The 144,179-nt window shown below is 43.1% G+C and overlaps 1 protein-coding gene across 1 annotated transcript; it reads right to left on the bottom strand.

Moving 5' to 3' along the window:
- Positions 1 to 11,818: 11,818 nt before the first annotated feature.
- LOC141103513 (uncharacterized) lies at positions 11,819 to 72,466 on the bottom strand. Its single transcript, XM_073593187.1, has 3 exons — positions 72,318 to 72,466; positions 16,592 to 16,720; positions 11,819 to 15,519 (listed from the first exon to the last, which is right to left on the bottom strand). Exon 3 carries the CDS (start codon positions 13,602 to 13,604, stop codon positions 12,627 to 12,629), a length of 978 nt encoding a protein of 325 aa, XP_073449288.1. The 5' UTR covers positions 13,605 to 15,519; positions 16,592 to 16,720; positions 72,318 to 72,466; the 3' UTR covers positions 11,819 to 12,626.
- Positions 72,467 to 144,179: the final 71,713 nt, after the last annotated feature.

The raw sequence follows: 144,179 nt of genomic DNA on the forward strand, positions 1-144,179 counted from the left end.
CTGGGGTGTAGGTACAATGCGCCTTGCACTTACTCGTATTTATTGTTCAATTCTAGAACAATTATCTGAACATTGTTCAACCGACTGGCTCACGCAGATATACTGCGGTAGAATGGCTCCCCTGGATGAAATCCTGTATTGGTACGTCCATTCCTTTAGCGGCCACCAGAGGGGGATCCGATGCGCATGGCAGACGGGCATGCATGAGCGCCAGCACGGGGATTTGTGTGTGTGTAAACACACAAATCCCTGTGCTGTCGAGGAAGAGAAGCCATATCGTTTGTTCCTACTAAGTAGGAAAAACGATATGTCTCCTCTCCTAGTCATTCCTATCCCCCCACAATTAGAACACACTGATTGAACACACAATTAACCCCTTGATTGCCACCCCCTAGTGTTAACCCCTTCCCTGCCAGTGACATTTACAGAGTAATCAGTGCATTTTTATAACACTGATTGCTGTATAAATGTCAATGGTCCCAAAAAAGTGTCAAAAGTCTCTGACCTGTCGCAGTCCTGCTAAAAATCGCAGATCACCGCCATTACTAGTAAAAAAAATAATAATAAAAATGCCATAAATCTTTCCCATAGTTTGTAGACACTGTAACTTTTATGCAAACCAATCAATATACGCTTATTGCAATTTTTTACTAAAAATATGTAGAAGAAAATATATTGGCCTGAACTGATGAAGAAATTTGTTTTTTTTTTTTTAAATTTGGGGGATATTTATTATAACGAAAAGTAAAAAATATTGTTTTTTTTTTCCAAAATTGACGCTCTTTTTTTGTTTATAGCGCAAAAAATAAAAACCGCAGAGGTGATCAAATACCATCAAAAGAAAGCTCTATTTGTGGGGAAAAAAGGACGCATTTGGGTACAGCGTCAATGACCGCGCAAGTGTCAGTTAAAGCGACGCAGTGCCAAATTGTAAAAAGTGCTCTGGTCAGGAAGGGGGTAAAATCTTCCAGGGCTGAAGTGGCTAACTAGTCATGATGTCAGCTAGTTGAATTCCACATCATTCTATGTGTCCCCTGCAAAAAATAAATAGCTCATTGTGTACTATTTTCTTTAAAAATGCTCACCCTAAATTAGATATCAGTGAAAAGATGTCTTAAGATTTATACTGTGAGTTTGATGTAATTCCACTCATAGTTTCACACTGCTGCCCAAGATTGACATCATATTGCAAAGTTAATGGAGTAACAGATGGATAATTGCTCTAAAAAAAACTGCAGCACACTGTAAAGGCCAGTACTGATTGCAGCAAACAGGGCTATGTAAAGAAGTCATCCTGGGAAGCCCTGCATGGAGAATTCTGAAACGACAGCAAAGTATCATCTCAAATACTTTCCCATAAAAACCCATAAGAAACCCATATTGAGCAACTCATTTTGTTGTATTAGCTATTACAATATACAAACCTTATTATGTAGACCCCCATTGCTTTGTACATTGTTTATTATTTACTTTATTTTCCTTACTCTCTTCTTTATTTTAGTGATGTCACTAGTGTTTCTCTCACTGTTCTCCTTGCTGGAGGCTCTAACATGAGGAAGCAGACCCCCGCCTCTAACAAGATGGCCACCTCCACATGGAAACAGTGCAGAACAAGGCATTGCAAGTCAGTAATTGGAGAAACAATCAGAGAAACAATCAGCTGCAGGGATACCACAGGAAAGCTGTTTGCCTGCCTATATTTTTATTTTTTTGGGCATAGGTTCCAAAATGTAGGTGGTTTGCAGAGATCTTTGCTGCTTATGCACTTGTATGGACTATATACTGTATATCACTTGAGTGCTTTACTTGATGTTCTTTATTTGGTGTGTGTATTCAGGATTTTTTTTTACCTTTTTACATACCTCCCTACTTTTTGAGAGGGGAATGAGGGATACCTATTAGCAAAAGTATGTAGGCATATGACACACCCCCTGCCATGCTCTATTAAAGGAGAATTCTACAAAGAAAATGACCGGCTGGGTTGCAAGCCATCTGCCTTTATTGCTTGCTGTCTGGTAAGCTCAATCTACAGCTACGGCGGTCGGGCACTTCACCTTGTCTATGTGTGCACATCATGGTGTTTGCAAGATTTTATATTGGATGTTCATAAAGAGAGTTTTTTGGACATTTTTCTTTTAGCGTGGCATACTTTTTATTATATTGGACTTTTTGTGTTATCGCACTGCATGCTGCTGCTCTCTTATTGTTGGATTCAATGACATATTTTACTAGCGCGGTATTTTTTTCTATATACTGTTTATGATATATTTACTGCAGCTGGATTCTGGAATCACTTGTCATCCATTTTTGCTATGGACATTTTTGAATTTCGTGCCAGTAAGGTGGTTAATGTAGAAGGGGTTTTTGAAGCCTATAAAGAGGATGAGAATGAGTTGGGGGGAATCTTCATGATATATGAGAACCATACCAAATGGGACATTGCCTATTTAGAAACCTACATTAAACATTCAATGGTTCCCAGAAGTCTTAGGTGGGATATTGCTCCCCAAAGAGGAGACACAGAACTAAAAGGCTGGTTCAAATATTTAATCTAAGCAGGGGTCTCCTTCCTCCAATTTTTAGGGGAAAGGAAAACTATTAAACTAGCCAATTTAGATGAGGAAATTAAGAACATTAAGGATAAGCTCCACCCTTATATGGGAAGTGAGGAATATTTAGAAAAATCCCCAAATCTTCCCAAAATCCTGGAGAAGGAGGGTAAGGATCAAAGGATTAAAAAAAAAGAAAAAGTATAATAGAGACCTATCAGACTATCATGGCAAAATTTTTTTGATTGGCAGAAAAAACTCCTGGAAGAGCTTGCCAAGCAGAATAACAATGAGATGGAAATCTCCACAACAATGGGACTCGCCAACCACAGTGGAGGTCTACCTAGTGTTGTACCTACCGTTCCTAATTCTATTAGGTGCGGTATGCCTTACGCCAAACCACAAAGGAGGGGGGGAATGAGTATCACTATCAATCGCCTCGTAGGGGTAATGGTGGCAATCGGGGAGGATCCTTTCGAGGACAACTACGATCAACTGGTCCCCCCAGATCCACTCAACCCTCTGACTCCTCTGACTATGACCTTGGTTTTACCAACAAGGCCCTGCACCTAACATTAGGGCAGCCCCCCAGGGGAAGCGGTTGGGGGCCCTACCACAATCAACGATGTAGAGGGTATTTTGTAGATCATCAGGATGCTTGGAAAGCTCGATCTAATGGATATCCTGATTATCAATCACCAGGATTGGGATATCTGGCAGTTGAGCCTGAATGGGAGGCAAATATTCCCACTTCTAATCATTTCTTTCCCCTTGCAGATAGGGATGGCCCTGAGGGGAACTTTGTTTTGGATCACCCTCAACCCCATCATTTTAATGAAGGCAACACTCCCACTTTAGCTTATCAGGCCCCCAATGGGCTTATCCCCCCCCCAGAGGAGCTTCTGCTCCCACTGACCAAACCAGTTGGGGTTTTCACAAACCAAGCCAGGGTATCAAAAGACAGGGAGAAAGAGGAGAGGGGTTAGAGGGGGGAGGCGGGTACGAGCCGCTCAAAAGACCAAAAATATAGCAGGCACAGGAATCTTCAACCTTAGCTCTAAAGTGTTAACAGATCCTGAAAAAGCCATCCTAGACAAAGGCCTTAAATTTGTTCCACCCACTAGATTAGATAAGTTTCAAACTTATATGGACATCCATAAGTTTGTTAGGAAATTACGTATTAAAAGACACATGATCAACCATCCCATTAGCAATAATGTAGTAAGGGAATCTGAATTTGTTCACTCAGGGCTATGTAATGCTTCTCTATTTAACCCCCCTGGCACATTGGCACCTGCATTACGTGTCTTTAGAGATGTTATGCTTAGGGACCTGGATCTTTTAGAAGTTAAGAAAGCTAGACTTAATAAGGTTCTACAGAAAGGCCTTGATTCCCTATGTAAAAATAGGGAATTGGTGATTAGGCCAGCTGATAAGGGGGGGAATCGTCGTCTTAGATCGACAAGATTACATGAAAGAAATGCATAGGATCCTGAACGACGATACTACGTACACATTGCTCCTTTCTGATCCCAAGGTCAAATACTTGAAGGAACTAGAGGTGATTGTGGCAAGGGGTTGTCGGACGGGGATTCTTACGAAAAAAGAGGGTCTCTATTTGGTACCCACGGCCCCGCGCACACCCACCATCTACTACTTACCAAAAATACATAAGTCTTGTCTGCCCCCCCGGGACGTCCCATTGTTAGTGGCATTGATTCACTGACATCCCAGGTGGGCAGATATATAGATTTATTCCTACAACCCCTTGTACAGAGGTTACCTTCTTATAGTAAAGATTCCAGACATCACTCTCCAGAGTCCAGTTTAAAACTGGGATGTGGCTAGTCACTGCTGACATGACATCCTTATATACCATTATCCCACATGAGCTAGGTTTTGAGGCGGTTAAGCATTTTTTGGATAGGGATTCTGGCCTTGCTCATGATCAGGTGTTGTTCCTAATGGATTTGCTAAGGTATGCCGCTTCCCATAATTACTTCTGGTTCAACAGTAATTTTTATAGACAAGATATGGGAGTGGCTATGGGGGCTAAATATGCCCCTAGCTTGGCAAATCTTTTTATGGGGAAATGGGAGGAGGATGTCATCTATGCCCGGGACACACCCCAGGTGGTCCTGTGGGCCAGGTACATAGATGACATCCTCCTCCTATGGGATGGTGAACACCTTGCCTTGCAGGAGTTTCTATCCTCCCTTAATACTAACCAGAGGGGTATAAATTTGAACTATGAGACTAGTCAAACTACTATTAATTTTTTAGACCTAAAAATTTCTGCTAGTGGAGAAAAGTTGATTACATCCACTTTTTTTAGTGCAGGCGGAGGTCCTCACTGAAAGGTTTTTCCAAAAGGGATACTCAAAGGAATCCCTACAAAAAACGCTAGACACTGTTAAGCACGTTAATAGGTATGATCTGCTTGCAGATAAGGGCCTCCGGGGCCAATGATGAATTTTCCTCTGGTGTCCCTTTTGTGACGGCCTATTCTCTGCAACATAACACTATTAAGAGTTTAGTTTATAAACATTGGCATGTTGCCAAGAGCGATATGGTTCTCATTAAGGTTTTACCAGACAAACCTCGTGTCATCTTTAGAGGGGCACCGTCATTGAGAAATCGGTTAGCCCCAAATATTCTCAATCCACCAGTTTCAAGGCCCAGTTTTTTTAATCAATTAACCAGTTTCTACCAGTGCAAAAGGTGTAGAGTTTGCTCTTTGAGTGCTTGCTCCCACAGAAGGACCACAACGTTTATCTCTACCAGTACACAAGAGTCACATGTAATAAAACCATTTATCACTTGCGCCACTGAGGGAGTTGTGTGCATGTTACAGGGCCCGTGTGGCCTGCAATATGTGGGCAGGACTAAGCGACCCCTTCAGGTGCGCCTCAACAAACACATCACCAATATTTTAACTGGATTAAAAAACCACTCAGTGTCAAAGCATTACTTATTAGTACACGACAAGGACCCCTCCAAGAATATCTTTTTAGGTATCGATACGTTTAGGCCCCATTGAAGGGGGAGTTCACTGATTAGGGGGATATCCCAATTAGAGATGACTTGGATCCACAGGTTGAGAACTTATGCACCTCATGGGTTGAATATCGACACTGATGTTAATGCTTTTATTGATAACTTTTGATTATTTTAATGTTCAATTTTTAATTTTATATTTACATGTGAACTCGCTCTGAGACACCAGGGGAGGTTAGCACATTAGGGCCCATTTTGAAATTTTGAAATCTGGACTATATATAAGTCACATATCCACATTTTGTGGATTTTTTCTCTCACAACATTTTTTAGTATATACTTTTTCACTTTATACTTTCTCATTTTATTCAGAATTTAATTATATGGACATATATTAATTTATACTTAGTTTATATAAATTATAATAAATAATTTTTTTCACTATAATATGTTTTTTCACCTTTGTTAATTTATTATTAACATTTTTTTTGTATTTTGTGATCAGGCTTATCCAATAATATATTCAATATATTATATTATATATTTTTTATTAGGGCTTAATAAGTATTTTTGCTTAATAATTGTTAGTATCACATTTACATATTATCCCATTTTGTTTAAATACACTTAAAGGTGGGGCAATTTAATTTATCAACATCCCTCATATTTTTTATATATATATTTTTTATTTTTTGTTTTAATACTTCATAGTCTTATATGTTCTCTAATTAATGGTCTCTTTTACACTTATTTATTCAAATGAAACATAAAAATTAAAATCTTTTTGGGTATTGAATCTGTTTTAAAAGATCTTTATAAGAACCCTGTGGACGTTAATTCCTCCGTCCATAAGTAAGGGCTATTTGCCCATATCCAATATGGCGTCCTTGTACTTGTGACTCAGAGCGAGGCTTGGTCCCCTATATAAGGTGGTGGATCACTACGCTGCCCATCCCCATTGAGAACGTCCGATTGATGACGAAACGCGTCTGGAGAGGCACGTAGTGACGCTACCACGTGATTTGATGAGGAGGACGGGTTCCGTTCTATGTTTGTTTATGCCGGCTGGCTTTTTTACATGTGATATTATTACTTCTTAACTGTAAGTGCAATACTTTGTTTTATTAAAGTTACTTTGGGTATATTACACTATGGCCAGTTCTTTTCTCTTTTGGGTTGTATACTGAGAGAACGGATATCTTAGCTGGAGCGAGTGAGAATATCAACCATTTAATCACCATCTGCAACATTTAAAGGCCCCGGCTGGGTTGCAAGCCATCTGCCTTTACTGCTTGCTGTCTGGTAAGCTCAATCTACAGCTATGGTGGTCGGGCACCTCACCTTGTTTTTTGTGTGCACATCATGGTGTTTGCAAAATTTTAAGTGCTTCTATTGGATGTTCATATATTACCTTGAATATATTACACTATGGCCAGTTCTTTTCTCTTTTGGTTTGCATACTGAGGGAACGGATATCTTAGCCTGGAGTGAGTGAGAATATCAACCATTTAAATCACCATCTGCAACACTTAAAGGCCCCGGCTCGGTTGCAAGCCATCTGCCTTTATTGCTTGCTGTCTGGTAAGCTCAATCTACAGCTACGGTGGTCAGGCACTTCACCTTGTCTATGTGTGCACATCATGGTGTATGCAAGATTTTAAGTGCTTCTATTGGATGTTCATAAAGAAAGTTTTTGGACATTTTTCTTTTAGCGTGACATTCTTTTTATTGTATTGGACTTTTTGTGTTATCGCACTGCATGCTGCTGCTCTCTTATTGTTGGATTCAATGACATATTTTTCTAGCGCGGTCTTTTTTTCTATATAAAGAAAATGATTAGTTAAACCTACAAATTACTTTTTTTACCACTACTATTCCTTTATACTGGCTTTTGAAATTTACAGATACAGCCATTTAGAAATTGGATGAAAGGTTTAGCACTGGGAAACACTTTTTGAAAATGAAATCATGCATTTTATATACAACTATATAGATTGGACTAAAATGAGGGGCAAATGAGGAGGAAAGAGAAACAGAGGGACTCCAAATCAAGGAATTTGGAACAAATCAGTTGGTCCAAGTCTGGAGAACAGTCAATGGGGAGTGCAGGCTATCAAGGGGCTTGTCTCAGCTCAGTGAATGCAAACAAGAAGAACGATCATTTCAGGTGCCGCACATCCAACAAAATCTATAGGTAGTGATGGTCAGAGCAGCCTCAGCCCAGACTCCATCCAGGCCATGCCTTCAACTCGTTTCGCCTGCCTACGGGGCTTTGTCATAGAGGTCCTCCAAGGCTGAGTCCAGTGGGCAGGGCAAAACATGTTAGAGTGGGCAAGGCCTGGATGGAGTCTGAGCTGAGGCTGCTGTTACCATCACTACCTACGGGTTTTGTTGGATGTGCAGCACCTGGAATGATCCTTCTCCTTGTCTGCATATTTCAGAGGAAATTGAGATATCCATGTATTTATTTCCTTGGTTAGTCAGTCAATTTCTTTGCCTACTCCTCCCATCTTTTTTTCTTGCGCAGTTAGCTCTTCACAAGCACTTCACTGAGGGTCACAGATCATCCCCATCTATTCTGATTTTCATGGCAGTTTCCGTTGACTTTCGTTCTTTATTTTTTGACCTTAGTATCCTCTTTTACCTTCATACTCCTCTTGGTACTACCAACTCCTTCTGAGCTCTCAGCTCCTGTTCAGAATGGAATGGCCCACAGAGTAAAGAGTGATGACCTCCTTTTTCCCTTGTGTCCATCCTCTGAAGAAAGGGCTTCTACAACAGAGGCCTGCTATGCAGTGCATTGGAAAATCCCCTTTTAGCAGGCCTACATTTACAACCATGTCTCCTCCTTCTTTCTACAGCTCCCCTCTGAGGATTCAGTCACACAAATCTTCCCAAATTCAGGCTTTGTCTGCTGTGCTGCCTGCCTCTTTAGATAACCCATAGTGCTCTCTGATTTTTTTTTTCTTGTCATCTATTTGATGTTTATTGACAACAGAAAATTTGTATATGTATAATATCGATACAATGCATTAAAACGGTCTTTACAAAAGTGACAACTACACCAGTTTTTTTTTTATATAATTGTAGTTTGGATTAAAATTTCATCCAAAAACAGTACAGTATACAATACAAGACAACTATCCCCCTTTTTTATTATAATTGTAGTTTTTATTAAAGTCTTGTATAAAAACTGTATACAAAACAGGACAACTACCCCAGTTTTTTTTATAATTTGTAGTTTTTATTAAAGCTTTATTTAAAAACAGTATACAAAACCAGACAACTACCCCGTTTTTTGTTTTATATATGTAGTTTTTATAAGTTGTATCTAAAAACAGTGAACAAAGCAGGACAGCTAAAGCAGTTTATAACTAGCTTTTGAAGTAAGGTGCACATGGAAGGTCTTTGCACAGCACAAAAAACCAAAGTTTCCCAGCACACTTAACAGCTAGCCTGCAAATAATACAAAATGGAACAATCTAACAATTTGCATTAAAAACAGAGGTCTTAGTTGCATACATTTGCAAATGGGGAAGCCGCACTTCTTTGGCAAGGCTCCTCTGTAAAGTGTGGTCCTAAGGTCTCATTCACAGAAGACGTATGAATCCATACCCCATGTAAGGGCGGTGGGTACAGGTCCTCCGTGCATCCCCGTACAGTAGGTGACCATAATATTGTGTCAATCTCACCGCTGATATCGGCGAGATTTGACACTTGCGAGCCCCGTCGCGGGAGCCAGCGCCGAGCTGGCTCGCTCATTGGGAAAGGAAAGCTGTTTTTTCCTTTCGCGATGAGTGACAGGCATTGCTGACAGCTGTCTGGTATGAATTATGAGGGGGAACGCCGCGCCAAATTTTAAATAAAAAACCGGCATGGGTTCGGCGTGGGGGTCCCTCCAAAATCCATACCAGACCCTTATGGCATGGCATGCAGCCTGGCCGGTCAGGAAAGGGGGTGGGGAAGAGCGAGCGCCCCCCTTCTGAACCATACCAGGCCGCATGCCCTCAACATGGGAGGTGGGCACTTTGGGGCAGGGGGGCACCCTGCGGCCCCCCACCCCAAAGCATCTTGTCTCCATGTTGATGAGGACAGGGGCCTCTTCTTGACAACCCTGGCCATTGGGTTGTCGGGGTCTGCAGGCGGAGGGCTTATCGGAATCCAGGAGCCCCCTTTAATAAGGGGGCCCCAGGTACCGGCCCCCCACCCTATGTGAATGAGTATGGGGTACATCGTACCCCTACCCATTCACTTGGGGGAAAAAGTGTCAATAAAAAAAACACACTACACAGGTTTTTAAAGTAATTTATTAGGCAGCTCCGGGGGTCTTCTTCCGACTTCGGGGGTCTTCTTCCGACTTCTCCGCTCTCTCCGGCCTCTTCTCCCAGTGTCTGGTTCTTCTCCCGCTCTCCAGCCTCTTCTCCCGGTGTCCGGTTCTTCTGCCAGGCTCCTCCGATATCTTCTGCTCTTTTGCCGCTCTTTTGCTAACAGTGGCCCGGTCTTCTTCATCGTCTTGTTCCCTCTTCTTTTCTTCCGATGTTGACACGACGCTCTCTCCCGCTGTAATGCTGTTTGAACGGTGCGCGATGACTTTTATAGGCATGGGGCGTGGTCACCGGGTGATGTCACTTGGTAACCCCGCCCCGTATGACGTCACAATCCCGGGGCATTATGGGACTGTGACGTCATAAAGGGGCGGGGTCACCGGGTGACATCACCCGGTGACCACGCCCCATGCCTATATAAGTCATTGCGCACCGCTCACACAGTATTACAGCAGGAGAGAGCATTGTGTCAACATCGGAAGAAGAGAAGAAGGAACAAGACGATGAAGTAAATCCTTGAAAAAGTCACGTGTCAGTGATGTAACGTGTGGGAGGAGCTTAGGACGTTTCAGTGCTGCAATACACCTGAAGGTTAACAGCAGCTGTTTCTCTATGGGAAACCTCGTCCACAGCGGCTGACTGCAATCTGCTTATTTTGCTTCTAATAGACCGGGAGTGTGTGAGTGTATCTCTTGTCCCTGTTTTGCTTATGTACTATCTAGTAAGTTCACTGCACAATGATCTATTTTTTTTTGTTTGCTTTGCATAAAACCTTTATCCTGAGAGCCGAATCACCAGCAGTGTAATTGCTGAAGTGGGATGCAAGAAAAACTAAATATCCTGGTACAAACGATCTAACCCAGTGAGTCAATCAATCTGGATTAAGGGAAGGAACTGTTTAAAATTTTTTTTTTTTTTTACTTTCTCCCACTATTTATCTCTGCCTGGACATTGTACTCAGAGTGTCATTATTATTTTATTTATACTCACCGTCACATCACCAATTTGAAGATTTATTTTGGCAATTTTAACACATGTATTAGCACCATAATTATTAATTTATTTTATTCACATGTATGCATTTTTTATTCCTGGATTTAAGCTTAGTCGCAGCAGCATATTGTGCACTATTTATTTAAAGCGCATCAATTTTATACTTAGTACTATTTGTTTGGTTATCTGATCACCCTATATTGATAGCAGCTTTAATTTACTGATTTTTTCATAGCACTAACTATATTGGTATATATATATTTTTAAGCACAATTTATTTATATCACACATATCTGTCCACATCAGCGCTTGGTTTTTATTCATATGTTGATGAAGAAGACCGAGCCACCGCTAGCAAAAGAGCGTCAAAAGAGCAGAAGATAGCAGAGAAGCCTGGCAGAAGAACCGGACACCGGGAGAAGAGGCCGAAAACCGCTAGAAGAGGCCGGAGAGCGGGAGAAGAACCGGACATCAGGAAAAGAGGCCGGAGAGCTGAGAAGTCGGAAGAAGACCCCCGGAGCTACCTAATAAATTACTTTAAAAACCTGTGTTGTGTGTTTTTTATTAACACTTATTCCCCCAGGTGAATGGGTAGGGGTACAATGTACCCCATACTCATTCACATAGGGTGGGGGTCGGGATCTGTGGGCCCCCTTATTAAAGGGGGCTCCTGGATTCCGATAAGCCCTCCGCCCGCAGACCCCGACAACCAACGGCCAGGGTTGTCGGGAAGAGGCCCCTGTCCTCATCAACATGGGGACAAGGTGCTTTGGGGTGGGGAGGCCGCAGGGTGCCCCCCTGCCCCCCTGCCCCAAAGCGCCCACCCCCCCATGTTGAGGGCATGCGGCCTGGTATGGTTCAGGAGGGGGGGGGGGGCGCTTGCTCGTCCCCACCCCCTTTCCTGACCGGCCGGGCTGGGTGCTCAGATAAGGGTCTGGTATGGATTTTGGCCGTTTTTTCAGTGTAGGGGGTTCCCCTTAAAATCCATACCAGACCTAAGGGCCTGGTATGCCCCTGGGGGGAACCCATGAGGGTTTTTTATTAAAAATTTGGCGCGGCGTTCCCCCTCGTGATTCCTACCAGACAGCTGTCAGCAAAGCCTGTCGCTCATCGCGAAAGGAAAAAACAGCTTTCCTTTCCCGATGAGCGAGCCAGCGCGAGATGCACAGTACCCTGTCGCTGAGAACACATTCTTGCGGTCAGGTACTGTACAAGCAGTCACATTGCACACATTTTTAAATGTATGTGGAAGCCGCTCTGCCTCGTCAAGGTTCTTCTGTACAGTGCAGTTTTTTTTTGAATCTTTGTTTATCTGGATCTTTTGAAGATTATATCAATGTCTTTACAGATGAATTGTCCTCTCCAAATTACTCATAAATATATCGGTATATAGGTCCAATCCAGGTATTTTGTCATATCAAGAAGTATTGTCCAAATATGAGGAATCTTCATCATCATGTCCATCCACCCCTTTAAGGGGATGCAACGGCTGGACAAACACAGACACGGGTTCTAATTTGACAGGTGTGTGGGAGTGGGTGAGTGGCCCTGAATGCACACAAATTAGGACCTGTATCTGTGTTCCCCGGCTGCCCGGCTGCTCCGTCCCCATAGAGTAACATAGGCTGACAGCACCCTGCTGTGGGTGGACTTGCTGGCTGGCACCCTTTTCCTGGAGATAGTTGAGACAAGAAATAGTCCCAGACCACACTTTTACTTTTTCTCTCTGCATCCATCTGCATTGGAATTTAAAAGAGAAAGGTTAAAAATGGCTGGCACCCTTCTGTGGGTGGGCTTGCTGGCTGGAAACCTGCTGTGGATGGGCTTGCTGACTGGCACCCTGATGTGGGTGGGCTTGCTGCCTGGCATCCTGCTGTGGGTGGGCTTGCTGGCTGGCACCCTGATGTGGATGGGCTTGCTGGTTGGAACCCTGCTGTTGATGGCTTGTTGGCTGGCACCCTGCTGTGGGTGGCTTACTGGCTGGCACCCTGCTGTGGCTATCCGGCCTTGCTGGCTGGTACCCTGCTGTGGGTGGCTTGCTGGCTGGCATCCTGCTGTGGGTGGGCTTGCTGGCTGGCATCCTGCTGTTGGTGGGCTTGCTGGCTGGCACCCTGCTTTGGGTGGCTTGTTGGCTGGCACCCTGCTGTGGGTGTGCTTTCTGGCTGGCACCCTGGTGTGGTTGGGCTTGCTGGCTGGCACCCTGCTGTGGGTGGGCTTGCTGGCTGGCACCCTGCTGTGGATGGCCAGCTGGCACCCTGCTGTGGCTGGCTTGCTGGCTGGCACCCTGCTGTGGTTGGACTTGCTGGCTGGTACTCTGCTGTGGGTGGCTTGATGGATGGCACCCTGCTGTGGGTGGGCTTGCTGGCTGACACCCTGATGTAGGTGGGCTTACTGGCTGGCACCCTGCTGTGGCTGGTTTGCTGGCTGGCACCCTGCTGTGGGTGGGCTTGCTGGCTGGCACCCTGCTGTGGGTGGGCTTGCTGGCTGGCGCCCTGCTGTGGGTGGACTTTCTGGCTGGCACCCTGCTGTGGTTGGGCTTGCTGGCTGGCACCCTGCTGTGTCTGGCTTTCTGGCTGGCAGCCTGCTGTGAGTGGGCTTGCTGGCTGGTACTCTGCTGTGGGTGGCTTGCTGGCTGGCACCCTGCTGTGGGTGGGCTTGCTGGCTGGCACCCTGATGTGGGTGAGCTTGCTGACTGGCACCCTGCTGTGGGTGGCTTGCTGACTGGCACCCTGCTGTGCATGGGCTTGCTGGCTGGCACCCTGCTGTGCTTGGGCTTGCTGACTGGGACCCTGATGTGGGTGGGCTTGCTGGCTGGCACCCTGCTGTGGATGGGCTTGCTAGCTGGCACCCTGATGTGAGTGGGCTTGCTGGCTACCCCCCCTGCTGTGGGTGGGCTTGCTGGCTGGCACCCTGCTGTGGGTAGGCTTTCTGGCTGGCACCCTGCTGTGGGTAGGCTTGCTGGCTGGCACCCTGCTGTGGGTAGGCTTTCTGGCTGGCACCCTGCTGTGGGTAGGCTTTCTGGCTGGCACCCTGCTGTGGGTGGATTTGCTGGCTGCCACCCTGCTGTGGGTGGGCTTGCTGGCTAGCACCCTGCTGTGGGTGAGCTTGCTGGATGGCACCCTGCTGTGGGTGGGCTTGCTGGCTGACACCCTGCTGTGGGTGGGCTTTCTGGCTGGTACCCTGCTGTGGGTGGGCTTGCTGGATGACACCCTGCTGTGGGTGGCTGGCTGGTACCCTGTTGTGGCTGGCTTGCTGGCTGGCACCCTGCTGTGGGTGGGCTTGTTGGCTGACACCCTGATGTGGGTGGGCTTTCTGGCTGGCACCCTGCTGTGGGTGGGCTTGCTGGCTGGCACCCTGATGTGGGTGGGCTTGCTGGCTGGCATCCTGCTGTGGCTGGCTTGCTGGCTGGCACCCTGCTGTGACTGGCTTGCTGGCTGGCACACTGCTGTGGGTGGGCTTGCTGGCTGGCACCTTGACGTGGGTGGGCTTGCTGGCTGACACCCTGCCATGGCTGGCTTGCTGGCTGGCACCCTGCTGTGGGTGGGCTTGCTGGCTGGCACCCTGCTGTTTGTGGCTTGCTGGCTGGCATCCTGCGGTGGGTGGGCATCCTGGCTGGCACCCTGCTGTGGGTGGGCTTGCTGGCTGGCACCCTGCTGTGGGTGGGCTTGCTGGCTGACACACTATACTGTCCACTAAACACTACACACTACACTAAACACTACACTGATCACTACACACTACACAGTACACTGACCACTTCACACTACACTACACACTACACTGACCACTACACACTACACACTACACTGACCACTACACATTACACACTACACTGACCACTATACACTACACACTACACTGACCACTACACTGACCACTACACACTACACTGACCACTACACACTACACTACACACTACATTGTCCACTACACACTACACTGACCACTACACATTACACTACATACTACACTGACCACTACATATTACATACTACACTACACACTACACTACACACTACACTGTCCACTACACTACACTAACCACAACACACTACACTACACACTACACTACATATGTATACTGGCTGCTCCCTCTTCCCAGACCGTGTCCACTTCCCCTGGGACAGCAACACGACAACACGACTCACAAGGGAGTCTGTCAATTGCTTTTCTTCCACCTGCTCTGCCTCTGTGGCCTGTCATATTGCCTTGTTTTATGAATACCAAGAAGTAATGTCCAAATATGAGGAATCTTTGTTCACCTGGATCTTCTGAAGATGATATCAATGTCTTTACAGATGAATTGTCCTCTCCAAATTTCTCATGAATATATTGGTATATAGGTCCAATCCTGGTATTCTGTTACATCAAGAAGTATTGTCCAAATATGAGGAATCTTGATCATCATCATCATATATAGGTCAAATCCGGTTAATTATGTAAAGTCAGGAAATATTGTCAATATCCGAGGACTCTTCATCATCTGGGTCCTTTGAATATGACATCAATGTCTTTGGAAGGTTGACAGGCGTGCTCACAACCTGTCAATGTTTAGGAATCCAGGCAAGTATATTTTCTCTCCTGGAATGTCAAATGCCTTTACATCTATTGCTGATGGAGAAAGTCGAGAATGCATTTCCATGCATGTCCAAGGGCTGTAAAAAGAAAAAACAAATATGAGATTCTGTATTCATAGATCTCTGACCTGAGCTTAAAGCCCAATTCCAGAAAAAAATAAAATCTACCCTTACAGTATTTTTGTGTGTGTGGGGGTAATTTTTTGCCTAGAGATAGAGGAATAAGGTGTAATAATTTATTCCTTGCTTTGGATAGCCTTCATCTATGCAACCGGTCCCTCACAGACCCTCTCTAAAGCTTTCCCAGCCACGGACACATGCTTACCCCTTCACATACAATGTAGGACTGATAGGCCTGTATTGTGCATGATGATGCAGAGAGGTTAGGCCTAGGTCCTTCTTTTTCTGCCTCTAGATTTTACAAGCAATAAGCAATTAGAATGCAAGGTGGGCTGGGGTGGGGTGGTGGTTGACTACTGCAAAATGTATTTATTTTTTTCAGTTGGGCTTTAACATTGACCAACTTCTTTAATACAACCTAGAACCTTCTTCCTCTTTCCATGCAGTGGAAGCAGATAGGATACAAATCTAGACACAAACTAGATGTCTGGTCCCATGCCTTCCACCACATCATAATGGCCAAAGTCACATGTCCTAGACATCTCAGACATTGTATTATTTACCATTGCACCTTCTCGCTTCAACTGTCACTCCCAGCTGTGCACCATTGGGATTTATTTACTAAAACTTGAGAGTGCAAAACCTGGTGCAGCTCTGCATGGTAACCAATCAGCTGCCATTTTATTTGTCAAAGCTTTATTAAACAAGCTGAAAATTAGAAGCTGATTGGCTAACATGCACAGCTGCTTCAGATTTTTCACTCTACAGTTTTAGTAAATCATCCCCATTATGTCTGATGCATAGAAAGTTTTAGTAAATCATCCCCATTATGTCTGATGCATAGAAAGTTTCATTCTTATTTCCTTTTCCAATGGAAAATGAAATATTGACTGATTAGTCTGTGAGGTTTTCCTGCAGACTGGGATATGCATGTGCCCCCTAAATTAGTTGTAAGGACACAGCAATGCTCCTTACAGTGTGTAACAATCTTCTTTTTGAATCCTCATCCTATAAATATTTGTGTACTTACCGGGCCTACCGAAAAAGGGGACCGTCCTTTCCCTTTTTCCAGCAACTTCCAATCAATGGGCCTCATGAACAGGTGGCGTCTTATGTCTCTGCCGACTCCAAGCCTTTTGTTCGGACATTTGCACAGCAGCTATAAAAGAGAAATTAAGAGTTATTCGAAATTAGTTTTTCACTTTTTAGGAAAAAAAAACTCTGACTACAGTGGGTCTCCTCCTGCGAGGTCCTTTTACCAATTGGAGGATCTTAGCATGTGAAGACACACATATAGCCAAGTACAAGTGTTGGATGTCTCTCTGCTGAAGTGTAGATCAGCTGAGTGATTGCACATGGATGGAATTCGTATTATGTTCTAGCACAAAAAATGAGTACACTTTATGCTGTGCCACCATTAGATCAGCTCTCAGTACCACATTTTGAACTTACAGTATAGTTGATCCGTAAGTAAAAATGGGGGAGTTTTCCTTTATTCCCTTCCCCCTCTTCCCCCCTATCCTTGGCCAACTATTCGATTATATTGACACTTATTTTCAGACATGGTAGCAGGCAAGTACTCATTGCGCATCGACGTCACGATCCATGCTTCGTACTTGCAACGTCACATGTGACGCCGCAAGTCAGCGCATGACCTCTCCATCTGCGGTCAGGTGAGGGTATACATTGGCGCTAATCGCCGAGTTACAAATAGCCAGTCAGGTGCTGGCGCCGCCCCCTCATGGACTATGTTAGCATGATGTTGGGAGGGTCCTGTGGCTGCACTTCAATATAAGTATTACCTTCGGTGGCACACTCATTTTCTTTGGTCTTTGCTATGGTGGGATAATGTGCACCATCTTGGATTAGGGCCTCTGCACTTAGCATTGCTCTTATTATATCACTTCTGATCACTATTGGGGACTACATTCCTATAGATGTTCACTCGTTGCTGCTTGTATTGACTTGTGTGCCATGGACCATACTGCCACAGCTCCCGGAGATGATGCCCCAAAGAGCCATCAGCTCTCAGTACCAAATTTTGAACTTATATAAAAATGGGGGCGTTTTTCTTTATTCCCTTCCCCCCTCTTCTCTCCACCTCTCCTTGGCCAACTATTAGATTATATTATTGACAATTATGTATCTCGTTGCAGATATTAGTTATATGCACTTTGCATCTGCTCCTGATGAGTGGATAAATCCACGAAATGTGTAGAGCTCTTTTGGATGCTATGTCACTACAATGATGTGCTAATCAGAAGATTACTTATAGGACTTCTTTGCAGTTATGATCCATCTTTATGGGGACAGTTTGATGTTAGACTAGAGAGGTATTTTGTCAGAGACCATGAAATCAGGCCACGACAGAAGTACAGTTAAATCACATTTGTTTAATAATAAAAGTAAAAAGAACAAACATAGTCAAAACATAGCCAAAGTTCAGTAACCGGAATGGATAGTCAGCCAAGCCAGAAGTCAGGGATCAAGATATCCTCCCATTTTGGGAGATAGTTACATAGTTACATAGTAGGTGAGGTTGAAAAAAGACACAAGTCCATCAAGTCCAACCTATGTGTGTGATTATGTGTCAGTATTACATTACATATCCCTGTATATTGCGGTCATTCAGGTGATTATCTAATAGTTTCTTGAAGCTATCAATGCTCCCCACTGAGACCACCGCCTGTGGAAGGGAATTCCACATCCTTGCCGCTCTTACAGTAAAGAACCCTCTACGTAGTTTAAGGTTAAACCTCTTTTCTTCTAATTGTAATGAGTGGCCACGAGTCTTATTAAACTCTCTTCTGCGAAAAAGTTTTATCCCTATTGTGGGGTCACCAGTACAGTATTTGTAAATTGAAATCATATCCCCTCTCAAGCGTCTCTTCTCCAGAGAGAATAAGTTCAGTGCTCGCAACCTTTCCTCATAACTAAGATCCTCCAGACCCTTTATTAGCTTTGTTGCCCTTCTTTGTACTCGCTCCATTTCCAGTACGTCCCTCCTGAGGACTGGTGCCCAGAACTGGACAGCATACTCCAGGTGCGGGCGGACCAGAGTCTTGTAGAGCGGGAGAATTATCGTTTTATCTCTGCAGTTGATCCTCCTTTTAATGCATGCCAATATTCTGTTTGCTTTATTAGCAGCAGCTTGGCATTGCATGCCATTGCTGAGCCTATCATCCACTAGGACCCCCAGGTCCTTTTCCATCCTAGATTCCCCCAGAGGTTCTCCCCCCAGTGTATAGATTGCATTCATATTTTTGCCACCCAAATGCATTATTTTACATTTTTCTACATTGAACCTCATTTGCCATGTAGTCGCCCACCCCATTAATTTGTTCAGGTCTTTTTGCAAGATTTCCACATCCTGCGGAGAAGTTATTGCCCTGCTTAGCTTAGTATCCTCTGCAAATACAGAGATTGAACTGTTTATCCCATCCTCCAGGTCGTTTATGAACAAATTAAATAGGATTGGTCCCAGCACAGAACCCTGGGGAACCCCACTACCCACCCCTGACCATTCTGAGTACTCCCCATTTATCACCACCCTCTGAACACGCCCTTGTAGCCAGTTTTCAATCCATGTACTCACCCTATGGTCCATGCCAACGCACCTTATTTTGTACAGTAAACGTTTATGGGGAACTGTGTCAAATGCTTTTGCAAAATCCAGATACACCACGTCTACGGGCCTTCCTTTATCTAGATGGCAACTCACCTCCTCATAGAAGGTTAATAGATTGGTTTGGCAAGAACGATTCTTCATGAATCCATGCTGATTACTGCTAATGATATCATTCTTATTACTAAAATCTTGTATATAGTCCCTTATCATCCCCTCCAAGAGTTTACATACTATTGATGTTAGGCTAACTGGTCTGTAATTCCCAGGGATGTTTTTTGGGCCCTTTTTAAATATTGGTGCTACATTGGCTTTTCTCCAATCAGCTGGTACCATTCCAGTCAATAGACTGTCTGTAAAAATTAGGAACAACGGTCTGGCAATCACCTGACTGAGTTCCCTAAGTACCCTCGGATGCAAGCCATCTGGTCCCGGTGATTTATTAATGTTAAGTTTCTCAAGTCTAATTTTAATTCCGTCTTCTGTTAACCATGTAGGTGCTTCCTGTGTTGTGTCATGAGGATAAACACTGCAGTTTTGGTTACTGAAGCCCCCCGATTCACTCGTGAAGACTGAGGAGAAGAATAAATTCAATACCTTTGCCATCTCCCCATCCTTTGTAACCAGATGTCCTTCCTCATTCTTTATGGGGCCAATATGGTCTGTCCTCCCTTTTTTACTGTTTACATACTTAAAGAATTTCTTGGGATTTTTTTTGCTCTCCTCCGCTATGTGTCTTTCATGTTCTATCTTAGCCATCCTAATTGCACCCTTACATTTCTTATTGCATTCTTTATAAATTCTGAATGCTGTGGATGATCCCTCAACCTTGTATTTTTTGAAGCCTTCTCCTTTGCTTTTATATGCATTTTTACATTGGAGTTAAGCCATCCAGGATGTTTGTTCGCTCTTTTAAATGTATTACCCAATGGGATACATTGGCTAATGCCCTTATTTAATATGCTCTTAAAGCAAACCCATCTCTCCTTCGTATTCTTTGTTCCTAATATTTTATCCCAATTTATGCCTTTTAGCAAGGTTTGTAGTTTAGGGAAGTTGGCTCTTTTGAAATTCAGTGTCTTTGTTTTCCCTTCATGTCTCCTATTTGTGTGATTTATACTGAAACTAATTGACCTGTGATCGCTGTTACCTAAATTGCCCCGTATTTCCACATCTGTTATCAGGTCTGTATTGTTGGTAATCAGTAGATCTAGTAATGTTTTATTTCTAGTTGGTGCGTCTACCATCTGACCCATAAAATTGTCCTGCAAGACACTAAGGAACTGGCGAGCCTTAAATGAATGCGCGGTTCCCTCCGCCCAGTCTATGTCTGGATAATTAAAATCCCCCATTATGATAACACTTCCCATCCTTGCTGCTAATCCAATTTGTGATAGGAGATCCGTCTCCACTTCCTCCCTTAGGTTAGGGGGCCTATAGCATACTCCCAGTATTATTTTCCCCTTAGCTTCATCCCTTTGGAGCTCTACCCATAAAGATTCCACCTCCTCCCTAGCCCCCTCAGTGATATCATCTCTCACATTCACTTGTACATTATTCTTGATATATAGGCATACCCCTCCCCCTTTTTTACCCTCTCTGTCCTTGCGGTATAGGGTATACCCTTGAATGTTTGCCAGCCAATCATGAGAGCTGTTGAACCAGGTCTCTGAAATTCCCACAAAATCCAAATCCTCCTTGTACAACAGTATCTCTAGTTCACCCATCTTGTCCGCCAGGCTCCTGGCATTGGTGAACATGCCACATAGTTTAGACCGGTCGCATATTGTCCTCGTATTGGGTGTTTCAAGATTGCAACTTGGACTTGCTACTATACTCACCTTGTGTTTTTGTGCTTTGGTTAACCTACCACTAATGCCCCCAATACTACCCTCTGGAATATCTTCCGCGCTGGCTATCACTGTCTCTGGACCCTCCCCCCCATCGCCTAGTTTAAAAACCCCTCTAACTTTTTGGCCATCTTCATTCCCAGCAGATCTGCACCCTCCTCATTTAGGTGCAGTCCGTCCCTTCTATAGTACCGGTTACCGACTGAGAAGTCGGCCCAGTCCTCCAGGAACCCAAACCCTCCTTACTACACCAGCTCTTCAGCCACTTGTTTACTTCCCTAATCTCCCTCTGCCTCTCTGGTGTGGCCTGATGTACCGGTAGTATTCCTGAGAACACTACCTTGGAGGTCCTTTTCCTCAATTTAGCTCCTAAGTCCCTAAAATCGTTCTTTAGGACACTCCATCTGCCTCTGACTTTGTCATTGGTGCCAACGTGCACCATGACAGCCGGGTCTTCCCCAGCCCCTCCCAGTAATCTGTCCACAAGATCCGTGATGTGCCGAACCCGAGCGCCCGGTAGACAACATACTGTTCGGCGCTTCAGGTCTTGGTTACAGATTGCCCTCTCTGTCCTTCTAAGAATTGAGTCCCCTACCACCAGAATCTGTCTTTCCTTTCCCTTTGCTGCCCCCCCACTCTCACTGGAGGAGTTCTTCCCCTGGCAGCTAGGAGAGTCCCTCATCTCCAGCAGTGCTGGTCCCTGACTGGTTTCACCAATGTCACTCAATGGAGCGTACTTATTGGGATGCTCCAGTCCTGGATCGGCCTCCCTGGCACTTCCCCCTCTACCCCTCCTGACTGTCACCCATCTACTCTTTGCTAGTGCCTGCACCTCTTTGTCTCCACCCGCCTCTGTGCTGGCCCCTGCCAGCACCTGCCGTGTACGTTCCTGGCTCACCTTTAGTATGGAGGGACTTCTCAGTGCTGACAGTTGCTTCCCCAGATTCAGAACCTGGGCTTCCAGGGAAACAATGCAGGATGCAGGATTAATTCTCTAGCACACATGGCTATGATTACACCTCACCTATTCATTAATGCTTCTGCATTAGTTGAGTCAAAACATCTTACAACTGTTATACTGCACATAATAATTATACCCTTTCTGGGATTAGTAATTTATTAGTTCTATGCTTTTTTTATATACTTTATTAGACTCTTGCCCTGCTATTGTGTAGTCCAGTTCCTCTGTTGGCACTATCCGGTTGGGATCTGGCACCCTTGGATTTTTTGCACCAGTTGGTACAGTAGATGACGCCTGGCAATGGTGGTGTTTGCTTTGATTTTAGACTTGCACCAGTAGGTGAGACTATCAGATTGAATGTTTTGATCAAATATTTTTGTACTTCATGTAGTTACATAATTATGCATGACCACCATATAATTTTAGTCTATCTGTTGTCTATATAGTTCAAATGAATCAGTGATGTCGATTTATGCCCTGATGAAGTGAATAATTCTTTGCGAAACATGTTGGCTGACAGTCACGTATGAATTTTGAACACAACACTGGATGGTCATACTTTTGTATATGTCAAAATCTGTTTTTGTATATTTTAATTATAATTCAAATAAAAATTCAATTTTAATTACTTTACTTATCTATGCCTACTGAAAATAGACATACCATCTCCCCACAAAAATCCCATTTTTCCTTGAAAGAGTAACAACTTTCGTTTTATCTGTATACAATTAGGGATTGGGAGACTCGTCTGAACGAATTCCTGTTTGTGTCCAACCCTCCATCATTGTAAAAACCAGTTGCCTGTTGTTGGTAAGTGATTTAAGGGCCATGCGTTCTGCTGGGGTTAAGTTGGATGGTGGATTGGAGCGTGAGTTGGACATTTGACACATTCGTAGTATATCAGCATATACAACCTGATAGAAGGTCTGGACGTATGGTCCTTTAGCAAATGTGGGATAAAAGATAGATTTCAGTTTGAAATTAGTGTGTAGGATGGGTGGAGAGGTGGCTGGATGTTGAGTTAGAGATTCAATCTGGTCGTCAATGTAGAGATCTTCTAACTGGTCTAGGGCTATGAGTTCTGCGGGTCCTAGGGTGGAGGAGTCTTCTGTAGTAGTACTGCTTTCAGCGTGGTCATTAGTAGTATATGGAGTAGTGTTTGGGGTAATGTTTGGGGTACCATTACCTTTCTTAGTGTCTTGAATGTTGAAATATCGTTTGATGGTGATATTTCTAATCAACCTATTGAGATCCAAGAAGAGAGTGAAAGGGTTGGGAGATGCTGTGGGGGCAAAGGTGAGAACCTTTACCCTCAGCTTCTTTAGCAAACAGTGGTCATCTTGGAGGTGTGTTGGGGGTCGTTATGTTGGAATACTGCCCTGTGGCCCAGTCTCCCAAGGGAAGGGATCATGCTCTGCTTCAGTATGTCACAGTACATGTTGGCATTCATGGTTCCCTCAATGAACTGTAGCTCCCCAGTGTCGGCAGCACTCATGCAGCCCCAGACCATGACACTCCCACCAGCATGCTTGGTGGTATTTTCACGAATCTGCACAAGATTGAAAAGCATTTTTACCAGCACAAGTGTTCACAGCTGAGGACTCTTTCTGCCTAACTACCTGTTTATTTGTTTACATGCATGGACTTTCTCTCTGAAGATTTTAAAGTTATACATTTATAATAATCCATATCAATTCAGTTACATTTTTAATTAGCGCTGCACTATATATGATTTAAAAGTTTTACTGAGGATTTGCATTTTGACCTTGAGTGTTATAGCGGCTTCTTAGGTTAGGTTATTTGTTTGCGCTGATTGATCACAATTTATTTTTGGTTACATTCCCAATTTACCACAATCCGGCTGCAAACTATGTAGGTATTCCAATATTTGGAAAAAAGACAAATTATAATAGGGGATATATTTTCCAGGGGACAGCAAACTGAACAATATAATGAACTGGCACACACCTTTAGAAAACTTGGACATGTTTTTGAGAAAAAGGTGAAAGCTTGGTGGGATATGCTATCATTTGAACAATATATTCCAGCAAAGCTTATTCCTAGACGCCCTAGATGGGATGTGCCCCCAAATGATGGACTCATGGATGATCAGTCCATGAAGGAATGGGGGGAATTCTTTACTAAAAAAGGCCTGGAATGAATGGAATTTTTATTACTACGTAAACAGAGGAAAATTAAATCCTTAGAGATTCAGATTTGTGAACTAAAGAATATAATAAAGATACTGAAGAATTTCTTAAATTATCTACTGAACTAAAAAATAGATCAGTAAAATGGGATTGTGATACACAGAATAAGAAAAAGAAAATATTTATTAGGGACTTTGAAGATTTTGACAAAGGGAACATTTATAAATGGCAAATGAGTTCAGTTGATCCAGCCATGATCCCTAATCACCCAGTCCCGATTAACCCAGGAGATATGAACACACCAATACCCACCCCCCATAGGAAATGTTACATACACTTATAACGAAGTGGGTACACCACCAGGAGATGGACACTATCAGGTGATCCATAACAAAAGTGGTAAAAATCGGAGGGGGAGAGGTAATGGGGGGGCTCACACCCATCCCGCATAGACATTATACATATAACACCCCCCTTCATAATTATCATGACCCTAGGGAGGGTTCCTCCTTTCAGAACAACTACCAACATGCATCAGACTTCCAAGATTCTTATACTAATCGGGGAAGATTTCCCCCCCAGTATGTCAATCGGATTCCCACCTATAACCGATTTTCCCCATTACAATATCGAGGTCCCCAAAGGGGAGGGGATTTTCGGGGACCCCCGTGAGGAATGGGCAGGGGCGCTCCACCCATGTCTCCCAACCCGGGGGGATGGCAGGGGAGCCTCCCCCCACCACAACACAGCATCGACAACAATGGCCAGCAACGGAAAAGAAAACTCAGAGAGGAAGGAGAGGGGACAGGAGAGTTCAAAAGAACAAGACCCCTACAGGCACAAAAATATATAATGTTAGTGGGACCCCCTTAACCGACGATGAAATTCGGGTATTTTGGATAGGGGTTTAAAGTTTGCTCCCACAAGTAACCTAAATAAATTTCAAACGTATATTAGTATACAGAAATACATTAGGGGCCTCAGTATTAAGAAATATTTTATTTCTAACCCCTCTAGTTCATCAGTTAGGATTTCTCAAACATCTGGTAAATTCAAACCTCCGTAATAGGCCAGTTTTTAATCCTCCAAATGTGGATACTAAACACATGGATGTTTTTAAAAACATGGTGGCTAAGGACCTTGAAAATTTGGTAGTCCGTAAGGCCAATAATCCCTTTTATATTAAAAAAGGTATTGAATTATTGGAAACCAAAAAGGACCTAGTAATTCGACCAGCTTATAAGGGAGGAGGATTGGTCATTCTCAAGTAAAGCATACTATAGGAATGAGATGGAGAATCTGCTTGGGGATAATAGCCCTTACAGTATATTATCTAAGGACCCAATGTTTCAATTTAAAGAGGAGTTGCATGTTCTGATCAAAAAGGGTAAACAAGTTGGTGTACTCAAAAAAAAGGGGCTCTATTTTAGACGCCCTCTTTTGTAGAACCCCGATAATTTACTTTTTACCCAAGATGCATACGGATACTCATAATCCACCAGGGAGACCAATCGTCAATGGTATCGACTCGGTCTCATCCAGACTGGGTCAGTACATTGACACTTTTCTCCAACCCATGGTGATCAATACTGAGGCATTCCTAAAACATACGAAACATATTATTCCGATTCTAGAGAGCCTTAAAGCCTCCCCATCAAGTTTCCTAATCACAGCGGATGTGAGTTTGCTGTATACTATTATTAGTCATGAAGACACTTTATCTTCGGCCAGATGGGGCATTTCTGTCATCTGACCTCCCGAGGAAACATAAGAAATTTATTTTGAGTTGTCTGAGTTTTTTTTTTTAACTTTGAGAATTTTTATTAGATTTTCATGTTATACAAGATATACAGAGTAGTTGAATACAAAGTAGTTGTACAGAAAAGAAAGGAATACAGATTTACATGGAGCAAAAAACAAAAAACAAAAGTAAAATTGAGTATCCTCGGTTCATTACATCAACAGTTGAGAACACATAGAACATCAGGGTTCCCCATAAAACAGTTTGAGTATTCGGCATTGGAGGGAGAAGCCTGTCACCCCATTTGGGAGCATTCTGTGAGCAGGCTTACCAGATATTCTCTGAGGAACTGTATTTGCGACCCGGAAGGCGGTCATTTTAAGTAGATCATGTAGTATAACCAATACTTTAGTTTCGGAACCAAGTAATACTAACTCTAACCTTTCCTAGTTTGTATTATCTGAAATACAAATTGTTTGTACTAAATCTTAATAACAACCATAGTAAGTCTTCACGTTTATAGTTCTAGCCGTAAATCCTTTAGTCCTGTGACTGGTAAAGCACCTTAGATGCGCTGTATGTTTCAATAATTGAGTGCAGTAGGTATCATCAAACTCAACACTAGAGGTTATCTTGGATGGTTAACCAACTATCCCAATACTTAAAATAAGTGTGTATCCTGCCTTCCTTATGTGCTAGCATTTTTTTCCATAAGGCTTTGTGATTTCACTCTAGCAATAACTTCTTTGAGGTTGGGGGGAGAAGTTGTCTTCCACCTTTTTGCTATAGAGATGCGTGCTGCAAACAGAATGTGTATTATCACTTTCCTATGTGGGGGGGGATTCTATCCCTATGCTTAATAAAGCTAGTGCTGGAGAGGGTGTACATATAGTATTGGTAGTTTTCGATAGTAGGGAGAACACATCTTTCCAGAAGGTGTGTAGGGCTTTACAATGCCACATGATATGTAGGAGGTTGCCCTTGTGATAGCATTCTCTCCAACATAGTGGCAATATTGTGGGGTTTATTGTATGTAAACGCATGGGAGTCAAGTACCATCTGTGGAGCATTTTGTGGAAGTTGTCCCAGTGGTCAACACAGGCCGAAGAGGTACTATTGTGCTTTATTGCTAGCAGCCATTGTGGTAAAGTGTAAGACATTTGCAGCTCAGTTTACCATTTCTCCATCGTTGGTATTTTAATGTGGGAGGATTGGGAGTTACAAAATTTATAGCATAAGGATATGCCTTTAGTACTGGGGTTGTGTTTGTTCAGTACAAAATGGAAAGTGGGGTTTTCGTATTTGGGATTGGATGGTTTTGTTTGTGGTGGTTAATTTGCAGGTTCATAAGGTTATCTAGGGTAGTTGGGTTCACTATATCTTCCGTACAGAAGTGGAGGCCTTTTTGTTTCCAGTGGTGTGTGGAAAATTTTTGTATAAGAAATTCATAGGTCGTTAGGGGTATGTTGAGTTGAAAGAGTGTTTCATTAGGGAATTGCTTGCTGATCAATAATGACCAGGCTGTGAGTGTTGCTTGTATGGTAGGGTAGGATGGTGTAAATGGTTTGTGATAAATAGTAGAGGCCATTAGCAGTGCTGTTAGGTCGTGTCCCGGGGTGATGGCACGTTCAATGTGAGACCATAGATTATCCTCCTGGGAAGAGAACCAGTATTTCACCTGGTCCAGTAAAGACGCTTGGTAATAAGCATGGGTGTTGGGTAGTCCTCCACCTCCTAGTTTCCTATGTTTATAAAGAGTGGCTAGGGCTACCCTGGGTTTTTTGTTTAGCCAGATAAATTTATTCAGGCTTGAGGCTATGTCGGTAAAGAATTTTTGAGGCATGGGAATTGGGAGAGTTCTAAAGAGGTAGAGCAATTTGGGGAGTGTTTGCATTTGGTAAGCTGCAATGCGTCCCACCCATGTTAAGTGAATCTTTGATAATTGGATGAATTCCTTCTGTATTTGTGATAGGAGGGGTAGATAATTGGTGGTGTACAGATTAGAGGTAGGGGGAGTCAGTTGTATACCCAGATATGTGATAGAGGGTAGATCCCAGGTGCAAGGGAATATCTCTTGAAGTTTGGATATATTTTTTGTGGAGAGGTTTAACGGAAGAGCGTAGCATTTAGTGGTGTTGTTCTTATGGTAAGTCATTCTTCCAAATTCATGTAGGATTTTTTCAACTGTGTGTAAGGAAGATTCAGTCTTAGATAGTGTTAGTATGACATCATCGGCAAAAAGCCCGATTTTGTGGATCTTCTGTCCTACTGTGAGACCGTGGATGTCAGTATTGTTCCTTATGAGTTCTGCTAGCGGTTCAATAGCTAGAGAAAATACAATTGGGGATAGTGGACATCCTTAACGCGTACCGTTGGTCAGGTTGAAGGGGTTGGATAGCATGCCTGAGGTATATACTTTGGCTGTGGGGATAGAATATAGGGACATTATGGCCATGTGAACAAATCCTTTTAGACCGAATTTAGTGAGTGTTTCCGATAGGTATTTCCAGTGCACCCTATCAAATGCCTTTTCTGCATCTAAGGCTGCAAATATACTGGGAGTGCGAGTTATTTCAGCGTGTCTTATTACATTTATCATCGTTCTGGTACTATCTGGGGCTTGTCTGCCTTTAACAAATCCCACCTGTTCTAGGCCTACGAGGGTGGGGGTGATATCTAATAATCTATTGGCGATTGCTTTGGCATATATTTTGAGATCTGAGTTCAATAGGGAAATGGGTCTAAAGTTTTGGGGATGGGAGGGGTCTTTTCCTGTTTTTGATATAGTTACAATTATGGCCTGTAACATTTCCTTTGGGAAGCTACCTGATTCTGCTGCTTTATTAAAAACTTCTACTAATCTGGGAATCAGAAGGGGGGAGAATGCTTGATAATACTCTGCTGAGAAACCATCTGATCCGGGGGATTTATTTTTTGGGAGACATTTGATCACATCCTCAATTTCAGCTTCAGTGAACGGCCTGTTCAAAGTATGTAGTGTGTTCGCATCTATCGCGGGAAGATTAATCTTTGGAGAAAAGCAGTGATATCTTTATCTGTGGGCTGATAAATGTTCTTATCCTGGTTAAGATTGTATAGAGAGTCATAGTAGTCTTTGAAGGCATTTGCTATATCTTTGGGGTTGGTATATAATTTATTGTTCTCATGGTGTTTAAGCACTGAGATATTTGCCCTGGTATGACATTTTTTAAATTTGTGAGGCTAAAAGTTTGCTCACTTTGTTACTCTGGGAGTAGTATGAGAGTTTAAGCCTTTTAAAGTATAAATCATAATCATGTTGTAGTGTTTGTTTTAGTTCTTCCCTGCAGGTGTTTAGTTGGAGGAGTAGGGAGTGATTGGGCGATTGTTTGTGTCTGGTCTCCAGATCCGAGATGCTTTTATGTAGTCGTTCTATATGCCGCATTTTTTTCTTTTCTCTCTAGCAGCTATTTGTATAAGCACCCCCCTAGAGAAGGCCTTGTGTGCGCACCATACTGTGCTAGGGCGAGTCCCCCGGTGTTCATTTAATGTAAAATATTCCTCTAATTTTGTTTGTATTTCCTCCCTAATTTGGGGTAGAGAAAGAAGGTAGGTGTTGTTACGCCATAGGGGTGAGAGGTTGGCTTTGCAGGTATCCATAATGTCTATCGTAATGGGGGCATGGTCAGACCAGGTGATATTATGAATATTCGCTTTGACCCATTTTGTAAGGTGAACTTATCTGTAAGAAAGAAGTCAATTCTGGAGTAACTTTTATGTAGTGGTGAGAAGTACGTATAGTCCCTCTCTGTGGTGTGGAGGCATCGCCATGGGTCATATAGCTCTTCTGAGAGGCAGTAACGGCCCAGGGATGGTCTGCGCCTCCTCCCCACAGAGGAGGAGTCCATTTCGTCATTCAAAAGTACATTGAAATTTCCACATATCAATAATTTGCCTTTTCGCAAACATTTAGCCTTTTTTAAGGTTTTGTGTATAAGTCTCATTGGTCTTTTCGTGGGAGCATATATATTTACCAACCTATATGTATCGTTATTGATTTCAGCAATCAAGATAACATATATCGCAAAAAATCTGCGCTAACCCCAAAATTGTTATCTTATTTAAAATGTGATGAGGGTTCAAAAGTGAACAGCAGACTATTTCCACACAATTCTGCACATATAAAGTGAAATTATTTTCTTTAGATTACAAAAAACTATATAAATAAACAAACAATAAACTATCCAGTGAGTGAAATATAACAAATGACAAAAAGTGCTTCAACCTTAAAAAAAACGGAATTTTCAGTTTTAGCAATATGGCAACTATATTCAGGTGCGCTACTAATGTCACAAACAAACGGACTGAGGGAACTCCCTCAGCCTGGATGTGTATGTGAATTATACCTTAGAGCAACAATAGTAAATAACAAAAAAATTGTAACAACACAAATGTTGGGTATTGCACCTTCCAGTGAGGTAATATGTGAATGATTACAATGTAGCAAAAAAGTCCAATGAGGGAATAGATAGTTGAAGGAAGACAAAGAAAGTCCTGCAACATAAATATATGTGTATGCTTCCTGGGTAAATTAATCCTTTCTCTGTGAACCAGACTCTTGTGATAGAATGAGAAAAGGTGGCCGCTTACCAGATCCTTGGGACCCCTATCACGGGGGTCTTATGGGCTCATAGAGTATCCAGGAATAGCTGATAAGATCCTCTTACTCAGTCATCCATCCACCCGGGATCCTCCACTGGCATCAAGGTAGCAGTGTAAAGAAATCCCATACACTGGAGCAGCTGATCAGATGGAACAGCTGATCAGATCACACAGACTCACTGCTTCACAGGCGCTGTTTAGTTCTATGCAGCCGGACTGTCTTCAATAGTGACTCTCGCCGTATGTGAATTAAAAAAACAGGAGAAACTCCATAGTGTAATAGGTAAAAACTTCTTAGTAAAACAAAGACATGGCCGGCATCCAAAATGTTAGCAGAAAATCAAAAAATACGGAAAGTTTTAGCGACACTGCTGCATTCAGGCTAGTCAGCTGCTATGTGGTGACATCAGGTTTCTTGGCTCCCCCTACGCTGCGTTTCTACGTAAGAGGCATCGACTGGGAAAGGAGGCTGAAACCAGACATCACACACCACACCTTTTTAAGTATCTCAGCAGGCAGGATGACACCGGAAACAAGATTGGGATAATTACCCAATCAGTTCACAGTGTGATCAAATCCATTAAGGGTCTGTAAGTGTTAATATGCTGTGCCAGATATATGTAATGAAAGCAGTCACACTACCACAATAACACTTGCCGGAAAAAAAATGAATAATCAAAAAGTTATATATAAAAACATATTAAAATTTATACATAGAAGTTAAAAGAACTTGGTATTGCTCCAAATCTTGTAAATTTCATAAAAAACGGCAACCTCAATTATTGTGTTAAGTAAGATCATAACTACACAAAATGACATTTGGAACCAAAACAGATATATATATATATATATATATATATATATATATATATATATATATATAAATAATAAATGGATGCCACCAGCTAATACACATAATGGAATAGATTTGATGTTAATCAAAGCATTTATGCTGGGACATCGCATGTCATTCATTCACGGAGGGAAATCTTGTTGTAGACAAGGTGAGACATCCGATATCGGACAAACCAAAGAGAGTAGATATCATTAAACGTGTGTACTAACTTTATAGGGCCTCAAACGGGATGCATGTGAATGCATAAAAGGGGAAAGATTTGTTTGTAGACAAGGTAAGACATCCGATATCGGACACACCAGAGAAAGTAAGTATCATTAACCTTATTACACTAACTTTATGAAGCCTCAAAGGAATGCATGCGTATTTTTTGATTTTCTGCTAACATTTTGGATGCCGGCCATGTCTTTGTTTTATTAAAGAAGTTTTTACCTGTTACACTATGGAGTTTCTCCTGTTTTTTTAATTCATATATGGCGAGAGTCATTATTGAAGACAGTCCAGCTGCATAGAACTAAACAGCGCCTGTGAAGCAGTGAGTCTGTGTGATCCGATCAGCTGTTCCATCTGATCAGCTGCTCCAGTGTATGGGATTTCTTTACACTGCTACCTTGATGCCAGTGGTGGCTGGATGACTGAGTAAGAGGATCTTATCAGCTGTTCCTGGATACTCTATGAGCCCATAAGACCCCCGTGATAGGGGTCCCAAGGATCTGGTAAGTGGCCACCTTTTCTCATTCTATCACAAGAGTCTGGTTCACAGAGAAAGGATTAATTTACCCAGGAAGCATACACATATATTTATGTTGCAGGACTTTCTTTGTCTTCCTTCAACTATCTATTCCTTCATTGGACTTTTTTGCTACATTGTAATCATTAACATATTACCTCACTGGAAGGTGCAATACCCAACATTTGTGTTGTTATAATTTTTTTGTTATTTACTATTGTTGCTCTAAGGTATAATTCACATACACATCCAGGCTGAGGGAGTTCCCTCAGTCCGTTTGTTTGTGACATTAGTAGCGCACCTGAATATAGTTACCAATCAAGATAACATACCTACCAAGGCAAGCAGTGTATTGCTCTAGAAGTTTAAAAGTGATAGAGTCCTTAATGGCTATTAATACTCCATTGCGTTTGCAAGAGTTATTTGCTGTAAAAATGTGTGGGAATCTGATGTGGGTGCATTTTGGCACGCTCAGTTCTGAAAAGTGTGTTTCCTGCACACAGAGAATGTCGCAGTTTTTCTGCAGGGCTGTGTTCCACATCATTCTGCGTTTAAATGGGCTGTTGAGTCCTCTAGTATTGAGAGACATTAGTCTAAGAGACATTAATTTCTTTTGTGGTGCTTAGGAGCCATCTAATGGTGCAAGTCGGTATTTGCAGGAAGAGAGTTAGAGCCTCAAGGACAATGGTAAGGGATTGTCTGCTTGACATACCTGTGAGTGGAAAGCTCCAGTAAGATGGAGAAGTAAGTAAAAGAACTGAGAGAGCTGGAATTGAAAACAATAGAACAGTCAACAATAACTGGGTGAATTTGGGATTATCCCAGAAAACCGAGTGGGGTAAAGTCATGTATTTATCTTCCGGTACAGCCGTACATCCAGTGCTACTTGCATTAGCTTTAGTGAAGCTTGGTGTTTAGGGTGATGCCTCAAGGTGGGTTCGCCAAAGTTTGGGCGGGTAGATTTCTTCGCATGTAGACGGAGAAGTACGGTCATCCATCGTATTTATAGTTGTTCTCGCCAGGGAGAATTCTCCACTTGTTCAGCAATTCCAGGCCTTTTTCTAAGGATGAGATGGTGTAAGATTTGTTGCCCTGAGTAATTAATAGTTTGGCTGGGAAGCCCCCATCGATACAATATCTTGTGATTCCGCAGAGATTTAGTAATCGGGATCAGGTTGTTCCTGGCTGACATGGTGGCTTGTGAGAGGTCAGCATATAGGGACATCCCTGTGTATGGGTCCGGGAGGTTGTTTTGCCTAGAAAACCGCATGAGTTGGTCCTTTATATGGAAAAAGTGAATCCTAGCAATGATATCTCTAGGAATTCTCTCTGGGAGGTGCAGGGGCTTGTGCAGCCTGTGGGCCCTATCAATGATGACATCTGCAGGCGATAGGGATGGTAGAGTTTTCATCATATGTTGTTGGAGGAATGAGCTTAAATCAGCTGGTTTCACAGATTCGGGGATCCCCCCGAAATTTCACGTTGTTTCTTTGTGAACGGTCCTCGAGGTCAGCGACCTTTAACCTGAGGGCTTTAAGCTCATCCTCCACATCCACATGCGCATCCACTAACTCATTATGGGCTTCTGAGAAATCGTCCATTTTAGTTTCTATGTAATCTAACCTGTTACCTAGTGCAGTCATTTCCTTATGTATGGAGCATATTACATTAGTGATGTCTTGTTGTATGGCCCCCTTAATGTGAGAATCATCTCTTTCATGGTAACATCTGTCAGGGGCAGACCTGATTTCGGGAGAGCATCCAGCTTCTAACTGTACTCATTAGTGTGTTCCATGTCACTTTCCTCATTGATTTGTACAGCATCAGTATCATCTGGGGAGTTTAGCTTTCTCTTTTGTTTAATGGGGCTATTTGAGGCTGAGTGTGGAGGGTTCAGAGCGGTGTTAATGTCAGATGACTCACCGGCTTTAGAACATGCCTATCTGCTGTGAGGAGATGTCGCGCCAGCGCCATCTTGTGACAGGCTAGCTGGGACCGTCGTATAGAAGTTGGTCAGCTTCCGCGGTGCCTCTCTCTCCTTTCGTTTAGCCATTAGTGCGGCTCAGTTCCCTGCTGTTCCCGCCATTCATGTGGCCGTTGTCAGCTCACTATCAGCCGCTGTTAGTAGCTTCTAAGCACTTGGTGTGACGGAGCTCTCTCCTCACTGCTCCATCAGCTCCGGCTGCCGGCTCCACCCCAATCAGTTGTCTAAGTTTTTGTCTGTCGAGAAATTACTTTTGGTACAACAGGCAGTTCTTCACTGAGACAAGGGGAATTGCGATGGGGGACCGGGTTGCTCCCAGTGTGGCCAATCTATTTATGGCCCACTGGGAGGAGGAATGTGTGTTTAAAAACCAACCCCCTGAGCTAGTATGCTACCACAGGTATATTGATGATTTAATTATGATTTGGAAGGGTGAAAGATCTGGTTTAGTGGTATTTATGAATAAATTAAATGCCAACAACAAAAATAATTTTTTATCTTGGAACATTAGTACTGAGCGGACAGTCTTCCTCGATCTAGAAATTTTTAAAGCAGGTGATACCTTTAAGATGATCAACCATTTTAAGCCGACGGATCAGAATTCTTTCATTCCATTGGGGAGTTGTCATCATACCAAATGGCTATGTAACATACTCAGAGGTCAGTTTATTCGTCTACGACAGAACTGCACCTCAGAGGAAGATTTCTTTGTCCAGTTCAGGTCCTGTCAACCCAATTCCGGAAGAAGGGGTATGATAGATTAGGCCTTGAGAAGGAGATGGAAATGGTAAGAAAAATGGATAGGAAGATTTTGGTTTCCAATGTATCACATAAGAATGCAAATACCTCTACTAATATGAAGATGGTTCTGGACTACAACATCCAGTATAAAAAGTTTGAAAAAATTATCCAGAGACATTGGCCAATATTAAAGCAGGGCAGGATTTTGGGTCCGGTCCTCCCCGAAAGGCCTCAGTTCATCTACAGGAAGGCACCCACGCTCAGGGATAGATTGGCGCCAGGGGTAATTGACCCCCCTACCCAAGTAGAGAATAGGATCTTTTCCTTTATGACTGGCTTCTATGCATGCGGGCGATGCCCAGCCTGTAGACAGGCCAGAGGCAATATGAAGAAAAGATAGGATTTTGTGGCATCTGTCACCAATAAGACCTATAAAATCAAAGAGTTGATTACTTGTACGACTACAGGAGTTGTATATATGTTGGAATGCGAGTGTGGCTTGCAATACGTAGGTAGAACTTCCAGACTGTTACATGTTAGAATTAAGGAACATGTTAATAATATTAAGAAAGGACCCATAACCCATAACGTTTTTAAGCATTTTAAATTGTTTCATAATGGTGACCCCAGATACCTCAAATTTTGGGGTGTTGAGAGAGTTAAGAAACATTGGAGGGGGGTAACAACTCAGCCGTAGAGAATCATACTGGGTATATGAAACTAAGGTGGCAGTGCCCATGGGTCTAAAATGTAGAGTTTGACTTAAATTGTTTTATTTCGGATCGCTAATTGAATAAATTTATTATATAAATCTTTGCATCTAACCTTAGAAACAAATTTCTTTGTGTGGCTCTATAAAAGTTTTTAAAATCTTTTAGAATTTTAAATATCAAATATCAATATCAATATTAACTATCAATGTATTGTAAATGTATTGTAAAGTGGAAGTTGGTTGGTTTGACATTTTAGTTTTAATGATTTTTACTTTTATATATTGCGCAATGGTGAGTTTTCTATTATGTGTAGTTTATTGTAACATTTTGAACACTACTGATATTTTCCTTGTCAAAAGAAGTTTATTGAGTATACAATGTTATAAAGATACATAAAGTAAGTTTACAAGGATCTATAAAGTAAGCTCATTGTTTTACAGTAGGGTTTCTATAGGTAAATATAATGAAATTTCAAATATTAAACATTGGGTTTACGTAAACCTAAATTAAAGATATATATCATTTCCTTAGTTACTTTTGTAGGTATTTAAATGATTTATACCTACTATACATATTGTTTACAAGTAGAGTGTATATAGGTCAAATAAATTCTGATAATGAGCTTTAATCGTAAGGTGGAGAAAAGGAAAGAAAAAGAAGAAAAAGGGTTGAAAGGTAGAGGTATGGTCCACAAGGTTGTCCCGCTCGTCAGTTTATTATTCTTTTTAGTTCTCTTTGAAGCCTTAGAATGGGTGTCTCTGTAAGTCATTTAATCTGTTACCACGGCAACAGGACAGAGTCATTGAAGTTTGACAGGAACTGTTGTTTTATCCAAGGATGCCAAAGTTTTTCAAATTTTGGAATTTGATTTTGATCGATGGCTACCATCTTAGCATGGGACATTGTATTATTCATTCTGTGAATTGTTTCTGCTAGTACCAATGTAGGAGATTTCCATGCCTTGGCCACTGTTTGTTTTGCAGCCGTTATTAGTTGGATCATAAGTTTGAATTGAGAGAGTGTTAACCATTCCGGTTTTAGATTAAGTAAAGTTAAATGTGGATCTGGTTGTATTATTTTTTTAAATATTTTAGATGCAATCACGAAGACTTCCTTCCAGAAGGTTTGGATTACTGGGCACGTCCACCATATGTGTAAATATGTGCCTATTTCTGGGCATCCTCGAAAACAAAGAGCTGAGGTATTAGGTGAATATTTTGCCACTCTAGCGGGTACAAGGTACCAGCGAGTTAGGACTTTATAATTTGTCTCCAGTGCTAAGATGTTGGGTGAAGATGACTTAGATGTGAGCCATATGTTAGACCAGTCCGTGTCTTCTAAAGTTCGTCCCAGGTCCTCCTCCCACCTCTGAACGTAAGAGGGTCTATTAAGATTTGCTACTCCATATAATTGATTATAAAGTGATGAAATTGTACCTTTAGCAAATGGATCTTTTGTACAGATTGATTCAAAAATGGATAATTGGGATAATGGTGTATCCCCCTTTAGGAATGGTGTATAGAAATTTTTGATTTGGAGATATCTAAATATCTCAGAGTTTGGTAGATCATATTTTTCTCTAAGCGATGGGAATGAAAGGAATGATTTAGATGCTATGAAGTCATTTAGTGTATGCCTGATGTTGTCCAAGCTTTAAAAGAATTTGGGTAGATCCATGCCGGATAAAAGGCCGGATTTCTGATAAAAGAAAGGAGAGGATTGTGTGGAGATTGTAACTGATATTTGGTTTTTAGTTTATCCCAGAGAGATAAGAAGTGTTTAGTTATGGGATTATGAATTTTAAAGCGGTCTTTAGGATCAAGCCATAATAAATTTGATATTAATAGAGGGTCATTTTCTGAAGCCTCTATAAATACCCATAATGGGATTTCCTGTTTTGCATGGTATTTGGACACACTGGCCAAATGTGCTGCTCTGTAGTAGTTAGTAAAATTAGGGTATCCCAGGCCTCCTTTATTTTTGGGAAGATGTAGTGTGTGTATAGGTATACGTGGTTTAGAAGAGCCCCATATAAACGAAGTTGCACTTTTTTGTACTATTCTCAAAAAATAGGAAGGAATTGGAATAGGGAGGACTCTGAATAGATAAAGCAATTTGGGTAGAATAGTCATTTTGATTGCATTAATCTTCCCTATCCAGGATAAAGGAAGTTGCGACCATTGTTTTATTAGATTTGTGATCTGTCTTAATACAGGAGGATAATTGGTTGAGAATAAGTCAGAATGAGATGCTGTTAAATGAATTCCAAGATATGGGATTGATTTTTCTGCCCATGTGAAAGGGAGTGCAGCCCTAGCCGGGATCAATTCCATGTTTGTGAGTGAAATATTAAGCACTAGGCATTTCTTAGGATTAATCATAAGGCCGGATAGGGCTGCAAATCCATCAAGAGCTGGTATTAAGTTAGGACCAGAGACCTGTGGTGATGATAGAAAAAGTAATATATCGTCTGCAAATATACATTTGTGTGTAATACCTCCTACTTCAATGCCAGTTATAGTTTGGTTTGTTCTGATGTATTGGGCCATGGGTTTGAGTATAAGGGTAAATAATAAGGGAGATAATGGGCAACCCTGTCGGGTACTTCTTTCGATATTAAAGGCTTCAGATTTGTATCCAGCATATTTTATATAGGCTTTGGGTTTATTATATAATGCTTTGATCCATGTTAAAAAGTGGGGTCCAAAACCCCATTTTTGTAATGAATATTGCATATATTGCCAGGATACTGTGTCAAATGCCCTCTTAATATCGAGAGATAGAAAACATAAAGGGATTTTCCGTTTTTTAGCAATATGTGCCAATAACACTGCCCTGCGTATATTATCGCCTGCCTGTCTATTTGGCATGAAGCCTACTTGATCTCTATGTATTAATTTTCCTATAATGCTATTAAGGCGTTTTGCTATTATTTTTGCTAATAATTTAATATCGAGGTTTAACAGAGAGATAGGCCGATAATTCACACAGGAAGTATCATCAGAAAGGGGTTTTGGGATCATACAAACAATTGCCATTAGTGTTTCTTGCCGAAAAGAATGTCCATCTAGAAGTTTGTTAAACGTTTCAGTGAGAATGGGAGAGAGTATTTCTGAGAATGTTTTATAGTATAAAGCCGAGTAGCCGTCTGGGCCTGGTCTTTTGTTAAGTTTTAGGTCTTTTATGGCGTTAGCAACTTCATCTATAGTTATAGGCTCATCCAAACTGCTTTTTTGATTCTGAGATAACTCAGGTAAGGTTATTTGTGAGAAGAAGGATTCAGCCTCTGTAGGATTAAATTCATTGTTTGTTTTATATAAAGTTGCGAGATGTGAGTGAAATTTATGGACTATTTTAACTGGATTACAAGTGTAAACATTTTTTGATAATTTCAAACGTATTGGTTTGAAAGATTTGTTAGTTGAATTTAATGCCCGAGCCAAATATGTACCTGGTTTGTTTGTATTCATGTAGAAATTGTGTTTGGAGCGTTTGAGGGATTTATCAACTGACTCAGTGAGAAATAGATCATATTCCAATCTAGATTTTTCCAGATGAGATTTTGTACTCTGAGATGGATTATCTTGAAATAATATGTAGGCTGCATTAAAATTGAGTTCTAGTTTTTTTGCTAGATTTTGCGTTCCCGTTTAAATAGTGCCATTTGTCTTTGTATTGTACCACGCAAGACAGGCTTATGAGCTTCCCACAGTGTTATTGGGGAGATGTCTGTTGTATTATTGATTGATATGTATTCCTTTAAAGCTTGTTCAATGGCCATCTGATGTAGTGGGTGTTTGAGCATTATGTCCGGTAAGTACCACGTTGGGTCATGCGCTTTTGGTATGGCTGAGGCTATAGTAGTGTATACTGCATTATGGTCAGACCACGGAATCGGAATTATATCTGATGCAATAATTTCTGGTATCATTCCTATTGTTAGAAAAATATGATCTATTCTGGTGAAGGTTTGATGAGGGTGCGAGAAATAAGTGAATTTCTTTTTCATTGGGTTACTTTCTCTCCACGAATCTACCAGATTGTATTTGGAAAGAAGTTGAGAAAAAGGTAATCTAGAGGTTATTTTGGATGGTGTAAAAGGTGATTTATCTAGAAATGGGAGGAGGACCTGGTTCGAATCCCCACACATTATCACTGTTCCTATTTTGTGTGTATTAATCACTTGTAATATATGTGAGAGGAATGGTGTAGGTTGTTTGTTAGGAGCGTAGTAGGAAATCACTGTGATTGCTGTATCCATTATATAACCCATGAGTATCAGGTATCTACCTTCTGGGTCTTTAATTTCTGATGATAAGGTGAATGGTGTGGATTGGTGAAATGCAATTAGAGTTCCCCTTTGCTTGGTACAGGCAGAAGCCGTGTAAATTTGTTGATAAAAAGGAGAAATATATTTTGGAGTAGAATCTTTGGTGAAGTGTGTTTCTTGGAGGCATACTATGTGAGCCTTCTTGTTATGGAAAGTACGGAAGGCTTTGGTCCTTTTTTGAGGGACATTTATTCCCTGAACATTCAGGGAAAGTATATTCAGTGGTGCCATGGCAATAGATCAAATAGTTTTGACTTACTTTTTGTTATGCAGAGCTGACTGCGCAGATCAACCTGTGTGGACTGAAGAGATGAATAGATAGAAAAGAAACCAGTGAATTCTGGAGTAAAGAGTAAACAAAAAACATATGAGATTAGATGATACATTGTATAAATTATTTTTTGCAAGTAATCACAATTTACCCGTGAAAGAGAATAAATATCTCTCTCAGGGGAATAAGTGCCTTCATCACACTCCCACATAATATGGTTGGGAGAATGAGGAGGGCTAATGGGGGTACACGGATCTTCCGCTTACAGGAGAGAAGTGCTATGTCAAAAGACATCAAAATGATGTTTCATTAATTGGAGTGCAGAATATAGTTTTTGTTGAAATTATTTATTCCAGGGTGGTTGTATATGGTTAGTCTTGCCCTAGGCTAAATAATTCAGTAAGAAAGGTACTGTTAATAACTTTGGTATTGATGAAGATAGTTTAAATTATTTTGGGATTTTAACCCTTTTAGAGTAAACAATTACATATTTTATTCATATGCAACTGTTTAGATATGTTAACTCATAAAATTGAGGTTGTATTGCTTCAGATTAGAATAAACAAAAACATAATTCTAGGAACTAGTTAGGTAATAATATATTTGTTTTAAGAAAAGAAAGTAAAAGCTTCCATTACTTCTGGATTATTGAACATATTTGTCCTAAAAAGTTATAAATCTATTGTTATTACCTGATAATATATAACTGAACAAGAATTTCCTTATTTCACTTATATATTCTAAGGCTATATGAATCAGAAGTAATAAGAAATATAACTGGAATGTAACATGATCCCACACAGTGTGTGACTATTAGAATGCAGTTACATTCAGTTATAAATATAGGTTTTTTATAGAGAACCATCTCTTAGTATAATAAATGAAGAGATATCAGGAATTAGGATGTCAGTCCATTGAATCTTCTTGGTCCATGGATGATGTGGCATAACGGCCTCTTTTGTGAGAATGATGATTCCCATTTTGTTCTGGAATTTTCTGGGTGCTTCCTGAAGGTGAAGATGATGCCATTCTTCTGCGTGTGGGAGTGTTGCTGCTTGTGGGTTCTGTCAGATTTAATTTTAAAAGGGTTTGTTGTAGTTCATCTGCTGATCTGCTTCTGTAAATTGTACCTTGGTAGTTAAATCTGACTGAAAAGGGGAAGCTCCATTGATACATAATGTTGTGGTGTTGCAGTTCCATTAGTTGGGGTTTCATGGATCGTCTTTTAGTAATAGTAAGTTGGGATAGGTCAGCAAAAATTTGATAATTGTGTCCTTGAAAATTAAGTTCCTTTTTTTCTCTTGCAGCAATTAGTATTTGTTCTTTCGTTCTGTAATAATGAAATTTTGTGATTATATCACGTGGGGGTCCATCTTTCTTTTTGGCTGTGAGGGCTCTGTGTACTCTGTCCAGTTCTAAACGTTCAATAGGGATATCTGGCTTTAGTTCTTGTAATAGAGCAGTAATAGTAGATTGCAGGTCTGTCACAGTTTCAGGTATTTCCCCTTATGCGCAAGTTTGAACGTCTGGCTCTATTTTCGTAATCTTCGAGCTTAGTTTGAAGTATTAAATTCTCTTTTTTTAATTGTTCCAATTCTGTTATATTTTCTTGGGTTGTAATTTCAATTTCATCCATTTTTATTTCTAGGGCTGCGGTGCGGTTTCCCAGCTCTCTTATTTCTTTGGTTAGGCTTTTTGTTATTTGGTCTGAGGTTTGTTTTAAAGCCTTATGAAGCATCTTTTCAAATTGTAATAATATTACTGGGGATGCTGAGGAGGCTTGTGGAGAAGTTTGTGAGAGGATTTGTTCTGTATCTGACTCAAATGGAGAGTCTTGCTGTGACATTTTCTGTCTGTGAGAGCGCCCTGATGCTGTATCTTGTGAGGTGACTGGAGCTGCTTCAGCTGCATTGAGTGCCTGTGAGCTCTTTGTGAGGTGATTTTTATTTCTGCCACGGTTTCCTCCCAGTACCATATTTCCTGCCCAAACTTTCACAGTTTGTTCCCAGGGGCAAAAAGGTTCAAATGGATACCTTTTGAGCCTGCAGGCTCCGCTTTGTCCTTCTCTTCTCTCCTCAGCGGTGTGGAGCTCTAACAATGCATGTCTGCTCCGCTAGGCTCCGCCTCCTGCCCCTCGATATTTTCGATCATAATTGTGCTGTTACGATCTTTCCCCTTTCATGTGTGTTTGCCAGGGACAGAGCTTGCTCAGCTTGCGGGTTAGTTTTTGCCCTGTATGTCCATTTCTGACGGGGCTCTGACTGACTTGCTGTACTGAGCTTAGCCACTATGTCTGTACAGCGATCAACACCGTTAGGATCACTACTGCGCATGTCCAGCAATCAGGTGGCTGATAATAGGGCTGTTGTATGTGCTTCCGAACACTGCTGATGAAGTCCCGCTCACTAGGACGATACGTGTGCGGGAGGACCCGAACACGTCATCAGCAGCCACCCTCCACTCAGTATCTGTGAGACATGCTTGCAGCTTGCAGCAAATGTTTTATTCTTAGCACTGGGATTACAGTGCTTCACTTGTGAGTAGTTTTCCTTTGGATTTAAATAAAATGTATTGAGTATATACAGAGAGCACTATGCATGTTTTATTTTGATCTTACATGGCACAAGGTTTGTGTATAACAGCATTGATTGGGAAATCTGATGAGCAATTTGGAGCAGTAAAGCAGTGGATGTATTTTATGAGCTGGATCTCTGGAAAAGCATCTATACCTCTATTTAACCCCTTGTAAGGGGAAGGCCTTTGTATCTGTTAGCTCAGTAGGTCTACTGTGCAAGGTGAGCGGCTTGTATTTCTGTCAGTGGCGGTGTGTTAACAAATCTGCACAAGCTTGAAAAGCATTTTTACCAACACAAGTGTTCAGAGCTGAGGACTCTTTCTGCCTTACTCCCTGTTTATTTGTTTACATGCATGGACTTTCTCTCTGAAAATGTTAAAGTTATACATTTATAATAATCCATATCGATTCAGTTTAATTTTTAATTAGCGCTGCACTATATATGATTTAAAAACTCCCACCACCATGCTTGACTGTAGGCAAGACACACTTGTCTTTGTACTCCTCACCTGGTTGCCGCCACAGACGCTGGACACCATCTGAACCAAATAAGTTTATCTTGGTCTCATCAGACCACAGGACATGGTCCCAGTAATGGCTGTGTGTTGAGTTATTTTGAGGGGACAGCAAATGTACACTGTTATACAAACTGTACACTCACTACATTACATTGTAGCAAAGTGTAATTTCTTGTCACACGAAAAGTGTTGTCACATAAAAAAATATAATAAAATATTTACAAAAATGTGAGGGGTGTACCCACTTTTGTAACATACTGTACAAGCTTATTGGTCACTAGATTGCTGGTTCCCCATCTGAATGATATGGGGTGGAAAGAGATGGTGGAAAGAAACATAGAAACAAAATACCAGCAGGCACTCCTGAGAAAACACATAAAAACCATCTGTGAATGAGAAGTGTACAAGGGGCTCAAAGCAGGATGAATTCCGGAGCCCAATTACACCACAGACCAGGCGTCCAGTAAAAAGGTCAAAGTTTATTCCAAACAAATTAAAAGCATGAAAAATATGACTGGGTGTTGTGCAGCACTACCCACGATTGACCAGATGCAGGCGTGCGGCAGGAGGGAGGTTTCAGGGGACCCAGATGTAAGGGAGATCTTTGATGGGAGACCACCAGCTGTGGCTGGACAGTGGAAGGACTTATGTCACTGGAAGTGGCATAACCAGATCTAAAAGGTCTCACATTTACATAACACTGAAAATCTTTCATTAGCAGTAAGCGCACCATCACATATACATTGGATGGCAAAAACTGTCAAAACACCAGTGTCACGGCCATGGCAGGACGTGAAATAATGTTGGACACTGTTCTTATCTCACCGTTCCTTGATGAATCTGTTGCTCGGCGACTCTCTTGCACAGTGGGCATATAGCACATCCCACATACGAGATTGCACAAACATTGCAGCCCATAGATCACATGATCTGTAGAACAAGTTATAAACTGTCTGATGTTGTAGGTTTTGCCAGTCCCATCTTGAAACGTAGTTTGGCCCCACACAATGAACTGGCATGTAAGGCATCTACGTTTCCCGCACCTAAAGATGCCCATTCTCTTATCAAAAAATAAACTGATATCATCCTGTTTAACCTTACTGGCCTCCTTCAATTTACTGGGCGCAATGATATTCTTTAGGGTGCGTGCCCTTCTAGAGGTAATGTGGGGTCTATTGGAAATGGCCTGTCCCAATTTCAGGTCCATCTGTAAGCTATGCCATTGTTTTTAAAAAACACCGACTCAATAGCACGATAATCCCCATTGAATGTTGTGGAGAATCATGTGATGTTCTGTTTGGAGAGTTCAGTTTTGGTTGGAGGTCTTTTGGGGGAGGGGGGGCTATTCAGAAATGTTGGATACTCCTCTTTTATTAGCTCTTGCCCTGGTCTATACCTTTTTGTTTCAACAAACAACTCTATGCCATATAATCCTCCACTCTTGAACAATTCCTCCTCAGTCGGTGAAACTGGCCAGAAGGAATATTGTCCTTCCAGGTGGGGTGGTGGCAACTCGTGTAATGAAGATACGAGTTGCCTCCAACTGATTTGCAAAATTTCTTTGTGATGATAGCACCCCATTGAATGTATATCTGATAGGTTGCTTACGGCTAACAAAAGATTTGCAGTGTGTTATGTGAATGTGAGACCTTTTGGATCCACAAGCTAAATACTTTATCTCCAAATGGCCTCAATGAGATTCCATAAATCCAGACTGTATTATAATGATGGTCTAATACATCTTTATGTATCTTATAGGCTTGTGTGATAGTTGTATTACCTTTGCAATTGACTCCAGAAAAAAACCCTGTTCCCCTTCCCTTTCTTCTTTTTATAGATTTTATTAGATTTATGATATAATTATATCAGTGTCAGAAGTTATTATGTTCATCTTTTTTCTTGTAATATGTTCTTTATTAGGGATGAGCTTCGAGTTCGAGTCGAACTCATGTTCGACTCGAACATTGGCTGTTCGCAAGTTCGCCGAACAGCGAACAATTTGGGGTGTTCGCGGCAAATTCGAATGCCGCAGAACACCCTTTAAAAGTCTATGGGAGAAATCAAAAGTGCTCATTTTAAAGGCTTATATGCAAGTTATTGTCATAAAAAGTGTTTGGGGACCTGGGTCCTGCCCCAGGGGACATGGATCAATGCAAAAAAAAGTTTTAAAAACGGCCATTTTTTCAGGAGCAGTGATTTTAATAATGCTCAAAGTCAAACAATAAAAGTGTAATATCCCTTTAAATTTTGTAGCTGGGGGGTGTCTATAGTATGCCTGTAAAGGGGTGCATGTTTCCCGTGTTTAGAACAGTCTGACAGCAAAATGACATTTCGAAGGAAAAAACCCATTTAAAACTACTCGCGGCTATTGCATTGCCGACAATACACATAGAAGTTCATTGATAAAAACGGCATGGGAATTCCCCACAGGGGAACCCCAAACCAAAATTAAAAAAAAAAAATGACGTGGGAGTCCCCCTAAATTCCATACCAGGCCCTTCAGGTCTGGTATGGATATTAAGGGGAACCCCGGCCAAAATTAAAAAAAAAAAAGACGTGGGGTTCCCCCTAAATTCCATACCAGACCCTTCAGGTCTGGTATGGATTTTAAGGGGAACCCCGCGCCAAAAAAAAAAAAAAAACGGCGTGGGGTCCCCCCAAAGAATCCATACCAGACCCTTATCCAAGCATGCAACCTGGCAGGCCGCAGGAAAAGAGGGGGGGACGAGAGTGCGGCCCCCCCTCCTGAACCGTACCAGGCCACATGCCCTCAACATTGGGAGGGTGCTTTGGGGTAGCCCCCCAAAACACCTTGTCCCCATGTTGATGAGGACAAGGGCCTCATCCCCACAACCCTGGCCGGTGGTTGTGGGGGTCTGCGGGCGGGGGGCTTATCGGAATCTGGAAGCCCCCTTTAACAAGGGGACCCCCAGATCCCGGCCCCCCCCCTGTGTGAAATGGTAAGGGGGTACTTACCCCTGCCATTTCACTAAAAAACTGTCAAAAATGTTAAAAATGACAAGAGACAGTTTTTGACAATTCGTTTATTTAAATGCTTCTTCTTTCTTCTATCTTCCTTCATCTTCTGGTTCTTCTGGTTCTTCCTCCGGCGTTCTCGTCCAGCATCTCCTCCACGGCGTCTTCTATCTTCTTCTCCTCGGGCCGCTCCGCACCCATGGCATGGGGGGAGGCTCCCCCTCTTCTCTTCATCTTCTTCATCTTCTTCTCTTCTTCTCTTCTTCTCTTCTTCATTTTCTTCTCCGGGCCGCTCCGCATCCATGCTGGCATGGAGGGAGGCTCCCGCTGTGTGACGTCGTCTCCTCATCTGGCGGTTCTTAAATAACGGGGGGCGGGGCCACCCGGTGACCCCGCCCCCCTCTGACGCACGGGACATGACGGGACTTCCCTGTGGCATTCCCTGTGACGTCACAGGGAAGTCCCGTCAAGTCACCGTGCGTCAGAGGGGGGCCCCACCCCCCGTTATTTAAGAACCGTCAGACGAGGAGACGCCGTCACACAGCGGGAGCCTCCCTCCATGCCAGCATGGGTGCGGAGCGGCCCGGAGAAGAAAATGAAGAAGAGAAGAAGAAGAGAAGAGAGGGAGCCTCCCCCCATGCCATGGGTGCGGAGCGGCCCGAGGAGAAGAAGATAGAAGACGCCGCGGAGAAGATGCTGGACGAGAACGCAGGAGGAAGAACCAGAAGAGCCACAAGAACCAGAAGAGGAAGATGAAGGAAGATAGAAGAAAGAAGAAGCATTTAAATAAAGGAATTGTCAAAAACTGTCTCTTGTCATTTTTAACATTTTTGACAGTTTTTTAGTGAAATGGTAGGGGTAAGTACCCCCTTACCATTTCACACAGGGGGGGGGCGGGATCTGGGGGTCCCCTTGTTAAAGGGGGCTTCCAGATTCCGATAAGCCCCCCGCCCGCAGACCCCCACAACCACCGGCCAGGGTTGTGGGGATGAGGCCCTTGTCTTCATCAACATGGGGACAAGGTGTTTTGGGGGGCTACCCCAAAGCACCCTCCCAATGTTGAGGGCATGTGGCCTGGTACGGTTCAGAAGGGGGGGCCACACTCTCGTCCCCCCCTCTTTTCCTGTGGCCTGCCAGGTTGCGTGCTCGGATAAGGGTCTGGTATGGAATTTAGGGGGAACCCCACGTCATTTTTTTTTTAAATTTTGGCCGGGGTTCCCCTTAATATCCATACCAGACCTGAAGGGTCTGGTATGGAATTTAGGGGGACTCCCACTTCATTTTTATTTTTTTATTTTTGGTTCGGGGTTCCTGTGGGGAATTCCCATGCCGTTTTTATCAATGAACTTCTATGTGTATTGTCGGCAATGCAATAGCCGCGAGTAGTTTTAAATGGGTTTTTTCCTTCGAAATGTCATTTTGCTGTCAGACTGTTCTAAACACGGGAAACATGCGCCCCTTTACAGGCATACTATAGACACCCCCCAGCTACGAAATTTAAAGGGATATTACACTTTTATTGTTTGACTTTAAACATTATTAAAATCACTGCTCCTGAAAAAACGGCCGTTTTTAAAACTTTTTTTGCATTGATCCATGTCCCCTGGGGCAGAACCCAGGTCCCCAAACACTTTTTATGACAATAACTTGCATATAAGCCTTTAAAATTAGCACTTTTGATTATTCATGTTCATGTCCCATAGACTTTAACGGTGTTCGCGTGTTCGAACAAACTTTTTTCCTGTTCGCATGTTCTGGTGCGAACCGAACAGGGGGGTGTTCGGCTCATCCCTATTCTTTATATATATTTACACAAACATACATATATGTTTTCTTTTATTTTGATCGTATAATTGTTGTGATACTAAGCATAGGAGGTTGCTATGTTTTAACCTTTTTAATCCAAGTGTTTGTTTATTAATACCAATCATGCTATCCACTAATGACTGACCAGCCTGTCCTTGCCCTGTGTAGGGTGGTGCCGCATTCATTATTGTGGATATAAAGCAATGCCTTGCCGGTTTGTCTTTTAGAATTTGAAAAAGGGTCATGCCCCGAAACATGTAGTCTTGGCAACTGAGTCAACTTCCTGGTGTTCTCCAGTAGCCCAAGGCTGTATCAGCTGACCTACGGTGACGTGAGTCCCTTTGCTGTCCCTCTCAAATTAAGACACCACAAAGGACTAATAAGCTGCAATAGATACACATTTTGCTTGTGGGTTTAAATAGGCTGATCAAATCAGATTGTTTTTGCTTTCTATGGGTAAGTAAGAACCATTGCACTTTGCACTAGAGATTGGCAGGTACAATAGATCCCTTTAAATGTATTTCAACTGCAACTTTCAATTGCTTAGAATTCAACTTTAATGTAGTTCCTTAGAAAAAATGTACCAGGTAATTGTTAAATATGTTGCATTTATATATATAAAAAGCACTTAACGATTTGTAAGGCTGAACTGTATTCATCTTTTGTAATTTATTAATTTATCTAGAGACCATATGCCTGTTTATCTTCCCTCTTTGCAGTTTATAGATTTAGCTACTTTCATGTGCAACTTGCCTATTTAAAATATAAGACATGGAACGTGTCTTATGTACGTGGGTGTAAGAGACCTCATCATATTGGATCAACTCTATAGGCACAAAATCATGTGGATTTTCCTATAAGTAAGTCAGGCTAAGCTGCGTGCCAAGTCTACAACATGCCTAATTACTAGTTTTCTTTAATGCAGTATAAAGCATAACCATTAAAACAACAACATAAGTGGTAATAATTCAAAGTGTGTGTTTAATACAGAATTTATTCAAATGTAAAATGTTAGTATTGCACTTAACATATGGGGAAAAATGTTGGCTTGTGTCTGCCTACACAGTTATGTGGGATTTAAGTTTTGAAGCTCAGGTGTTATGGAGAGTGTTAGTCGTCTGAAAAATAAAAAAGGAACACTAAACAAACAGAATATGACAAGTTTGAGACATCATTTTTTAAAATCCAGATTATGCTATTGCTTTGAATTGAAAGGGATATTGCAATGTGAGTAGGAACAGTAATAGTGGGAATATAAATACAGATCATGGAACCTCAAAGGCAAAATTTTGATGGGGGCCCCCAGGTGACCACTCTTTGTGGCACCTGTCAGTGACAGTTATAATGTAATCACCATCCAAATATTGTAGATCAGCTGTTCTAGACTGGAGACTATATAAGGATAAAGAGTCAGCATCAATGGCAACCTCTCTAAACCCTTCATATTATAGCGATGAATGCTTATCTTCACGTGCACACATATTTTCTATGTTTAATTTGCTTCACTAACCTCCCCAGTGGGGTCCCTCTCTCACTTCAAGGCCCCACAGCAGTAGCACTGCTATTTTTTTTAGCCTACTGGGTAAAATGCAACCATTGTGTAACACTGAAAAGCAAAAATATGTAAGTAAAATATGGCTGTCCCCATGTCTATCTATAGTAATAAAACATATGTAGAAACAAGGCTTTTCAAAACATTAACACTTTTTTGTTGGCAGGTCCAACAAGTTGCAAGGAAATTGATTTGCCTATGATTTCCTCAGTCACAGGGAGACAACTATCCTATTGGATGCTGATGCCCCATGTGACTTCGGTGGCCTATGATTTCCCCAATCACAAGGAGACAACTATCCAATTGGATGCTGATGCCCCATGTGACTTCGGTGGCCATCTTGGGTGAGGGCAGAGCCTATTTAATGCCCTGGCTCCTGGGCTTGGCGCAAATTTTACGAGTGGCTAGGGTAGGGACAGGTCATATGTATGACAGGTACAGTACTTAGAGCCAGGGAAGGGTTCTGGAGAAGTAGGAAAAGTGCAGGGACCACGCCAACCCTCTGGAAAGTCTCCCTTTAGGTATGGATGACCAGGCTGCATTCCACACCTTGTAGCAGATGCTGTTGGCATCTTTTTTTTGCTTACAAACTTTTTATTAGGTACAAATAATGGTACAAAGCTTGATATCATATATCGAGAGAAATACAGAGTAAAAGAATCATCATTACAGTAAATTATGTTGATATATACAGTGGGTGATAGAATTTTTAAAACAAAGTTACCTAGCATACTGTATCCGCACCTTCCTGTAGTTTTCTGCAGGCAGCCTGCAGTGGGTGGACCTGAGTTACTCTCACAGCCCTGCTCTCTGCACAGGTACAGGCGATGATTTCACCACTATTTTTACAAGGTAAAATCTGGGTTTACAAAGACATTTGGAGCGTACAAATAGATGTATATCCTTTGTGGCTATTGAGGAATATATTTAACCACTTCAGCCCCGGAAGGGTTTGCCCCCTTAATGACCAGGCCATTTTTTGCTATACGGCACTGCGTCGCTTTAACTGACAATTGTGCGGTGGCAAACAAAATTTACATCCTTTTTTACCCACAAATAGAGCTTTCTTTTGGTGGTATTTGATCACCTCTGCGGTTTTTATTTTTTGCGCTATAAACAAAAAAAGACCAACAAGGTTTGCTGCTATAATACATATCCAAAAAAATATATAAAAAAAGTATTTTTTTTATCAGTTTAGGCCGATATATATATTGATTGGTTTTCGCAAAAGTTATTGCGTCTACAAACTACGGGATAGATTTAGGAACTTTTATTTTTTTTTTGTTGCTTTTAGTGGTAATGGCGGCGATTTGCGATTTTTAGTGAACCTGCGACAATGCAGTGGACAAATCTGACCCCAAATTACACTTTTTGGGGACCAGTGACATTATTACATTGATCAGTGCTATAAAAATGCACTGATCAATGTAAAAATGACACTGGCAGGGAAGCGATTAACAATAGGGGGCGATCAAGTGGTTAAGTGTGTTCCCTCAGCGTGTTCTAACTGTAGGGGGATGGGCTTACTGGAACAGGACAGAGATCACTGTTCCCAATCACTGGGAACAGCAGATCTCTGTCATGTCATCTGGCAGAATGGGGAATCGCCTTGTTTACATCACCACGATCACGGGTCGCCGGCAGACATAGAATCTGCAGTACCCCCAGGCACGCTCCCGTGGCGCGCGCCCGCTATCCTCCTTGCACGGACCGACGTATATGCCGCAGCATATCTGTGTGAGCTGGTCGGTAGGTGGTTAAATTAAAGTTTCTGTACCCATAGCTTAGCTTTAGGAGAACTGTTACTCTAACCCAGGGGTAGGCAACCAGGGGTTGAGATCTACCTGGACAACATTAGGAAAGCTAATCAAGGAGGTCCCAATAAAAAGACATAGACTTAGTATTCTGTACCCCCCAACACAGTGTCCTCTGCCCCTTCACATCACCCCCCACTGTAGTGTCCTCTGCCCCCCATAGTGGTGTTCTCTGCCCCCCTCCTCCCACAGTAGTGTCCTCTCCAAAGCAATGTCCTCTGCCCCCTTCACATCTATCCCTCCATTGTAGTGTCCTATATCCCCCCTGAAACAGTGTCCTCTGCTCCCCTTCACATCCCCCCCCCCACTGTAATGTCCTCTACCCACCATAACAGTGTCCTCTGCCCCTCACAAAGTTTCCTCTGCCCCCTGAAAACAGTGTCCTCTGCCTTCCCATCCCCCAAAGTAGTGTCCTCTGTCCCCCTGAAAACAGTGTCTCCTCTGTTTCCTTCATGTCACCTTCCCTCACATACACACAGCACTGTGTAGGTAGCAATTCCTACCTGCCAGCAAGTGTACAGCAGAACGGAGATCAGGAGACAGCATAGGGTGGAAAGCAGGAGCTGCGGGAGTTAGCATTTCATAACAAGCTAGTGATTGGTTACTAGGACCACCTAGCAACCAATCACTTAGGCAGCTCCCGCCTCTGCCCTCCATCCAGCACTATTCTGCCTCCCACTCTCCACTCTGCAGTGCACGAGAATGGCGAAGGCTGGGGGGGGGGTCGATCACGATCGATTGTTTACCAACCTCCACTCTAACCCATGAAATTAAACCAAACTTCTGCATTGCTCATATTGGATAACAAACAGCTTTGCTTTCACCTGCCCCCTTCCCCCTCCACCATTCTCACTAGCCTGTACTTATATTAAAGGTCCCAGCAGGTTTTTGTTTGAAAACTGAACTTCAGCTGAAAACACACAAAAATGCACATAAAATACATACGTATAAAGGAACTGTTTTTGCCTGTCAAAATTTTCATATTTCTGACATTTACAAAGTCACATAGTACAGCCCTGTATTCAGGCAAGAAACAGTTTTGGATTTTTCTCTGTTGCAGTTCAGTAACATATACAGGTCTCCTGTAATGTGTACATGAAAGAATGTATTCCTAAAAAATGATATTTTTATGTAGTACATAAAATGATGTAATATTAACTATAAACCTTCATTCATTTTTGTCTTTTATGTCTGCCTGATGTCTGCCTGGAGCCCAACTTTAAGACCAGAATCTTCTTTTAAATAGACAGGATTTTACTAAGCAATTAAAAGGTCTCATTGCGACAATACCAACCACCTACATTCAGAACTCATCAATGCGATTCCGGATAATCCAGAAATTGGAGACTTCTACATTATGCCCAAGATTCACAAGCCAGGAAATCCAGGCAGACCCATTATAACAGGTATGAATACACTTACCGAACATATCTCAGGCCTTGTAGAAAACATATTAAAACCTTTAGTCATGAACACTGCGAGTTTCCTGCAAGACACCACTGATTTTCTGAACAAGTTTAACAATATACAACAATTACCACCAAATACACTTCTAGTCACTATGGATGTAGAATCTCTGTACAGTAACATCCCTCACAAGGATGGGTTGGCGGCATGTCACAGATTCTTATCATCCTCACCAAACCACAAATACACGGCTGAGGATGTGACACAGCTCATTGAATTCATTCTTACACACAACTACTTCACTTTCAATAATGACATCTATCTCCAGTGTATGGGTACTGCTATGGGAAGCAAAATGGCACCCCAATATGCAAACTTATTTATGGCTGACCTGGAGGACAAATTCCTGAACAGCATACAACAAAAGCCATACAGATATTATCGCTATATTGATGATATATTGATGATATGGACTGAAGGTGAAGAAAATCTAAACCAATTCTTCTCATTAATCAACACTTTTCACCCATCTATCAAACTAAAAATGGACTATTCGAAAACACATGTCAACTTCCTGGACACTACAGTATACATCAGGGATGACAAGCTTCACACGTCGATATACACAAAACCTACTGACCGATGTAGCTATCTTCATAGTTCCAGTTTTCACCCCCAACACACTAAACGGGCCATCATACACAGCCAGGCCATCAGGTACCACCGAATTTGTTCAGACCCAGAAGACAGAGATAAACATCTCAGAACACTGGCAGACTCCTTCCATAAGAAAGGTTACAAAGACAAAACCATCAACAACAGCATAAACACAGCCTTGAAAACCCGAAGAGAAAATCTCCTCCAATACACAGAGAAAAAAACAAATAACCGAGTATCTCTAGTCACCACATACAACCCAGCACTTGAAGGGATCAAAAAGATAATCAAAGATTTAAAACCCATTATAACAGAGGATGAAACTCTGAAAGGAATATTCCAACAACCCCCATTATTGGCTTTCAGACAACCACCCAACCTCAGACACAAACTAATCAGCAGGAAACTTCACTCTGATTATGAAGTCACAAATAATGGAAGCAAACCCTGCAATAAAAAACGCTGCAAACTATGCAACCAGATCAATCTATCCAAAAGTGTTACACACACAAATGGGACCTTCAATATCATGGGATCTTACAGCTGTACCTCCAGTAATGTTGTGTACCTCATCCAATGCAAAAGGTGCAGCAAAGGATCTTATGTTGGTGAAACAGGACAGAAGTTGCAAGCGAGGATGAATTTGCACAGACATACCATCAAAGAACATAAAGAAGACAGTTTATGCACACCTGTGGGACATCATTTCTCACAACCGGACCACACTATAGAAGACCTCAATGTTTTAGTTCTTCAAGGGAATTTCAGAACTATCCAGGAAAGGAAAACGTTTGAACTAAGAATGATACTTCTTTTTGACACGAAAAATAACGGCCTGAATTTAGATATTGGTTTCCTTACACATTATGCTAAAGTTTTACGACCCCTCTGTGACTAGTATCTCTCCCTCTGTCTTATCTCACTAATTCTGCTGCTATCTTTATTACCATTGATTTGTATGTGTTTGGTTTTCTCTTTTTTCTTCTTCTTTAACATGCTCCTTAAAAATTTGTGAATCAGTACTGCTTGGACCTTGAAGAAGGGGACGTACCCCGAAAGCTTGTCCTGAAAAATTGTATGTTAGTGCAAATAAAAAAAGTATCACGGACAGTACTCAATTTTCTCTGTTTAAATAGACTAGAAAGCTATATATTAACATTCTTATTGACCCTCATACCTCATTGACCAATAGGAAAGGGTTTGAAGGTGGGAGGAGGTGGACAAACTAACAACCAGGAATTGAAACTGAAACTGGCGCTTTTTGCTTTAAAAGCGTGTGTTTCAGGAAGTGGAAGTGTTGTCACTGGAAGTCTCCATCCTACGCATTTCATCATCAGGACATCACACTCTGATGACAAAACATGTAGGACTGCGCTTATGGTAATGCCATGTAGCACCCCCTAGTGTGGCTATAGTGCTAATATTAGGATTTTTGTTAGTGTAGGTAAATTCAGGCTTGGCTGCCAGCCAAGCCTGTGTGTTTTTCTGGGTCAGGATTGAGTGAATCAGGCAGGCTGGATGACTTAGCAGCAGCATCTCTGGTGACTCCCCCTGCTTGCTGGAAACTTGGAGAAGATTCCAGGAGCAGTTGGGAGGGATCTTGGAGGAGCTGTCTGGAGTATTCTGAGGGCCCTGACCAATTCACAACAGATGGGTTGGCAGGGGGCAGGCCCCCTCAAATACTCAGCCCAGCTGGGGCAGTGAAGTTTGGGTGGAAGATGGAGTGTTCGCTGTTAAAAGCCTTTAAGAGTAGCCTACCAGTCTGGGGTGTGTGAACCCCTTCTCATGACACACAGAGGGATGCTGACCAGTAGGCACGGGAGCAAGGAGAGAACAGCAGGAGGACACTGCCGGGCAAAGCTCCAGGAAGGAAGACAGCCACAAGGGCTGGTGAGTGTTACAGTCAGAGGACTGAGAGGCATGCCTGAAGGGACTGGGTACAAGCAGTCTGGGGTGGATGCAGAGTCAGTCTGGGAGGACTGTGGAGAAGTAGCCAGCTAGTGAAAGGGGCAGCTGCAGCAAGGCGGGCTGGCAGTGCCTGAAGAGGTGGTACTGGGAGCAGTAGCCACAGGAATAGGACAGCTAGCAAAAAAGACATCTTTTTTTGCTACACTACTAAAAGGGGCCAGCGGTCCCTGCCTGCAAAGGGCATTGACTTGGATCTGACTGAGTCTGTGTTGGATAAAACTGTCAGTGCTAGCCGGTCCTGGGACATGTAGTTTTACAAGCAAGTGGATGTATATAGTTTGTGTCCCTGAAGAATTCTCTGTTGATCAAGTGAACATCCCATAACAACCCTTCCCCCATCCAAGTGTAATCCCCCAAAATAAAAAAACAAAACATAGCCGCAAGGACTGCTTCTTGTCACCAGAGGGAGCGGAAAATTCATGTGCCTGGCTGTGCAGGGTGGGAGATACCTACGGGGTAACGCTACAGTCACATCTGCTTCCTGGAAAGCAAAAAGCCTGGTTTCAGGTTCATTCTCCTAGTATAAAGATTGTCCACACACAGAGGGATTTTTAACACTTTACTGTTGAACGTTCTTAGTACTACAGCTTACATCTTCCTCTTGCACATTAGTCACATTCCATAGCACTTCAGTATAATAAACATATAACAATAGAGTCCAGCCATCATCCTCAGTAAACTCTCCAGAGTGCCCCAAAAGTTGGTTCTCACACAAGTTGTCTGTCTCTCCATGTCCAAGCCCTGAAGGCCTTTTTGTTAGTGTAGGTAAATTCAGGCTTGGCTGCCAGCCAAGCCTGTGTGTTTTTCTGGGTCAGGATTGAGTGAATCAGGCAGGCTGGATGACTTAGCAGCAGCATCTCTGGTGACTCCCCCTGCTTGCTGGAAACTTGGAGAAGATTCCAGGAGCAGTTGGGAGGGATCTTGGAAGAGCTGTCTGGAGTATTCTGAGGGCCCTGACCAATTCCCAACAGATGGGTTGGCAGGGGGCAGGCCCCCTCAAATACTCAGCCCAGCTGGGGCAGTGAAGTTTGGGTGGAAGATGGAGTGTTCGCTGTTAAAAGCCTTTAAGAGTAGCCTACCAGTCTGGGGTGTGTGAACCCCTTCTCATGACACACAGAGGGATGCTGACCAGTAGGCACGGGAGCAAGGAGAGAACAGCAGGAGGACTCTGCCGGGCAAAGCTCCAGGAAGGAAGACAGCCACAAGGGCTGGTGAGTGTTACAGTCAGAGGACTGAGAGGCATGCCTGAAGGGACTGGGTACAAGCAGTCTGGGGTGGATGCAGAGTCAGTCTGGGAGGACTGTGGAGAAGTAGCCAGCTAGTGAAAGGGGCAGCTGCAGCAAGGCGGGCTGGCAGTGCCTGAAGAGGTGGTACTGGGAGCAGTAGCCACAGGAATAGGACAGCTAGCAAAAAAGACATATTTTTTTGCTACACTACTAAAAGGGGCCAGCGGTCCCTGCCTGCAAAGGGCATTGACTTGGATCTGACTGAGTCTGTGTTGGATAAAACTGTCAGTGCTAGCCGGTCCTGGGACAAGTAGTTTTACAAGCAAGTGGATTTATATAGTTTGTGTCCCTGAAGAATTCTCTGTTGATCAAGTGAACATCCCATAACAACCCTTCCCCCATCCAAGTGTAATCCCCCAAAATAAAAAAACAAAACATAGCCGCAAGGACTGCTTCTTGTCGCCAGAGGGAGCGGAAAATTCATGTGCCTGGCTGTGCAGGGTGGGAGATACCTACGGGGTAACGCTACAGTCACATCTGCTTCCTGGAAAGCAAAAAGCCTGGTTTCAGGTTCATTCTCCTAGTATAAAGATTGTCCACACACAGAGGGATTTTTAACACTTTACTGTTGAACGTTCTTAGTACTACAGCTTACATCTTCCTCTTGCACATTAGTCACATTCCATAGCACTTCAGTATAATAAACATATAACAATAGAGTCCAGCCATCATCCTCAGTAAACTCTCCAGAGTGCCCCAAAAGTTGGTTCTCACACAAGTTGTCTGTCTCTCCATGTCCAAGCCCTGAAGGCCTTGCATGTCCAAGCCCTGAAGGCCTTGCATACCTTCGGCTACAGACCTGCAGATCAGGTGTAACTGATTTCCTTTCCTTCTCCCTTGTGAGTTCCCCTAGCATGAGTTCACATCTCACACTTTCTGCCATTTCTGTCCCTTGCAGGACTCTCTCTCTTACAGATCACAGACATACGTTGTGTTGGGCGGGGTGAATATAACTCCACCAACTACATCAACAGGGGAGTGGTGTCTCTGAAAGGGTACTATACCCTCTACCTGACAACAAACAGCTTGTATAACAGGTACCACATTGGAAAAGAGCTTTAAGCCCAGCTTAACTGTAGCTGAAACAACTATGAAAAAAACACTTTTACCTGTAGGTTTAAAAGATCAAGTGGCAGTAAGAAAGTCATTGCTAAACTGGTAAAATAAGAAAAAGGCTTGCCTAGGTCAGGGACCACTGCCAGTATACTACTGAAGACTGGAAAAAGGTCTTATGGACCTACAAATCAAAATGTAATTTTTCGGTACATCATGCAGGTTTTTTGCTACGTTGCTCTCAGAATCCCTGCCAAGACTTACAATCGTACTCACAGGATCCCTGCTAGAATTTCCAGTGGTACCTGCAGAATACCCGCCAGGACTTCTGAAGGTACTTGCAGAAACCCTTCCAGGACTTCCAATGATACTCACAAAACCCCTGGCAGGACTTCTCATTGCTCTTGGAGAATCCTTGCTAGGACTTCCAGAGTTCACTGGACACTGGGTGTGTCAACTGACCAAAAGAGTATTTAGGCTTTGGCCTTTGAAGAGACTACTGCTGTGTCTTATTGCCAGTTATCCTTGTGCATAGAGCTGTAATACATACCTGTGAGATTGAAATTGCCTGAACATAGTTAACCAAGATTGACCTGACTGCTATCCTGATTGTCGCCTACCTTTGGCCCCTGCCTGGACCTGGTTACTCTTTCATTTGCCACCTGTCAAGACCTTTTACTGCTGCCTAGTGTACAGTCTCTACATTGAAGCTATTTTGTTCCTTCTATCCTCTTTGGTGGGGGGGGGGGGGGGCAAGCTTGATGGCCCTTGGCTCATCTCTACCTACAGGAGCTCTGTTGAAGGACAACTGTGCCTTAGACCCCACACCTTGAGTGAGCCTGCATTATTTTCCAGGGGAACTATAACAGTGTTTGTACATCACAAATTATAATCCTCCTGTGCAGCCAAAAACTACTCAAATTGGAAAATTAAAAAACAATGAAAAAATAATAAAATAAAATTAGAAAACCACAAATAACTTTTTTGTGTACTGCTGCTGACACCAATATGACACCAATCTTTAAATGAAATACTGCCGTGCTGACAAAAACTAATATAGACATAACCTCACATTTAACACACTGTGTATATAAAAACATAGAAACATATAAAAAAATATTCATATGTCATGAAGAAATAAACAAAGATCTCTCATATGTTAAAAGTCTATTAAAGTGATTGTGTCACTCCACACACAAATGCCAATGAGCATCAAATAATTCTGTTATGTTTCTGTGTTTATATTTATACATAAGGTGTGTGTTAAGTGTGAGGTTATGGCTATGTTAGTTTTTGTCAGCGCTGCACTTTCATTTATGGATTTATAGTGTTTGTACATCAATGAGTTGGCTAACAGATAGTTTCTCAACGTGTAACTCAAACCATCAAACATGGATGAGTAGGCATGATGATCTGGGGTAGGGATGAGACGAACGCCCCCCCCGGTTTGGTTCGCACCGGAACCTGCGAACGGACCGAAAGTTTGTGCGAACTTTAGAACCCCATTAACGTCTATGGGACTCGAACGTTTGAAATCAAAAGTGCTAATTTTAAAGGCTAATATGCAAATTATTGTCCTAAAAAAAAGTTTTAAAAACTGACGTTTTTTCGAGAGCAGTGATTTTATTGATGCTTAAAGTGAAAAAAAAAGTGAAATATTCTTTTAAATATCGTACCTGGGGGGTGTCTATAGTATGCCTGTAGAGTGGCGCGTGTTTCCCGTGCTTAGAACAGTCCCTGCACAAAATGACATTTTTAAAGGAATAAAAGTCAATTAAAACTGCTTGCGGCTTTAATGTAATGTCGGGTCCCGGCAATATGGATGAAAACCAGTGAGACAAACGACATGGGTACCCCCCACCCCCCAGTCCATTACCAGGCATTTTGGGTCTTTTATGGATATTAAGGGGAACCCCGCACCCAAATTGAAAAAAGGAAAGGCGTGGGGCCCCCAGGCCCTATATACTCTGAACAGCAGTATACAGGCGGTGCAAACAAGACAGGGGCTGTAGGTTTGTTTGTTAAGTAGAATCTGTTTGTAATTTTGAACTGGTACATTTTTAAAGTGTAGCTCCAGCCAAAAAATCAATTTTTAAGCTTTTTGGAAAACATAGGGAAGGGTTATCAACCCTGTAACATTTGTTTTGCTATCTGTGCACCTCTTCAGAAGATCTCACCTCACTTTCTGTCCCAATGACAAATGTTTTTTGAAAATTTGGGGTTTTTAGTGAAACAAGGATTGGTGATAAAGCATCAGTGAAGAGGAGACACGTTTTTCCCATATTATCTCTTACAGAAGAGAATTTGCCTTCCTAGGGGTAGATTTCATCTCACTTCCTGTTGTCTCCTTCCGTTTGCAAGTAGGAGTCATTTGTAAGTTGGATGTTTGAAAGTAGGGGCCTGCCCTATATACTCTGAAGAAATTGGGGCCTTTAGGTGTTGGTGTTGCCACAATACTGTAAGCCCTCACAGTTACTCTTGATGGGCGCAGGAACGGGCCCTGCTGTGAAATATTAGATCAAGAATTGTAATTACATGCCATTGTTGAACAGTGGTAGAAAAATTGGGCCTGTGGTGGTGGTGCCACAACACTGTAAGTCCTCACAGTTACTCTTGGTGGGCACTGGAACGGGCCCTGCTGTGAAATATTATATCAAGAATTGTAATTACATGCACCTGTTGAACAGGGGCATAAAAATTGGGCCTTTGGTGGTGGTGTTGCCACAACACTGTAAGCCCTCACAGTTACTCTTGGTGGGCGCAGGAATGGGCCCTGCTGTGAAATATGAGATCAAGAATTGTAATTACATGTCCCTGTTTAACAGGGGCAGAAAAATTGGGCCTTAGGCACTGGTGCCACAACACTGCAACCCCTCACAGATGCTATAGTTGGAGCGCAGGAATGAGCCCTGCTGCAAAGTATTGCATCAAAAATTGTAATTACATGCCCCTGTTAAACAGGGGCAGAAAAATTGCCACAACACTGCAACCCCTCACAGATGCTATAGTTGGAGCGCAGGAATGAGCCCTACTGCAAAGTATTGCATCAAAAATTGTAATTACATGCCCCTGTTAAACAGGGGCAGAAAAATTGCCACAACACTGCAACCCCTCACAGATGCTATAGTTGGAGCGCAGGAATGAGCCCTGCTGCAAAGTATTGCATCAAAAATTGTAATTATATGCCCCTGTTAAACAAGGGCTGAAAAATTGGGCCTTGGCCAGTGGTGGCGGTGCCCAGAACCAACAATTTTCTTACAAGCTATTAGCATGAAAATTGAGGAGGAAGGGGATAATTACTCAGTATAACAGGATAGTCACTCAGCATCAGCATAGGCAGTCCTTGAAGGGATCTGACATTTTAAAAAATGTATTCGGTTACATCAGCATCAGGTGCTTGGTAGCTGGTGGTGATCCAAGACTGATTCATTTTTATGAAGATCAGTCGATCGACCGAATCGGTGGACAGGCGCACCCTGTGATCGGTTACAAAGCCTCCAGCAGCACTGAATGTGCGTTCCGAAAGAAAGCTGGATGCAGGACAGGCCAGTAGCTCAATTGCATACTGTGCAAGCTTTGGCCAGTGATCCATTCTCAAGACCCAGTAACCCAGAGGATTTTCGGTGGGAAAGGTGTCTAAGTCTGATCTTGCCCGTAGGTAATCCTGCACCATGTGAATCAGACGCTGGCGATGGTTGTTTGAACTGATCAGACCTTTGGGCTGTGGACTAAAAAATTGTCTGAACGCATCAGTCAGACGGCCACCTTCTCCACCGCTCCTTCTGTGACTGACCGAAGCCTCAGCAACACGTTGTCCAGGAGGACCAGGAAATTGTAACCTTCCAGGCTCTGGAAACGCGTTGCACAAACCTTTCTGTAAGGCCTCCCGAAGATGTTTCATCCTCTGCTCCCTCTGCAATGGCAAGATAAGGTCCACAACCTTACCCTTGTAATGTGGATCAAGGAGGGTTGCCAGCCAGTAATCATCCCTCCCCTTGATGCCACAAATACGAGGATCCTTCCGCAGGCTTTGCAGGATAAGGGAGGCCATGCAGCGTAGGTTTGCTGAGGCATTCGGTCCAGAGTCCTCTGGGTCACTAAGGACGACATGATCCGCAGCCACCTCCTCCCAGCCATGTACAAGTCCATGGGTTTCTTCGGACTGTAAATGATCCCTTGAAAACTGCTGCTGATGCTGAGTGCCAGGCCCCACCTCCATGCTGACACAATCCTCCTCCTCGTCCTCTTCCTGTGTGATCGGTGGGCACGCAGGAACACTGTCTGGAAAAAAGGGGGCCTTGAGAGGTAAGGAAGTCTTCCTCTTCCTCCCTCTGTTCTGCCTCAAGTGCCCTGTCCATTATTCCACGCAGTGTGTGCTCCAACAGGTGGACAAGAGGGACAGTGTCACTGATGCATGCACTGTCACTGCTCACCATCCTCGTGACCTCCTCAATTTGTGACAGAACAGTGCATGCATCCCTGATCATAGCCCACTGGCATGGGGAAAAAAAACAAGGTCCCATGACCCTGTCCTGGTGCCATAGTTGCATAGGTACTCATTGATGGCCCTCTGCTGTGTGTGCAGCCGCTGCAGCATGGCCAATGTTGAGTTCCACCTGGTGGGCATGTCACAGATTAGGCGGTTCTTGGGCAGGTTAAATTCCTTTTGGAGGTCAGCCGGCCGAGCACTGGCATTATATGACCTGCAGAAATGCACACAGACTTTCCTGGCATGCCTCAGGACATCCTGTAAGCCCGGGTACCTACCCAAGAACCACCACCACCAAGTTAAGAACGTGAGCCAAACAGGGCACATGGGTCAGTTGTCCCTGTCGGAGGGCAGAGAGGAAGTTGGTGCCATTGACACAAACCACCATACCTGCCTTAAGCATCAACCACCTCTGAACCTGCCCCTGCAGAGCTGACAGAATCTCTGCCCCAGTGTGGCTCCTGTCCCCCAAGCACACCAGCTCAAACCTTGCATGGCATCTTTTTGCCTGCATGCTTGCGTAGCCCCTTGAATGCCTATGGAGCACCGCTGGTTCCGAGGACAAATCAGCACAGGAAGAGGCCATGGAGGAAGAAGAAGAGGAGGGGGTGGAGGAGAGAGGTGAGGCAGAATCACCACTAGTAGAATTTTGAAGGCGTGGTGGTGGAACAACCTCCAACACTACTGCACCCTGTCCTGCATCCTTCCATGTTGCCAGAAGAGTCACCCAGTGCATGGTGAAAGATAGGTAACGTCCCTGTCCATGCCTGCTGGACCATGAGTCAGCGGTAATATGCACTTTACTGCTGACCGCCCTGTCCACCGAGGCCAAGACATTGCCTTCCACATGTCGGCAGAGAGCCGGAATCACCTTCCATGAGAAAAAGTGGCGTTTGGGAACCTGCCACTGAGGAACTGCACATTCCACAAACTCACGGAAGGGGGCAGAGTCTACCAACTGAAAAGGTAGCAGTTGAAGTGCTAGCAGTTTAGCCAAGCTAGCATTCAACCGCTGGGCATGTGGATGGCTGGGAGCGAACTTCTTTCGGCGGTTCAGCAGCTGGGACAGGGAAATTTGCCTGGTACAATCTGACATCGGTGTACAGATAGCAGATTGCCCGCAAGTACTTGGCTGTGACACACCTAATTTTACACCTTCATTCCTCTCAGTGCAGGTTTCAGAGAGGACTGAAGGTATTGTGGGGTTGGAGATCCCAGCTGATGAGGAGCAAGGAGAGGTCCGCTTTGTTCTTTGGTGTGGGTCTTTTAGGTACGCTTGCCAACGAACTGCATGGCAGGTCAACATATGTCTGGTCAAGCATGTGGTGCCCAAGTGTGTGATGTTTTGGCCTCGCGAGATACGCTTGAGACATATGTTGCAAATAGCAGCGGTGGGATCTGATGCACTTGTCTCAAAAAAGGCCCACACCAAAGAACTTTTGGAATAACGCACAGAGACAGCAGCGCCCTGCACATGCGGAGCTCTGCGGTGTGATGCAGTCGGTGTGCTGCCCTTAAGCTGGCCCCTGGAGGGCATCCTGCCTCATTGGAGATGTGCCTCCTCCTCCTCCTCTCTCCTATCAGGCACCCACAAGGAGTCAGTGACCTCATCATCCCCTCCCTTCTCATCACTGAAGCAAAGCTGGCAGTATGCTGCAGCTGGGGGAACATGACTGCCAGATTGCTGTCCTTCTTGAGCACCACCTCTCTCTGGGCTCACGTTACTGCCTTCCTCTAGCTGGGTACCATCATCGGAGCCTTCAAAATGCTGGGCATCCTCCTGGAGCATGTACCCAACACTGTGGTCAAACAGTTCGGGGGACTCCTTTAGGAGGACATGGTGGGGCTAGGGAAGGTGTGACTGATGCCATTGAGCCGAGGGAAGAGGCCGCGTTGGCAGCTGCTTTGCCAGACAAAGTACCCTGAGCCTGGGTGGGGGAGGATGAGGAGGATGAGGACGGCTTGGTCATCCACTTTACCAAGTCTTCCGCATGTTGCAGCTGAACACGGCCAGCTGCCGAAAAAAAAGGACAAGCATGTCCCACGGCAACGTGCTGATGAGGATGCACCGTCTCCATGACCAGCACTGTTGCCTCTAGACACAGAGCCTGCTTGCCCTCTTATTGGCTTGTGACTGTCTGCCTCTCCTTGTTGGCCTTCCAGACATACTAATGGCCTGCAGTGAGATGTAGCTACACAAAGCTGGGATGTATATATATATATATATATATATATATATATATACTGAACCTGCAGCTAGCAGAATCAACTGCCTGCCTGTGGTACTAATAGGATCAGAAGAACACCACCAATTTTCTTCAGGTAGCTTTAGGTGCACACTGTGCAGAGCACACAGTACACTAACTGTAAATACTGTAGCTGCCTGCCTGTGGTATTAATAGGGGCAGAACAACAGCAATTGTCTTCAGGTAGCTTTAGGTGTACACTGTGCAGAGGACGCAGTACACTAACTGTAAATACTGCAGCTGCCAGCCTGTGGTACTAATAGGTTTAGAAGAACACCACCAATTTTCTTCAGGTAGCTTTAGGTGCACACTGTGCAGAGGACACAGTACACTAACTGTAAATACTGTAGCTTCCTGCCTGTGGTATTAATAGGATCAGAACAACAGCAATTGTCTTCAGGTAGCTTTAGGTGCACACTGTGTAGAGGACACAGTACATTAACTGCAAATACTGTAGCTGTCTGCTTGTGGTATTATTAGGAGCAGAACAACAGCAATTTTCTTCAGGTAGCTTTAGGTGCACACTGTGCAGAGGACGCACTACACTTACTTGTAAATACTGCAGCTGCCTGCGGTACTAATAGGATCAGAAGAACACCACCAATTTTCTTCAGGTAGCTTTAGGTGCACACTGTGCAGAGGACGCACTACACTAACTTGTAAATACTGCAGCTGCCTGCGGTACTAATAGGATCAGAACACCACCAATTTTCTTCAGGTAGCTTAAGGTGCACACTGTGCAGAGGACGCACTACTCTAACTTGTAAATACTGCAGCTGCCTGCGGTACTAATAGGATCAGAAGAACACCAATTTTCTTCAGGTAGCTGCAAATACTGTAAAAACACCTGCCTGCCTGTCAGTAGGAAGAGAATAACAGGAACAGATCTAGCTAAACTGAATACAGTGTATATATTGTGACATTGGGGGATGTCTAGCTCAGTGGTAGATGCCTTTTCAGTAAGTTCACAGTGAACAGGAACTTTAATTTAAAGGCATGATAGCCCACTTTTATTAAAAGGAACAAAAGCTCCTCTAACCATTTTCTCCCCCAACAGAGCTCCCCCATTTAGGTGTAGTCTGTCCCTACTTTAGAGCCAGTAGCCAGCCAAAAGGTCATAAGGTCATCCCAGTTCTCTTTGAACCCAAAGCCCTCCTTCTTAGGTAACTTGTTTAGCTCTTGAAGATCGTGATGTCTCTCTGGCATGACTTTTGCCACAGGAAGTACTTGTGAAAATATTACCTTTTCTTAAACTCTATCTTAAACCCTAAGTCCCTGAAACTATTTTTAAAGTGGAACTTTGGGGCATGAATAAAAAATGACAAGAAGAAGGAGGGCTTTGGGTTCAAAGAGAACTGGGATGACCTTATGACCTTTTGGCTGGCTACTGGCTCTAAAGTAGGGACAGACTACACCTAAATGGGGGAGCTCTGTTGGGGGAGAAAATGGTTAGAGGAGCTTTTAAACTAGGACATGAGGGGAGGGACCAGTGAAGGATAAACCAGTCAGTGAACAGTCAACGTGGAGAGCCATGTCTTTATGGACTTTGTTTGTGCACTGGTGTGCAGTCATGTTGGAACAGGAAGGGGCTATCCCCAAACTGTTCCCACAAAGTTGGGAGCATGAAATTGTCCGAAATGTCTTGGTATGCTGACGCCTTAAGAGTTCCCTTTACTGGAACAAAGGGGCCAAGTCCAACCCCTAAAAAACAACCCAACACCATAATCCCCCCCTCCACCAAATGATTTGGACCAGTGATCCATAAAGACATGTATAAGCGAGTTCTGGGTGGAGGAACTTGACTGGCCTGCACAGAGCCCTGACCTCAACCTGATAGAACACCTTTGGGATGAATTAAAACGGAGACTGTGAGCCAGGCCTTCTCATCCACATCCAGGCCTTCTCATTCACAAATGCGCTTTTGGAACAATGGTCAAACATTCCCATAGACACACTCCTAAACCTTGTGGACAGCCTTTCCAGAAGAGTTGAAGTTGGTATAGCTGCAAAGGGTGGGTCAACTCAATATTGAACCCTGCAGACTAATGCCTCGTACACACGATCGGATTGTTGGCCAACAAAACCATGGAATTTTGTCTGAAGGGCATTGGCTCAAACTTGTCTTGCATACACACGGTCACACAAATGTTGGCCAACAATTAGGAACATAGTGACGTACTAGACGTACTACGTGGTTTTTCAGCTCTTTAGCACCACCCTTTGGGCTCCTTCTGCTAATTTAGTGTTAGTAGAAGTTTGGTGAGGGTTGATTCGCGCTTTTCTTTTCACGTTTTTCATTTAGCGCTTTTCATTTCGTGCTTTTCAGTTCGTTTCTGAACGGCCGTTCGTCAACCAGACATGTTGCGGAATCGGAGGAGATAACGTGTTATTTATTATTGGCCTTGGAGTTATTGCTTTTACATTATTTTTTTTGTTGAATAATGATTTGATTTGGTATATTTTCTATATTTTTGGATGCATCAAATGCACTTTTTGGTTAAGTTCTATTGGCAGATAGCATGTCTAATTTTATTTTTTTAATTTTTTTAATGCACAATAAAAAAAATGTGGAGAATAATACTTGGCTATGTGTTTTACTTCAAATGACAGTTTGGGAGTAGGCAGTTACATTTAAAAAAAATACAATGTAAAATTAACAAGGGACACCAACATAGTTGTATCTTTGATCTTAAAAAACTACAGGATAATGGTGTTGTGGTAACTTGCCCAAAAAAAAAAAAGCATAATAATATTGTTCTTGATATCACTAGAAAAAAAAAAGCCTGTTTGCAATAACTCCATCAGTATCATCAGCAAAGCAGCTCCATTATTATCCCATTAAAGAAGAAGAATTGTGCGCTACATTTGGAGATTTCATAATTTGCCACGTCATGAATGTTAATTCTCCATTACAAACGCTAGTTTACAAGACTGTCCGGTTCCGCTTTCGAGCATGCATGTTTGTACTTTGGACTTTTGTCCGACAGACCTGTGTACACACTCTCAGACAATCAGACAACACACATTTGTTGGCAGAAAATATGAGAACGTGCTAGCCAACATTTGTTGGTGGAAAGTCCGACAACAATTGTCCGATGGAGCATACACACGGTCGGATTTCCAACATCTAATATCAACATCTCCCGCCGGAAAGTCCGATTGTGTGTACGGGGCTTAAGACTGGGATGCCAGTTCATGTGCGTGTAAAGGCAGGCATCCCAATACTTTTGGTAATATAGTATATATATAGGAATTTAAAGTATTTTCTCCTCCCTACCATTAACATGACTGCTTAAAGCCTAATTTCAACTTTCATCTTGTGTGTGCTCAGATTCTTAGGACATTACAATAACTGAACTGAACAATACATAGTGAACTAAAGGGTTTTTGATCAACATTATTCCTTTGTATGCCTATGCATTAACTCTCTAATGGCTATAATGCTTTATGTAAAATCGAGCATCCTAGGTAAGGCCACACCACCCTGGTTCACTATTCTCCACAAATGCCAGCCAGTTTATCTTCTTAATTAAAAATGAAAGCTGCAAAGCTATGATTAATTGTCTGAGGTCATATTAATTAATCCAGGTGCTTTGTCTCTTTCCTCTTATCTGTTTGATAAATTCAGAGCCCTGGAATGAAACCCGGTCATCGGTCCATGGATCATTAATGTACAACAGGGGGTTATAATTGTACAACATTGGTGAGTGACTTCTGGTGCATGAGGTTAATTTAGATCCTGTGCTCAGGGCTTTGGCCAGGGTCAACACTTCTTTTCAGTTGCTTAAGGTAACTTTAAAAAAACCTAGAAAATCTCATTGTGCCAATTGTGTACTGCATGAGAACCATAAAAGAAAATTCTTTCATCTATAGATTTAAAAAACATTATCAAATTTTTAAAATTACTAACTTTTGGACTATATTGCTGGGTTGCTTGCCTTTCTGAAACCCTAGTGAAATATATTTAGCTAATTTCTGGTGAACAGTAAGGTAGATTAAAGTGGTATTAAAGGTTTTTTTTTTTTTTTTAAATAACAAACATGTTATACTTACCTGCTCTGTGCAATGGTTTTGCACAGAGCTGCCCCAATCTTCTTCTTCTCAGGTCCCCTGCCGGCACTCCTGACTGCTCCCTCCTGACCAGTGCCCACAATAGTGATCAGTTTGCTATGGGGGCACTGGTGCATGCTTGCTCCTGAGCCCTGCTCTTTGCATCCATAAGACACATAGAGCCACAGCTCGGCCCCACCCCCACTTTCTCCTCATTGGCTCCCTGGCTGTGATTGAATGGCTCCCATTGCTGTCTCAGCCAATTAAGAGAGGCAGTTCAGTGACAGCCAAGGCTCTCATGCACATCCCTGGATTGAGAGGGAGCTCAGGTGAGTATTAGGGGGGCTGTGGGTGGAGCAGCACACAGAAGGTTTTTTACCTTCATGCATAGAATGTATGAAGGTTAAAAAACTCCAGCCTTTACAACCACTTTAAAAAAAAAAGGATTGCAATAAATTAAGAATTGGAACATCCACATAATAGCTATGAAGTGTTCACTTTTATGTTTATTGGTAGTGGTGGCAAAACAATGACTTTTTTTTGTCTTTTTAGATATTTATCACTTTTATCACTCAATATAACACACTATTGTTCTCATATGTTGGACTTCTAAACTTCACATGCACTATTGGATGTACACTAAACTGCACAGTATGTATAGAACCAAATAATGCCACATAATCTTTCATCACTACGGTACTGATACAAAGCCAGGTAATAATAAGAACTGCAATAGCATTGCTTGGGACAAGTGGGCAACGGTGGGTTGACAATAACAAAGAATACTGTAACTTGGAAGTTATAGTTATTGCACACAGAGCATGATATAACAATCACAATGTGACTGGGCACCAATTGTCCTATAATCTTTTTAGAAATGGAAACACATTTCTCTTCGAAGTAAGAGAAAAGAATATAGTGGGTTTTGGCACTCTGATGGTACAAAGAAGGTCAGGTAAAAGTCTTGCATGTCATTGTTCTCAGTGAGACATCTGCTTGGTTATAATTACAGCTTGAGCTGGTTGCAGAACAACAATAATATCGATTTTTTTTCTCCAGCTGATAGTCATGTACTAATGTATGTTCTTATCCCATAGACCTGCTTTATATCGTGAGAGTGAACAATAAACCGATTAAAACATCCAACTGAAAACTTTTTCAGTAGAAGGCATTAACTAAGGTCCTCTGTTTTGGCCTGCTTAAGCTGGTCTCTTAGGCTGCCTATAGATATTAGAGGGGGCTGAGACTTGCAGAATTGATCTGCTTCGCCTTGAGGCAGCAAACTTTCTGAGAGTCATTTCATAAACTTGCAAGGTCAGCTCTGATAACTGCAGGTTTATAATCAGTGCACTGTAGAGAATGGAAGATAAAAGCTGCAAAGGGAGGCACTGGTGGCACAGCTTGTCTCTGGGCAGAACGATTGTGATTGGGATAGATAGACTTTAATTTGCTTGATACTCCCCCTAACAGATGCACGTTATCTGGCACCTGCCTGCCATTATACTGTATACACTATATTACCAAAACAATTGGGATGCCTGCCTTTACACGCACATGAACTTTAATGGCATCCCAGTCTTAGTCCATAGGATTCAATATTAAGTTGGGCCACCCTTTGCAGCTATAACAACTTCAACTCTTCTGGGAAGGCTGTCCACAAGGTTTAGGAGTGTGTGTATGGGAAAGTTTGACCATTCTTCCAGATGCACATTTGTGAGGTCAGGCACTGATGTGGACAAGAAGGCCTGGCTCGCAGTCTCCGCTCTAATTCATCCCAAAGGTGTTCTATCGGGTTGAGGTCAGGACTCAAGCCAGTCAAGTTACTCCACCCCAAACTCGCTCATCCATGTCTTTATGGACCTTGCTTTGTGCACTGATCCAAATCATTTGGTGGAGGGGGGATTAAGGTGTGGGGTTGTTTTTCAGGGTTTGGGATTGGCCCCTTAGTTCAAAGGAAAGGAACTCTTAAGGTGTCAACATACTAAGACATTTTGGACAATTTCATGCTCCCAACTTTGTGGGAACAGTTTGGATATGGCCCTTTCCTGTTCCAACATGATTGCACACCAGTGCACAAACAACACAAGTCCTGACCTCAACCCAATAGAACACCTTTGGGATGAATTAGAGCGGAGACTGCGTACCAGGCCTTCTCGTCCACATCAGTGACTGACCTCACAAATGCGCTTCTCGAAGAACAGTCAAACTTTCCCATAGACACACTCCTAAACCTTGTGGACAGCTGCAAAGGGTGGGCTAACTCAATATTGAAACCTATGGACTAAGACTGGGATGCTATTAAAGTTAATGGGCGTATAAAGGCAGGCTTCCTAATACTTAATATATTAAGTAGGTTGCCAAAACTGCTGAAATTGCAGGAATTGTTCTATGGCCTTTATCTTTTACTCTGGTTGTAGTCAGCTACTACTAGAGCCCAGGATGCTAAAGGCTTAAATCTACTAATTTCAGCAAAAAAAAAAAAAAGAAAAAAAAAACAATAGCTGCTGACAGATATGAAAAGCAGGCACCAACAATCTTGTGATAGAGCAGAGGCATAAAAACTGGTACATGTATATAAAAATGATTACAAATGAAACATCTGAGATTACGGAACACAAAATAAATACATGTGGGCTTATCAGTCCTTAGATTTGGAGTTTGAATTAATTTTCTTTCTTTTTTTCCCCCTTTATCTTATTTTGGCAATTCTGGCAGTACCAAACTTCCTGACATAGGGTGCAATGCTCAGTCAATCTACTGTGTCTTTGGAGGAGTATTGTTGTCACCCTAGGACAGAAAGTGTTTGGACTACAGAACACCTCTTAACCTGTATAATATAGGGAGAGGTGTTCTGTAGCTGAGTAAGTCAGTAAGCTGAGAAGGGCTAAAAACAATGCCTAGAGTCATATCTCCCAACATTTTGAGATGGGAATGAGGGACACCTACTAGCAAATGTATGTAGGCATAGGATACGCTCCCTGCCACACCCCCTTAAAGAAGAATTAACAAAAAAAAAAAAGGTTAATTAAATCCACAAGGGCTTTTTTTTACCACTACTATTTCTTTATATTGGCTTTTGAAATGTACAAATGCAGCAATTTAGAAATTGGATGAAAGGATTAGCACCGGGAAACACTTTTTGAAAGGAAAAAAAGTTAGTTTTATGTACTATATGGATCAAACCAAAATGAGGGACAACTGAGGGGGACAGAGGGACATTGGTCCAAATCGGGGACAGTCCCTCGAAAAGCACAGGACAACACTGGATTTCTGGTGGGATCAACTGTTATTTTTTGCACTTATCAAACAGATATCAGAAAACACATTTAATGGCATATTAACAGACCAAAAGGGAGCAAACAAAAGTTAAATCTCGTAGTTTACATACACTTCACAAATCAGTAAGCAGTTTAGTTTTATTTTTTTTAAATCAATCAAGTTTGCTTGCTGTCATGGAAAACAATGACAATATGCAGTGAAGAAGTGGTTAATGACAACATTAATTGCTCTTTAAATTTAGTTATTTACTGCTGGGGGCCAGAACTCCATTAGAGAGAGTGCCTGCAGCAGCAGCTGTCACCAAGGCTAGAATAAGCAGGAGAGTCAGAGCTATGGGATGGGACACATACAAAAGAAGAAAGAGAGGAAGGAGATGGAGCAAAGAAGGAATCATGAGAAAGAAGGGTGCACACCTGGGGAGGGTGGTAATGGGGGGGGGGGGGCACCAGAGGGGTTTGGAGACCACAGAAAGGAGCTCCATGCTTACCGCTGCAGTCCTCAGTGTGGTTAATCATGCTCTCTCCTCTCAGTACTGATTTGCAAGAGCAGATTAATCAGGGAGCTCAGCTTGATGAAATTTCATGTTATTGTACTCATTTTAGCAACATCTTTTATTATCTTCATTATTCATTTACAGGGGACTGGCATCAATTATGCAAATGAGTTCACAGACTTTGCAGATTACTTCATTTGCTACCATTGTTTGTGGAAATTTAATTATTAAATATTATTAAGCTTGCGTTTTCTTCAATTTTCAAGGCTCGGCTTCATTTGATTTTTTTTTCCTCCAGCTGCTCTTCTTTCCGTTCCATGCCAAAAAAAAGGAAAAAAAAAAAAAAAAAAAGCAGCTCCCCCATCAAAGCCATTCTGGCATGATAGGAAGACCAAATAAAAATCTCCTCAATTTAATAATTTTGATGTTAGTCCCCTTGTTCTCAGCTGCTTGCTCAAAGCTACGAAGAAAGAATAGCAGAGCACATTCAATTTAATGAGAAGAAATTGAATTCAAGTTTTGTTCAGAATTGACTTCAATTAAGCGGAGTCTTAATGATAAATTAATCTCCCTTTTTTCTTTATTCCCTACAATTTGTTATTTTTTTTAATTCCAGGAGATTGGACTACAGTGAAAGACCAAAAGAAGAATGCCCATTTACACTAGATTAGGATAGCGATAGAAAAGAACTGCAGTGCTATTTACAGAAGCAGGTCCTGGACAAATCATACTTGCTCAGCAGCAGTGCCTATTATAATTGTAGTTCATTATTGCTACTTATACATTCAAAGAATTATGGACAATGTAATAGATTTAATATTGTTAATCTTTAAATTGGTGCATAATTCGTTTTTTTCTTCTTTTTTGCTAGAAGCTCCGGGAGGAGGTGGTGCTGGTTGGGGGTTACTCAATAAAGCCCTGATTAAGTAGTTAGGAATAATCAAATAGTTGCTATTCCCTAATATTTTAATTTAGGCAGGTAACTTTGTCTTGTCAAATGAGCACTTTTAGCTCAGTATACTTTTGTAAGTATTTCTTAACACCTGTTTATATTAACATTTTATTAACACTGTGAAGCATTAGATGCTGACAATTTTTTTTGAAGGTAATAGAAAGTATCCTTTAAAAAGTTGTCAATAACTCTCCAGACAAAAGTTAAAATAATGTCTTTTGAGAGGAACACAGTCATGCCTTTTTGTAACGCTGGAACACCCTCCTCTGCCTCTTACCTACAGAAAACCTGATGTAAATTTAATGGAACATACACAGTACAGTATTGTGTTACCTGACATTTATCCTGCTATGTAAAGCCAATGCCTTTTAAAAAATAGCTGTTGCGAGAGGTGTAGAATATGTAGGCTGTTATTGCTGACCCTGGCTTCCAACAGTAATCATGCTTTCTGAATCCCTGACATAAAACAAGGTTATACCTGAGGAATTATGACTTTTTTTACTCTCATTTGCTGCATGCTTAGGCCAAAAAACTAACATTTTTAGAAAGATGCTAGGAATGGAGGCCACCCTGTGTCTACCATGACAGGTGTACTTTAAGGTTCGTAGACAGACAATGAGAGCTAATGTGAGAAGGGTTGAGGTAGTGTTTCAGTCCCAAATTCATATGTATGGTGCTGCATAGAGTTCATATGAAAATAATTAGATATGCGGGACCTGAAAGCACCATACAGATACCCCAATTGATCTAGAGCTGCTGCGTGAATGATCTCTACGCGTTTCGCAAGGTAATTCTCGCTTCCTCAGGAGAAGCGCAGGTAGGTATCTGGAGATAAAAATGAATCAATGAATAATAATAATAATAATAATAATAATAATAAGCAAAAAAAAATATTAAAAGGGGAGGAAGGGGTAGTAGGGGGAAAGGGCAGGAGGAAAGCCATGTATGTATGATTATATCTCAATATCTGTAACTTACAAGTAGTGCCAAATGCCTTTCCCCCTACTACCCCTTCCTTCCTTTTTAATTGTTTTTGTTTATTATTATTATTCATTGATTCATTTTCATCTCTGGATACCTACCTGTGCCTCTCATGAGGAAGCGAGAATTACCCTGCAAAATGCGTAGAGATCATCCGCGCAGCAGCTCTAGATCAATTGGGGTATCTGTATGGTGCTTTCAGGTCCCGCATATCTAATTTTTTCATATGAACTATATGCAGCACCATTCATGTTCATCATTTATGTCTTCTTTATCATTGTGGTACATATGTTTTTGAATGTATGATAATAAAAAAAAATCATATTTTTACATTTACTGTCCTAGGTGTGACTCTTTAAAAGTCCCGAGGGCAAAAGTTTTTTTTCTGTGTTGTACGTACTTTAAGGTTCCTCTGATGATTTCTTCCCTTCACTACTTGTGTGTGAAGCACCAAAGTACTAGTAAATTATCAGTAACCCTATAGCCACCAAGTAGAATACAATGAATTGAATTCATTTATTTGTCATTTTATAATGCAGTTTGTCCCTGAATGTGGCTGTGAGGCAATAATGACAGTTCTTAAAGGCATGTTGGTACATCAGCCTCAATGTTTCCTTTGTAAAAGTCATAGACAGAAATGTGTCTAACAATGAGCCAGATCTGTCAGATTGAAAAAAGTTGGCAGTGTCAGAACAACTTAAAGTGAACTTGCTATATAGAAGACCTCTAGAAATGTTCAAGTAATTCCCCTGAAAAATGTACTTTTGTACAAATTCCTTCTAAAAATAGCTGTTAACTTCCAGGTATTTGCTTCTAGGCACTCTTGTGCCTGCAGCCTTATAGCTATACTGTAAATCTACAGTGTGAGATCTAAGGCATTGTTGCATTTGACTGGAAATGTTACAGGATTAAAGATGGGATTTGCTGATTGTCATGAAGATCCTGCCAGTAACCGGCGTCCCAGGCGCACGGGAACCCGGCCACGGGTCCCATTGTGCATGCGCGCGCGTTCACGGGTGCAGTCACGCACGGGCACGCGTGCGCGCACTCCCGCTGGTGTCAGGCGGGCTATTTAAACCTGCCTGTCACACTCCATCCCCGCTGTCTGCTCTACAGCGTTCTGTGAGTGTTACCTGATCTGATCTGTGTTTCCTGTTATCTGACCCGGCTTCCTGTTTGACGATCCTGCTATCTGCCTGCACCAGACCCTCTTGGCTTGCCTGACCATCCCTCTGCATTACCCCTGGTACCTCTGCTGTCCGAACGTTACTGACCACCGGCTTGTTGACCCTCCGCTGTGTTCATCAGCTTCCAGTCTGCTATTACCTGCTGTTGTTCCTGGTTCCAGTCCAACTTCCAGTCTGCTATTACCTGCTGTTGTTCCTGGTTCCAGTCCAGCGTTCCAGGCTACCTTCTGCTGTGTTCCAGCCCAGCGTTCCAGGCTACCTTCTGCTGTGTACCAGTCCAGCGTTCCAGTCTATTACCTGCTGTAGTTCCTGGTTCCAGTCCAGCATTCCAGGCTACCTTCTGCTGTGTTCCAGCCCAGCGTTCCAGGCTATCTTCTGCTGTGTTCCAGTCCAGCGTTCCAGTCTATTACCTGCTGTTGTTCCTGGTTCCAGTCCAGTCTCTGTCCTCAGTCTACTCCTCAGACTACTGACTCCAGAGGGTGCCACCACTACTGGACTTTCAGCAACTGTTGATCCTGCCAGGCACCCATACCACTCTTCACTCCTGGCCCTCTGTCTCCATTCCAGGGGAACGGGAGTGGGAGCTGTAAGGGAGGTCTTTTCCTGCACTTCAGGCTCACAACCTACCAGGTACGTGACAGTAGCAGACAGCCATGTCTGAGCCTGAGCAGGGAACGTCTCCCATGGAGGAACTCTGTGCACACCTGGCAGGATTGACTGAAGCAGTCAAAAATCTGCAGCAAGGATACACCAGACTGGAGGAACGAGTGTTAACCCTGTCTAACCTCATTGGGACCCAGGGAGCTTCCTCTGCTCCTGCTCCTTCAGTTGGGCCTTCCTCAACGGTGGTGATGCTCCCTCCGGAACCTAAGGTTCCCACACCTGAACGTTTCTTTGGAAATCGCCATAAGTTCAGAGCCTTCCGCAACTCCTGCGAACTATTTTTTGCTCTTCAGCCACGTACCTTTTCCCTGGAGGCTACAAAGGTGGGCTACGTAATTTCTCTACTCTCTGGTGACCCCCAAACCTGGGTCCATCGCCTCTTAGAGCAAAAGGACATATCTCTGACCAACCTCTCCACTTTCTTTGACGCACTAGGCCAGTTATATGATGACCCCCAGCTATCTGTAACTGCAGAGGCGGCTCTACACACCCTTCAACAAGATCACAGAGCAGCAGAGGATTATGTGGCTGAATTCCGGAAGTGGAGTGCGGATACTAACTGGAACGATGCGGCTCTCCGTTATCAATTTCGGTTCGGACTTTCTGATCCTCTGAAGGATGAACTGGCCAGGGTGGGTACACCACAGACTTTAAATGCTTTAATCGATCTAGCGATCCAGATCGATCGACGCCTACGAGAGCGCAGGTCTGAGAAAGCTATGGGGTCTTCTCGTCCAACTTGGGTTACCCCTAAGGTTCCCCATCACCCATCATCAACACCACCTACCTCCACGCTTAACTTACCTGAGCCAATGCAATTAGGAGTCCTGCGGCCTTCACTCACCCCAGAGGAACGACAACGTCGTCGAGCAAATAACTTGTGCCTGTATTGTGGGGAACCCAGGCACTATGTTAGGAACTGTCCCCTCAAACTCCGTAAGTGTTTATCCCTGTCTACTGACTATGTGACATCTCTGGTTAAAAATACCACTCACCTTGCTCTTCCTCTTCTGCTACAGCTTCCAGGGAAGGATCTACAAATCACCGCCATTATTGACTCAGGAGCTTGCAGCTGTTTCATGGATTCTCGTTTTGCCATCCAACACCAAATACCCTTGTCACCTAAAGCCCATGGACTTTCTATCCATCTAGCTGATGGGACCGCTATCAAGTCTGGACCTGTCACCCAAGAGACTATGCCAATACCCGTTTTCGTTTCTAACGTCCATCAGGAACAGCTGCGCCTGGACATTATCGCTTCACCCCTGTTTCCCATAATACTCGGTATGCCATGGTTACAGGCCCATAATCCGGACATAAATTGGATCACGGGTGAGGTGACCTTTCCCTCTCCGTACTGCCAACAGTTTTGCAGAACCCAGAACATCCAGGAGAACTCTACTCTGTTATGCCTAGATACAGATCCTAGTCTACTTCAATCCATTCCTTCCGCCTATCATGATTTCCTGGACGTATTTAGTAAACAGAGGGCAGGGGTGTTACCCCCTCACCGGGCCTATGACTGTCCCATTGAGTTACTTCCTGGTGCTGAAATTCATTTTGGAAGAATATTTCCCCTGACTGAGGTGGAGCAAGGGGCATTGAAGGAATACATTGACGAAAACCTCAAAAGAGGCTTCATTCGTCCATCCACGTCCCCCGCAGGTGCAGGCATCTTCTTCGTGCAGAAAAAAGATAAAACCCTCAGGCCGTGTGTGGATTACCGCGAACTAAATAAAATTACTGTAAAGAATCGGTACCCTCTCCCCTTAGTACCAGAGTTGTTTCAGAGACTGGGGACGGCTACCATATTCACCAAACTTGATCTCCGTGGGGCCTACAATTTGGTTCGTATCAGGGATGGAGACGAATGGAAGACCGCTTTTCGTACCCGTTATGGACATTTTGAGTACCTCGTGATGCCTTTTGGCCCGTGTAATGCCCCTGCCACATTTCAATACTTCATTAATGATGTGTTACGTGACTTTCTAGACCTGTTTGTCATCGTCTATTTAGACGACATATTGATTTTCTCTTGGTCCCTTGAATCCCATCGCAGGCACGTCAGAAGTGTATTGGGCCAACTTCGACAACACGGTCTATATGCAAAGGCTGAAAAATGTGAATTCGAACAGGAAAGTATTCCATTTTTAGGGTTAGTCATCTCCAGCAAGGGCATTAAAATGGACCCCCAGAAGGTCATGGCTGTTCTAGATTGGCCAGTCCCGATTGATAAGAAAGGAATCCAGCGATTCGTTGGATTCGCTAATTTTTACCGCAAATTTATTAAGGAGCTCTCAGCCATCATTGCACCCATCACACAGCTTACCAAACAGGGTACACGCTTCCATTGGTCGTCCAAGGCTCAAAAGGCTTTTGAGACTCTCAAGGGCCTTTTTACCTCCGCCTCTGTACTGAAGCATCCAGATTCCTCTCTGCCATTTATTCTAGAAGTGGATGCATCTGAAATTGCTGTAGGAGCAGTATTATCCCAAAGACAGGGAACCAAAGCCCTGCTGCATCCTGTGGCTTTCTTTTCTCGTAAATTATCCACGGCAGAGAGAAATTATGATGTAGGTGACAGAGAGTTGTTGGCAATCAAGTCAGCATTGGAGGAGTGGCGCTATCTGTTGGAGGGTGCCGCTCATCCAGTTTTAATCTTTACAGATCATAAGAACCTGGAGTATTTGAGGTCTGCAAAGAGGTTGAAACCACGTCAGGCCAGGTGGGCTCTCTTTTTCTCCAGGTTCTCCTTCCATGTCACTTACCGTCCTGGCTCCAAGAATACCAAACCTGACGCCCTGTCTAGGATGTTTCACAAACCTCAAGAGATTTCCCCTCCAGACACCATTTTGTCTCCAGGGAACTTTCTTCTACTTCAGGGAAACCTGCTTTCCCAGATTAAACAGGCCTCCGCAGAACTAGAATCTTCCATTAAGACAGAGCTACAGGTTAAGGATGGGTTATTGTGGCATGAGAGTAGGATCTTTATACCTGAAACACTACGAGTTCCAGTACTAGAGCTCTGCCACGACCATGCGCTGGCTGGGCATTTCGGTGTGGCTAAGACCACTGATTTGGTTCAGCGCACCTTCTGGTGGCCTCAGCTGCGCAAAGATTGTAAAGAGTTTGTAGAGTCCTGTACCACCTGCCTTAGGAACAAAGGGCACAAAACAAAGGCATGGGGTCTACTAAAACCCTTGTCTGTCCCAGATAGACCCTGGAAAATGCTCTCAATAGATTTTATTGTAGAACTACCCCCGGCCGGGGGTTTCACTTCAATCTTTGTCATAGTGGACCGGTTGTCGAAGATGGCGCACTTTGTCCCAATGAAGGGTACCCCTTCAGCTACAGAAACAGCACAAGCATTCATTAAAGAGGTCGTCAGGCTCCATGGGGTACCAGTTAACATCGTTTCATATCGAGGGGTACAATTTACCTCTCGATTCTGGAGGGCTTTGTGTAAAACCTTGGACATTGAACTCTCATTTTCATCGGCTTATCACCCCCAGACTAATGGGCAAACAGAAAGAACAAACCAGACCCTTGAACAATATTTGCGCTGTTTTTCTTCCTTTGCCCAAGATAATTGGATTGCTGTTTTACCAATGGCCGAATTCGCTTATAACAATTCTATTCATTCTGCTATCAAGCAAACTCCGTTTTTTGCGAATTATGGTTTCCACCCCTCATTTTTACCAAACTCTCTTCCAGAATGCACAGTACCCGCAGTTCAGGAGAAATTGGATTTCTTTACCTCTAACAACCAAGTTTTACAGGACACCATGACCAGAACCCAGGAGTACAACAAAGCAACCTTCGATAAAAAGAGGCGAGGTGAGCTCTTACTTGCACCTGGGGATCAGGTATGGTTGTCCACCATAAACCTCAGCTTGGCCTGCCCTTCCAAGAAATTGGGTCCCAAATTTCTTGGACCATTCCCTGTTAAACTTGAACTCCCGGATTCACTAAAGGTACATCCAGTTTTTCACGTGTCCTTGCTTAAACCATCTATTACTAACCCATTTCCAGGTCGAAGTATGGATCCTCCTGATCCAATCCTGGTAGATGGGGAAGAGGAATTCGAGGTGGAGGCTATCATGGACCACAGGAAAAGAGGTAACCAAAATCAATTCTTAATAAAGTGGAAGGGGTTTGGCCCAGAGGAGAATTCTTGGGAACCAGAGGATAATATTCATGCTGAAGACCTGTTACAAGCCTTTAAAACAGATCATCCAGAGAAATTTTTTCAAAGGGGCAGCCGGAGGCTGCCCCTTGGGGGGGGCAATGTCACGAAGATCCTGCCAGTAACCGGCGTCCCAGGCGCACGGGAACACGGCCACGGGTCCCATTGCGCATGCGCGCGCGTTCACGGGTGCGGTCACGCACGGGCACGCGCGCGCACTCCCGCTGGTGTCAGGCGGGCTATTTAAACCTGCCTGTCACACTCCATCCCCGCTGTCTGCTCTACAGCGTTCTGTGAGTGTTACCTGATCTGATCTGTGTTTCCTGTTATCTGACCCGGCTTCCTGTTTGACGATCCTGCTATCTGCCTGCACCAGACCCTCTTGGCTTGCCTGACCATCCCTCTGCATTACCCCTGGTACCTCTGCTGTCCGAACGTTACTGACCACCGGCTTGTTGACCCTCCGCTGTGTTCATCAGCTTCCAGTCTGCTATTACCTGCTGTTGTTCCTGGTTCCAGTCCAGCTTCCAGTCTGCTATTACCTGCTGTTGTTCCTGGTTCCAGTCCAGCGTTCCAGGCTACCATCTGCTGTGTTCCAGCCCAGCGTTCCAGGCTATCTTCTGCTGTGTACCAGTCCAGCGTTCCAGTCTATTACCTGCTGTAGTTCCTGGTTCCAGTCCAGCGTTCCAGGCTACCTTCTGCTGTGTTCCAGCCCAGCGTTCCAGGCTATCTTCTGCTGTGTTCCAGTCCAGCGTTCCAGTCTATTACCTGCTGTTGTTCCTGGTTCCAGTCCAGTGTTTCAGGCTATCTTCTGCTGTTGTTCCAGTCCAGCTTCCAGTCTGCTAATACCTGCTGTTGTTCCTGGTTCCAGTCCTGCATTCCAGTCTCTGTCCTCAGTCTACTCCTCAGACTACTGACTCCAGAGGGTGCCACCACTACTGGACTTTCAGCAACTGTTGATCCTGCCAGGCACCCATACCACTCTTCACTCCTGGCCCTCTGTCTCCATTCCAGGGGAACGGGAGTGGGAGCTGTAAGGGAGGTCTTTTCCTGCACTTCAGGCTCACAACCTACCAGGTACGTGACACTGATGTTACTAGTGCACTGCCTCATTCAGTTATTACACAGATCTGTGCTTCTTACACTTCTCCTGCTGGTTCTTGAAGATACCCCACCAATCAGTCTTTAGGGGCAGCTCTGACATGAAGAAGGCTACCTATATCCGATGGGTCCATACAGCAATTGAAATAGTGCTGCTACCTCAAAATAAACCTTAATGATTAGCAGGATGAGATGGAAACACATGTGATTCGACGTGAGCCCCAGTACTCAGGCATTCAAACGTCCAAAAAAGAGAGAAAATCCAGCACCTCAATGTGTCAAAAAATAAAACCTATATGATTTTAATTAATCCATCCAATGAATCAATGAATGCCTGAGTCACAATTGTATATGATATATATATATATATATATAAACCAATCAACTTCCTTTTTTTTTTTAAGTCAAAACTTAATTGAACAAGCTGAAGTTAGAAGCTGATTGATTACCATGCACGGCTTTACCAGATTTTGCACTCTCCGGTTTTAGTAAATCAACCCCATACAGTTTTGTACAACTATTTGTGCATTAAGTCTTCTTTATCATAAATTCTTATTAAAGTATTACAGATTATTGATATTGATCATAAATATAAAAAGTCCCAAATAAAGCAGCAGCATATAGCAAAAATTGCACGTAATAATGGGAGAGAGAAGCTGCGCTATATGTAAATGCAGATCAGCAATGCGTTGTGTATTCCAAAACACTGAAGTGCAGTTCAAATGTATGACACCCGAGTGAACTATTCCTTAACAGTGCCACCACCTAATAAAAGACTCGCTTACCAGGTAGTAAGCAGAAAGGAGCGGATGGCTAAAACCCAGCCAGGGCCTTTGTTAAACAAGCGGGGACGTCCAAGCAGGGGTAGTCACTGGCTTAATGCGTGCTCCAATTCCTCTACGGCGTGGATAGCCCATAAACCTCAGCACCCAGCAGGGTAATCGGGGTATAAAAGAAAGGAAACCATAGCGTAATCTCGCTTTCACAAGTTTAATATAAAAAAGGTATTGCACTTACATTTAAATTTTAGAGAACTCGCGCTAAAAACAGAGCCGGCTGGCTACAATAGAGATACCCGTCCTCCTAGGACAACAGTGTGGTGACGTCAGCACACTGTTGTCTTAGGAGGACGTGTATCTCTATTGTAGCCGGCCGGCTCTGTTTTTAGTGCGAGTTCTCTGCAATTTAAATGTAAGTGCAATACCTTTTTTATATTAAACTTGTGAAAGCGAGATTATGCTATGGTTTCCTTTCTTTTATACCCCGATTACCCTGCTGGGTGCTGAGGTTTATGGGCTATCCACGCCGTAGAGGAATTGGAACACGCATTAAGCCAGTGACTACCCCTGCTTGGACGTCCCCGCTGGTTTAACAAAGGCCCTGGCTGGGTTTTAGCCATCCGCTCCTTTCTGCTTATTATCTGGTAAGCAAGTCTTTTATTAGGTGGTGGCACTGTTAAGGAATAGTTCACCCGGGTGTCATATGTTTGAACTGCACTTCAGTGTTTTGGAATACACAACGCATTGCTGATCTGCATTTACATATAGCGCAGCTTCTCTCTCCCATAATTGGAGTCACAGGCTGCTAAAGACACTACAGGTCCATGAATGCTCTTCTGTAATAAGAAGCAAAATCCCTTTATCCAAAAAGGCAAAGAGACATGAAAGGCCACTGGTCTTTATAATACTGGAATCCTCTATGGCAATTTAAAAGAAGCTATGAGTAGGCACTCGTTGTGAGTGCGAAACGCGTCAGATATTCCCTGTACACTTCTGCTGTAGTGTTTTGTGTTCTTCTATGATGCAGCTTTTCATCAATAAAAGTACTTATCATCAGACCGGTGTGCGGCTTCCAGTTTTCCTCGGTTTCTCTGCTTCATCCTGCATCAGCCAGCACCTGGGACTCTTCCTATTGAAGGATAAAATTACACTGGTTTTCATCTCCACTGGTTTGTGCCTACCTGAGTGGTGGGCTTGATTTAAAAGAAGCTAATATGTTTTTGGGATGTTCTTCTGTCCGAGTGCTCTCTCTGTACTCATGCCTGCATTTTTCTGTAGTCAAAAGCATCAGGGTTATTTTCTAGGCTGTTTAGCTGGCACTCCATATTTGCTACTATCCTTTTACCACTTTGCAAGCTTCATACAGTATAAAATAAGTCCTGAGGAAAGGAATGCAGATCTTCTAAATGGATCAGCTTCTCTTGGATATCCAATGAAATATTATATTACCATAAACATTGTTGTCCTCCCAAGCTTCTTTACATTATTTGCATAGGCATTGCCTCTCTTAGTAGGGTGGAGTGCTCATAATCTTTTTTTTCTTATTGAGAGTTCATCCAATCTCTAAACTCCTGTATTCTGACTCTGATACTATCCAAGAACTGGTACCCTAGCTTGCTTGGATACAAGAGACGGTGTCTTGTGTGGGAGCCAACCACTACTGAATAACATCAAAGGGTTGATTTACAGAAGGCTGTTCACTTTGCAGGAGAATTTTCTCTTAGCTCAGTGAAGCTCATGTGCAAGCAAAAATACAGTTTTTAAAAAATTTCCTTGCACTTGATTTGGTAACCTTTGAAAAAAAAAAAAAGTTTCTGTTACTAAACTATGGGAAAATTCTCTTGCAAAGCAAATAACCTATTTTCCTTTAGTAAATCAATCCCACTTCGTTTTATGAAGCAGGGGCTGCTGTATGTAGAAGAACTTGACAGGACCACAAATACCTTCCTTCTGCAATGTTGCGGATCTATTTCTTCTTCTTTTTTTTTATCTTTCTTTTTGACCTGTTTCAGCCTGATTTCCTGGTTTCCTGGTTTGACCTTCACCACAGCTGGCTACCTGTTCCAGCCCCCACCCATCTGTTCCTGATATGATCATTGGTAACCATTTTTACTTCATTATTGGTTTTCCTAGTTCCAGTGCTATAAGCCACCAGCTCCCTTGCCAGGGAGCTAGCACCCCCTGACTTGTTCTTGTTTTAGCAGATGCCCAAACATATATCCAGATGTCAAGTGTCTAGGTCTGTAATATAGCAAGAAGAAAAAGAGTACTGGTTCCAGCCTGTGTCCAATCATTATAGCAAAAAAACAAAAAAAAATAGTAGTCAGAGTGTGTGAGGAGAACATGTTTCGGCATTCTATTAGTGAAGTTAGTGTGCGGACACTAACCATGAAAGGCTATTCTCATCAGAGCAGATAGAATATTGACTAAATGTATGTACAATAATTAAGCTTGGTTGTCACCTTATCTATATAGGTACACAGGGGAATATTCTGCTTACCTCCTAATAATAATTAATTATTTAAAACTATAGATTTCAAGTTAATTGCTAGTGGTGGAAAATGTTCACAAAACAAAACACAGTGTTTCTAAAAGATAGCCAAAGGCAACAATTTTGTATGAATATTCATGAAAATACATTGTAGCATTTTTACAAATAGGGAATACATTGTTAAGTAATCAATTTCTTATGAATACTGGCCATAAAATATAATGTATTAATATACCTTGTTGTAGCTTGGTCTACAAAACGACTGGCATCTTACTGTCTTGGTGACTGCATTTTAAAGAGAGCCTATACTAAGAGACATAAAAAATGGTGTAAGAGTAGTATAGGTCAATCTGCCAACATCCTATGTAACAATGGAACAAATTATTGCACAAAGTGCATCACGACCCCTCATGGACTTTGAAGGCAGAGCTATGTAAAAGACAAAAGTCAATTTTATTTCAGAAATATTAAAATAAAAAGGACCTACGTTCAATTAAAATAACATTGCATCAAAAGAAGCATACATGTGTTGACACACCATAGTAAAATAGTACTCAATATACTCTGACAACATTAGATACAACCAAGGGGCTGCAGGTGATGAAGCAGAAGTCAGCCCAGATCAGGGGCTGTCTGGGCTGACAGGCTGTGGCTGCGCTGGCTGTGGCTGGCAGGCCCTGGCTGGGCTGGCTGTGGCTAGCAGGCCCTGACTGGGCTGGCAGGCTGTGGCTGGGCTGGCTGTGGCTGACAGGCCCTGGCTGGCCTGGCAGGCTGTGGCTGGGCTGGATGTGGCTGGCAGGCCCTGGCTGGGCTGGCTGTGGCTGGCAGGCCCTGGCTGGAGTGGCAAACTGTGGCTGGACTGGCAGGCAGACTAGTTTCACGCTTCCCTCCACGTAGATAGCCTTCTGCCAAAATAATGAGCGATCACATGGTATCTGTAATTTAATTTACTTTAAGGCAAACAGAGAGGATCCTTTTGTGCACTGTGTGCCTTAAAGTAAATCAGGGCCTGTGCAGGTGGAGCAACGCACGTCGACATCAAGTGACGTCATGTGTAGCACCACTGCGCACTGCGGCTTGGAACCCGGAAGAATCCTCCTTCCTCTGCTCCCCCAGGTGGCCAGGCCCCTTCTCCGCCTCTGCAAAAACGGTGCAGACCAATCCGAGGATTGTCATCGGGAGGCCGGCGCCAGACAGAAATACATGTCACTGGCAGTGGCACACATACAATGTGCTACTGCCAGGTGTCAGCCCAGACACCCCCAGTGAATAAGCGGCGCTGGCCTCACACCCCTAAACTGTGCCAGCCTGGCACCCCCCAATGTGTGGCACCTGGGGCACAACTCCCCCTCCCCTGCCCCCCGTTGGTATGCCACTGGACCAAATGAGTTCAAATGATGAATCCCAACATGTTTCAGATATGTAGTTCTTCCTAAGGGGAGATACTGGGTATTTGTACTTCTAAAACATAAATATATAGCAGTCATTAAGGGTAATTACATAAACAGACATATTTCATTATACATGTACATTAATCATTTACATATTACAAGCTATTGGTACTTACAGAGGTCAACCATATATACATGAATAGACCACATTCAATCCTGCTTGGTAGAGCAAGTGCAGGACAACACTCCAAAATGTGTGAGAAAACAGCCATGATGGCCTGTTAAGCATCCAGAAAGCATAAAACCCCAAAGCACCAAGAAGATATGCAAGTATCTATGAAAAAATAAATAAAAAAGTAATAATCACTCAACTGAGCAGGGTATAATTATGTAAATGGGATTCTGATATAATTCATAAAACTATCCCCCAAATAGGGCACGGTGTCTATATGAGTCTCAGAATTACAGTATGACACCAATAAAACATTGCAAAGATATGTGAAGAAAGCAGATTCCCAAAATAAAAAAGTATATTACCATGTTGAGGGTTTAAACAGGAATACACGCCGCCAGCCATCATGCTCAAGCAGAGGCTGATGGTAGGTGGGCAGGTACTTTAAAAATCCCATCATCCCCAAAGGAGGAAACAATCCTCCAATGAGGAGATGTTGTATGCATTGGCGCCAAATAGCCACCATGAGGGTGTGCGGCGGAAGCCGTCACTCTGGGAGAGTCCTCCGGAGCGATGATATAGCAGGGATGCTAAGGCTGATAACCTTCTAAAAATATTAGTTGCCTGGATATTGCTTCAATAATTTCTGGGTCACTGACCTGGAACAAGCATGCAGATCAGAAAGTCACAACTCCTGATCTTCCAGGGCAGTGTCCCAGAAAATAATAAAGCTATTGGCTCGACTGGATGCCAGGCAGGAAACTAGCATTTTCGGAAGACCAATTTCCTTCAGTGATACAGTATATGTATAGGGGATAACTATATAAGGCCTAAATTATTACATTCAGAAACAATATGACACTATACAGTATATGTATAGGGGATAACTATATAAGGCCTAAATTATTACATTCAGAAACAATATGACACTATTAAGAAAGATTTCTGCACACAGCTGTTGGGTGCCAATAGTGTCAATCAGCATGTCTTCACTCTGCAATAGCAACACCAATGTGGAAAATCCACACCGCACCAATATCAGTGTATTTTTAATCCATTTATTTGCAGAGTGATCAGTGCGTATTTCTAATATTAAGGTGTTACTAAACCCAGTAATATGAAAACAGTTCATCCGCCCCACAGTGCCCACAGATTATAAATCTTCTTTTTTACATTAAAATACTGCCACTATATACCTTTTTGGCTGATCTGTATACTACGTTCATGTGATAAACTGCAGGGTTTGCTCGAGTGCTTAGTGTTCAGGTAGGAGGAGATTTCCACTACAGCCTGTGTCCTCATGCTTTTATGGGAGGCGGATCATTCATCAATCAAGATGTGACATCCCACCCATTGTGTTCTTTTTAATTACTGGGCATGGAGGAGGAGGAAGGGACTGGGCTGTCATTTAGGATCTGTATACATGCCCAAATGTGTGATGTCAATACCATGTGACCTGAAAAGCTCAGCTCAACAAGGAACTGTTCTCTCCAGCAATAGAGACCAAACTGAGCATATGCAGCTTTACTACCCTGACTGTGTCTTATCTGGCCTTGCCAAGAGAGACCCCGCAGGAGGAGGAGGATACAAAAAGGGTGTGTGTGCCTTTTTATTTCTTGTTGACAATTTTTTGGTGAATGGGTAGGGGTACCCCAAACTCATTCCCATGGAGGGGCCAGATCTGACCAAAGGGCCTGGTATGGATTGGGGGGCGATGACCTCCACACCGTTTTTTAACATTTTTGCATTGCCGACAATGGCTTTAAATTAAAATTAAAAAATGTATGTATATGATGCACCACTTTACAGGCAGAGTAAGGGGGAACCCCCCAGGCACTATATTTAAAGGATTTTTTTATTTTTATTGTTTCATTTTATCCATCATTAAATTCATTGCTACTTTAAAAATGATCTTTAAAACATAATAATATTATTTTGATGCATGTCCCCCAGGGCAGTACCTGGTCCCTCATACCCTTTTTATGGCAAATAACTTGCATATTGGCCTTCAAAATTGGGACTGATTTTTAAGTTTGGGTCCTATAGACTTTAATAGGGTCCGTGGTTCTGGTCTGAACTTTTTCCATGTTCTGGGCTTCTGTTCATCATTCACTAATACTGAATTGTAGTGTTTGCAGGATATTTATATTTGTGCTAGTAATAATAGTGCAATTTGCTCTTTGCCTATCCTGGTGTTTCAGAGTGGTTGAGGTCATTCACCCAGTCAAAGCAAGGAAAAGAGAACCCAATCTACCAAGCAGCTCCTGCAGGGATAGAGCTACAAGTGAGGGCATCATTGGGGATTTCTGTTCTGTGAGTGAATGACAAAGACAGAGAGTCATACTGGACATAAAAGTGGTTGCCGCAACCTCTGTGACACGCTTGGAACTCCCACCTATCTCTTTCTTCACAGACATAGGGAGTCTGATAGAGAGTTTTGTAAATAATTTGTCAAACACACATAACACACATAACACACATAAACTCCCATGGTTGATGAGTGTTGACCATGGGTACAGAAAGCTGTGGGTTTACTCTGGGAAGGTCCGTGTACCATCAGAGGATGCTTTTGCTTGGCTAATCTTAGGGCTCCTTCACATGTGTGGAAGTGACTGTTGCTCCTCTAAAAAGATCCATGCTTGGATCGCTTTTCAGAGCTGTTTAAGAGGTGGTATATATATATATATATATATATATATATATATATATATATATATATATATATAGTGCATATATATATAATATATTGCCTCCTCACCACTTGATTTAACCCAATAATTGCCATACAGTGGCCACTTTGAAATACATTATTCTTTTCCACAGCACCACCCACTAAAAGCAACATGCTGCAGTTCTATCAGTGCCACCTATCAGTGCTGCCTATCAGTGACCATCAGTGTCACCTCATCAGTTCAGCCTGTCAGTGCCCGTCAGTGCAGCCTCATCAGTGCACATCAGTGAAGGAGAAAAACTACTTTTTTACAAAATTTAATAATAGAAGCTAAGCAAAGTCTTTTTTGTTTGTTTAGCAAAAAATAAAAAACCCAGTGGTAATTAAATACCACCAAAAGGAAGCATTATTTGTGTAAAAAAAAAATGATAAAAATGTTACTTGGGTGCAGTGTTGCATGACTGCGTAATTGCCATTCAAAGTGCAATAGCGCTGAAGGATGAAAATTGGTCTGGGCAGGATGGGGGGGGGGGGGGTGCCCTATAGGCAAGTGGTTAAGCATAGCAACATAGCATAAAGATGTTATTGTGCCAATAAAGCTGCTGTTGTGCCAATAAAGCTGCTATTATGTCCATATAGAATTTAAGATCTCCACTGGCTTAAGCCAATGCTACACAATGCAGGTGTAGTTTTTTTGTAATTGATTAATTGCCTAATTGTATGTTTATTTATACCTTCGCTTGCTGTGGTTGCATCATATTTTGCATGGTTTTGTATGTGGCTCAGATTGCCACAGCAAAACCAGGTACATTCTCCCCCCAAAAAGTGCCAAAATGTGGCAGTAGAAGGGGGGGGAGTTATCACACTTTATGTGCCAATGGTAAAGCCCCTCCCCTTCATGAAATTGTCAAAAAGGGGCAGAGCATGGGTGACCTTAAAATAATACCCCCCCTGAAAAAAGTTCTGTAACCCTCTTGTATTGAGACTTCTATGATAAATACCTGAAATACTTACCCTTACAGAAGTTGGAAGGGGATCTGGGGTATTGGGACCCAGATATTTCCCTACGATAGGTATTTGCCAATTAAGTTACATTCCACTTTTCGGTAGATGGGTAATCAGAGACATTTGATACCCTAACTGTGGTGTGCCCTCGTCCCCCTGGGGCTAAAAAGACTCCTTGCTAGTAGGAAACGACTCACTCTCCTTACAGCAAGAAGTGACCTGACAGCTGAAGGAGTCCACCCTAAGCTAAGACATGCATACCAGCAGATAGTTAGGAAGCAGAAGGCCCCAGAGGAGTGGGGAGGTTATGGTGACTAGACAAGGGTGAGAAGATACTGCAATCAGGGTAAATAGCATGTTTACGAGCTACAGTCAAATTCACCTGGGACCAGCCTGGGCCCTTTGTTGTCTTTAAAACCAATTCTCGGGGACAGGACAATGGGGTGGAGCTTATTTCTGAAATTGTGTCCAACATAGAGCGGCAACTAAGCCATTGAAAGATCCCCAGTAAATGTTTGCAAGACTACCGACTCTCCAGTGAAGTTGTGGGCCTGAATGTTGATCAGACAAGTAAATCCAGCTACTCCAATCTCACCATCTGATCTGGAGTGGGAGCAGCGGCTGAAATTCCAGAAGAAAGGTTCTACCCACAGAACACCCGCTTTAACCTGAATGGAGGGAGAAAGCCAAAGTCCAACTCTTGAGATGTTCTCCAAAAATGACTGATGTGGGATGCACAAAAAGTGGCCAACACAGAATTCACTTTCAGGAAGATAAGCCTTTCAGAAAAAGAGCTTGACGGATTTCGGTGGGTGATCTGGAAGAACTTCATGAACAATTGGCAGAGGTTAAACAGGCATCATTTGAGAGTCACAAAGACCTTATGCCTTTCCCATAGTGGTAGTGAGGAAATAGTGAAAGTGTATAAACTACCAGACAATCATCTGGAGAACTATTTCACATCAGTAAACTACACATGAAATAGAAGATGCTCTTCAATGCCTGTCCAGGGAGAAATGGTTCAGTGTGCTGGATTTGAAGAGTGGGTACTATCACATTACCATGCACCCAAGGCTTATGAAGAGCTCTGGCAACTTTCCAACGTCCGATGGAAGGTACAGTGGGAGACATGAATTTGATTGAAGTGTGAGTGTACTTAGACAACACCATTGTTTTCAGTAAAACCCTTGAAGAACACGAAGAGCATCTAGAAAAGGTGCTGTAAAGATTTTATGATGAGGGGTTGAAAAGTGCCAGTTCTACCAAACTTCTATAACTTACTTTGGAAACATCGTTTCTGCTGAGGGCCACTGACCCCAAAAAGTTATAAGCTGTTTCCTTGTGGCCAAGACCAAGTAATGGCCAAGACCAAGTAATGTGACCAAATTGAGGTAATTTCTGGGTGTATTTCTGGGTATGCTTCCACCTTACCCATGCTCTGAGCCAGAGATCAAGCTCCTGTGTGCTGAGAAGCAGGGTGATAGTGGTTTGGAGTGCACAGAGGCTGAGGACTGAGCTCTTAGTGGTATGCATACCTTTACTAAAGAGAGACCAGAGTGCCGTATACCTGTGTACCTGTGGGCTGAGGACTGAAGCCATTGAAGGCAGATCAGAAGAACAACGGGACCCTTGCTGCAATATCACTGGGATTGGTCATGGTGAGAGGGCAGTCCTGCCATTAACCCTAGAGTGCACTCTAGCAGCATGGCACACAGGTTGCAGGAAATGTATTACAGTACCATTTACCATTGCCGTAAATGTTATCTCCGCATCGGGCAGAGTTGGGTCTGTGACGTCATCATGCTGAGGCTGTTTAGGCTGAGGCTGAGGTTTTTAAAGTTGTCTGGCTAATGCTTGATGTATTGGAACTCATGTAAGTGCAACACTGTTTTAATAAATGGATGTTACTAGCAGAGTTGTGCTATGAGATCCTTTTTCCTTTTATGTTCATCATATATGAGTGTCAGAGTTTAATGCTGGGAAGTGTTGACAGAGGTTAAGCAGACGCTGGAGACTGGGCTGTCAATTTTATCTGCAGGCGTCATAGGTCTGAGAGGTAATCCATGTCTGAGTGCGTTGGCTCCTTGGAAATACACTACACTAGCGCTAAAGGTCTCTATAGCTTGAGATCATTATGGCCCGGTAAGAGGCTACGTTATCTCACGGGCACCTTGAACACGTTTGCAATTTTTTATTGTGAGCAGTGAGCACTGAGCACCTTCTGTTTGCACCATTTATGGACTTTTCAAGGACTGATTTTGTTCAATGATAAAATAATTATTTTTTTATATATTCACACGATTTTTTTTTTTAAATATTGGTTCACACATTTATGGAATTTATTATGAATGTTGATTTATGAATTTAGTTTTTAAATATTCATTGCCTACACATGATTTATATTTACTTGTTCAATATTTTTATTGAAATTTTCAGGAGTAGGACAATAAGTATACAAACATTCAAGTGGGATACTGTATGTACATTATGAATAAAAGTATAAGAGAGATAATGTACATTCGGTTGAACTGAGACAAAGCAATCAATACAGCATCAAAACTTTTGAATCCTAAAAAAAAACAGAGGGACTCTGACAATCCCTGAGAAATGCAGAATACGCCTCCAGTCCATCCAAACACCCCTGATGGGAACAAACTGGGAACGGGTGGGGGAATATCTAACATGATGCATTTCAGAGCTTGTCCAAAAATGTAGGTGTGGCACAAGAGGCACGCAGGTACAGAATTAACAGGGAACCCGCTTAGATCAATTGTCTAAAGGAACAGTCGTATAAACGGTCTTGCTCTCGACAAGTGTGGGTCCAGGCAAGAGGGTTTATAGGGGTGTGCCACGTGTACCACTACCTATTATCATGTATCGTATTAGGGTGCATAAGCATCAATCGATAACGTAGGGTAAATTTGTAAGTGTCCAACCTCATTAATGGGTAATAACTTTGGGGATAAAAGGATATCCCAAATAAATGTGCTGCAAGATTGAGGATAGAGTAGGAAAATGGGGGGGGGGGGGTGAAAGAAGGAGATGCGGGTGTGCCAGATTAGGGTGCCCTCGTACAAAGCCCGCAGTGAGGGGGTCCAACATAGAGAGAGCGAAGGGGGGTAGAGAAAGGGGGGAGGGGAAGTCTACCAACACGGTAGTGTGGCCCTCAATCAAGAAACCCTCTAAGCAGGTAGAAGTGTAGAAAATTTACCAAGGCAATAGTAAAGACTTGTCAAATTCAGGGGGTAGGCAGTGCTTAATCCAAGGTTGTCATATTTTTTCATATTTCTTCACTTTATCAGTTTCAGTGGCTGTCATTTTAGCAAAGATAAGGGCCCCATTCATCCTATGTTTGGCTTCAGCCACAACCAAAATCTGAGATTTCCAAGCCTTGGCTATGGTTTGTTTGGCCACAGGGGTAAGTTGGATGAGTAATCGGAATTGAGTATGAGTGAGCTCTACTGGTTTAAGGGTTAAAAGGGCTGTGGCTGGGTCAGGAAGAATATCGATTTCTAAAGCCTTGGAGGCCAGAGAAAAGATTTTTTCCCAGAAGTCTTGGGCGACTGGGTATTGACACCATGTGGGTATTTGGGTACCTGGAACTGGGCAGCCTTGAAAATAAGTCCCTGAATAGGATGGGACAAATTTTGCAGTTCTCGCTGGTACAAGATACCATTGTGCTAGGACTTTGTAGTTAGTTTCAATTGCCAAGCAATTACGAGAGGAAGATTTGGTGGCCAGCCAGATAGCAGACCAATCTGCGATCTCGAATGTGTGCTTCATATCTTGTGCCCATTTAACTATGTAGGATGGTGGTGCTTGTCAGGGTTTGCATTTAAGTGTTGATATAGGATCGATATTAGCCCGTGATGTGTGGGTCACTTTTGCAGATGCGTTCGAATTGTGTAAGCTGACTCAGTGGTGATCCAGCTTTGAGGTATGACATATTCATTTTTTTAATTTGCAGGTAGCGGAAGAGTTAGGATCTAGGTAGTCCGAAATTCCACATAAGGTAGGAAATGTCTGAGTTGTATTGTGAGAGACCAGCTTGTGGAGTCTAAATAGGTTTGCGGCAGACCAAGCTGCGAATGCCGTAGGGGATTCCCAAGCTGGGTAAAATGCTGGGTTTCTGAGGAAGGAGAGGAGAGAGTTATGAGGGGATTAAAGGTTGTGAGCATCCCTGAATTTGTCCCAGATGGTTAGGGAGTGTTTAGTGACGGAGTTCCAGATGCAAGCTCTGTCTTTCGATTGTAGCCACAACATGTTTGCTACCAAAATGGGGTCGCAGTCAATCGATTTGATAGCTACCCACAATGGCGTTTCTGCTGTTACGTGATACTTAGGTAGTTGTGCGAGTTGTGCTGTGTAATAGTAGGATGAGAAATTATGAATGCCTAAGCCACCACATAGTTTTGGAAGATATAGGGTTGATTTGGAGATTCAAAGCTTGGTGGGCCCCCATATGTAGGACATCACCCTGCGTTGTGATGATTTATATTTTCAAGTAGTGAATATTAGGGCCAGGTTCACACTGGTACGACACGACAGTAGTACGACTGTGGATCCGAATTTGCCCTGTGACTTGAAGTCCGACATCCGTCCCACTTCAATGAAGGGGATCCGACTTTGATCCCAACAATGCCAGGCACTTTGTGTCTGGGATGAATCTTTAGGGGAAACTCCATGCCAAATTTAAAAAGAAAACGGCATGGGTTCCCCCCCCAAGACCATACTAGGCCCTTCAATTTGGTATGGATCTTAAGGGGAACCTCCACACCAAAAAAAACACCTCCCCCAAAATCAATATCAGACCCTTATCTGAGCACACAGCCCAGCAGGTCAGGAAAGGGGGTGGGGATGAGCAAGTGTCCCTCCCCCCATGAACCGTACCAGGCTGCATGCCCTCATGGGGGGTGGGTGTTTTGGGGCAGGGGGGCTCTGCGCTGATGTCTTCGAGCCCACTCTGGTTCTTCTCCCTCTGTCCGCTGTCTTCTGCCTCTGCCGGGTCTCCTCTCTGCGATGTCTTCTCCCTCTGTTCTTCCTCTGTTCTTCCTCCGATGTTGACTTAACACTCTCTCCCTTCTAATGCTAGGTGAGTGGTGTGCCACTATTTGTATTTGCATGGGGCGGGGCCATCCGGTGATGTCACAATGTACCCCATACTCATTCACATAGGGTGGGGGGCCAAGATCTGGGGATCTGTTAAAAGAGGCTTCCAGATTCCCATAAGCACCCCGCCTGCAGACCCCGATAACCAATGGCCAGGGTTGTCGGGAAGAGGCCCTGGTTCCCCCCCAAAGCACCAACCCCCCCATGTTGAGGGCATGTGGCCTGGTATGGTTCAAGAGGAGGGGGTGCTCGCTCATCCCCATTCCTTTCTTGACCTGCTAGGCTGAGTGCTCAGATAAGGGCCTAGTATGGATTTTGTGGGGACTCCATGCCGTTTTTTTAGCGCCGGGGTTGCTCTTAAAATCCATACCAGACCGAAGGGCCTGGTATGCTCTTGGAGGGGGAACCCCATGTCGTTTTTTTTTTTTTTTTTTTTAATTTGGCGTGGGGTTCCCCTTCAAGATCTTCAGAGCACAAGTTGCATGCCAAAGTCAGATCAGTTAAGACGGCGATCCGACTTTGATCCGACTTCAGTGATATTTAATGGGCTGGAGTAGGATCCATGTCGGACCAAAGTAGTGCAGGGAGCATTTTCAAAGTCGGACCGACTTGTGTCGGACCAGTTAAGACGGCTCTCATAGGGAAACAATGATTTGCACACGCCATGCGACGTGAGCTCCCAAAGTCAGAACGTTTGCCATACCAGTGTGAATCAAGCCTAAAGCAGATTCATCGCAGGGTGATTTGATTTACCGTTTATATTGCAGGTGGGATTTTTTTACACAAAGTATTTATTGGCACACAGGCTGATCACTTCAGACCTGGTATTCAGGTGTAACTGAGTGCGGCAGATCCAATCTTTTTTATACAACTAAGCGCCAGATTCTGCTTTGCTTTAAGTTTACCATTTGTGAATACTGTATACCTTGCTGCTGGTTTTGATGATGGATATTTTTGAATACCACAAAACCCATAAAATTAATCCAGAGGAAGTATTTGCTAAAACCTCCTCGGAAACCACTGAAATGAGAGGGATATGTATGAGAGTCAAGAATGTCTTGGTAGCTGAATTAAATGCATTGTGGGATATTGCGTCCTTATGCCCCGTACACACGGTCGGATTTTCTGACGGAAAATGTGCGATCGGAGCGTTTTGTCGGACATTCCGACCGTGTGTGGGCTCCATCGGACATTTTCTATCGGATTTTCCGACACACAAAGTTCGAGAGCAGGCTATAAAATTTTCCGACAACAAAATCCGATTGCGTCAATTCCGACCGTGTGTGGCCAGTTCCGACGCACAAAGTGCCATGCATACTCAGAAGAAATTCCGAGATGGAACAGCTCGGTCTGGTAAAATTAGCGTTCGCAATGGATACAGCACTTTCGTCACGCTGCAATGTAAAAAATGGTTTAATACAGCGCACTCTCTTCTTCTTTATAATGTGAGAAGAATGAAGTAGTTTTGCTGCTCATATTCACACAGACTTCTCACAAACGTCTTTCTTTATTATTTATCGTGATTCCCTCAATATATTTTGATTTTTCACATCTGACAAAATTTCTTTTTTGTTGTTTTATTTTTTTTTTTTCAAGGCTGTTTTTTTTTGGGGGGGGTTTGTATTTTTTTCAAGGCTGATCTTTGTTTTATTTTATTTTTAGTTTGACTCCATAATATTTTTGTGTGTGTTTTGTGTGTCAAGTTACCACAACACCATTATTATCTTGTATTATTTAATCTCATGAAGGTTGCTTGGTGTTGGTGTCCCTTGTTAATTTCACATTATATTTTTGAAATGTACCTGCCTCCTCACAAACAAACTGTCCTTTTTTAAGGAAAACACACATAGGCGAGTATAATTGAAAAAAAAAATCCTTTATTAAGGGCTCAGAACCAAACAAAGAGGGAGGCGATGCTGGAGAAACATCAGAAATTGGTGAAGCCTTGGACCCCCAGGGCATCAAATCTTTTCCTGCAAAATTGGTGGCCTGAGAAGTCCATATCTAAGGGAGTGCAGTCTGGTCCAGAAGTCCCAGAGATCTGGAAAGCAGCAGATGACATCTATGTCCCCAGGCTGTGGTACTACAAGAGGCTGCATCTTGTGCCACACCAGACTGGACCCAGGGTCATCACTCTCTGGTCTTCTTTCCACGCTTCCTTCCTGGCTGTGGCTCTGGTGTTGGAGATGTGGCAGGAGGAGGAGTAGGACCTGGAGGAGGAGGAGAAGGAGTAGTAGTAGGACCTGGAGGAGGAGGAGGAGGAGGAGTAGTAGGACCTGGAGGAGGAGGACTATGTGTGAGGTTACAAATGTGGGTAGCACATGTTATTTGGCCCCTCAACCCCTTATTGAAAGCTTCCAAAATTAAGGACTCACACAGGAGTCATTGGCCCTCCTCCATCTGCAGCATTTTGCAGGCAGTTAGGCCAGCAAAGTCCTCCTCCACACTGTGGGGGCTTCTCAGGGCCTCTGTAGCCTTCCAAAGGAGGCCTATGGCAGCCTCCTCCAGGTTACTCCTCTTCCTGACACTTTGTCTTTGAAGGTGTAGGGGAGGGACCTGGGTATCAGGCAGCCTGCTTGGCCCGGCCAAATCCTGGCTGAGACTTCCCTGTGTATGAAAAAGGGACATGGTTGTAGTTTTTGCATAATCAATCACAATTATAAATTAGTACTCCAAACTAACATCTAGTTAACATCTTTGATGGGACAACCAGAAATATTTAGAGGAATGCTATACCTGGCTCAAGCTGGGCTCCTCCACATGTTGCTGCCTGGAAGGCCCAGGTTGGGCTTCAGAAGCCTCAGCTGGGGGGGAAGGAAGCGTGGAAGGAAGACTGGAGAGTGCTGGCCTGGGTTCAGTCTGACCTGCCAGAAAATGCAGCCTGTCATAGTACCACAGCCTGGGGACATAAAAGGCATCTGCAGCTCCTGATCTCTGGGAATCCTGGACCTTCTTGTGCTCCCTTAGATAAGTGCTCCTCAGGCCACCAATTAGGATCTTCAGATAGGTGATGTCTGCCGTGGGGATCACCGTCTTCACAAATTCCAACAAATTATCCAGCACTGCCTTCCTCTTTGTTTGGTTCTTATTATCAGGGTGGCTTATCTCCCATAGACAGGGCAGCTCCCTGAACATATCAATGAAGATTGCTATAAAGTCCTTATCTTTCAAGATATCATTTTCACTGCAAGACACAACACAAGACAAACCCTAATGTCAGCCTAAAGTCTTCTAAACTTGTGCAAATACAGGCCTCAATCTAGAAGCAGTATAGGCCCAATGTTAAATCTTACCTTCGTTATCACAATCGGTGCCTCCGTTACTCCTTCCTCCGCTCACAGATCGTACGTACTACGCACGCGTGTTACGCTTTATAGACACTGCGCATGCGTGAAACTCCACCTGCTCCTGATGTTCTTTCTAGTCTATTCCCTGCCCCTTCTCTTTCGGCGCAGTGGGGAAGAGCACATGGCGGAGTCAGAGCAGGTGTCTGATATTTACACCAACGAGGAGGAGGAGGAGGAAAGCCCGGAGGCAGAAACGTCCCGATCCAGAAGGAGATGATTTAAGGCATCAAATATGTCCTTTGGGGAGATGTTGGAGATGGTCGACATCCTGAAGAAGGTCGACTATGATGGAAAGTATGGACCTTACCCCAACCCCAATGTCCGAAAGGCCAAGATCATGGCGAAAGTGGTCAAAAGTCTGCACTGGAATTTCGGGGTACGTTGATCGAAAGATCAGCTCAGGAAGCGGTGGTCGGACCTAAAATTAAGAGAGCACGAGCAGTACAGAAAGATCCGGAGAGTGCTGCAAAAAAGTAAGTAGTTGTGTTGTGTTCCTAGTCTTTTTGTGTATATTACATTCGTGCTGCTCCATGTGCTTTTCTTAACTGTTATCCAGTTTAAAATGTCAACTTTCATGTTCAAGGGCACACTATTCATTCGTATCAAACATTTTTCTTTCGGCCTATAAAACACCATTGTTTTGGCCATATGCATTTGCCCAGATTTTTTTAGGGCCTACTTGTCTGAAAATAATTTGGTTGTGTAGATGGGTTTGTTACTAGAATGAAATGCAAACTAGATTCTGTGTAAGGAGAGGACACTCAGCAGCTGTTTACACATCTGGACGCTGGAGCACTAGTGTGGGACACAAGAACACCCTTTTTATTAGGGGGTCCCACACAGGTGCTCTAGTGTATACTATAGGGGTGTCTCCATCTGTGAAGCTTGTACAAAACAGGTAAAGTATTGAAGCTTGACAAAGGACACTAAAAATTCTACATCTTGGAACTCTGCCAAAACAGACAATTGTACCCCACTTCCAAGCAATGTTTCATATTTATAGTTCTTCCCTCAAATATCTGTGTGCTAAGTATACCATTTTTTTTTTACATAGGGGAGAAAAGACTCGGAGGACACCCCTCATCTGAGGAGACCAGAGACCCCCCACCTCTGGAAGAAGGGGAAATCCACCCAAGACAAACAGAGCAGGAGGAGGAAGACGTGGTGGAAATTGGCACCACAACAGGTGAGTGTCTGCGACCACAGGCTCAGGTAAGAGATGGATGCCGGCATATTTATAATACATGTTTTTTTTGGTTTGTATCTTTTTAGGTGATCGTGATGTTGTGGATCCAGATCCTTTCACCTCGGAAAGTGCACAGATCCTGATTGGGGAGATCATGGGGTATAATAGGGACTTGGAAAACATCAAGAAAAACATCAATGATGTTCTTCAAATAATAAGAACATCATTGATGTTTTGGGGAGAGTTTAAAACCCCTCCAAATCCCTTTGTTTTATGGTGTGCTACAATTTTTTAAAATTTTTTGTCAAATTGGAGAAAAGACAAATTTTGAAGAGGCACACAGTGTGTCAACATGTGCTATCTGCCATCACGGGAGATCAATGGACGCATTTTGGGGGTGCAACCCCTTCCTCAATAATAAAGCAGCTGAGAGGAAGGGTTTGCTCCCCCAAAACACATCCCTTGATCCCCCATGATGGCAGATAGCACATGTTGACATTCGGCTATTTGTGTGCATCTTCAAAATTTGACTTTTCCGGGGGTGACTTCACCCCATCTGAACGCAATATCAAACACAGTTTCTAAATACTCATGTCTGATATTGCCTTCAAGTTGTACCAAATGTGAACTTTGTAAGTTCAAGATTTGTGTCTTTCTTGTTGGTTTTAAACATGCCTGTTTTATCTTAAATGGACATTTCTACTTTTTCTAATGTGACCCCAAAAATTGTTATACAACAAACATGTTGGTTTGTTTTAAAAACCTTTTCTAAATGCACATGTGATTGTGCAGGTATTAAAAATATTGTTAAGCAAGAATGTGTGGATTATTGTCTCAACGCTACAACACTTTTGGGGTGCTCTAATTGCTGCTTTCTGTGACAATGGGTGTTATTTCCTAAGGGCAAATCCACTTTGCACTACAAGTGCAGTTTCAAGGGCACTTGTAGTGCAAAGTGTCTTTGCCTTTAGTAAATAACACCCAACAGTGCTTTGTAAGGTTACACAATCACGCCATTTTCAGGACTCACCACATTTCTGTCAGGGTCAGCTAAAACAAACGCAAGCAGTAAATGTCACCAAAGATTTGCTTTTTTTTTTTTTATTTGAAAAAGGTTTTATACATTGTCTGGCATATTGATAGCCCCCCTACCCACAAAGAATTCAAGGTATCTTAGCCGGACATCACAGGCACTCAGGGGGGGCAAGCCCGGACGGCCACTTTCAAGCGCCGTCAGGGTTGGTTCATTTTGAATTCCGGCCTCAGGCCCAACTGAGCCAGCATAGTTTGCAGAATGTTGCTGTAAAAAGTTGTGTAGAACACAGCACACCAGGATAATGTGATTGAGTTTGTACTCCGCCATAAGTATGGGTGTAAGAAATAGGTGGAACAGGCTGGCCATGATTCCAAACATTTTCTCCACCACTCTTCTGGCTCTGGCCAACTGGTAATTAAATACCCTCTGGTCTGGGGTGAGGGTCCTCATCGGGAATGGCCGCATAAGATCATCCCCCAGCGCAAATGCTTCATCTGCAACGAAGACAAATGGGAGTCCTTCCACATTGTCTTCTGGAGGTGGCAAGTCCAAGCTGCCATTCTGGAGATGCCTGTAGAACTCCGTCTGGGCGATGACTCCACCATCGGACATCCAGCCATTCTTCACAACGTCCACATACAGAAATTCATAAGTAGCCGTCACCACCGCCAACATCACAATACTATTGAACCCCTTATAATTATAATAGTACGACCCCGAGTTGGGTGGTGGGATGATGTGGACGTGTTTCTCATCAATTGCCCCTCCGCAGTTAGGAAAGCCCCACAGCTGGGCAAAGTGGGAGGCCACAGTCTGCCATTCCTGTGGCGTGGAAGGAAACTGTGGGGTAAAACAAAAAAAAAATGAGTCTTTTTGCACATAAACATGGAAAGCAGATTAGACACAAACATTCTTGGCCAACATCAAGATAACATTTATTTATGGGAATTTTTAAAGACCAAAGTATAAGGTACACCGATCATATTCCCCCTCCCCCCTCTCATGGGCCATTTCTAACATTATAGGGGGGGGGGCTCTTGGACAGGTAACTCTCTCCACTTCATTGAGAGATGAATGCCTAAATAATGTGTATTACTTGGAACAGTCCCTCCTTAGTTACACTATTGACAGCCCACTGGACAGGTAAGAAGTGTCATAATACAAAGATATAAATACACACTGTACACATTTTAGCACATTTGGACATTCTGCTATTACCTATCAAGATAATAATAGGATACCAAAACTTTAAACAGTACCATTTGAAAGTATACAGGCAGGCCCTTGCACTACATGCTTTGGGGAATTCATCCATACATCTGACCACAAAAGAGATGGGTATAGTGTGTATGGGTTTGGCAAAGTCAGAAGATAGATGATTGAGGATAGATAGAGAATTGGTATCAGCTGACTTAGCAGTTGGGGGAAGGGAGGGTTCCAAATGATTTGGGGACCCCCCCCAAAAAAAGCCTCTGGCACTCTGCCTGAATTTAAAGCACAAATCACATTTCAAAACATTTTAGGGGTGTTTGGGGTAAAGCACTACTATGGAGCTGATAAAATACATTGTTTAGTGACTACATGAGGTGAATATAGGGCCAGGAGAGCATGCTGGGGAGGTAAGTGAAGGCAAATATGTACGAAGGAGCAAAAAAATAATTACAAAAATATCAAGCATGCATGAGGACAAAGGGAACATTCACAGCATATTACAATCATGGTAATTAGGGAATGAGGAAAGAAATACAATATATTATCTAACATTAAATACAATAAAATGTGATATTAAAGGATTAAAATCTTACCTTCATATACTCCTACTGCAGGACCTGGATGATGGCAGAACAGGTCTCTGGGATAATGATCCCCAGAGCCTGGGGGGAGATGCCTGTCGAGAACTTCAAGTCCTGCAGGCTTCTCCTCATCGCCAAATACCGCAGGGTGATGACTAGCCTCTGCTCCGGAGTGATGGCTTGCCTCATGCAGGTATCCTGCCTGCTGATATAGGGGGTCAGCAAAGCCAACAAACGGTGAAATACGGGGTCCGTCATCCAGAGACAGTTCCTGAAATCATCAGGATTATTCTCACGGATCTCACAGAGCAAAGGCATGTGACAGAACTGGTCATGCTGAAGCAACCAATTCTTGGTCCTTGAACTCCTCCCCACCCTGTTCATGGACTGGACTTGTGTCAAGGTCAGGACCCCAACACCAAGCCCCCGCACAGCACGAACTCTACGAGGAGTACATATACGCAACATGGCTAGAAAACGGTCGGCTGCTCAGAACGAAGTAACAGAACGCACTGAAGAACAGCAAGGCCTGTGAAGAGCGACCTGAAAAACAGTAACGAACGAACAAGAACAGAATGACAAGAGTCACGCGTCACTTGCTGCACGCACTGAAGAGCAGATACAAACCCACAAGCACAAACTGAACAGCAGAAAACAATCTGAAAACCACGAGTCTGAAAAAGCGCAAATCGTCTCTCACCAAACTTTTACTAACACGAGATTAGCAAAAGGAGCCCAAAGGGTGCCGCGCTAGGTTCTGAACTGGCCTTTTCTAGTCTCGTCGTACGTGGTGTACGTCACCGCGTTCTTGGCGATCGGAAATTCAGACAACTTTGTGCGACCGTGTGTACGCAAAACAAGTTTGAGCCAACATCCGTCGGAAAAAATCCATGGATTTTGTTGTCGGAAAGTCCGATCAATGTCTGATCGTGTGTACGGGGCATTAGAACGCTATATTGCAGAAAAAATGATACCCAGGAGCCTTTGTTGGAACATCTACCTTGATAAGGGAGACAATGAATTTGCTGAGTGGTTTCAATATTTCAAAGATGCAGAGATCAGCTTTTTAGAAGTTTTGGTGGTTAAGAAAACCAAGAAAGTTTCCATATTAAGAAAGGAAGTTAGTGAGATATAAAAGAAACTGACACCATATAACAAAGAGGAGTCATATCGGCTCTATAGCCAGGGACTTAGGGATATTTTGACAGCTAAAGAAGAGGAACAGAGAATTAAGGAACAGAAAAAATACTTTAGGGATGTTGAAGATTACAAATCTAAATTTGTTTTTAAATGGCAAGAGGTCTCAGTAGAGAGGAATGGTAGAACCCAGGACCCAGGCCAGACTGGGAGGCCAACTAGGAGTAATTCAGAAGGGGGTACTTAGATGCAGGAAAAAGAGGTGGAATATGGTTACCATTCTGGACAGAGCCAGGGTAACTTTGGGACCTCCTCGTTCAGGCAGCCACCCAATTTTTGACCAATTCAAGCACATGCCCCCTTTCGTCCATGAATGGGACAGGAGGGAAGATCTCAGTATACCCTTGTCAAAAGAAGTTTATTGAGTATACAATGTTATAAAGATACATAAAGTAAGTATACAAGGATCTATAAAGTAAGCTCATTGTTTTACAGTAGGGTTTATATAGGTAAATATCATGAAATTTCAAATATTAAACATTGGGTTCACGTAAACCTAAATTAAAGATATATATCATTTCCTTAGTTACTTTTGTAGGTATTTAAATGATTTATACCTACTATACATATTGTTTACAAGTAGAGTGTATATAGGTCAAATAAATTCTGATAATGAGCTTTAATCGTAAGGTGGAGAAAAGGAAAGAGAAAGAAGAAAAAGGGTTGAAAGGTAGAGGTATGGTCCACAAGGTTGTCCCGCTCGTCAGGTTATTATTCTTTTTAGTTCTCTTTGAAGCCTTAGAATGGGTGTCTCTGTAAGTCATTTAATCTGTTACCATGGCAACAGGACAGAGTCATTGAAGTTTGACAGGAACTGTTGTTTTATCCAAGGATGCCAAAGTTTTTCAATTTTTGGAATTTGATTTTGATCGATGGCTACCATCTTAGCATGGGACATTGTATTATTCATTCTGTGAATTGTTTCTGCTAGTACCAATGTAGGAGATTTCCATGCCTTGGCCACTGTTTGTTTTGCAGCCGTTATTAGTTGGATCATAAGTTTGAATTGAGAGAGTGTTAACCATTCCGGTTTTAGATTAAGTAAAGTTAAATATGGATCCGGTTGTATTATTTTTTAAAATATTTTAGATGCAATCACGAAGACTTCCTTCCAGAAGGTTTGGATTACTGGGCACGTCCACCATATGTGTAAATATGTGCCTATTTCTGGGCATCCTCAAAAACAAAGAGCTGAGGTATTAGGTGAATATTTTGCCACTCTAGCGGGTACAAGGTACCAGCGAGTTAGGACTTTATAATTTGTCTCCAGTGCTAAGATGTTGGGTGAAGATGACTTAGATGTGAGCCATATGTTAGACCAGTCCGTGTCTTCTAAAGTTCGTCCCAGGTCCTCCTCCCACCTCTGAACGTAAGAGGGTCTATTAAGATTTGCTACTCCATATAATTGATTATAAAGTGATGAAATTGTACCTTTAGCAAATGGATCTTTTGTACAGATTGATTCAAAAATGGATAATTGGGATAATGGTGTATCCCCCTTTAGGAATGGTGTTTAGAAATTTTTGATTTGGAGATATCTAAATATCTCAGAGTTTGGTAGATCATATTTTTCTCTAAGCGATGGGAATGAAACGAATGATTTAGATGCTATGAAGTCATTTAGTGTCTGAATGCCTGATGTTGTCCAAGCTTTAAAAGAATTTGGGTAGATCCATGCCGGATAAAAGGCCGGATTTCTGATAAAAGAAAGGAGAGGATTGTGTGGAGATTGTAACTGATATTTGGTTTTTAGTTTATCCCAGAGAGATAAGAAGTGTTTAGTTATGGGATTATGAATTTTAAAGCGGTCTTTAGGATCAAGCCATAATAAATTTGATATTAATAGAGGGTCATTTTCTGAAGCCTATAAGTACCCATAATGGGATTTCCTGTTTTGCATGGTATTTGGACAGACTGGCCAAATGTGCTGCTCTGTAGTAGTTAGTAAAATTAGGGTATCCCAGGCCTCCTTTATTTTTGGGAAGATGTAGTGTGTGTATAGGTATACATGGTTTAGAAGAGCCCATATAAACGAAGTTGCTCTTTTTTGTACTATTCTCAAAAAATAGGAAGGAATTGGAATAGGGAGGACTCTGAATAGATAAAGCAATTTGGGTAGAATAGTCATTTTGATTGCATTAATCTTCCCTATCCAGGATAAAGGAAGTTGCGACCATTGTTTTATTAGATTTGTGATCTGTCTTAATACAGGAGGATAATTGGTTGAGAATAAGTCAGAATGAGATGCTGTTAAATGAATTCCAAGATATGGGATTGATTTTTCTGCCCATGTGAATGGGAGTGCAGCCCTAGCCGGGATCAATTCCATGTTTGTGAGTGAAATATTAAGCACTAGGCATTTCTTAGGATTAATCATAAGGCCGGATAGGGCTGCAAATCCATCAAGAGCTGGTATTAAGTTAGGACCAGAGACCTGTGGTGATGATAGAAAAAGTAATATATCGTCTGCAAATATACATAATTTGTGTGTAATACCTCCTACTTCAATGCCAGTTATAGTTTGGTTTGTTCTGATGTATTGGGCCATGGGTTCGAGTATAAGGGCAAATAATAAGGGAGATAATGGGCAACCCTGTCGGGTACCTCTTTCGATATTAAAGGCTTCAGATTTGTATCCAGCATATTTTATATAGGCTTTGGGTTTATTATATAATGCTTTGATCCATGTTAAAAAGTGGGGTCCAAAACCCCATTTTTGTAATGAATATTGCATATATTGCCAGGATACTGTGTCAAATGCCCTCTTAATATCGAGAGATAGAAAACATAAAGGGATTTTCCGTTTTTTAGCAATATGTGCCAATAACACTGCCCTGCGTATATTATCGCCTGCCTGTCTATTTGGCATGAAGCCTACTTGATCTCTATGTATTAATTTTCCTATAATGCTATTGAGGCGTTTTGCTATTATTTTTGCTAATAATTTTATATCGAGGTTTAACAGAGAGATAGGCCGATAATTCACACAGGAAGTATCATCAGAAAGGGGTTTTGGGATCATACAAACAATTGCCATTAGTGTTTCTTGCCGAAAAGAATGTCCATCTAGAAGTTTGTTAAAAGTTTCAGTGAGAATGGGAGAGAGTATTTCTGAGAATGTTTTATAGTATAAAGCCGAGTAGCCGTCTGGGCCTGGTCTTTTGTTAAGTTTTAGGTCTTTTATGGCGTTAGCAACTTCATCTATAGTTATAGGCTCATCCAAACTGCTTTTTTGATTCTGAGATAACTCAGGTAAGGTTATTTTTGAGAAGAAGGATTCAGCCTCTGTAGGATTAAATTCATTGTTTGTCTTGTATAAAGTTGCGAGATGTGAGTGAAATTTATGGACTATTTTAACTGGATTACAAGTGTAAACATTTTTTGATAATTTCAAACGTATTGGTTTGAAAGATTTGTTAGTTGAATTTAATGCCCGAGCCAAATATGTACCTGGTTTGTTTGTATTCATGTAGAAATTGTGTTTGGAGCGCTTGAGGGATTTATCAACTGACTCAGTGAGAAATAGATCGTATTCCAATCTAGATTTTTCCAGATGAGATTTTGTACTCTGAGATGGATTATCTTGAAATGATATGTAGGCTGCATTAAAATTGAGTTCTAGTTTTTTTGCTAGATTTTTGCGTTCCCGTTTAAATAGTGCCATTTGTCTTTGTATTGTAGCACGCAAGACAGGCTTATGAGCTTCCCACAGTGTTATTGGGGAGATGTCTGTTGTATTATTAATTGATATGTATTCCTTTAAAGCTTGTTCAATGGCCATCTGATGTAGTGGGTGTTTGAGCATTATGTCCGGTAAGTACCACGTTGGGTCATGCGCTTTTGGTATGGCTGAGGCTATAGTAGTGTATACTGCATTATGGTCAGACCACGGAATCGGAATTATATCTGATGCAATAATTTCTGGTATCATTCCTATTGTTAGAAAAATATGATCTATTCTGGTGAAGGTTTGATGAGGGTGCGAGAAATAAGTGAATTTCTTTTTCATTGGGTTACTTTCTCTCCACGAATCTACCAGATTGTATTTGGAAAGAAGTTGAGAAAAAGGTAATCTAGAGGTTATTTTGGATGGTGTAAAAGGTGATTTATCTAGAAATGGGAGGAGGACCTGGTTCGAATCCCCACATATTATCATTGTTCCTATTTTGTGTGTATTAATCACTTGTAATATATGTGAGAGGAATGGTGTAGGTTGTTTGTTAGGAGCGTAGTAGGAAATCACCGTGATTGCTGTATCCATTATATAACCCATGAGTATCAGGTATCTACCTTCTGGGTCTTTAATTTCTGATGATAAGGTGAATGGTGTGGATCGGTGAAATGCAATTAGAGTTCCCCTTTGCTTGGTACAGGCAGAAGCCGTGTAAATTTGTTGATAAAAAGGAGAAATATATTTTGGAGTAGAATCGTTGGTGAAGTGTGTTTCTTGGAGGCATACTATGTGAGCCTTCTTGTTATGGAAAGTACGGAAGGCTTTGGTCCTTTTTTGAGGGACATTTATTCCCTGAACATTCAGGGAAAGTATATTCAGTGGTGCCATGGCAATAGATCAAATGGTTTTGACTTACTTTTTGTTATCCAGAGCTGACTGCGCAGATCAACCTGTGTGGACTGAAGAGATGAATAGATAGAAAAGAAACCAGTGAATTCTGGAGTAAAGTGTAAACAAAAAACATATGAGATTGGATGATACATTGTATAAATTATTTTTTGCAAGAAATCACAATTTACCCGTGAAAGAGAATAAATATCTCTCTCAGGGGAATAAGTGCCTTCCTCACACGATCTCAGTATACCCAACCTAAGAACAATAGATCTAGTGACATCAACAGAGAGTCAGAAATTACCAATACTCTTCCCCAGTGAGAGGGAAACTTCCCTACTATCAGAATTCCCCCAGAGTGGATCATATGGGTGGGTATAGGGGACCTTCTGGGCCTCAACAGGTCCAGCATATCCCTTTAAATAACCTATATGAACCTTTAAACGAGGACCGAGAGAAAGATATGGATTACTATAAGCCGCCTGCCCACTATCAAACTGCGGGGAAGTATTCTCAGACGCTGGCTCCTTTGAGCACCAGACGTCAGGGTTTTTTAGGCAAGGGAAAAGGAAGAAAGTGAGGGGGATGTAGGGGAGGAAGCAGAAAACACCTCCAGGAAAAGAAAATGTTAAATTGCAAGGGCATTTTTAATTTGAATGGCACAGATTTGAAGAAATCTGAAACATTTTTTATTAAATAAAGGTCTGAAATTTGCACCTGTGAGGTCTTTGAACAAATTAAAATATCTGTTTGATGTACAAAAATTCACTAGAAAATTGAGTATTAAACTACATTTTTTGTTTAACCCCATAGGAAGAAATTCGGTAGGCAAAACAAGTGAGGTTATTCACAATGGACATAAAAATGCTTCATTAGAGAAGGAGAAGGGGGGGGGGTGCCACCTAATTGTAGTATTATGCCCCGTACACAGGGTCGGATTTTCCGATGGAAAATGTGTGATAGGACCTTGTTGTCAGAAATTCTGACTGTGTGTAGGCTCCATCACATATTTTCCATCGGATTTTCCGACACACAAAGTTTGAGAGCAGGCTATAAAATTTTCCGACAACAAAATCCGTTGTCGGAATTTTAGATCATGTGTACACAAATCCAACACACAAAGTGCCACGCATGCTCAGAATAAATAAAGAGATGAAAGCTATTGGCTACTGACCCGTTTAGAGTCCCGACATACGTGTTTTACGTCAAGGTGTTCAGAACGATCGGATTTTCCGACAACTTTGTGTGACCGTGTGTATGCAAGACAAGTTTGAGCCAACATCCGTCGGAAAAAATCCTAGGATTTTGTTGTCGGAATGTCCGATCAATGTCCGACCATGTGTACGGGGCATTAGAATGTCAGCTTTAATGCACAAGCCATAAAAACACTTGCAAGAAGCACAGAAAATTCATACTTATCAGTGATCGATCAGTCTCCTCACAAGCTCCGCCGTGCTGCTGGCTTCCACAAGCTGTCTAGATCAGTGTTTCTCAACCTTTTTCCCCTTGAAAAGTGTTTTCAGTCTTGAAGCACCCCTTTCCAAGGCTTGGTTCACATTACTGTGTGACGCGAAACACGTGAAAAATCACGCTCATTCCTGAGACACAGACAAATGCTATGCTCTTTAGGGGTGCCATTAATTCTTAACCCCACACATTTTTATAAAGTAAATGCCACAAGGGTGGAAGAGAGGAGTAAAGTGTTAGTGGGTAACCCCACACATTGGCAAACATGCAGTGTTTTTACTGTGGGGCAATTAAAAAAAAGGGTTGGGACTTCTTTCCCAGCATTTCTGTGGGAAGGGAAGCCCATTGAAATGAATGGGCTGCCCTACACGCTGCATGCATCCACAAGGATGTGAACCAAGGGCTTATTCACATGTCAGGTTGGAGTGGTGGTAAAACCACATAGTTGAGCTGTTTTTAGCAACCCAAACTGCTCCCTCTTTAGCTGCAGAAACAGCAGCTGGGGGTGTACACTTGCTGTGGCTGCAGCTGGAGGTATACCCAGGGTGATTGGGGCTGCACTGCCACCACCCCGCAACTGTGTGCATTACACGGTTGTGGTGTGGTGATGCTGCATTTACGGGCTTAAATCAGGTGGTGAGGTGGCAGCATATTGCCTCTTTACCGCCTGCTAAATGCCTCTGAAAAGCGATCTAAGCATGGATTGCTTTCAGAGGAGTAGCAGCCTTGCTGCTATCACAAACAAGCCCTAAAAAATCAGTCCTTATGGTACAGGAATAGTAGGGTTAGGATTAAAAGTAACATACATACACACATACACATAAACATACACGTAAACACATGTACAAACATACAAATGCATACACATGCATACACATGTATACATGCACACATACAGACACATGCACACACACAAATTGACACATGTACACACACACACATACACACACATACAAACACATGTATAAACATAGAGACACATGCACACTCATGTACACACACACACAAACACATGTACAAACACACACCGACACATATGTACACACACACGTACACACATACAGACACATACACACATACAGACACATGTACACACACGTACATACATATGGACACGTGCACACACACAAACACATGTGCACACACACAGGCGCATGTACACACAGGCGCATGTACACACACACATGTATACAGAGACACATGTACACTACACACACATGTACACACATACACATGTACACACACACATAAACACAGACACATGTACACAGAGACACATGTATACACAGACACTTATACATACACACACTTACAAACAGACACATGTACATACACACACTTACACACAGACACATGTATACACACATACACATGTTTACACATACACCCACACACACACATACACAGACACACACACGTTCACACATACACAGACACATATACACAGACAGACACATGTGCATAGCCAACAGTCCCAATTTTCACAGTATTTAGACCCTTGTCCTGATCTATCCGTGTCCCAGGAAAATCACGGGAAATTGGCTTTGTCCCAGTATTCGGCAGGCAACCCGTCACCGGCCGACCACCGGCCGCAGCTTCTGGCTATGAAAACCTGGACACGGGATCTCCCTCTGGTTAGCAGGTCTCTCCTCAGTGTACAAGCAAATTGCTCTACTTGTACACTGAAGAGAGAATCTGGTTAGCTGCCAGGGTCGGAGGCCTCTCCCCTCTCCACTGAACACAGAGGAGAGATCTGCTACCTGGACTGAGATCCCGGCTGCAGCCGGTGATCAGCCGGTGACGGGTTGCCTACTGAATACTGGGAGATCTCACGGGCACCACAGAGCTGGAGTCTGCCCCCCCACTAAATTCTTGGCTGACAGCCAGAGGTGTAGGGGGAGATGCTGCAGGCACCACAGTTGCAGGTGAGTGGCCATGGGGTGATCTGCTGTACATTCATTGTGTTGGGGGTACAGAGCTGGGTTGGTGGTTCACATCAAGTCCTGTAACCATGTCAGCACCCTCTCTGACAGTCTCCTGTACCATGTCAGCACCCTCTCTGATAGTCTCCTGTACCATATCCGCACACTCTCTGACAGTCTCCTGTACCATGTCCACACCCTCTCTGACAGTCTCCTGTACCATTTCAACACCCTCTCTGACAGTCTCCTGTACCATGTCAGCACCCTCTCTGACAGTCTCCTGTAGAATATTCGCACCCTCTCTGACAGTCTTCTGTACCATGTCCGCACGCTCTCTGAAGTCTCCTGTACCATGTCCACACCCTCTCTGACAGTCTCCCGTACCATGTCCGCACACTTCTGACAGTCTCCTGTACCGCATTCTCTCTGACAGTCTCCTGTACTGTGTCCGCACCCTCTCTGACAGTCTCCTGTACCATGTCCGCACCCTCTCTGATAGTCTCCTGTACCATGTCCGCACACTCTCTGACAGTGTCCTGTACCATATCCACACCCTCTGTGCAGTCTCCTGTACCATGTCCACACCCTCTCTGACCATCTCTTGTATCAAGTCCTCACCCTCTCTGACCATCTCTTGTATCATGTTCGCACACTCTCTGACCATCTCTTGTATCATGTCTACACACTCTCTGACTGTCTTCTGTACCATTTCCACACCCTGTCTGACCATATCTTGTATCATGTCAGCACCCTCTCTGACCATCTCTTGTACCATGTCCGCACCCTCTCTGACCATCACCTGTACCATGTCCTCACACTCTCTGACCATCTCTTGTATCATGTCCATGCACTCTCTGACCATCCCTTGTATCATGTCCGCACCCTCTTTGACAGTCTCCTGTACCATGTCCACACACTCTCTGACAGTCTCCTGTTCCTTTTCCGCACACTCTCTGACCATCTCTTGTATCATGTACGCACACTCTCTGACCATCCCTTGTATCATGTCTGCACCCTCTCTGACAGTCTCCTGTACCATGTCCACACACTCTCTGACCATCTCTTGTATCATGTTCACACATTCTCTGACCATCTCTTGTATCATGTCTGTAGTCTCTGACCATCTCTTGTATCTGTTTGATGGGATCTGCCTGGGGAAATGGTGTTTGGAGTGTCTTTATCTGCCGATTTTTAAACTTAATCTAGAATACACATATTGCTATTGTGGTATAGGATCTGGGCCTGCTGTCCCTCCATCCCTCTTTCTTTCCTTCTTTCTTTCCTTTGTTCTCTCTCCATACCTCCCTACCTCTTTCTTTCTTTCTCCCTCTCTCTTTCTTTATTTTCCTCTCTCTCTTTCTCTCTTCCTCTCCTTCTTCCTCTATCCCTCTTTTCCTTCTAACTCCATCCCTCTTTTATCTCAGACTCTAACCACACCCCTTTAAGCCACGCCTAATATTTAGTTTAAACCATGCCCATTTTTTGCTTTAGCGCACCACAATTTTTCTCTCCTCTAAGCCACACCTACAAATGAATTCCCCACCTGTAGTTAAAATAAGACTTTGCCTACATACAAAAAAGTGTCCCTATTAATTTTTCAGAATGTTGGTTAACTATGCATGTGCACACACACACACACACACACACACACACACACACACACGTACACACACAGACACATGTATAAAGCTCTTTAAAAATTCTAGTACAGTACCTTTCCTTCACACTGCTAGGGGGAAGAAGAGAGCCCAGCACACTTTCACTCCCTTTACTTTCACTTTTGAGGCTGATGGAGCTCCCTCAGTGCCACACAGTGCAGATATACATTTCGGCAGGGGATCAGGAGATTGGGCTCATCTGACAGCCCTTCTCTCCCATGATCCCGTGGCACACCTGAGGACCTCTGGTGGCACCAAGTGTGCCGCGGCAAACTGGTTGAGAAAGGCTGGTCTAGATATCTGGAATAAGATGTGAACAGGCTGGGGCATTCCTCCATCCAGAGATGGCAGAGATCTCCACACTGACCAGCATGGACCACAGATCCGGAAGTGACGTCACTGGAAAGGGGGCAGCAGTCAGGGCCGAGGCTGTCAATATTGTGGGCAGGCTATGTGCTTGGAGCTCACCGCTCCTTCTACTGGCCTACTGTTCACTGGGTGAGAGCAGTTTAAATACAGGAGCATGGTGTCCGCAGCCGTGGGGCTACAATGGCCAGCTGACCCACTGTTTGTTATAAAATCAATCCTCATACACAGCCCTCCACCACTGGTGAGTTAAACCACATCTTGCGGCTGTAACATTCACAGGGAAACTCTCCCTCTGGACGTCAAAGATTTACTAATGAGCCTGGCAATCTTTTAAAACTTGTATGTGTTTTTAATCTTTTTTGAGTAATTAAAAGTCTAGTTTTTCTGCACTGGGAAGCGCCTTTCTATTGTCTTGTTTTTCAAATTAAAGTAGGTGGCAATATGTATATATAGGAACAGGTAGAATGTAAGTCAAACACAATTTTTTGCCAAAAGATTTACTAAGTTGTAATAGTTTAGAGTAAGGATACAGATAGATTATTTTGATCCCTTGTACTCTGCAGGGTAATTAAAAGTCTAGTTTTTCTGCACTTAGAAGCGCCTTCTTTTGTTTTTGTATTTATCAGAGTGTGCTTCCCTCATATGTAATGCTGTTGAGGTGCCTTTACTGGACATCACCTGCCTACCCTATTCCCAGCCTGAGCCACATCAATAACTTTTTTCTCTGAGAGGGTCTACCTTACCCAGAGTACCCTATAGCCCACCCTTCCTGCCTTTAATTTGTTACAATATAACACCCTCCTTTATTCTTAACAATTCTGGTGTTTGCTTCCTGATACCAAACTGTAGTTTGTGCAGGGTGTTTATACTTGTGCTAGTAATAATAGTGTATTATGCTCTTTGCTTAACCTGGTGTGGGAGAGGGGCTGAGGGCGTTCACTGAGTTGGGGGCAAAGAACAGAGAACTCAAACTACCAAGCTGCTCCTTTGGGAGTAGCACTACAGAAGAAAGCCACAATGGATTTTACAGGGTACATATTGTAAAGAGGTGCACATTTATGTTGCCTCACATATGGACATGTTGCATCACATATGGACTTGCACTGAGGCCAAAATGTCTATACGACACACACTCCATCCTTAGTGCAACCACACTTTCTCCCCGCCACTGCAGCTGTAACACAGACAGCACAGTGGTCAAGGAGTTTTAACCGTTTGCCGCCTCTCGTTCTGGGCAGGCGTCATATGACGTCCGTTCATTTAAACAGGGCATGCATGCGATTGTGTGCGCACAGCCCTGTACTGTCGGTGGTGGCATGTCACCGAGACACTGCTCGTCACTGACGGGGGTAAACAGCCATTGGGCATGGCTGTGTACCACGTGATCAGCTGTGATGAAGTCATGGGCGATCACAGATGGTACCTCCCCACTTGCATGGCGCATGCACGTGATCGCGAGCGCGCTGCGCGTGCACATCAGTGGCAGCATGTTCCCGGGAACACTGCTTGTCACCGACACTGGTAAACAGCCATTGGCCAGAGGCTGTTTACCATGTGATCGGCTGTGATCCTTTCACAGCCGATCACTAAATGCAAACACAGACCCGTAACTACCTGTTACCGGCTCTTCCCTCCTCACACACCGTTTCCAGCATGAGGAGAGAAGAGCCAGGAGCAGTGAGTTACAGATCTGTGTTCTGTAATGTCTGCACCAACACCACACTTGTGCCATCACCCCCCCATTGTCATCTGTCACCCAACAGTCACCACATTCACCCCCATAAAGTGCACCTTTCACATAAGAGACTGCCATCAGTGACCATCAGCGGTGCACCTGTCACCCATCAGTGACCGTGGCCTATCACCCATCAATGAGAGTCAGCGGTGCGCCCGTCACCCATCAGTGACCATGCCCTATCACCCATCACTCATCAGTGACCGTCAGCGGTGCACCCGTCACCCATCAGTGACCGCGGCCTGTCATCCATCACCCATCAGTAACCGTGGCCTGTCGTCCGTCTGTGACCATCATCCGTCATCCGTCAATGACAATCACCCACCACCGTCCGTGGCCTGTCACCCATCAGTGACCATCGCCTGTCACCCATCAGTGACCATCGCCTGTCACCCATCAGTGACCATCGCCCTTCACACCGCCATCACCTATCAGTAAACGTCACCTGTCACCCAACGCACAGCCCATCAGTGACCGTCACCTGCCACCTGTCACACCGGCATCAGTGTCATTTTCAAAAGATTATATACCAGTGAGAAGGCATTCCAGATCCTCTCCAGGACTGATGAGAGCAGAGTGGAGTTCTCATCAGATTCCAATTCTGATTCTGAATCAAATTCGGCATTTGAACCAATTGAGAGTAGTGAATAGGCAAATGATTCGAAGGAAGAATGGGTCCCTCCTAAAAGGGCACGGCGCTCTGGAAACCAGGCAGCCACCAGCAACCAGGATTATATTCCCGAGCCCAATACCAGCGCTGCCGCCAGCAATAGGCCCCAAGAACAAATTCCCAGGCCCAGTACCAGTGCTGCCGCCAGCGATAGGCCCCGGGAACAAATGCCCAGTACCAGTGCTGCCGCCGGCGATAGGCCTGGGAACAAATGCCCAGGCCCAGTACCAGTGCTGCCACATCACGCCTGAGTACCAGCACAGGAAATTCAAATCCCCCAACTACTGGAGTGTCACGTCCCCCAAGAGCCAGAGCCTCTACATACATGCCAGATAGTTTTGCAAACCCAACATGGCTGCCTTCCAACTCAAGATCACCAAGTATTCCCCCTTTCACAGCACAGCCAGGTGTGCAGGCCAACACCCAAAATTTCACAGAGATCGATTGTTTTTATCTGTTTTTGACCGGCACTGCTGCAATTCATTGTGGACCAGACTAATTTATATGCCCAGCAGTATATTGCCAACAACCTCCAATCATCATATGCTTGTCTGCTTGAGTGGAGATATCTGAAATTTGGAGGTGTTCAAATTGTTTATGGGGCTCACCATAAAATTGGGGCTTACAAAAAAAATGAAGGACATGCCTATTGGCCCATCAACCCCATCCACCACATGCTCATTTATTCTGCCATAATGTCCAGGTCCCTCCCCGCAATCATCCAAATTACGATAAGTTATATAAAATTCGCCCACTGATAAATTTCTTTTCTCAACGATTTGCAGAACTCTATGTCCCCGATCAGAATGTATGTGTAGATGGGTCCCCGGTACCCTTTTCAGGCCGGCTAGGAAAAAAGCAATACATTCCTAGCAAAAGGGCCACATACGAAGTCAAATTTTACAAGCTCTGTGAGAGAGGCACGGGATATCTGTATGCGTTCCGCATATATGAAGGAAGAGATTCCCAGCTCCAGCCCCCTGAGTGTCCGGCCTACATGGGCACAACTGGAAAAATTGTATGGGACCTGGCATACCCACTTCTGAACAAAGGATATCACATATACCTTGACAACTTCTACACCAGCCCCTTTTCAAATGCTTATACATCACAAAAACCCTGGCCTTGCGGAACCTCCAGAAAGAATAGGAAGGGCTTCCCACAATCTCTAGCGAACAAAAAGCTGCGAAGGGGGAAAGGGCATTATTGAGATGCAACGAAGTGCTGGCCTTGAGGTGGAAGGATAAAAGGGACATGCACATGATGTCCACCATCCATGACGGCACTACAGTTGATGTTCAAAGAACACGAGGTCCCATTGAAAAGCCAACATTTGTCCAAGATTACAATCTCTACATGGGGGGGTGAATTTCAGTGATCAAATGATTCAGCCCTATTTGTCTCAATAAGGAGGTCCCGATTTTGGTAAAAGAATTTATCTCATCCATTTGGCCATTTATAATTCCTACGTAGTCTACACCAAATCCACGGAAAGCCCTGCCCCCTTCCTAAAATTCATAGAAGAAGTTGTCACGTCCCTCATCTATCAACAAAGACCCCCTCAGAAGACCTTCGCTCTGATGCTGTTAGCCGACTTCATGAGCACCACTTCTTGTACAACATTCCACCATCTGAAGCAGGCCGAAGACGGCGTAAGAAATGTTGCGTGTGCAGCAAAAGAGGATTTCGAAGAGATACCAGCTACCATTGTCCCCAGTGTCCCTCCCAACCTGGCCTTTGCATTGATGAATGCTTCCAACTTTATCATACATCCCTAAAATATTAGCCCATATTTTTAACCATTTCCCCATTATTCATCATCTGTGCTGACCATTTTCCATGCTTCCCCAAATAACCATGCCACAGCCTTCCACGTGAACTGACCCTGGCCTGTTTTATCAACTACGCTTCTGTCTACCGCTTGGACTGCTTGCACGTGAACTGACCCTGGCCTGTTTTATGGACTATGCTTTTGCCCACCGCTTGGACTGATCTGTTGCCCTGCTACTGTCGTACACAGGGGTCTCACATATGTGAGGGGCTCCAGAATTGTTTTTCCGGATGCAGAAAACATTTTTTTAGTTTTCTCTGGGTTTCGTAATTCCCGGATTAGGGTCTGGAGTCCGGAGGCTTCATAGAGATTTGGGTGGGTGAAGCCTCTACCCCTGTGCCACTGTGCACAGGTCTTACCTGATTGCGGCCCTCAGCCTGCAGCTGACTTACTGCCATCATGCCTTTGCCTGCCGCATGAACGGACCACACCTCTGCCTGCTACCTGGACTATGCAAATAATTAGCTGTAGCAAGAGGCAGTATAATTATGAAGGGCTGGAGAGCGGTACAATAATGAGTGTCTGCAGGTAACAGTGTACCAGGACCAATATTATGGCTGTGCTGTCTGTCTCTGCCTGGACAATTTCTATGGACTGTGCTGTGCTGACAATATCCTTGTGCTGACTATAGACAATATTCCTGCCTGCTGCCTGGATAATTACTATTGCTGTCGCTAAGCACATCCCTGCCTGCTGCTTGGACCAGTGCTCTCCTCTGTGGACACTACTAAAAGCACAGGTAATGCTTTTTTTTTACCCTTTCCACAAAATAATTTATTTTGGATTGTAATTCTTGGTATGTACATGCTATGTGTTAGAAATATGAAGGGCCTTCAAAAATGATAGGTTGTCAAGAAATTATATATGTAATTTATGCTCCTAGAACGCCAGATGGTGCTACTTGGATGTTGGGCCTCTGTATGTGGCCATGCTGTGTAAAAATCTCACACATGTGGTATTGCCATACTCAGGAGGACTAGCAGAATGTATTTTGGGGTGTAATTTTTGCTATGTATTTGCTATGTGTTGGAAATATCTTATAAATGGACAACTTTTTGTAAAAAAAATTTGTTTTCATTTTTTTCCCACATTTTCCAAAAACTTCTGGAAAAAAAGGAGCCGTTCAAAAGACTCATTATGCCTAATAGATTATACTTTGGGTGTTTGCTTTCCAAAATGGGGTCATTTTGTGGGCAATTCCATTGTCCTGGTGCTCCAGAGCCTTCAAAATGTAATAGGTGGTTGAGAAATGAGATGTGTAATTTATGCTTGTAGAACGCCTGAAGGTGCTACTTCATCTTGGGCTTCTGTATGTGACCAGGCTGTGTAAAAGTCTCCCACACGTGGTATCGCCATACTCTGGAGGAGTAGCAGAATGTACTTTGGGGTGTCATCTTTGCTATGTACATGCTATGTGTTTGAAATATCTGATAAATGGACAACTTTGTGTAAAAAAAATGTGTTTTCATTTTTTTCAACATTTTCCAAAAACTTCTGGAAAAAAATGAACCGTTCAAAAGACTCATTATGCCTTTGTATGTGGCCAGGCTGTGTAAAAGTCTCACACATGTGGTATCGCCATACTCGGGAAGAGTAGCAAAATGTATTTTGGGGTGTAATTTGTTGTATGCATATGCTCTGTGAGGGAAATAACCTGTTAATATGACAATTTTGTAAAAAAAAAAAATCTTCATTTTGCAAAGAATTGTGGGAAAAAATGACAACTTAAAAAAACTCATCATGCTTCTTACTTAATTCCTTGGAATGTCTACTTTCTAAAAAGATGTCATTTGGTGGGTATTTGGCACCATAGTTTGTAGACTCTATAACTTTCACAAAGACCAAATAATATACACTAATTTGGGTTATTTTTACCAAAGATATGCAGCAGTATAAATTTTGGTCAAAATTTATGAAAAAAAATTACTAATTTGCAAAATTTTATGACAGAAACAAAGAAAAAGGCATTTTTTTCACAAAATTTATGGTCTTTTTTTTATTTATAGCACAAAAAATAAAAAATCCACTAGTGATTAAATACCACCAAAAGAAAGCTCTATTTGTGTGAAAAAAGGACACAAATTTCATATGGGTACAGTGTTGCATGACTGAGTAATTGTCATTTAAAATGTGAGAGCGCTGAAAGCTGAAAATTGGTCTGGGCAGGAAGGGGGTATAAGTGCCCTGTATTGAAGTAGTTAAAGGGCTCGTTTACACTTACCTACCGCTTCAACATGCTTTTTTGATGTGTTTTTGATGCCTTGATGATGCTTCGGTGGTGCTTGATGATGCTTTTTTGACGTTTAAACACGCCGATGTACATTGGCAGAATGGCATGGGTGCGCAAAAGGGCATACCCATACGTCCCTTTCGTAAACCCCCGCCACGGGAGTGGGCCCATGGGTCCTGCGGACTCGATGTCTGGCCCGTGATCGTGAAGAGGAGAGGAAGAACGGGGAAAGGCATTTCTGCCTAGTGACATGATAACGATCTACTGCTCCCAGTAATCGGAAGTGATCTCTGTCATGTCCTAGGTAGCCCATCCCCCCTACAGTTAGAACATGCTGAGGGGACACATTTAACCCCTTGATCACCTCCTAGTGTTTAACCCCTTCCCTGCCAGTGACATTTACACAATAATCAGTGGCTATTTTTAGCTCTGATCGCTATATAAATGTCAATGGTGCCAAAATAGTGTAAAAAGTGTCCGATCTGTCCACCGCAATGTCGCAGTCCCACTAAAAAATGGCAGATTGCTGCCATTACTAATTAAAAAAAAAACTATGATAAAAATACCATAAATGTATCCCCTGTTTTGTAGACGCTATAACTTTTGCGCAAACCAATCACTATATACTTATTGCGATTTTTTTTTACCAAAAATATGTAGAAAAATACATATCGGCCTAAACTGAGAAAGAAATTAGTTTTTTAAATTTATTTTTTGGGGATATTTATTATAGCAAAAAGTAAAAAATATTGCTTTTTTTTCAAAATTGTCAATCTCTTTTTGTTTATAGCGCAAACAATAAAAAACGCAGAGGTGATCAAATGCCACCAAAAGAAAGCTCTATTTGTGGGAAAAAAAAGGATGTCAATTTTGTTTGGGTACAATGTCGCACGACCGCGCAATTGTCAGGCAAGGTGACACAGTGTCAAATTGTAAAAAGTGCTCTGGTCAGGAAGGGGGTAAAATCTTCCAGGGTTGAAGTGGTTAAAGAAGCTTGGCAAATTCCCTGTGTGTGTTGATATCTTATACCTGCAATACCTCCAAAACATAGCGAAGCTAAAGCTGAATAAAAGCCTCTCAAATGCTACAGGTGCATCAAGCAAGCTTTGTCATAGACTTCTATGGAGGCTTTGAAGATGCTTTAAAACACCAGTACATGGGGTATAATTTTTGAAGCAAAGCAAAACAAAGCAAAGCAAACATGTGTGAACAGAACTGTAAGCTGACCATTTTATTCAGTGAGAGGTGTTTTGATTGACGGTCAGAGCACTTTAAAAAAGCATGTCCAATGCCATGTTCCTCCACATGACAAATGTTCGTGCGGACAACAGATTCATGTACCTGTTGTACACGGGTACATAAATCTGGAGCATGCACCACATTTGCAGATGCACAGAGGCCAGGGTGTCTATATAGTACTCCGCCCTCTGTGCCACTGCGCAGTGGTGGAGTTTTGTATCTGGGGGCATAAACTGCTGGCGATTCAGAAACAGTAGTTCCCCATGAGGTCCACTCCCATTGTGACTGACAGCAGGCAGGGGATAGATCCTTGGCCAATAGACAGCTTGCTATGGGATAAAGAATCAGCCCACCACTTCCTGCTGTCAATTAGTGTCTTAGCTTCGCCATCAGACTCAACCTAGTGCAGCAATACTGGTCGCTAGGAAGCTTTTGGCAGTGAAGTTGACATCATCCTTAACAACCAGTGACAGGGAGGAGGTAGCAGCAACAATTATTCCACTCTGCTACACTGCGTGTCTCTCTATGCCATAGCACCAGAAAACTGTCAGTAGTGCTTCATTAAAATCCCTTCAATATGTTTTGTCTTTACATACCATAAACTTTAACAAATAACACTTTTCCTTCACACCCTTAGTTCAGATTTCCTTTATGTCATAGTTCTGCAGTCAGGCCCAAGGCCTGATGCTAGCTAAAAAAAAAAAAAAATGACAAATTTAAAACGCATCTAGAAAAGAAAGGCCATTTTCTGCATCTTGTAACATGGGTTTCAAACCACCTTCTCACAGTATCTATATATAGTAAGTCTATTTGGCTAACTGCATACATATGTAAATAGAAATAGGGGGACTAAATAAAAATAGATTAAACTGATATTCTCTTGTGCATAAAACACTTTACAACCTCACTCCTGATCCAAGCCACAATACTATTATCCCAAAGTAGGCTTATAATACAGCCATTTCATTTTCCCAGTTTGTCCTCTGCTGATACATCCAGCTTTGGTCATCTACTAGAAATTTTACCAGCAATTGGAAGAATCACAGAGCAATTTCAATTTGCATTCAGAAGGTATGAAACATTATAGCAGAACTGTAAAAGTTGTCATTTGTTAGAAAATGAACTTATCACTAGAAAAATGTCAACAATTTATGTGAGACCATATTGCCTTTATGATAGTGAAACGTTATAATCGTTATGGGAGCCACAATCCAATGATACTGAAACAAATGGGATAGTCAGATGTATCATTATGTTCTCATTTAGGTTTTGTTAGTGAAGTATACAGCTGATACACAAAAGCAAAATATTAGAGGCGATCTGTGTTCAGATCTATGCTATCTTTTTTTTTAGCCCTTTCAAAATTTCTAAATGTTAACACTTTATTAGACATTTTGGCGTAAAAAAAAAAACAAAAACAAAAACAAAAAAACACCAAAAATACATAAATAGAGGCCACTACACCCCAAAATAGTCACTGGATTACTCACAGTCAATTAAAATAATGCATTAATGATAATATATTAATGTAAAAAGGTACAATAACTGGACTTTTAAAATATTATTTTTAAACATATACTTCTCAAACATAAAAAATTAGCACTTGCTCAGTGGACATAACCATCCTCCTTTTTTGTCTCTTAAAGAGAAAGTACAGTGGTTTTTATTTAGTTTTACTTTACCACTATTGAGACGTCCACAAGTTTATACATCAACATTTGAAATAATTTTTTTCATTATCTGTTTAAGATCCTCATTCAACAAATAAACCAGTAAGACCCCTTTCACACTGAGGCGTTTTTTCAGGCGCTACAAATAGTGCATGTAAAGCGCCTAAAAGAAGCCTCAGCTGCAAACCCACTGGAGCTGGCAGGGCATCAGAAAAAGTCCTGCAAGCAGCTTCTTTGCAGCGCATTAGGAGCAGTGAACTCACCTCTCGTAAAGCGCCCCTGCCCATTGAAAACAATAGGGCAGTGCTGCCATACTGCCAGCAAAACGCCACTGCAGTGGCGTTTTGCGGGCGGATTGAACCCCTTTTCGGCCGCTAGCGGGGTTTAAAATCGCCCCACTAGCAGCCGAATAGCACCGTTAAAATGACGGTAAATGCCGCTTTACCGCTGACGCCCGGGGCGGCACAGTGTGAAAGGGCTCTTAAGCTTAACTTTGGTCAGCTAATAAAAAGTTACATTTTGGTAGCCCACTCCATATAGTAAGGTTCTAATGATTGGTTAAATTTACTGTAGGGTAGTGGTTCTCAACCTCAGTCCTCAAGTACCCCTAACAGGCCATGTTTTGGGAATTTCTCTTAGATAAAATAGCTGTCCAAAATACCAAGCCATTGACTCTGATTTAAAGCACCTGTGCAAGATAAAGGAAAACCTGCAAACAGTACTTAAGGACTGAGGTTGAGAACCACTGGTGTAGGGGGTATGTAATAGACAGAATTACTTACCTAATTCTTCACTGTCATTTGCTTCTTCCCCCGTGACTACTGTCCCCCAAAGTCAACCCTCACTGATGTGATCTGATACAAAGTGGGACCAGCGACCTGCATTGTGCATGGGGATGTCAAGAGGCCATCCACATTTTGAAGCTGAAACAGAGAAGAATGCTGGCTGATAGGGTACTTACAATAATCAGCTTTAACCGCTTTAAAAGTCTTAGTTCAAATTCAGCTTTAAAGCATTTCTAAAGGCATTTTTTAAAATTAAAATAATAAACATATTATGCTCATCTGCTCTGTGCAGGTGGCCCTGAACCTTCTCTTCTGGGGTCTCCTGTCGGTGCTCTCTGCTCCTTCTCTTCTCTTCCGCTTGCTATGGGGGCATACAGCTGGGCTGTGTGCATCCATAGACGTACACAGAGAAGCCTCTCTCTGCTCACAGGATTTAAAATGTCAGCAGTAGGGCCAATGGCTCCCACTGCTCTCAGTATAGTATAGTGAGAGCAGAGAGAGGGGAGAGAATACCAGCAGCTGGGCACAGCGCTAGAACGACGTAGCACCCAGGTAAGTGTTTGGAGGGGGTGGAGGCACAGCAAGTAGCAAAAACTTTTTTTTACCTAATGCAGGGAATGCATTAAGGTAAAATGATTTTTAGCTTTAAAACCACTTTAATTTGTTAGTCACTGTTGTAAAGTAAGTCTAAATCCACTATTTAATCTACCTTCTCCAGGATGTGCTGAAAGGATGCCTCTGTTGCTCCTCCAAAAAGAGAGGAGACACCCTAAGACAGAAAGTGTGTTACTGGCTGGATAACCAGGTAAAAAAAAGGAAAAAAAAAACTAAAAAGTAAAAACAAATGCAGACAGGACATCTAATAATTGGTAAACTGCAATACATTACATTTTTGGGGATTTAAATATGCTTTAATACAGAATGCTTTCATACTTTATTGAGCACACAGAATGCTTGGCTTTCTAATAGGAAACATTCAGAATGGTCTGCCAAATGACTAGTTTCTGTGTCCATTTTGTATTCTGATTGTACAATCTCCTTTGTAATGCAAGAACCTATCTGTTCATATTTATTATGAATAGATTGTTTAAGTGGGCCCTAACTAACTGTTGGTAAATCTAAAGGAAATAGCACACAGATTTATATACAGATGATACATGCAGGCACAAGAAGCATTAATGGATATATTTTGTAGAGAAATAGTTCCTTTTAATAATCCTGTTGTTGCTACACGTTCTTTTCTTTTTGTCATGGTGCCACCTTGCCCAATTTTGTCTCCTACATGTCTGTGTTGAGATATACATGACTTCTCTCGTATAATGTTTTTATTCTTACTCTAATTCATCTTGAGGTGTATATGAAGGTAAAACAGTTTTTTTGTATAAAAGAAAGAAAGGGTAAAAACCTCTTTCAAGTTTTTTGTTGTTGTCTGTGTAATCCCTCTATTTGTCCTGGTGTCCAAAAATGTAGATGTTCTAATGACAACTAGTGATAAGCTAGTTCAGTCTGAACCCAGGTTGGGTCCAACCTCGACAGGAGGCTTTCATTGCCGGGCCAATCACCTGTTGGCAGGAGATTCTAGTCTGCAGCTTTGTGTACACAAGAGGGCAGGGATACTCATGATAACTTTGACCTAATATGGCCATGAGGCAGGCTATACGCTAAAAAAAGCTGGTTACAGAAAGCCCGAGGATCTTCTCTGAGACTCATTGACCTAATATGGGCCATATCGCTGAATATAGTCATGTGCCCATTTTAGGTCAATGAAGTTGTGAGTATCCCAGCCCCTTTATCTATGTGCAGCTGCAGTTGAGGAATCCTCCACAGCCCCCTTTCGGGTTTGGATCTTGTGGAGAATTCTTCTACCTTATATATAAAGATTATTGAAGCCTTCTACCTAGTGATTATAGCCCATGGAGAAAGCAGATCATTCTCTAAAAATGGACAACAATGTGATGAACGCTAAGAGCAAGGCTTGGATTAATTCTCTGAATAAGGACAATAAAGCTTCCCTTTTGGAGTGGATGAAAGGTGTCATAAAAATCTTGTACACGTTAATGGTCAGATGGAATATGGTGGCCCTCCTGCAGACTGGGTTGGAGAGGCTCCTTCACTTGAGACAGAAATATTTATCAACAATATCTCTCAAGAAATCTATGAAGATAATATACTTTCCCTTTTTCAGACTTCTGGCACGTTGTCTCATAGACTGTTGTAGACTGTTACAGGACAGTCTGGGATCCCCGATTAATCAAAGAATTTTCTAGGTGTGTATTCCCATTGTTAATTGAGTTAATTGAGTTACCTATTGTTTCTGTCTGTTGGCTAATTTGGCTAACTCTTGGAGGTTCCTACAGGATGGGATTAGCCTTGTGTCAATTTGTGTGATGTTTTGGGTAACATTTGGTTTTATTGTTCATGTGCTGTCTGGCCTACTTTTAAAGTGTATAAAAACCTGTATTTCTTTTCAATAAAAAGTCATTCGTTGGGAATTACCTCAACATCTTGTCTGTGTAAGAGGCTTGGGGTAAAAGGGCTGGTATTAGCTCTCGGTCTGCTGGAATGGTTTGGAGAGCAGGAGGCACTGTTTGGCGGAAGCACCCAAGCTGGGTGCCAGGCAATCCATTACATTTTGTTGGCAGCAGAGGGATCTATGGGAGCATCCTCAGAAAGAATGTCTGACGGAGCTGGAAACGCTGGTCCAGACAGAAATGGTGCTAGACGATGGTTACCGTGCACCGCAATGGTATGATACCCAAGTGTGTCTGTGGATGAAGAACAGTGATCCCATAGAAGGCTATGACTATGGCAGCTCGGATTGATATTTGAGACGCTTTAGGAGGATCCACATTTCAGTAGTGCAGCAGAGTGGGATTGGGAGGACATCCAAGATTTTAGGGAGTTGGAGCTTCACAGGGAGCTTGGATTGATTGGATCTGCTAAAGGGGGAACAACCCAGTGAACCTCCAGCAGAAGAGCTAGCATCAAGGCAGAGTTCTGCAGACCTCTGTCCCACACCCGTGGCAGTTCTGGAGGCCCAGGGTGAGAAGGTGGCGGTTCTTCTTCCCCAGCAGAAGTCAGAGATGCAGGGAGGGGAGGAAGCCCTGTCCCCTCCCCAATGGCAGGTCAAGGACCAGGGAAACGAGGTGGTTGTCCTGACTCCCCAGCGGCAGATCCACAGTCCAGGAGTGGAGGAAGCTGACCTCCCTCCCCAACAGTCAGCCAGAGTGGTGGAAACTGTCTTTCCTCCCAAGCAAAGATCCATGCACCTGGGAGACAGTACCAGAGAAATGTTATCCCAGCAGCTGGATGAGCGTTCGGCTCATCTCCCCAGCAGCAGTTCAAGGACCATGGAGAGGAAGCTGTCCTCACTCCCCAACAGCAAATCCACAGGCCAGAAGAGGAGGTGGTAATCCTCCCTCCCCAGCAGCAAGCAGGCCAAGGACCAGAAAGAGGAGGTGGTCATCCTTCCTTCCCAGTAGCAGATCTACAGTCTGGGAGTGGAGGAAGCTGGCCTCCCTCCCCAACAGTTAGCCGGAGCATATGATGTGGGCTCCCCAGCAGAAGCGCTAGCATCAGGGCAGAGTGCTACTAACCTCTGCCCAGCACCGGGAACAACTCCGGAGTTCCGGGGACACAGGGCAGGTGGCCCCTCTCCCCAGTGACTAGCTGATGTAGTAAAGCTCCTACTCCCAGCTGAAGCGCTGGCAACAGGGCAGAGTGCCGCTGACCTCTGCCTAGCACCTATAGTGTCTCCACTGCTTCAGGGAGCCGGGGCAATCAGCCCCTCTCCCCAGCAGCACACCAACCCCTAGAACAGTAAAGACCATCCAGCTGAAGTGCTGGTAACAGGGCAGAGTGCCACTGGCCTCTGCCTAGCACCTGCAGTGTCTCCATGGCTTCAGGGAGCCGGGGCAGTCTGTCCCTCTCCCCAGCAGCAGGCTGAGCCCAGAAATGGTAAAAACCACCTAACTGAGGCATTGGCAGCCAGAAAGAGATTCCACGACCTCTGTCCCACACCTACCGATGACAACTATTCCCTGCGGCCAAGAATGGAGATCATGTGGATTGACTAACGCGTGTTCAGACCAGGAGGAGGTCTGGGACCTGGTTAGTCTACTTTAGAAGGGGGAGAAATGTGACAGACATACCAACCAGGACAGGGGCTTTTGGAGAAGACTGCAGGGTGGCCTCTTGCCTACTGAGTATGGGCCCTGGCTTTTAGGGGAGCACTAATCTTTGGGAGGTGTGTGCCTGAGGGGACCCTTGGAGTGGTCTTGCTTCAGATACAAGGCCATGTCTCCCAAAAACACACCAACTCAGGGAACTGGAGGACCCAGATACATATTTGGGACCTCTATGCCCAAACCAGAAATGACTGCTTTAGACTGTGAGACTCAGAGCAGATGTTATTTTTGATCAGCTCAAAGCAACCTGATCTTCTGTGCTATATATTCTGTATGAATTTTCAATAAAGGGGTCCAGTTTGCATCTAATCTAGTGTTGCCTAGTCTTGGGTGCTGAGCTATAATACCTGGTTCCTGGGTCCAGACTGGAGGAAGCTATATCTTGACGAAGGCACTCAAGCTGGGTGCTGGACGGTTCTGTCACAATATGGTTACCTTATGTATAAAGATTGTTGAGCCCTATAGACATAATGATCATGAAGAAACTCAAAAAATGTATTATAAGAATAGAATTTATCTAATATGTGTCCTACATTGTTTGTTCAGCATGCCAACAGATTCCCTTTTGGTATCCTGATACATAGAAGTAGAGATGTTCGGTTCGCAGCAGAACTCCTGAACGGGGGAAAAGTTCTACCTCGAATGGCGAACCCCATTGAAGTCTATGGGAGCCAAACAGGAAAAATTAAAAGTGCCCATTTTGAAGGCTTATATGCAAGTTATTGCCCATAAAAGGGGTATGGGGGTCGGGGTACTGCCCTGGGGGACATGTATTAATGTAAAAAAAAAATTGTAAAACAACTTTCAGGATCAGTGAACTAAAAAAAATAAAGAAAAAAACGGCGTGGGGTCCCCGGAACCCCACGCCAAAATAAAAAAAAACAAGCGGCGTGGGTTCCCCCGAAAATCCATACCAGACACTTATCCGAGCATGCAGCCTGGCAGGTCAGGAAAGGGTGGGACAAGTGAGCGGGGTGAAGAGTGAGGTGTATGTGGTCAGGGGGCTTATCAGAATCTGAAAGCCCCCTTTAACAAGGGGGCCCCCAGGTCCTGCCCCCCGTGTGAATGAGTAGGAGGTACATAGTAGCCCTACCCATTCACCAAAAAAAGTGTAAAAAAATAATAAAAACACAGAGACAGTTTTTGACAATTCCTTTATTAAAAAATAAAAAACAGTGTCCCCCGATGTAAATCCATCATCAATCGTGCCACTCGCCACACCCGAAAAAAAAAAAAAATGCTACTGCCGTCCATGAAGGCCGACCACCTACTGCAGGCTCAGTAGTTTGACAGTTCTTATATAGGTAAGGGCGGGGCTACCTGGGAACGTCTTACCTATATAAGAACTGTCAAACGGCAGAGCATGCAGTAGGCTGTTGGCCTTAATAAACGACAGGATCATTTTTTTTCTTCTTTTTCAGGTCTGGCAGTGCAGCAGCGTCATGATTGATAATAGATTTTTTTAATAAAGGAATGGTCAAAAACTGTTCCCTATGACTAAGCTCCGGGGGGTGGAGTGAAATACGTTGGGGCATGGACTGGTTGGAGTCCAGTGGCTGAGGTTGCCACTCCATTCATCTCTCTCTAGGACACCTTAGATGTGCAACTTCCAGGGGCTACCCCTTCTTTCCCTTGGGCCCCCTTATTAAAGGGGGCTTCCAGATTCCGATAAGCCCCCTACCTGCATACCCCTACAACCACAGTCCAGCGTCGTGGGGAAGAGACCCTTGTCCCCATCAACATAAGGACAAGGTGCTTTGGGGTGGGGTGGCAGAAAGCTTTGCCCAATCAGGGCACAAAATGCTCTGTGCAGCATGCAGTGCATTGCAGGCCTAACACCCGCCGAACACCCTGTAAATTCGGGTGTTGGACGAACATTGGCTGTTGGCCCCCGAACTCATGCTTGGGCCGAAGTGTTTGCCAAACACTACATAGAAAACACTTACAGCTAGATATGGACATTAGAGAGTGGTGAGTATATGGGCAAACCGAATTAATGCAGTAGGCTGTGAGGATAGATGAAAGGGACAGCAGAAAGAGATCCACTGCATCAGCTGATCTTGATGAAAAACAATAGCACTTAACACTAAAATACCTTTCATGGCTCAGTATTTCCTTTTTGGTCAACTTGAGATGCATGTGACGTGAAGTTCAGTTGGTTTAATGTCTTTGTATGCTATGAGTAGTTAAATGGTTAAAACCTGCATTTTTGTATGTGCGTCTACTTTGCAGTACATTTGGAAATTAGATTTAGATTTCTTTCTTTACTGGCACCAGAGTAACTGTTATTTTCTTTTTATTTGGCATAGATTCCTTAGCATACTGTACACCAGATTTCATAAACCACAGGAAACAGGCACACAATTTAAATATGCCACTGCATAAAAATGAGATGCTATTTTCCTAGTTACGTTCATGTATCCAATATGATAACTTGTCAAACAACCTGCATTGTGAAAAGTTTTCAAACAAGAAGAAAAGAAAAGACTAATTTTAATAAGCCAAATTCATTTTTGTAGAACATTTTTTCTAATGACAACACAGCATGCTGTTAAAATAAAACAAAAAATGAAAGTCCACTCCAGTTACCTTCCCTCCAACAATGCTACACTCACAAGCACCCTCGTGGTTGCTGACATCTTTTTCCTGGGTTTTTGTACCTGTTCTGTGTTTTGATTGGCCAGCCCACAATGATGTAACTCCTGCACATGGGCATGGGAGTTAATTCCCTCAAACACTCAAAGCATGCTGAAAATGTACACTGAGCTGCGCATATGTGGCTCAGCATACAATCTAAAAAACACATGTAGCACCTTCTAGTGTGCTAGATGTAGAAAGGTATTTTTGTAAGCTGTAGTGTAGGAAAATTTGGCTTGGCTGAGAGCCAGGCCTGGGCTGAATCTGGGTCAAGGCTGAGTGACTCAGAGAGGCTGGATGACTCAGCAAGCAGTTTCTCTGGTGCCTCCCTTTGTTTCTGGAACCTTGGAGAGGATTCCAGATGTAGTGGGTTGAGACTAGGAGGAGCTGCTTGGCATATTTATGAGGTACTTGACCAATCCCCAGCAAAAAGGGGCTGGAAGAGGGTAGGCACCTAATAAATAGGTATGAGTAATGCCAGCAGGAGTAGTCTGGTGGAAGATGGAGATGGAGTGCTGAGGAGGCTGTCTGTGGCTCTTGAGGTTGCCCCCTAGTCTGAGGTGGGGGGACCCGGGACCTAGGGCATGGGTGCTGGAAGGACCCTCTACAACACAATGAGGAATCTTTTCCAGGAGGCACGGGAGCAAGTGAGAGGACAACAGGAGCAGGTCAGCATGTCCGGGAGATCTCCTGAGACGTCAGCCAGGTGGGCTAGTGAGTGCTCAGTCTGGGAAGACTGTGGAGAGAGTGTCAGTCTGAGAAGACTGTGGAGAAGTTAGCCAGGAGGGCTAGTGAAAGGGGCAGCTGCAGCCAAGTGGCCTGGCAGTGCCTGAAGAGGTGGAGCTGGGATCAGCAGCCACAGATTTAGAGCAACAAGCTGAGTGCTTTTTGTCAGATCCACAAAAAGTGTGCCAGCTAGAGTTCTGCAAGCAAGTGTTATGCAAGAAAGGTGTAGAAATTGCGCCAACTCCTAAAGGGAGATGAAGCAGCCAACACAGCAATTTGACTGTTGCAAGTGTGAAATAAAAATAAAAAAGTGTGGCGCTAATGAGTAGTGAGACACCTGTTACTAATCAAGTAATAATGATCTCTAAGGAGAAGTGATAAAACTTACAGTGTAAACTTGTGAAGTAAGAGGTAATTGTTTTGTGAAACATCCAAAAGAAATAAAGTAATGGTGAATGTTTAGATGTGTAAGGAAGTAAGATACTCAGTGACAACCTATGGGTTAATTAAGAAACAATCATGCATATAAAACCATATTCCAAAAAAAAGCAAAACAGGCAAGTATTGATGCAAGGTATCTCAATATACTGAGTATGCTGTTCAACAAAAATAATGTTCATTAGGATAGAAACCAAAAGAAAGGACATCCAAATCCCTAAGGGGAGTAAACATATATGGAAACTCCAAGTCTCTTAGTGAATGGATGGGGTACTCCTATTTAGTCCCACAATCGACTGGGCGCAAGCCGTCTTCCTATAAGGTGATTATAGGTTGTTTAGGAGGGGTCCTTAGAAACAAGATGAATCTTGACTCATGTGGGTGGTTTTAACATGGAGAAAGAAAAAGCAAAAGTATGCCCTTACCAGATCAGGTGGACTCACAGGCCGTGGCGGTGAGTCAAACGAGCTTGCACCGTCAAGCGGTATGGGGTGAAGATCTGTGAGAAGACTCGTGAAACATCTTGTCAGCAGTCCTCAAATGATGTACCAAATTGGAATCCAGGGTCCCCAGGATGCGGTTTCGGTCGCCAAATGACCGTTTCCTCAAAGGCCCGTCATATGTGCAAAGAGGCAAAGAAAGGAAAAGACTTCCACATAGTGTAAATCCTTGATTTGTAGAAAGCATAAGAGCACTTTATTTAAGGAGTATACTCCAAAAGAATTTTTACAAGTGAGGGCAGTAAAAACTCGGCTCAAAGTAAAATTGATATAAAAAAATGACATAAAAAAGTATAAAAACAGCGCAGTAGGTAGTGGTGGGGTGTAGTCATAGCAAACTGACGCGTTTCGCCTCCAAAGGCTTCTGCTGGGGTATGAATAAGCCCCCCACACAACTGCGCTTTATATAGTTAGACATAAATGAAGTGTAACAGCTGATCAGCGCTGTTACCCAGGATGACTTCCGGGTTCGGCAGCGTCATCGGTGACAAATGGTCACATGATGTTTTGTGGCCAATCGCATCTACAGGGAGATGGTCAGAAGCCAAGCCTCACTTCTGATCCCCAATTGGCAAAGCGTCAATCCTATTCGTCCTGGTGGTCATGTGACGGTCACATGGTGTGTGCTTCAAGGAGTGACGATAGGTCGCTCTTGGTCTGCATATCAAAGGAAGCAGGAAGTAGAGGCTTATCGGGCTAAGACATGGAACGCAAACATAGCGGCGATCCATGATATAGTGTCTAATTTAAATACAATGGTGCGGTCCTAATCCTGGAAGTCCTCCCAAACTATCCCCATATATAGAAATATAAGATACATGTTATGCACATATTCGCTGAGGGTTCTCAGTGTATAGGTAAGCAACATGAACAGGCGACTATGTGGCATTTTCATGTAATGGTGACAGAAAAGGGGTATGTGAAATTCAAAAGGTGCAACAATTGCAAAAATGCATAAAAATACATAAAAATATAAAAAATATATATATAAAAATGTAAGAGATCATATAACAGAGACTCATATAAAGTGATATATAGAGAGGCGGTAGATATACTCAAATGGCAAATATATGTGTAGTTCAGTTACACTAGGGTGATGTTAAGTAAGGTCAGAGATTGGGAAATATGGAAACAGAATATTTTACACAAGATTATTATATTTTAAAAATATATATTCAATTGTGTAAGGGAAAGTGCTCAAAAAGAGCCTTGTGGGAAATTTGAGCACATTACATGAGGTGAAATCTACTACTCAGAATAAGGTGACAAAAGTAAAAAGAAGTTCGCGGATCTAAATGGTCCAGGGAGGCATCATGTGGTCCCCGGACATCTATCGCCAACGGGGGGATACCAACGCCTAAGATTGGTTTATGAAAGCGTTGATATCCCACTCAACGTTAAGTCCGTGTGGCACATAGCAATTCGTGAGGTGTATCCAAAAAGTTTCTAGTTTGGAGACCCCTCTTGTGTTTGGTTCCCCCCTCCAATGTGGAACGAATTTGTCAATGATTTGAAACTTCGTTCCAGATGGATTTTGATTATGGTGGTGTAAGTAGTGTTTGGGAACACTGTGGTTGGTGCGTCCTTTTAGTATAGCTGTGATATGTTCGTTCACTCGTATGGAGAAATTGCGTATAGTTCGTCCTATATATTGCTTACCACAAGGGCAAGTGATAAGATAAACTATAAACTTCGTAGTGCATGTTGCAAATTGTTTCATCTTAAATTCCCTCCCAGTTGTGGATGACATAAAGGTTTCGATTTTACGGAATTTGCAAACATTAGGTTTGCATACTGTGCATTTCTTGCAGGGATAAAAACCTTTGAGGTCATGGAAAAAAGATGGCGCCTTCGGAGGGTCCACTACCCCTGGTGCAATTCTGCCACCTATTGATGGTGCACCTTTATAAATCACTCCAGCCTGATCGGGGAGTAATGGGCCCAATATTCGGTCATTTTTTAATATTTTCCAATGCCTAGAGATGATACTCTTTATCTGTTTGTGTTGAATGGAATAGTTGGTGAGGAAGGCCCATCTATGTTTCGCATCCATAGGTCTTTTAGGTTGTTCCACTAATAATGATGAACGATCAATGTGGGTTATTTTTTGTATCTCCTGGTCGATTTGTCCTCCATCGTAACCCTTTTCTTGGAATCTAGATTTGATGGTCTCCGCCTGTCTGTAGTAATCCGGCAAGAGGGAACAATTGCGTCTGATTCTCATCAGTTGACTTCGAGGGACTGATTTTAGCCATGCTGTATGGTGGCAGCTGTCAGTCGGGATGTACCCGTTACGGTCAGTGGCCTTAAAGAAAGTTTTCGTCTCCATTTGACCGTCGGCGGCTGTGATTTCTAGATCCAAGAAATGTATTACAGAACAACTGGCTTCATATGACAAGTGGATACCCACCTCATTCTCATTTAGAGTTGACATAAAGTCATTAAGGGATCCCATGGAACCTCTCCATAGGAGGAGGATGTCGTCGATGTACCTGGCCCACAGGGCCAGCTGTGGGGGTTTCAGGACTCCGACGACATCCTCCTCCCACTTGGCCATGAAGATATTAGCCAGACTGGGGGCAAATTTTGCCCCCATGGCTACCCCCTTTGTCTGTAGGTAATAGTGGTTATCGTACCAGAAGTAATTTGACTTGGTAGCAAAATGTAGCAAATCCATAATAAACCTCTTTTGGGTCATAGGGATGTTTTTATCTCTTGACAAGAAAAGTTCAACCGCTCCTAGGCCTAGTTCGTGGGGAATAATAGTGTATAAGGAAGTAACGTCTGCAGTTACTAATATAAGATCATTGCTGTAAGTAACCTGTTGTAATTTATTGATGGTATCTCGGGTATCTTTCAGAAAAGATGGTATCGTTTTTACTATGGGTTGCAAGTAATGGTCAATATATTTCCCTATGCAGGAGGTTACGGAGTTAATTCCGCTGATAATTGGACGACCAGGAGGTTGGGTGATATTTTTGTGTACCTTGGGCAGGTAATACATTATAGGGATGCGTGGAGCTACCGGAATCCACTAATCTTCTTTTGAAGCCTGTGGTGGGGTTAGATCCGAGAGGCAAATAGGTTTCTGTATCACTTAAGATTCTTATCATCTCTGCTTGATAGTCTTTACTGTCAAGGACGACAATTCCTCCGCCCTTATCTGCCGGGCGGATGACAAGGTCTTTACGTTCGCAGAGAGACCTTAAACCCATTTTGATGTTGGGATCAGTGTAGTATTTTTTCTTTGGAAGTCCATCCAGGTCCTCCAATACTAAGTCACGAAACACTTTAATGGACGGAGCTATAGGTGCTGGGGGGTTAAATAGAGATGGGTTAGCTAACCCTGAGTGAACTGAATGGGAATTGGTAAGGAGGTGTGTGGGCCTACTTGGATTAGACGCAATATATCTTTGCACATTGAGTTTGCGCACAAACTTGTGCACATCTATAAATGTGGAGAATTTGCTTAATGCTTTTGGGGGGGGGGCAAATTTCAATCCTTTATTCAGAACGCTAAGCTCCGCTGGGGAGAAATCAGCTTTACTTAGATTAAAGATACCGTTGTCCTTTAGACCCTTTTTCTCTTTGTTGGTACGCCTCCCCCCTCGGGTGCCACGTTTTGTTCTGGATTTCGTGTGGGGTATTCCTGTTCTCTTCCTGTTCTCTTTAGGAGTTGGCGCAATTTCTACACCTTTCTTGTATACGCTTCCTCTTTGACAGTATTATTGCAGCCTCTCCACATACTTTGATAACCCATCCAATATGGATGTGTTCGACTATCGGACTAGTTGCACTTTTAATACCGAAGGAGTTTTCACAGCTCTCAATACAGACTCGGAGATAGGCGGCCTTTTTTTCAGGCTTAAAAACCTGATGGTCTCCTAGTTACACCTGGAATGGGACATTGCCTTCCTGGAGCAGTATACCAAGGAACGCATGGTCCCAAGAGGCCTAAGGTGGACAATCCACCCGCAACAAGGGGACCTTGATATTGAGTCTTGGGACCACTATTTTAATGAAGCAGGAATATCCCTATTGGGGTTCCTCATAGATAGAAAACGCACTAGAAGAACTATCATAGACAAAGAAATTAAGGAAATTAGGGATAAACTCCTCCCACACAAATCCACTATAGAGTATACCAACCTCTCTACCAATCTCAAAAACCATCTAGAAAAGGAAGAACGTGAACAAAAAATTAAAAAAACAGAAGAAATATAGCAGAGACCTCAGTGACTACAAAAATAGTAATGTCTTTAGCTGGCAAACTACTAGCCAAGCTAAGGATCCAGTTGCTAGTATAAGCCACTCTATGGAGACGGGAGGTTTGGATGATTCCAGGGTTGCACACATCCCCCCAGTACCTCCACCTCCCCCCACTGGTAACAATAGACGTCCCTCCCATCCCCCCCTGTTCCCACAACCCAATACAATGGTCCCCCCTCCAACTCTGGAAATAGAGGACGTAATAACAGGGGACAGGGTAGGGGCAATAGAGATCGTTCTGTCCACTATGAAGAATATAGACAGGACTATTCCCCCCGAAGACGGAATATGAGTCAGAATGAACACCAGTATTACCAACCATACCCGCAAAGAACCCCCATTAACACAAGAAACAGATTTTAACCACTTAGAGATAAACGACCTAATGATTATCGAAATTTCCAGTACCGTTATGACTACGGGGACAGAGACTACTCTGATAGGTCACCTTTCAACTACAACCAGGCCAAACCAAAACCTATGTACCCGGGGGGTTTTCACAGAGAACAGGAATACCCCACACGAAATCCAGAACAAAACGTGGCACCCGAGGGGGGAGGCGTACCAACAAAGAGAAAAAGGGTCTAAAGGACAACGGTATCTTTAATCCAAGTAAAGCTGATTTCTCCCCAGCGGAGCTTAGCGTTCTGAATAAAGGATTGAAATTTGCCCCCCCCCAAAAGCATTAAGCAAATTCTCCACATTTATAGATGTGCACAAGTTTGTGCGCAAACTCAATGTGCAAAGATATATTGCGTCTAATCAAAGTAGGCCCACACACCTCCTTACCAATTCCCATTCAGTTCACTCAGGGTTAGCTAACCCATCTCTATTTAACCCCCCAGCACCTATAGCTCCGTCCATTAAAGTGTTTCGTGACTTAGTATTGGAGGACCTGGATGGACTTCCAAAGAAAAAATACTACACTGATCCCAACATCAAAATGGGTTTAAGGTCTCTCTGCGAACGTAAAGACCTTGTCATCCGCCCGGCAGATAAGGGCGGAGGAATTGTCGTCCTTGACAGTAAAGACTATCAAGCAGAGATGATAAGAATCTTAAGTGATACAGAAACCTATTTGCCTCTCGGATCTAACCCCACCACAGGCTTCAAAAGAAGATTAGTGGATCTGATCGACACTGGCTTCCAGCTAGGCATACTAGACAAAAAAGAAAAAAACTTTTTGGTTCCGGTAGCTCCACGCATCCCTATAATGTATTACCTGCCCAAGGTACACAAAAATATCACCCAACCTCCTGGTCGTCCAATTATCAGTGGAATTAACTCCGTAACCTCCCGCATAGGGAAATATATTGACCATTACTTGCAACCCATAGTAAAAACGATACCATCTTTTCTGAAAGATACCCGAGATACCATCAATAAATTACAACAGGTTACTTACAGCAATGATCTTATATTAGTAACTGCAGACGTTACTTCCTTATACACTATTATTCCCCACGAACTAGGCCTAGGAGCGGTTGAACTTTTCTTGTCAAGAGATAAAAACATCCCTATGACCCAAAAGAGGTTTATTATGGATTTGCTACATTTTGCTACCAAGTCAAATTACTTCTGGTACGATAACCACTATTACCTACAGACAAAGGGGGTAGCCATGGGGGCAAAATTTGCCACCAGCCTGGCTAATATCTTCATGGCCAAGTGGGAGGAGGATGTCGTCGGAGTCCTGAAACCCCCACAGCTGGCCCTGTGGGCCAGGTACATCGACGACATCCTCCTCCTATGGAGAGGTTCCATGGGATCCCTTAACCACTTTATGTCAACTCTAAATGAGAATGAGGTGGGTATCCACTTGTCATATGAAGCCAGTTGTTCTGTAATACATTTCTTGGATCTAGAAATCACAGCCGCCAACGGTCAATTGGAGACGAAAACTTTCTTTAAGGCCACTGACCGTAACGGGTACATCCCGACTGACAGCTGCCACCATACAGCATGGCTAAAATCAGTCCCTCGAAGTCAACTGATGAGAATCAGACGCAATTGTTCCCTCTTGCCGGATTACTACAGACAGGCGGAGACCATCAAATCTAGATTCCAAGAAAAGGGTTACGATGGAGGACAAATCGACCAGGAGATACAAAAAATAGCCCACATTGATCGTTCATCATTATTAGTGGAACAACCTAAAAGACCTATGGATGCGAAACATAGATGGGCCTTCCTCACCAACTATTCCATTCAACACAAACAGATAAAGAGTATCATCTCTAGGCATTGGAAAATATTAAAAAATGACCGAATATTGGGCCCATTACTCCCCGATCAGGCTGGAGTGATTTATAAAGGTGCACCATCAATAGGTGGCAGAATTGCACCAGGGGTAGTGGACCCTCCGAAGGCGCCATCTTTTTTCCATGACCTCAAAGGTTTTTATCCCTGCAAGAAATGCACAGTATGCAAACCTAATGTTTGCAAATCCCGTAAAATCGAAACCTTTATGTCATCCACAACTGGGAGGGAATTTAAGATGAAACAATTTGCAACATGCACTACGAAGTTTATAGTTTATCTTATCACTTGCCCTTGTGGTAAGCAATATATAGGACGAACTATACGCAATTTCTCCATACGAGTGAACGAACATATCACAGCTATACTAAAAGGACGCACCAACCACAGTGTTCCCAAACACTACTTACACCACCATAATCAAAATCCATCTGGAACGAAGTTTCAAATTATTGACAAATTCGTTCCACATTGGAGGGGGGAACCAAACACAAGGGGGGTCTCCAAACTAGAAACTTTTTGGATACACCTCATGAATTGCTATGTGCCACACGGACTTAACGTTGAGTGGGATATCAACGCTTTCATAAACCAATCTTAGGCGTTGGTATCCCCCCGTTGGCGACAGATGTCCGGGGACCACATGATGCCTCCCTGGACCATTTAGATCCGCAAACTTCTTTTTACTTTTGTCACCTTATTCTGAGTAGTAGATTTCACCTCATGTAATGTGCTCAAATTTCCCACAAGGCTCTTTTTGAGCACTTTCCCTTACACAATTGAATATATATTTTTAAAATATAATAATCTTGTGTAAAATATTCTGTTTCCATATTTCCCAATCTCTGACCTTACTTAACATCACCCTAGTGTAACTGAACTACACATATATTTGCCATTTGAGTATATCTACCGCCTCTCTATATATCACTTTATATGAGTCTCTGTTATATGATCTCTTACATTTTTATATATATATTTTTTATATTTTTATGTATTTTTATGCATTTTTGCAATTGTTGCACCTTTTGAATTTCACATACCCCTTTTCTGTCACCATTACATGAAAATGCCACATAGTCGCCTGTTCATGTTGCTTACCTATACACTGAGAACCCTCAGCGAATATGTGCATAACATGTATCTTATATTTCTATATATGGGGATAGTTTGGGAGGACTTCCGGGATTAGGACCGCACCATTGTATTTAAATTAGACACTATATCATGGATCGCCGCTATGTTTGCGTTCCATGTCTTAGCCCGATAAGCCTCTACTTCCTGCTTCCTTTGATATGCAGACCAAGAGCGACCTATCGTCACTCCTTGAAGCACACACCATGTGACCGTCACATGACCACCAGGACGAATAGGATTGACGCTTTGCCAATTGGGGATCAGAAGTGAGGCTTGGCTTCTGACCATCTCCCTGTAGATGCGATTGGCCACAAAACATCATGTGACCATTTGTCACCGATGACGCTGCCGAACCCGGAAGTCATCCTGGGTAACAGCGCTGATCAGCTGTTACACTTCATTTATGTCTAACTATATAAAGCGCAGTTGTGTGGGGGGCTTATTCATACCCCAGCAGAAGCCTTTGGAGGCGAAACGCGTCGGTTTACACCCCACCACTACCTACTGCGCTGTTTTTATACTTTTTTATGTCATTTTTTTATATCAATTTTACTTTGAGCCGAGTTTTTACTGCCCTCACTTGTAAAAATTCTTTTGGAGTATACTCCTTAAATAAAGTGCTCTTATGCTTTCTACAAATCAAGGATTTACACTATGTGGAAGTCTTTTCCTTTCTTTGCCTTTTTGCACATATGACGGGCCTTTGAGGAAACGGTCATTTGGCGACCGAAACCGCATCCTGGGGACCCTGGATTCCAATTTGGTACATCATTTGAGGACTGCTGACAAGATGTTTCACGAGTCTTCTCACAGATCTTCACCCCATACCGCTTGACGGTGCAAGCTCGTTTGACTCACCGCCACGGCCTGTGAGTCCACCTGATCTGGTAAGGGCATACTTTTGCTTTTTCTTTCTCCGTGTTGAAACCACCCACATGAGTCAAGATTCATCTTGTTTCTAAGGACCCCTCCTAAACAACCTATAATCACCTTATAGGAAGACGGCTTGCGCCCAGTCGATTGTGGGACTAAATAGGAGTACCCCATCCATTCACTAAGAGACTTGGAGTTTCCATATATGTTTACCCCCTTAGGGATTTGGATGTCCTTTCTTTTGGTTTCTATCCTAATGAACATTATTTTTGTTGAACAGCATACTCAGTATATTGAGATACCTTGCATCAATACTTGCCTGTTTTGCTTTTTTTTGGAATATGGTTTTATATGCATGATTGTTTCTTAATTAACCCATAGGTTGTCACTGAGTATCTTACTTCCTTACACATCTAAACATTCACCATTACTTTATTTCTTTTGGATGTTTCACAAAACAATTACCTCTTACTTCACAGGTTTACACTGTAAGTTTTATCACTTCTCCTTAGAGATCATTATTACTTGATTAGTAACAGGTGTCTCACTACTCATTAGCGCCACACTTTTTTATTTTTATTTCACACAAGCAAGTGTTATGCCCCGTACACACGATCGGATTTTCCGACAAAAAAAAGTGGATTTTTTTCCGAAGGATGTTGGCTCAAACTTGTCTTGCATACACACGGTCACACAAATGTTTTCGGAAATTCCGAACATCAAGAATGCAGTGAAGTACAACACGTACGACGGGACTATAAAAAGGAAGGTCAATCTCGTGTTTATCTCGTGTTGGTAGAAGTTTGGTGAGAGACGATTTGCGCTTTTCAGCCTTGTGCTTTTCAGTTAGTTTCTGCTTTTCAGTTTGTGCTTGTGGGTTCATATCTGTTCTTCAGTGCGTGTTGTCAGTTCGTTTCTGTCTTTCAGTGTGTTCTATTTAATAGTTCGCTTCTGTTTTTCAGTGCGTTCTTGTATGCTTGCTTGTAAGGTTGGGCTTGGTGATGGAGTTCTTTCTTTGACCCAACTCCAGTCCATGAACAGGGCGAGGAGGAGTTCATGGATGAAGATCCCGTGATGGCAGATAGCACATATTGACACACTGTGTACATCTTCAAAATTTGGCTTTCAAATTACTTTAAAACTTTAGCAAAAATAAAAAATGTAATGAGCAACTTTTCAATTTTTGTTGGTTTTAGATTCTGCCTAAAACATCAATGATGTTGTTCATTTTTTTTTGAACATCGGTGATATTTTGCTTGACCATCTCTAAAGCAGCTGACCATTTTCAAGCCATGTTGCGGGTACGTACTCATCGTAGAGTTTGTGCTGTGCTTGGGCTTGGTGTTGGAGTTCTTGCTTTGACCCAAGTCCAGTCCATGAACAGGGCGAGGAGTTCATGAATGAAGAATTGGTTGCTCCAGCGTGACCAATTCTCGGACATGCCTTTGTTGCGGGACATCCAGGAGAATAATCCTGAGGATTTCAGGAATTATCTCCGGATGACGGACCCCATTTTTCACTGTCTGTTGGCTTTGCTGTCCCCTTATATTATGAAGCAGGACACCTGCATGTGGCAAGCCATCACTCCTGAGCAGAGGCTTGTCGCCACCTTGCGGTACTTGGCGACGGGGAGAAGTCTCTAGGATATCAAGTTTACCACTGGAATCGCCCCCCAGGCTCTGGGAATCATTATTCCAGAGACCTGTTCTGCCATTATTCAGGTCCTACAGAAGGACTATATTAAGGTAAGTTTTCTCCTTTAACATCACATTCTATGTATTTAATGTTTGCTAATGTATTGGATTTATTTCATCATTCCCTAATTACCATGATTGTTATATGCTGTGAATGTCCTCTTTGTCCTCATGCATTCTGGAAGCTTTTAATGCTCCTTTTTTGTCCTTCATGCATATTTGCCTTCACTAACCTCCCCAGCATGCTATCCTGGGCCCATACACACCTAGCCTAGTCACTTAACAATGTATTTTGTCAGCTACATTTTAGTGCTTACCCTAAACACCCCCTAAAATGTGTCCAAATGTTATTGTTGGCCTTAAATTCATGCAGAGTGCAAGAGGCTTTTTTTTTGGGGGCCCAAACTCAATTATAACCCTCCCCCCCAACCGCTAAGTCAGCTGATAACAAGATAACAATACTCAATATCTGCTGACTTTGCCAAACCCATACACACTATACCTACCTCTTTTGTGGTCATATTTATGGATGAATTCACCAAAGCATGTAGTGCAAGGGCCTGCCTGAATACTTTTTAATGGTACTGTTTAAAGTTGTGTTCTCCTATTATCTTCATAGGTAATTGCAGAATGTAAAAATGTGCTTCAATTTGGACAGTGTGTATTCATATTTTTGTATTATGACAATTCTTACCTGTCCAGTGGGCTGCCAATAGTGTAAGTAAGGAGGGGCTGGCCAAAGTAATCCACATTATTTAATTAATTTCTCAATGAAGTGGAGATGGTTACCTGTCCAAAACATCCCCCCCCCCCAATTTTTACAATGTGCCATCAGAGGGGGTGAGGAATCTAATAAGTGGACCTGATTATATTTTTGAATACTTATTATACTTTTAAATACTCATTTCAATAAATGTTATACTTATGTTGGCCAAGAATGTTTGTGTCCAATCTGCTTGCAATGTTATGTGCAAAAGTACAAATTTTTTTTTTCTTGTTTGACTCCACAGTTTTCTTCAAACCCACAGGAATGGCAGACTGTGGCCTTCCAGTTTGCCCAGCAGTGGGACTTCCCCAGCTGCGGTGGGGCAATAGATGGGAAACACGTCCGCATCATCCCAACTCGGGGTCATACTATTATAATGGATGGTAGAGTCATCTCGCAGCCTGAGTTTTACAGATGGCTCCAGAATGGCAGCTTGAAGTTGCCACCTCCGGATGATAATGTGGTGGGACTCCCATTAATCTTCATAGCGGATGAAGCATTTGCGCTGGGGGACCATCTTCTGCGGCCATTCCCGATGAGGACCCTCAACCCGGACTAAAGGGTTTTTAATTACCGGCTTGGTGAGCCAGAAGAGTGGTGGAGAATGCCTTTGGAATAATGTTCTGCCTATTTCTTACAGCTATTAATATGGCGGAATATAAACTCAATCACATAATTCTATGCTGCTGCATTTTACATAACCTTTTGCGCAAAAATGCAGCAAACTACGTGGCCTCAGTTGGGACTGAGGCCAGCTTACCGGATCCAACAACTCTGACAGCTCTTGAACCTGGCCGCCCTGGCTTGCCCCCCCAAAGCGCCAGTGCGCCAAAAGTATCTAGAGTACTTTGCAGGTAGGGGGGCCATTGATTTGCCAGAGAATGTCTAAACATGTTTTAAATAATTTTTTTTTTTATAAACTGAACTCATATTTCATTTGATTTACTGCTTGTGTTTCTTTTAGCTGTCGCCTAGGTTCTCCA

The sequence above is a fragment of the Aquarana catesbeiana genome, linkage group LG07 (genome assembly GCF_042186555.1).
Source record: "Aquarana catesbeiana isolate 2022-GZ linkage group LG07, ASM4218655v1, whole genome shotgun sequence".
In the NCBI taxonomy this organism is placed as follows: Eukaryota; Metazoa; Chordata; class Amphibia; order Anura; family Ranidae; genus Aquarana; species Aquarana catesbeiana.

Bases quoted from the DNA above. Each gene is read 5' to 3' on its own strand.
- LOC141103513 (XM_073593187.1), bottom strand. From the start codon at position 13,604: ATGCACAGCAGGGTGCCAGTCAGCAAGCCACCCACAGCAGGGTGCCAG.